Genomic DNA, 144,179 nt, shown 5'->3' on the forward strand with positions numbered 1-144,179 from the left:
AAAGAATTTGACCATACGGATGCCATCTTATGCTTTAAATATTTTGTTTTAATGAAGGTCATCATAAACATCTTGCTCATGTTTTGCTGTACATAATATTACAATTATAAAATAAATAATTAACATTGGTATCATTTGCATATAACATCACTTTGTGATGTCTTCAGTAACAGGGTTTATAGATATCAAAACCAAGCCTCATAACTATAGCGATCTTGTGTTACAAACATAAACATAACTGCCATGTAATGAGCTTTTTCAACAAGGATGTAAAGAAAGGTACCAAATATAAATGTCATATTCCAAAATAAGTTACTATTAACGTTTACTTAATCCTAAAATCTAACTCACATAAAAAAGAACATAAAAAATGTTCTATGATATAAACCATGATATTTTATTAAGAAAAATTGATATTCATCATTTGGGGCCACTTGACAGTCTGCCAAAAAATATCAAATTTCACAACTCAAAATAATAAAGCTCTATGTGATTGTAGCCATCTTCAGATAACCGTCTTCAATAATTTATCCATCATAGAAACGTTCTCTATAATGACAAACGTGATCACCTACACACCATGTTTAAGCATAAACACATTTGTGCAATTTCAGATTACGTGGGTCTGCGTATCTCTTTCCGCATTTGTCGCAGATGTACTGCTTCCCCCCTCCGTGGACGTGGCGTTTGTGAGTACGTAGGTGACTGCCTTGACTGAAACACTTGCCGCAATACTCACAATTGTACGGCTTCTCTCCGGTATGGACCCTCTGGTGCAGCTTTAGACTGTTTGTATTGTTAAACCACTTGTCGCAGTAATTGCAGCCGAAGGGTTTTTCTCCAGAGTGAGTGCGGCCGTGTGAAATGAGGCTGCTCTGCTGACTGAAGCTCTTCCCACACTCCTTGCAGCTGAAAGGTTTTTCCCCCGTGTGGATCCGTTTGTGGATTTTCAGGTTTACAGCCTGGCGGAAGGTCTTGCCGCACAGGTCACAACTAAACGGCCGCTGGTCCGTGTGGATGCGCTCGTGGTTTTTAAGGTTGACGGCGTGGCGGAACGCCTTCCCGCAAGACACGCACGAGTACGGTTTCTGACCCGTGTGGATGAGCTGATGCGTTTTTAGTGTTATGGCCCGCGTGAAGCTTTTCTGACATATCGAACACCGAAACTCCTTTTCACCTGTGTGGGTGAGCTGGTGCCTGGCAAGATTCTGAGCAATGTTGAATCTTTTCCCGCAGACGTTACAGCTGAACGGCTTTTCGCCGGTGTGGATTATTTCGTGGGTTTTGAGGTGCGCGGCTTTCCCGAAGCATTTGCCGCAGACTTTACAAACAAATGGCTTTTCCCCTGAGTGGACTCGATGGTGGTCGGACAGACTCTGTTTGTGGGCGAAAGCCTTGCCGCAAAGGACGCAGCCGAAGGGCTTTTCTCCGGTGTGAATGCGCTGATGTGATTTGAGGTTGCTTTGAGAAGAAAAACTCTTGCCGCAGTCTGAACAATTAAAGGATCTCTTTCCAAAGAGCGCAACAGCGTCTTGAGGATCTTCACTGCTGTCTTCTTGCAAAACAGATGCTACTCCATCGTCTGAAGGAGTGTTTAAGTGACCTGACAGGAGAGCAATCGAATTATTGTCATTGGCTAAATATCGGTTTATTACAGGAAGTAATCATTTGGCACTTGCATTCAGCATGTAATTCGTTAGACTGACAACTTTTGGAAAGATTCATTAAACAGATTCATTTTTAAATTATTAACATACCACTAGTGATGGACTTCAAGTCAACTTTTCCAAATTCATTTCTGATCGTCACAGCTAACGTCAGTGGGGATTCTGGACGGTCTTCTGTGGCCTCATCAGACTGCGAGCAGAAAGAAGTTGAATCACTAAACAATTCAGCGACTTATTTCTTATAGATGTATAACAGTTTCTGTTTTATGTTTTTATGAACATGTAAGAAAAGGAAAGATAGTTAAAAGAAGTCAACATTTCAGCCACCTTTGAAGCATTGATTCAGGCAGTTGATCGTCTTTTTAATCTAACTGGAAATACTAATACATAGTATATATATATGTGTGTGTGTGTGTATGTGTGCTTGTCTTAAGTTTGGAAACATAATTATTTTGAATGAATGAAAGAATTTTTTTCAATTTAAAAATAATACAAATAATAATAATAAGAAAATTGAAAAATAAATAAATACATAATAATTGAAACAATAAATAAATAAACAAAGTGCTGGTCTAAAGTTTAGAAACAATAATTAGTATGAATGAATGAATGAATGAATGAATGAATTAATTGTATATATAAACAATATATATACACACTTTAGTTTAGACCATATATATATATATATATATATATATATATATATATATATATATATATATATATATATATATATATATATATATATATATATATATATATATATATATATAAGGGCCGGGACTCAATTAAAAAAATTCATCTAATTAATTAGAGGCTTTGTAATTAATGAATCGAAATTAATCGCATTTTAATTGCATATAAATATTTGACCTGAGAACAATGAGAAGTAATTTTTCTCATGTATTTTTAGTATACCATTGAATAATGACTGAATACATAAGCTTGATCAACAAAATATTGTTTATTTATTTCAGTCCAGCAGACCAGCGCAATGTTTGCCATTAAGTTTAGCAAAAGCATATTTGTGATATTTGAGGCTCGATGTGCTGCGGTGATACGCAGATTCCTTGTTGTATAGCTTGCACACAACCATGCTCTTGACGACGCTTCCATTCTTTTTTTTTTTTTTTTTTTTTAATTTCCCATCCACGGGGCCAAGCAAAGCAGTCTCATCAGCTTCTTCGTTCATGTTCACGCATGGTTTGTTGTTGTCGTGACTCCGGAGCGCTAGTTGGTGTTCCAGTATAATCGGTCCGTCGAAACTCGTTCATTGAAAAATGTTCCGCGGTGCAAAAATAAGTGTGGTTAATTTTTTTTTTTTTTTTTTTGCGTAATTAATTAACGCGTTAAAGTCCCGTAATTAATTAATCTTAATTAACGCGTTAAAGTCCCAGCCCTAATATATATATATATATATATATATATATATATATATATATATATATATATATATATATATATATATGGACGCAGTGCCCGTGGCGTCACCTATAGGATTATGAAGAGCAGTTTTGAAGCGTGAAGTAGGATCGAACTGGCCGTTACCATCTTGGCAGCACGTCACGCCCGAAAAACTACAAAGAGGCGGGACGTGGGCAGAGCTGAGGTGACACGATGACTAACAGACCGATGACAATCCACCGGTCACTCAAAGTAACCCCGCCCTTAATTATGCAGAACTTTAAGGCTTTATATAATGTAAACGAATGCGCTATAAAAATATTCACCCCCTCACAGTTGTCACGAAGGGAAAAATTAACCATATAGACCAAAACCACAATTTGTACCAGGCTGTATCCATGTTTTTTTCTGCTGTAAAGTTGTGCATTTTAACATGGGATTCAAATAGATGGAATTGCAATTTAAGTCACTTCTGTACTGGCTTCAAGAGAAACTGGGGGAGGTTGCCACTTGTTTTATACTCACTTTTTTATCAATGTTGGAAACAGTTGTGCTGCTTAATATTTTTTTGTAACCTGTGATACTTTTTTTCAGGATTCATTGGTGAATAAAAAGTTTAAAAAGACTAACTTGAAATCTGTTATAAAAATATAAATCAGTACAACCACTTTTTTTTATCACTTTAACATCCTTGCTGAATAAAATAATATATATTTTTTTTTTTTTAAAAGAAAAAAAAATTATTGACTCCAAACTGTTTTCAACATTGATAATAAATCAGCATATTAGAATGATTTCTGAAGACTGGAGTAAAGGCTGTTGAAAATTCAGCTTTGCATCACAGAAATAATCTATATTTTAAAGTATATCAATCATAATTTTAAATAATATTTCACAATACTACTTTTTTTCTTTATCTTTTTGACCAAATAAATGCAAACTTGATGAGCATAAAATACTTCTTTATTATACCATCAAATAATTTCCCAAAAAAGGTCATATTACAGACAACTCAAATGTCCGTTTGATCTACAGCAGAATGACAAGTACTTGTGTGTACCAATACAGGTGTGTGTATTATGCAACACAACAGTAATGGAGTGCAACCTGAAACTACACAACTCAACCTGCCATCGGTTAGATTTACCCTTCATGTTAAAAATCCGCTACATAATGCAGTTTTTGGCTGAATGTTCTGCTAAGTGTAACGCTTTATACAACTAATAAAAACATCCTCGCTCTGAACATTAATATTATATAATGAACAAATATTTTACTCCATCATAGGACAGTGTTCTGTTGACAGTAGAGAACTGTTGACAAAATATTCTGAGTTGCCAACATGCCTTTATTTTTACATTTTGGTAAATTAAGCTAAATAGCCTTGATGTGCATGTTAAGTTTACCTCAATTCTTGTTTTCGTCTCCAGGCTTTTTGCACATCCGTCATATGAATGTTCCTCTTCTAAAACATACAAAGGACAATTATTTTATAAAACTGAAACGCTACACCCTTGGAAAGTAAGGTAATTATAGTTTATTTATCAAAGACAGAATGTGATTTCTTACCAAGTCCTCCAACAGACAGAATGTTCAAGATACTGCCGGGACGTTTTGCTCTCTTGCCTGAAAATGTTTTGCACTCCAGGTCTAGCAGAAATTTCGTTTCATCAACGAGTTTGATTATTTTCCCAAGGGCCTCATTTCCCAATACTTCCATGACTGACGCAAACTGCTTCTGAAAGAATAAATAAATACAAATTACGAGTGATAGACCAACATGCCAGCTGATAAATCAGGCACTATTTGGCCATTTTGACAGTGTTGGCAAACTAATTCCACCTAGTCTTCTAATCTTCAGCCTGGTCTTAGACAATTTTTATTTGCTATTATCAAACTGCATTGTCTCTAACGTATGGAAACTTGTTTCTGCCACAAAGTAAAATAAAATAAAAAGGTATCTGCCAAATCTCATTAAAAAAAATCCACAATTATGAGAAAAAAAGTCAGAACTGTGCGATATAAACTCGGTAGCGTGAGATATAAACTCAGAACTGTTAGATATAAACTTGGAATAGTTAGATATAAACTCTTAACTGTGAGATATAAACTCAGAATTGAGATACTTTCCATGAGAACAGGAATATAGGGGAATTAAAGGGAATATATGGAAATTGATGGGAATCAATGGGAATAGACTGGAATTTTTTAACAGGGAACTTAAATGTATAGGGGGGGAAAGCATCTTGCTGCATAATCTTGGTTAAAATAATCAGATTGTAAATTCAATTACATTTAAAACTGCACTACTTACTGCAATTGGAAGTTTACAACATTTTAATGGGATTTTGTTTAATTAAATAAATGAGTTCTATTCACAAAAAAGTTCTACTCACACACACACACACACACACACACACACACACACACACACACACACACACACACACACACACACACACACACACACACACAACATCAAAGTTAAAAAAAATAATAATAATAATAATGTATGTTTATGACAGTTTGTATGATTATCCCACATTTCTAATTAATTCTCATAAATTCCCATTAGGTTTCCAATAATTCCCTAGCTTCACTTCTCATAAAATGTTTCTGGAAATTTACCAGAAATGTTCTTCCACTTTGCAACCCAAGCAATTACTTAATACAATTAAATAAAAAAGGTTATACAAAAAAAATAAAAAAATTAAAGGACATCACAAACATGTTAAACTCATTTAACAGATATATGTCTTTGGGATTTTTGATATTTTAAAAACGCTATAAATTATAAATACATGTTAAGGCTGATTGAAAATGAGCAAAATTGTTGTTGTTTTTGACCGAGTTACTCCCTTTAGTCTGATGATGAATATAAAATGTTCCAATTTTGGTAACACTCTAGTTTAGGGTTCAATTCTCACTATTACCTAGTTGCATATTAGCATGCATATTACTAGAATGTTGGCTGTTTATTAGTACTTATAAAACACTTCTTCTGAATGAACTGGACCCTAATCTAAAGTGTGACCTATATTTTTATTTTGTAAAATAAATACATTTAAATCTTTTTTTTAGACATTTATTTGAGTCTGATATTATTAGTTGGTCAGCTGATGAATTCTAAGTCAACTTAAGTATTAGTGAACTAAGTCTTAAAGGAACTGTATGTAAGAAATATAAGCAATTTATCATAAAATGGCCCTGATGTCACTAGACATTAAGAAATCATGTTAAGTTTAAATACTTATATCAGAGCAGTAGTCCGGCCAGGATATTGTCATATAAAAGTTGTTGTTGCAGTCCTCAACTGATGTTGATGTTTTGACCTGAAGCTCCACCCTCCACCGATCTACCAATCACGAAATCAGTAGTGATTCGGCATCCGGGGGGAGGGGGATACACCCCTCTGCAGTCATTTGAAAGTGATTGCAATACCAGTTTTGGCCAGAATCTTACATAAACCTCTGTAAATAAGGGCGCTTGCGCTTGGTGTAACAGTAGGATAGTTGTGATTTGTTATTGCGGTGATCTCATGTGAGTAACAGGTTGCCCCGCCCTCGCGCCAGTAAACACGTCATCAGAGTAGAAATTGCCCCTGCTAGAGGGAGGGGGAAATGGATAGCAAAGCCACATGATTTTAAAAATATGTGTGATTATTGGTATGAAAAATGTATTCTAATAAATAAATAATTTATAATAAATACAGCAATAGCCTATAATAAAAAGAACTGCCCATTTTTTCATGGTGACGCGTTCACGTGCGTTGAGACTTGCGCTAACTGCGCACTGATCTTTATACTATATGCACACACGCGCTTGCAGACTGTGAACGCATCGCATGTTTAAGGTTACAGGCCGCAGATCTCTAAACAACATCATCTTATAATCTCACCATTCTCTCCTCCTTTTCCCTCTTCATTCTTGACTCGGTCTCCTCGTTTTCACACTGATCTCTGGTGATATCGCTGCTGAGATATAACAGCGTCTCCTCTTCCACGAGTTTGTACATTTCAGCGATCGCGGCGTGAACTAACGCCTCCACCACGGACGCCAGATGCGTCTGTAACGCCACACAGCGAGACATTCTGCCTGAAACTAAAACTCGCAGCTTTGGAAGTCGCGCTGTTGCCCGGTGCTTAGTTTAAAAACTAAACAGAAATCACGATTCTGCATTGAGAACTCGTTGAAGTGAGCGAACGATTGTAAACATACTTTAGGAAACAGTGGGCTGTAGCACACCGGAAGTACAACGGGCTGCGACAATTACAATCCGGGTCCTCCAAGAATGCATAATAAGAGTTGATTGTTGGCCGTTTTTTAACAATTTATTTTATTATTATTATTATTATAGTATCTGTGTGGCTTCAAATTACTTGTATAACAACATAAAAAAAAATCGACCTTTGTTTAATACATTTTATAGATTTTACATATTAAATGTTTTATTTTTCTCCATTTTTTTAACATTTTTTTGTTGTTGAACACATATAAAAGCAAATACACGGTTACAACTCAAAACAGAATTTAAAAACACAAATAAAATTATAAACAGTAGACAGAGAGGCAGTAAAATATGAGCCTGGGGTAACAACAAATTTAAAATAAATTAGGTTCAAGAGAGCGAGCGAGACAAAGAGAGAGAAAAAAACATTATAAAAAGGCTATATTTTGTGCACAGCGTAAATTACTTTAAAGCTTTGAAACTGTTGGAAGAAGAGCACCCAAATAACATTCAAAGCCTTTAAAAAATATATATAAAAAGAGGTTTAACAGAAAAAATATGTGTATAATTTGTATGTGTATACATGTGTGTGTATTGTGTATGTGTATTTGTATGTGTATACACATGTGTATAACAAACGTAGCTAATAAAAATAAATACATCTATAAGTAAATACATATATTAAATGTATATATATTTCAAATAGAAGAGAAGAATATTAAATGTACGCTGTCCTACGTCATGACGTTTTGTGACGTGTAGACAACGCGCCAAAATTTTGGCGCGACCTGCTAGTGCTAGGAGAAGTTTATGCTGCTGTGCTGAATGCGTTCAGTTGTTAATCTCTATCTGGTATATTTTAACAGGTTTCTAGTCGCTGACAGTTGTCAACGTCTTCGGTAATAAAACGTTAAGTTGAGTTGCATAGAGCTTACTTCCTTCTTTTTGTAAGGTGAGTTACGTTAGATATATAATAGTATCAATACTGTTTGTTAAATCCATATGCATTTCTGGACAAATGTATTTGTCTACAAAACTATTTAGAAACTTTTAATCATACGGTTTTTATCATAATGTGTCACGTTAAAACAAGCCTCTTGCATTGTTTTCTTGTAGTTAACATGTCAGTGAGTGATTTGGTGTGTTTTCCCCCCTCTCTCAGACAGTCATGGGTTTACTGGAGCAGTGTGATGAGCTCTTCAAGACCTCTGACCTGTATGAAGTTCTGAGTGTTTGCAAAGAAGCATCTGACTCCGAGATCAGACGCGGCTATTATAAAGTCTCTCTGCAGGTTCATCCAGATAGAGCTCCTGATGATGAGTTGGCCACCACCAAGTTTCAGGTAACAACTGTTTCTTTAATGCAACACCTCTGCCCAGTTATCTTTTAAAACCTTCTTTAATGGTCTAGTGGGGTCTAATGGTTAAAGAGGTGATCCACAAAATGAACTTTAACCCTGTGGTGCTCCTAGATTTGGGGTCACGCTTGTCCTCCTTGGTCAGGGTTGTCCAAACTCAGTCCTGGAGAATTTAGCTCTGACGTGCCTCAACACACCTGCCTTGAAGTAAAGCTGCCTTCGCATGTTATCAGAAATGTCCTAGTTCCCACTTCGCAATAGGGCTGGGTATCGATTCATATGTTTCGATTCACAAGCCCTTGAATCGATTCAATTTCGGTTTGATTTTGAATTCTCGATTCAACTCAAATGAATATAGATTTAATACAAATACTCTAGGTATTTATAAAAAAATTAACATAAATGGGTAATTAAAAAGAAATGAAGAGCCACACACCTGTATATTAAACTTTTTATTTTTTAATATAACAGAGTACATTAAAACAGAACGCATCTTTATATTTCAAATCCATACAATTTTGATGCAACTTTATTCTAAAAAAAATTATCTGAGAAGTATTTTATGGATGTTTTGATATATTTATTCTATAACATAAATTATATTGGATGATTTTTTTTTTTTGTTGCAATTTTCAGTACACTACAAAAGCTTTTCTTGCGATTTTGCCTCTCATCATGTGTGCATTTACTTTTCATATGTGAGAAACGCGTTCATTATTTTTTTACAGTCTATGGTTAATTCCTGAACACAAGTAGTTGTCGTGGTAACGGACAGCAATACCTTAACGTGCTGACTTTGGTTGACTGTGGACTAACTATTATTTGAGGAAATCTGTTTATAATATAAGCTATTAGGGTTAGAATTATTGATCCTGCGCTGTATATGGACTACAATTTTAATATGTCTATAATGGCTAACGTACGTGCTTAAGTGACTGCTCAAGTTTGATCCTAATGCAAGGCAAGCATTCTCGTGTATGTGATCTATTTTTAGCGGTTGTGTGCTCTGCTGTGTGTGTGTGTGTGTGTTGTCACATCAAATGGTTCCGCAGATTTTTAGTATTACTACAGCATTTCACCTCAGCATTATAAAAGGCAACAACGCACCGAATGATAAATGACGTGCGCCTCTTGCTCCTTTGTAAGATCACGCAAGGCGAAATGGCTGACGTCTAGTGAAGAAGACTAGTAATTAGATTTACGTTAATCTTACGTTCAATGTTAGCGGAAATAAATATGGGAAAAAATCGATTCGTGGCCTTTGAGAATCAATTCTGAATCGACCAGATTTTAAAAATCGATTTTTCGATTAATCGGGTTTTGCCCCAGCCCTACTATAATGGGGTGAATAGGTATAACAAGTCTATGAGAGCAAAACAAAACAAAAAAACATGCTTAGGCAACGTGCACAAAAACTCTGCTGCTCCTGACGACACATTGATTTGTTAAGACACGAACCGAGCTGTTTCTGTGAGAAACCGAACAGTATTTTTTTTTTTTACCTCATATCCCGACGAGTCTCATCAAGTTTTCCCATAGGCTGTAACTTGCGTCTAATGAGGTCAAGCTGGTGCGATCATAGACATATAGCATGTAGATCCTCATTCGACCGATCTGCGCAGGCTCAACTGAGGATTCTATATATATATCTACGATCGCACCAGCTTGACCTCACGAGATACAGCCCATGTACCCAATTGTGATACCCAACTCAGGAACTTGGGTATCACAATTTTATCCCAAACTTCCCAGTGGGCGTTCATGTTTAATTAGGTTTGAAGCTTAACTCTGCAGGACAGTGGCGCTCTAGGAGCAGGATTGGACACTCCTGTCCTAAGTTTTGAACTGTTTTTCCCCCAGTAAAATTTATGTACCATATTTTAGTAAAATAATAATATTTTTTTAATTAACATTTTGTATTGTCGAGAGGATTTTATGTTACTAAATATTATTTATTCAGTAAGTATGCACTATTTGAAAATATGTTTAATTAATGCAAAGTTTAAGGCTTTAAATCAAAATAGACAATTTTATAGTTATTTTTTTATGGAATATTTCTGTATTTATTATTAAAATCTTAATTATTTATTTAGGTGCCCTCATAATCTTTAACCGACATGCTTCCCTCGGGTCATTTTGATCTGAAACTAATACAAAAAAATGTAATGTTCATTGGAGTGGTCCAAGACCCTAGAACTTTTGTCGCACTTGAACCACGAATACACACACAAACACACAAAAAAAGTCTGGATTTGAGTTTTGTGCTTGAAATATTAAAAGTAACAAACCCTTCCCTCGTGGGTCAGTTTGACCCCCATTGGAATGAATAGAATGTGAGGAATGCTTCAGTACAAACAGGAAATCCTAAAATTACCAAAAAATGATTTTGATTTTTCACTGTGTAAGATATTTTAAGCTGAATTAAATGGAAATTGTGTTATTTTGAATATAAGTTGAAAGAATGTGAATGTGCCTAAAATATAATTGATTTGTTTATTTATTTATCTAATCTAGTCAATTAAAGGTAAAACAAAAAATCTCCCAAAAGATAGCATAAAAAAAATAGAAAAAAATATTATCGAAATGAAAAGCTTTCTGGACCAAAAAAAAGAATAAGTCTAGGGCTTTGGGTCATTTTGACCCATGAGTGAAGGATTTGTTACAAAGTGCAAGAGAGGGATGAGGGTTAAAAAAATAACTTCCACTTCCTGCAATGGCATCTCATCTCTTCTCTTCTCTGATGATTTGTTTACTGGCCTGAGGAAGGGACAACCTGTCTCTTGAGATCACAGCAATGGCAAACCAAAACCATCCAGTTAATTCCCAATGGAAAAAAATCAAGCCCTGTCCAACATTGTTTTTCTTGTTTGAGATGCTGTTTTCAAATATACATCACAATAGGGAAGAAAAGACTGTTGCAACTTCCATTTTATGCTGGTTTTCAAATCCAGTGCAAAAAAATGGTCAGATTAAGGCCTCTTCAATCAACTTTATTTATACAGCGCTTTTACAATCACATTTGTGTCAAAGCAGCTTCACAGTGTCAAACAGGACAGTATTGCAACAAAATTAGATTTGGCTGTACAGTCGTTCTGGAGAAAACAGGGATGTTATCAGCTTATTTTAATTTATCATATAGCGACAATGTTGGCAGATCAGTATCATAGTTTATAGAATTAAAACCTAATTCATAAATTTTATCTGTATAATTAGTTGAATAACTTTGATCATAATTTTAGTGTCCGCAAATGAGCAAGCCAACCCAAAGGTGACAGTGGCAAGGAACCAAAACTCCATCAGGGCGTGATGGAGAAAAATAAACCTTGGGAGAAACCAGACTCAGTCGGGGTGCCAGTTCTCCTCTAGCCTATTAACAAACAGTGTATGATTATTAATCTGGCAACCTTATAGGTCAGAAATCATATTAGATCGGAATATTCAAAATTTCTGGGTATCACGCAAGAGATGGGTTTATTTAGGATGGCGCGTCGATTACACAAGAGTATGAATACATGAAAGATCGGAGTTATTGCGCCGAAGACGGGTTTTTGAGCATAATGGCCTCTCCACATCAAGAACTATGACGTTAACTATGTTCATGTCCACAACAGTGCACAATGTTGTTCTGTTTGCTCTAAGTGCGTGCTGCAGTTTTGACATCGGTCGCTTTCATTAGGGTCCCTCAAACTCGGTCCTGAAGGGCCACTGTCCTGCAGAGTTTAGCTCCAACCCTTTTCAAAGACACCCGAGCAAGCTAATCAAGATATTCAGGATCACTAGAAAATCACAGGAAGTTGTGTTTGATCAGGGTTGGAGCTAAACTCTGCAGACAGTGGCCCTCCAGCACCGAGTTTGAGGAACCCTGCTTTAAATGCTCGACCTCTGAAAGCAGGATGGATTCTGACTGGCTGACAATTTCCGATTTTTATTGTTGTGAACGGATTTTTAGATAGACAGAAGAACCATATTCATACGTAATGCCATGGTGTACAGTGTTGCCAAGTCTTTGGTTTTCCTGCGGATTTGGGCTACTTTAACACTGTTGGCGCAGGCTGTTTTTCATGTCCATGGGTTGAAGCGACCCCCATTATGTGAACTTTATTTCCAGGACTGTGAATTTTAGCAGGGAGCCCTGCCAAAAAAAACACGTTTTACCACCAAACGCAATGTTTACTGGAAAACAATAATACTTTTTGCTAGTTTTGAATCGCAAATTGGGCGGGATTTGTTGTAAACCTGGCAAACCTGGTGGTGTAACAACTAGATACATTATTTTCATATTTCCTATGGTATATATACAGTACAGGCCAAAAGTTTGGAACCATTTCTATTTGTAATGTTTTTGAAAGAAGTTTCTTCTGCTCATCAAGCCTGCATTTATTTGATCAATTTTTTTTGTTGATAATTTAAAGGATAATAAATTGAAAACAAATTATTATAAATTGTAATATATTACAATTTTTCTGTATTTTTGATCACATAAATGCAGGCTTGATGAGCAGAAGAAACTTCTTTAAAAAACATTACAAATAGTAATGTGTCCAATCGTTCGACCTGTACTGTATGTGTGTGTGTATATATATATATATATATATATATATATATATATATATATATATATATATATATATATATATATATATATATATATATATATATATATATATATAAAATATGTGTGTGTATATATATTTGTCTTGAAAAAAACCTGTCCAATTTGTATGGAAGCTCATTTCCGCCACTAAATAAAAAAATAAAGAGTATTTGCAAGTTATAAAGTCAGAATTCTGAGATATAAACTCACAATTGCGTGAAATTGTTTTGAAATTGCTTTTGAAAAAACAGATTTTTTCCTCCTCAGAATAGTGACTATCACGCACTTGCGAGTTTATATCTCAGAATTCTTAATATCACAGAATTGTGATTTTATCACGCAATTGTTTAGCCTATAAATCTAGGCAAATTTAATCTGCCCGCAAGTGTCGTCTAGCAACTGTCAATACCCTTCTGAGCTGTATTCCCCTAACTCTTGCTGGGCCAATCACATCGTGTATAGAGTCGGCGGGCGGGGCCATAATGACGATGGCCGAGTTGCGTTTGCGTGCTTCTAGTAAACACAGAAATTAGTGAACGGCGGTCTTTCGAATCAGCTTTGACCGTGACTCTGAAAGACTTGGAGTTCAGCTTTTCTCTGAGAAAAGAACAAAGAACGGCACTGAAGTCATTCTTAAGAAGGGAAGATGTGTTCTGAGTTTTGCCGACCGGATACGGTTAATGTTTAATCTATCAACAAGCTCTGTTTCACCGTTGTTGCTCTGGTTGGTTGTAGCTCTATCCTATCGCGTGCAGAGGGAGTTTGAAAGACAACCGTTTATCCCGCCCCTCAGATTGAGCCGTCTATGGTGAGTTTCCAGACCAAACATCTTGATGTGGGTCTGGCTTGTCAGGCTAGCAATTGTGAGGAAAAAAGTCAGAATTCTCAATTTCAATTCTCAAAGTCACAATTACTCTATATTATTTTATTTAGTGGCGGAAACGGGTTTCCATAAATTTGTGTTGACTTGCAAGTGCCATAAAAGTCACAGTTTCATCACAAACATTCTCAATGATCATTAGATCAAGTAATCTAATAAAATCCTTAAACATACAATTTGTATCTTTTCACAGGTCCTGGGAAAGGTTTATGCAGTGTTGACTGACAAGGACCAAAGGGCGGTCTATGACGAACAGGGAACAGTGGACGAAGAGTCGGACTCCCTTGCTCAAGATCGCGATTGGGAGGAGCATTGGAGAAGATTGTTTCCCAAGGTATTTATTGTGTCATGTGCTTTAATGTCGGCCATTTTCAAACAAAGTTGCTAATGATATTGTCATACTTTTCTGCCGTAGATCACATTACAAGACATCTTGGACTTTGAGAAGCAGTATAAAGGCTCTGATGAAGAGGTGGAAGACCTAAAGAGAGTGTACCTACAACATGAAGGTGACATGGATCTGATCATGGAGTCCGCATTGTGCTGTACTTATGAAGATGAGCCGCGTGTCAGAGACGTACTGCAGAAAGCCATTGATGCTGAAGAGGTGCCTGCATACAAAGCCTTCACTCATGAGAGTGTCAAAAAGAAGAACACCCGCAAAAGAAAGGTGCCGATTCAGTTCACCATTTAAGTTTTGATATGAAATAATGCATTGTTTAATGGAATTTAAGATGTCATCCTGTATTTCTAGGCAGAAAAGGAGCGCAAAGAGGCAGAGGAAATGCAGGAGGAGATGGGCTTGAACAGTGAGGACAGCCTGGTAGCTATGATAAAGGTAATAAAAACATTGAGGTGTAACCAAGCGCCAACCTCCCCCTTTCTGTTGAAGCCAATACGGAAGTAACTACAATTCATAGACTGGAGCAGAATCTCATTGAGCCCCATGTAAAAATTCCTAACTTTACAGCAGGGGAAAAAAAGCATGTTTACAGCCTGGTACAAATTGTGGTTTTGATCTATACGGCTAATTTGGCCCTTCATGACAACTGAGGGGAGTTAATTTTTTTATAACAAATTTGTTTACATTATATGAAGCTTTAAATTTTTGCATAATTAAGGGAGTGACTGGTGGATAGCCATTTATCTGTTGTCTGTTATGCTGCCTTCACGTGCTATCGAAATTATCGTAAATACGAGTTTCCGAGCTAAAAATAGCTGATGTCGTGTTTACCACTGGGATGTTCGGAAATAATTTTGATACCCAAGTTCCTGAGATGGGCGTGGCATAACCGTTAAAAATAGCAGATGGGAGACGAATTTCTGCTGTGCCAGGTGTTTTATTAGTTTTTATTCCACAACAATTTTATTGTCTTGTTGTTAAAGTAGTACTTATTTACATAAATTCATAATCATTTGAAGCATAATTGTGTATTTTAAACACATCGGAAATCGCATCTAGTTGACCATCATTCCAGAATAGTGAGCAAGCTGACTATCTACTATCTCATGATGGCTGAAAACTATTGCCATTTTAGTCTTTAAGCAGCCTTTATTGGTTGTTATCATGGTTATAGTGTTAAAATAACATTTTCCAAAGACGCACAAAAGTATGAACCTGGCGTCCTCAATTCATTCCGACAACAAAGCACCTGAACACAACAAGCTCGTAATCACGACTTCTAAAGTGGGAAGTAGGAAACTTCCGATAGCACGTGAAGGCAGCATTAGTCAGCACGTCACCTTAGCTCCGCCCACATCCCGCCTCTTTGCACATTTGCTGTTATCCGGGTGTGACGCATGACGCGCTAGCAAGATGGCTACGCCCTGCTCGTCTCTACTTTACGCATCAGAAGTGCTCATCAGAATCCTATGGGTGACGTCCCGGACACTACGTCCATATTTTTTTTTACAATCTATGACTGAGTGTAACTGAAGCTGTCGTAATCTGCTAAATGTCTGAAAATCTTCAAAGCTATGCTTTAGTTCTATATTTTTGGAATGGTAAGATTTTTTAAAAACATCTCCAAGGCTGCATTTATTTAATCACAGGAATATTGTAAAATATTAATACAATTTAAAATAACAGTTTTGTATTTAATATATTTATTAAGGTATGTACTAGGCACCTATTGTATCCGTTAGTGTTCTTCATCCACTCAAGTGAAAAATGCTGGGAATGTAAAAAGTTGTGACATTAAGCATACAGATAGAGGACAGTCTGAATAATAAACAGAGCAATTTGAGTCTCTAACTTTCCCTAGCACCTCCAGCAGTCCAAAGTTGCACTCATGTTAATGCTAATAAACTGTTTTTTCCATTTTAAAACCTACATTTTGCAATTCATTCCAGTAGAGATGTGCAATTTAATCCAGTAGAGATGTGCAATTTAATCCAGTAGAGATGTGCAATTGAATCTAATTTGATTTGCGAATTTGGCTTACAACGATTATAAAATAAAGATAATCGACACGAAACCGTTGTTTTGCTGCCGCATTGTCCCGTGCACCTTCCTTTCCTAAAAGCCCAAACTTGTCACTTGATAAGAGACAAATCTTAGTAATTTTATTAAAATGTTTTATTCTTTTGCAAAAGAAGTCACCTCACAATGATCATATCAGTTTGGTAACAGTGTCACCTATTGGTCAAAAGTGATAAGCATTTAAATCATATTCCTAGTGATTTCAATTTATGTTTTTCAGCCGTTTCGACTGAACTTTAATTACTCGCTTTAATGTTGGTCTGATGCTTCCAGTCTGCTTGCAGGACTTTGTGCTTGACCCCTTTATTTCTGCTAATATCAGATTTGTTCATTTCACTGCCTGTTAACAAGCATTCATGTTTTCTTCTTTTTGACATTTGTTTTCTATTTAGCAAAGACAAAAAGCCAAAGAAAATGGATTCAACTCTCTTATCTCAGATCTGGAGGCTAAATATTGCAAGAAACCAGCAGCGGGAAAGAAGGGCAAGAAAAAGTGAAGTTTCACCAGACTGGGCTATTTCTACCAAATGTCATCATTCATCCTGTGATCTAATCTAGAAATGTATATAATCAAAGGACGCTTTGTAATGGATACTGGCCATTTGTCAGCCATAAGACACCTGCATATTGAGACGAATAACAGTTAACACCCTCTCTCATCCATTTATTACAGTGTATGAGATTAGATTGAATCTGCTCCATGTATTCATGCTCATACCAGCTTGTGAATTAAATGAGACTAAGTTTAATGCAAGTGTGACTGTAACATTTTTTGTATATATGTTTTCCCCTTTTATGGTTTTGTAGTGTTGGATGTATTGTAGATCATTTGAGTATAATAAACTTGTTTTGATCAATATGAAAGTCTAAGGCTTGGGTTTATGTTTTGACAAATCTATCCATATACTTTTTATTCATAAAGATTAGAACACCCAACATTGTCAATAGAAAAGAACCAGGACAAAATCGTTCTTTTACATTTATTTTCAATATAAAAAAAAGCATTTCAGCTGGGTTTTACAACACTACACTGTAGTAACAACTGATTACTTGGTGACACTGAGGAAATCTGAGGAAAGCTCGGCTGTCCAAACTCTGCGTCATGAAGTATTTTTTGGATCTGAAGCTTCACCAAGGACTGCTTTGAAGCAGGTAAGCGTCTTAACGCAGGTGCTAAGCTCCGAAGAAATAAATCGACTTCGTCTTGCTGTTCGTCTTTCTCTTTGTCTCTTGAGTCTTTAGAGGCCAAATACCTCTCCAACAGCTCTAGTGTCTCTGATCGCCTTCTCTTTACAATGCCAGACCGGATAGTTCCTGAACTTGTCCCGGACGTGCCCGTACTGGTGCTGGCTGGTTCGGTCCCGCTGTCTTCATCTGGCTCGTCATCCTCGATTTTGCCGGGAACGCTGTCCAAAATAACACTGTACACCAGTAAAAACCACTGTGAATAACCATGAGGTTTTGGATGCTTCATTACAACAAATGCATGATACCATTGCAAAAGTGGAAATAAAATTAAGGGGCCATTTACGCTACACTTTACAGCCATTTATTTTACATGACAACAGCATTTTGGGGTCCTAAAAATGCAAACTTTTGAAAACTGATTTTAAACAATACGGTTATCGTCAGTGTAAATGACAAACATTTGTGAAAATTGTGCCGTATTTCAGTCTGTAGGCGTGTCATTTCTTTAAGTGACGGATGTGTGAACGAATGATTTTGAAAATATCTTAATCTCTTCAGTTTTTAGCACATTGTTGTCGTGTAAACCCTAAAGTAAAAATTTCCCACCATGCTAGAGAGATTAAATCTTACTTGATTAAATAAATAAAAGAATAATAGCCAGGTAAACTGTTGAAGCAGAACATTTTAACATGTTTATTGCTGTAACAAAAAAAGGGCACATTGGTAGATGGGTGTGATTAAACTGACAAAAATCTTTGTGTATTATAACTAATGTTGTGATTTATTTGTCTGATACAGGCAAGAAGATCAAGACATCAGACAAATGTGTTAAGTCAAGTATATCTAATACTGCACACTACAAAAAAAACTTTCATGCTTTTATTACACTAAAGCAGAGATGCCCAAACTAGGGCCCGCGGGCCAAAGTTGGCCCGTGGTAACCTTTGATTTGGCCCACCGAGGTCCGAGAGAGAGAGCCTACATTTTGAAATGATAAACGCTCAAACATTATAATAAGCATGCATGTTTATTTTCCGTCAGTGAAACAACTCACTGCAGCCTGTAAAACAATTAAACAATTATCAGTAAATAATGGTAACCCAAAGAGTATTAGAAAATTAATTATTAGTTAAAAAAAGATTTGTAGATAGATTCCTAGCCTTTTCCCCCTTAAAGATGCGTCCTATGCCGGTCTGCGCTTTGAGATGAATGTGGGACATGAGCTGGATAGACACCTTTTCTAATATCTTTGTCTTCATGATGTTGCAAAGCAACACTTGTTGTAAAAGGGCTGAAGAGTGAATTTTATCTTCCACAGGGCCAAGACATTTAGGCTATGTTTGATTATGCACCGCTAGAAAAAGCGAAAGTAAAACCGCTGGGTGCACGTGAACTGCGCTATTCAAATAAACTTGACGCGCCTCAAGTCTAATAACAAGCACAAACATAACATTTAATAAAATAAAATTTGTCAAAAGGTATTCGTCCTACAGTCTTTACCATAGATGTGAATGGGTATAATATACTTAATTATACGCAAACGAAAGGAAGAAGCATTAATATTTTCCTGTGAAAATGAGTGCGACGCGAGTGAAGATTTGAGAAAAGAAACCAGATGTCCATCAAATCGGGTGACCAGAACGCAAAACAGAATTAAAAAGCTGGCAGATCTTAAACTGGGCTCAGCCCACCTCTCTCATCCAGGGCTGCAATGTTACATCTGCGAATTTATTTCCTTTTTAAACAAAGTTTTGTGCTTTTACTCCTGTGGTAATATTCACGTAAAACAGCATTCACATACCAAACACTGGGTTAATGACGAAGATAGAGCTTTAAGTAGAAAATAGTTTTTATGTGAAGAGATAAATTAAAATAAAAAGTGCACAACTCTTCTTAAGTGGAAGGAAGCTACCTTTTTTCCCCATCACGTGGAAACTTGTGCGGGTGAGTCCTTATTTGGGTTAATAAAATAATGAAATTATAGTTTTTAAGTAGAAAATAGTATTTATGTAAAGAGATATAATTTACTATACTCTGTATTTTATCTTTTTATAAAAATAAAAATAAACGACGATATCATCGTCCATTGCGATGTTTTACTGTAAACATTGTCATCTGCCAATTTAGGGGATATCGCCCAACCCTATTTGCTAACAGTCTGTTCCTTTTTTAAAAGAGTAAAATATCCGTCAACATTATGAATCTAGATCATTGTGTATTTGACATTGAACCGTATTTTACATTGAACACTTGGGGATTGTTGCCCATTTAATTGGTCATTAAAATGCAACACTTTACAAATAAAACTGCATTAGTTAATCAGATTACATTTGTTTTATATTTATTGTAAACATTATGAAATGAATAAACCCATAGCAACTTTAATGTAGGCCTAATACAGTTTGATTTATGATTTTTTTTTTTTAATTACTTTCGGCCCACGTCTCTCAATCAAGTTTGATTTTTGGCCCTTCATAGGAAAAAGTTTGGGCACCCCTGCACTAAAGTAATGTGACAGTTATGTTCAAGGAAGAATACAAATGTATTTTATTTATAAAAGAATACTTTTATATGAATTCTAGCCAGTTCAGTCTAAAAAAAAAGACTTTGTTTCAAAGATTTGTGACAAGTCTCAGTCCATTGTATTAATGGATGCAGTATTCAATGCAGAACATTCGGAAAATAGTATGTATAACGCTGATATAATGTTTTTTTAGCATTGCTTAAAAGTACCCCTTTAAGTAGTGAAAGATTACAATTTTTGATATGCAAATGACACCATCATTTGAAAGAACCAATCAAATCCAATATGTAATTTTTTTTTTTTAAAGAACCAATACACAACTATTCTATACTCACAGAATTAAAACTCTATAGTTATTGTCATTGATAAACAAGTTTACAGTTATTAGTGAAGTTCATCTTTCATGTGCTGTGAAATGTGTTTAATTCTGTGAGCAGCATCCAACTGCATCTCCAAATTAAAGTACTTTTTTTTTTTTTTTTTAATAAGTTTAATCCAATTTTATACGAAAATGTAAACTCTTGCCAGTACAATCAAATAATACATACAGTTAATTATACATACAGAATACATTTGTCACACTGGAAATAGGAGGTTGCATGCATTGTATTGCAGAGCAGCTGCTTTTAGAAAATCACTTACTATAAAAAGTGTACTACTGCAGAAATAGTATGATAATGCACTATTTTGAACATAAACATAGGTTAGTTCACCCCAAAATAAAATAATCATCATCTATTACTCACCCTCATGTCATTCCAAACCTGTAAAACTTCCGATCATCTTCGAACATGAAGATATTTTTTATGAAATCAGAGATTTCTGTCCTCTCCATTGACAGTCTATGGAACTACCATCTTGATGCTTCAAAAAGTTCATAAAGATATCGTAAAACGAATCCATATGTGTGGAAGAGTGGTTTAGTCCAAATTTTCTGAGGAGACTCGGTCACTTATGATGAACAGATTGAATTTATACTTTTATTCACATATAAACATTGACCAGTAAACATAAACAGAAGCTCAACCGAACCTGCTTAACACTGTTCTTACGGAAGCTTAAACGTTCTGCATAACATGAGAATTAACCTAATTTGTTCTTGAGGAAGCTGAAACGTTCTGCATAACACGAGAATGAACCTCATTGGTCCTTGAGGAAGCTGAAACGCGCTGCATTACACGAGAATGAACCTCATTGGTCCTTGAGGAAGCTTAAATGTTCTGCATAACACGAGAATGAACCTCATTGGTTCTTGAGGAAGCTGAAACGTTCTGCATAACACGAGAATGAACCTCATTGGTCCTTGAGGAAGCTTAAATGTTCTGCATAACACGAGAATGAACCTCATTGGTTCTTGAGGAAGCTCAAACGTTCTGCATAACACGAGAATGAACCTCATTGGTTCTTGCAGAAGCTCAAACGTTCTGCATAACACGAGAATGAACCTCATTGGTTCTTGCAGAAGCTCAAACGTTCTGCATAACACGAGAATGAACCTCGTTGGTTCTTGAGAAAGCTCAAACGTTCTGCATAACACGAGAATGAACCTCGTTGGTTCTTGAGAAAGCTCAAACGTTCTGCATAACATGAGAATGAACCTCACTGGTTCTTGCAGAAGCTCAAACGTTCTGCATAACACGAGCATGAACCTCGTTGGTTCTTGAGAAAGCTCAAACGTTCTGCATAACATGAGAATGAACCTCACTGGTTCTTGCAGAAGCTCAAACGTTCTGCATAACACGAGCATGAACCTCGTTGGTTCTTGAGGAAGCTCAAACGTTCTCATAACAAGGGAATGAACCTCACTGGTTCTTGCAGAAGCTCAAACGTTCTTCATAACACGAGAATTAACCTCATTGGTCCTTGAGGAAGCTCAAACGTTCTGCATAACACGAGAATGAACCTCATTGGTCCTTGAGGAAGCTCAAACACGCTGCGTAACATGAGAATGAACCTCATTGGTCCTTGAGGAAGCTCAAACACGCTGCGTAACACGAGAATGAACCTCATTGGTCCTTGAGGAAGCTCAAACACGCTGCGTAACATGAGAATGAACCTCATTGGTTCTTGAGGAAGCTCAAACGCGCTGCGTAACATAAGAATGAACCTCATTGGTTCTTGTAAGTCAAGCGAACATGCTTGACTTTCCGTTTACCAAAACTGCTGTGCGAGTTGAAGAAAGTTTATATGTGAATAAAAGCCTAAATTCAATCTGTTCATCATATAGAGCGATCGAGTCGCTTCAGAAATTTTTTACTAAACCACTCAATTCATGCGGATTACTTTTACGATCTCTATGGACTTTTTAAAGCTTTAAAGTAGTAGTTGTGTGGACTGTCAATGGAGGGACAGACATTTATCAGATTTTATTTAAAATCCCTTAAAGAAAGTCTTATGGGTTTGGAACAACATGAGGGTAAATAATGAAAGAATTTTCATTTTTGGGTGAACTCTCTTTAATACAGTGCTTATCAAACCTGTCATGGCGACCCATACCACTGCACATTTTGTATGTCTCCCTTGAATCAACTCATCAGAGGCCCGTTGCATGAAGCTAGCTGAACAAACTGAGTTTCAGAGTAGGTTTAGAGTTGACAAATCCAGATAAATCCAACCTGGTTTAGATCAAGTTCAACCATTTCTCAAAGCTTGGTATAAACTTTCTCTGTCAACTCAGGTTTAATCCATAATCACAGTGTCCATTTGATTCACTTTTCTTCTGAAGATTGAGAGATCGTTTTGAAAATTACAATGAAATTAAACGTGTTTACAAGGCAGGAATAAACACTGCTGTTGCCGCGCGAGTTTTGAAAAGGCAGCTGAAAGAATATCTGACCATATCAATGCCTGATGTGAATCAAAGAAATATGCCTAATAATTATAGGTTCACAAAGAGCTTAAATGAATGCACATTGTTTAAAAGAATTATGAATGCATGTATTATATTTATATTACTACTTGGCTACTTGTCAATTAAAATAATATTTATATGAACATATTATATGAATTCAAAGTTATTATAATTCATATAATATAAACATAATAAATAATTAGCACCAAAAGATGCAAGTTTTATTTCAAAAGTTTTTTCATTATAAACTGCTTTAATTTAAAACGAGACATACAGGGGGTGTGGCTTTATTGCAACTTAACTTAATGCTGATTAATGCTGTCCAGTTTGGGTTTGCAATCTCAAACCCAGAATAAAACCTGCTCCAGAGCAGATTAGCTGTGTAGTGTCAGTTACCATGGCGATAAACACTGATAAAAAACAACTTTTTCTTGAGCCCGAAAAACCAGAGTTTGCTCAAACTAATCTCGAACTTACCTGGGTAACAAGTTTGAAACCAGCTTTGTGCAACAGGCCACAGCTCATTAGTAGAGAATGCAAGACTTAGGCTGTGCCCAAAATCACCCCCTAATCAACCCCTATTCACTATTCCCTACAGGGGGATTAGAATGAAAACGAGTAAACAAATTCAGACACAGTCACGCTTTTGCATAGTTTGTGCTTGCGGTTCAATACTTATTTGAAACTTGGCAGCTCCAGTAGTAAGATGAAAAGATGTGTCTTGAAGTCTGTCATTGAAATTATTTATAAACAAACACAGAACTAAGTTTTTATAACTGTCGAGCCGTGTCGACCCCCCCAAAAAATTAGCGTTTAAGGAGACAAAAGTGGAGACAGGCAATAAGACGTGAAGCATCAGCAGGAAGAATGGGTACAATTTGGGATCCTGACACTCAATATGCCTACGTGTGCAGTTAACATTTTGTCACTGTTAAGTCTAATATCAGTTTTATATATTATATTTTATGTCGCTGATTACGTTCCTCTCTAGTGGGCGTAGTTCTCAGTGTAATATGACTTGCAGTTGCGCTGTCTCAATTGCCTGTATCCACTTTTGTGTCCCTAAACGCTCGTTTTATGGGTCAACATCTTATAAAAACTTCTAGGTTTTTGTTTTTTTGCTTTACACCTTGTCACATATCAGCTTTTAGACATTGGTTTTTTGTTATAAGTTAGAAATGCCAATGAGTGACTTAATACAAAGTCAATGGAGACAGTTGGTTGTTTACACCACTACAAATGACTATCCTCTAAAACAGTGAGTACGGGCAATATAACGATACGATATTCAAACAGAACAGAAAAAACACGATACACCACCCACGATAAATACCGCGGTACTCTCATGGCGTACCGAATGCTTACCCTGCCCTGCTATAACGTTACTGACTTCACAACCGTGGTATGTACCGAACCGTCAGTTATGTCTACCGTTACACCTGATTTCATACACAGCCTTGAATCTAAAGTGGGAGAAATTTAAAATGTGCAATGGGTCCCCATGACAGGTTTGAGAAGCACTGTATGTACTGATAGACTACCCAATTTGATGTGCAAATAAAGCAAGAAAGAACGAATCAGAAGTCAGTATACAAATAGTTTTTGGGAGGACCAATAGCAACTGTATACAATGTTACATTAACGTCACCGCTGTAAACTGGATTTTGAATACAGAACATTTAGTAAAAAGAATGGGAGACTTTTCAAACTGTTCAAGCACTGATAGAATAGAACAGCTGTAGGTGTAAGACAGGCTTCATACAAAATACTCTCGAATACCTTCTGTGTTCTGTGGAGGGATCGAGAAAGTCCATCACTCGCATATATTTCCATTGCTTCTTTTTCTTAGCTGCCCGTCCGCTCCGACTTCCATCCTGCTCCAGTCTCTTTTTTCTTGTGTATGTGTCTCTTAGATTTTTCCATTTAGCTTTCACCTCTTCCACTGTACAAACACACAGCCAATGATGCTAACGTTACTGGTTAAACGCGCTGACAGTAACGCTACATAGCAAGCTACACAATTAAAACTCACCATCGACTCCCATTTTATCTGCTATTCCTTGCCAGAGCACTTCTTTCCTCTTAGTATTTTTGTACTCGCCGTGGTTTTTATCAAATAACTCCTTGTTCTCAGAAACCAAAAACAACAACAGCTCCGCGTCCATCTTGACTACCATTCTTCTTCTAACGTATTAGTACATGATTTAGTGCTTCAGCGCCACCAAGTGAGCAGGAAGGCGATTGGACCTGTACGTGGTGCAAAAGATTGAATCTGATTGGTCGGTGAGTCTCTCCTTCCCCCCCCCCCCCCCCATAAATGTATATAAATATTTTTTATATATTTATATTATGTATTTAAATAAACAAAAATATTAAACACATACAAACAAATAATTCCAATAACAGAGCATTTGAACCGTTTGAATAATTAATTCACTGAAACTTTAAGAATAATATTTTCTTTTGGTGTGAATATGCCCAAATGTTGTTGTGTGAAGTCACTTTAATCCTTTAGTGTCATATATAGTGAAATGTTAGAAATGTAGGCTAGTATGCCACTATTTCTTTGTATTCTCTTTATTGGAATACAATTCATAACAGTAATTTTGAAAAGCACAATTGTTTTCAGCAAAAAAATGTGTATAATTGATTACTATTTGAGGTAGATGTGCAGTTTTATAAATTTAGTTGCAATCAAGATTTACAAATATATTTCATGTTATGAAATCTTTATACAATGGTTATCACAGCAAATACATTTAGTTCAGGTTTTCGTGTCTTTTTTCTTCCTTTTTTCTTCCTATATCAGTGGTCACCAAATGCACATAGTTGCATGGTAACTAATCCAAGTCATTTTCTTGATAGCTGTTGCTGATTGGCCCATTCCTGAATGAGCTGATTGGCTATTGCATAAGAAGGAGGGACCCAGAACGCAGGTGGCTCTCTTTTAGGGTTGAGTGGAGGTTTTTGTAGTGCTTCTGTTATTTCTTCAAAAGTGAACCAGCGAGCATCCTCAAGTTCTGCCGTGTCTACATTCACCTATCCATGAACACAGTTAAAGCAGGTAAAGGTTATAGAAACAGCAATGCCTTTATTGTGGTGTTTTAAATTAAATGCATTAACATTTATTTAGATTTTTCCTGATCACAAAATAGTATCTATCCACTTTATTCACATTTTAATAACTGAACCAATTCTCAATCACACAAAGTTCTTGACAGAGAAATACTGTATATTTAGCCAGACAAGCCAGACCCACATCAAGATGTTTGGTCTGGAAACTCACCATTGACAGGGCTCAATCTGAGGGGCGGGATAAACGGTTGTCTTTCAAACTCCCTCTGCACGCGATAGGATAGCGCTACAACCAACCAGAGCAACGAAGGTGAAGCAGAGCTCGCTGACAGATTAAACATTCGCCGTATCCGGTCGGCTAAACTCCGAACACATCTTCCCTTTTTAAGAATGACTTCAGTGCCGCTCTTTGTTCTTTTCTCAGAGAAAAGCTCAACTCCAAGTCTTCCAGGATCGCGGTCAAAGCTGATTCGAAAGACCGCCGCCTTTCGCCAGTTTCTGTGTTTACAAGAAGCACGCAAACGCAATTCGGCCGTCATCATTATGGCCCCGCCCACCGACTCTATACACGATGTGATTGGCCCGTCCATATTGTGAGGAATACAGCTCAGAAGGGTATTGAGAGTTCCTAGACGACACTTGCGGGCAGATTAAATTTGCTGCCGCTAGGGTGCGTCTAGATTTCTAGGCTACTGTATATACATTTGACCAAATGTATTCAAATCTGAACCTAACTGAATGTAAACAGACTCAAACTAGACTGTGTGACATTTACATTTATGCATTTAGCAGACACTTTTATCCAAAGCGACTTACAACAGGAGTATAGGATGCGATCCGTCAAGAAGAGGCAAAGAAAACGCAAAACATGCCCTAAATACCAAGATTTGTATACTACTCAGAGTAGCAAAAACCAGAAAAGGGAAGAAGAAAAGAGAAATAGAGGAGGAAGAGTGCTCATGGAAGAGATGAGTTTTTACCTGTCTTTTGAATAAAGCGAGTGATTCTGTCGTGCGTATGGAGGACGGAAGATCGTTCCACCAACCAGGAACAATGAAAGAAAAAGTCCTGGAGAGGGATTTCATGCCTCTCTGTGTCATTAGCTGAGCGAAGGCTTCTGGTGGGGGTGTAGACGCGTAGGAGTGAGTCGAAGTATGCAGGTGCTGAGCTTGTGGAAGTTCCATAAGCAAAAGTCTGAGCTTTGAATTTGATCCGGGCAGCGAGTGGTAGCCAATGCAGAGAGATGAATAGAGGTGTGACATGAGCCATTTTGGGCTCATTGAATACAAGACGTGCCGCAGCGTTCTGGATCATTTGCAGCGGTTTGATTGCACAAGATGGAAGTCCAGCCAGAAGCGCATTGCAATAGTCTAGAAATGACCAGGGCTTGGACAAGAAGCTGTGTTGCATGCTCTGGAAGGGTCTGATTTTCCTGATGTTTTGTGGGATTTGTGATTTGAAGGCAAATATTTACATTGGTGGTGAATTATTTATTATTTATTTATAATTTTTTTGTCCTTCCTAATTTCACGTATAGCATAAAGAAAACTTCTTTAGATTTTTTTTTTTTTTTTGCATTGTCATTTTCTTTACAATTAAGCACCCACAGTAGCCTGGCCGCCAGCCGAACTTAGCCCCGCACAAATTTTTTTTAGGCTGGGCAGTTCGGTCTGGCATTGCTCCATAGAGGAGTAATTATCCCTGAACAGAAACTGTTCGGACCAATGAAATCATCAGGGCGGGCTTTAGACGATGACGGACAGATGATCAACAGTAATGTAATCATGCACATAATCAAAGTGGCTTGGATTATATTTTTTCAAATCCTAAACGAAGAGCTTGTTTGTATATGCATTCACCTTCACAATTTCTCTCAGAAATGATGATCATGTTGGGTAAGTACTCTGTGTATCATTAAATTATGTTATTTTTTTCAACACCGGCAAAGATTGTGTATTCCAGCCTGATACCAGAGTGCGTGCAGACAGGGTTGCCAAGTTTTTACAACAACCCGCCAACTACTAGCCCTAAACAATAGCTTCTCGGGGGGTTCTCCGGGGGAAAAAATGGCGTTTGGGGGGTAAAATGTGTGTTATTTTGGCAAGGTTGCCTGCTAAAATTCGCACTCATGGGTCTATATATCACATAATAGTCGCTTCAACCCGCAGACAAAACAACCCACGGGAAAAAAAAGCAGACTTGGCAACACAGTGCAGTTGAGCTCTGTTGGCATTTGACAATGTGCCGCTTCGTTGCTCTGATTGGTTGTCGGTCTATCCAATTGATGTCTTTCCTGGTTCGGTTGAAACGCCTCATAATCACAGCCCAATGGAGCAGTATCAGACTCATATTCTGACTAGAATTGAGTATGACCACGTCAGGCTACACCCACAGGGTAAAACAAGTATATATATTTAACTTAAAAGCAATACAAAAGTTACACAATTATGAATAAATAAAATGTAAATAATAATAAATTAATGAAATGTGTCTATTATATTGCCATGGGAAATTGTGCTTGTTTTTTTGGGGTTAAAATATCACATGTAAATCTTCTTGACAGGTTTTGTGACATTATCTCTTTTTTATACAGTTATTTTAATAGAATTTTTGTGTCTAACCGGTTGTCACTACAATAAATGTCACATCTGCCAGTTGGAGTGCCTATAATCTCCACCAGAGGGTACGCCTCCTGACTTCTGGGCTATCTCAACATGAACTTCAATTCCCATAACCCATTGTCTGGATTCATATGTTTTGATTAGGTTCAGCTGTGTGTCATTAGCTTGTTAAGCCTGGCCTATATAAGCCCTGTGTTTTCACCTTTCTTTGCAAAGTCTTGTTACACTGCGATTCTGAGCGATTTAACCTGGTTCCCATATTGTGGTGTTGTTTGCCTGTGTCTGGGACTCTGTTGCTACCTGGATTATTCCTCTTGTGGTTTAGAGCTTCTGCCTGTTATTTGAATTATTATTATTATTATTATCACAAGAATCTCCGACCGCTTGCTCGGACTACACTGGCTGCAAAAGCACCGGATCCAGCTAGGTTTGCCCTTGTGAATGCTAGATCGCTAGCCAATAAAACTTTCATCTTGAAGGACTTTTTTGAGTCGCGGGATCTGGATTTTCTCTGTATAACGGAAACGTGGATTCCGGTGGGTGAGTCGAGTGCTTTTTGCGAACTTTTACCGTCTGACTGTTTGTATTTTAACTTCCCGAGGTCGTCAGGCCGTGGAGGAGGACTGGCAACAGTCTATAAAACAAATTTTAAGTGTAAACAGCTCGCACTCGCTGCATCCTTCGCCAGCTTTGAGATGAGCTTGTTTGAACTGAGTGGTGCATCGCCAGTGCTGTGTGCACTTGTATATAGACCACCCAAATACAATAAGAATTTCATCAATGACTTTTCTCAATTTTTGGCTGAGTTTGTGCCAATGTATGACTGCCTCCTTATTGCAGGGGACTTTAACATACATGTGTGTTGTCCTGAAAAGCCAATGGCAAGAGCCTTTTTAGATGTCATTGAATGTTTTAATCTTGTACAGTGTGTATCTGGCCCCACGCAGGAACGTGGGCACACTCTTGACTTGGTTTTAACTCATGGCTTGGCTGTTTCTAATCTTGAAGTCTGTGATGCTTTTTTTTCCGATCATATGCCTGTTGTATTTGAAATTCCCCTCTCTTGTGTCGTAGTTAAACCGTGCGCTCCTGTGCGCCGTGGTCGGATAGTTAACCCTTCCACTGCTGCTAAGTTCTCTTCAGTTTTTAATTTAAACCATGTATCTGTCTGTCCTAACACAACTATTGATGATCAATGTGCTTTTTTTAACGCTGCTTGTCAAGTGGCATTAGACACAGTAGCTCCCATAAAAACCAGGCTATCTAAACCGAGACCTGCCCCTTGGCTGAACGATGTCACCCGCGCTGCTAGACGTGAGTGCAGAAGGGCGGAAAGAAAGTGGAAGAGGGACAAACTCCAAGTGTCATTTCAGTTACTAAGAGAGAGTTGGCGTTCGTATCAAATAGTTGTAAAAGCTGAAAAGACCAAGCATTTTTCTGAAATTATTTCTTCTAATGTTCACAATACGCAAGTTCTTTTTAATACCATAAGAACTGTTCTTAATGTCCCACAACTCCCATGTCTGTATGACCCATCAAAAATGTGTGACGAGTTTCTTCACTTTTTTATCCATAAGGTGGAGAGCATTAGGGCCCTTATCGGCCCACCCCTGTATGACCCTGGCATCTCTGTAACCTGTTCTGCTGTTTTTAACCAGTTTGAGCCTGTTAGCTTGCCTTTTCTAGAAAAAATTATTGGACAAATGAAAATCACTAGCTCACCCAATGATGTGATTCCCCCTCGTCTTTTTAAAGAGGTTCTTCCTACATTGATTCCATGCATACTTGATATTGTTAATGGCAGTTTACTTAATGGAGTTGTGCCTGTGAGTTTTAAACATGCAGTGGTTCAACCCTTGTTAAAGAAACCTGGTCTGGACCGATTTGAGCTCTCTAATTATCGGCCTATTTCTAAGCTCCCTCTGCTTTCTAAAATTGTTGAGAAAGTTGTGTATCTGCAGCTGAGCACATTTTTAAATGATAATTGTATTACCGAAATGTTCCAGTCTGGGTTTAAGTCAGCCCATAGCACCGAGACAGCTCTGCTGAGGGTTTACAATGACATTCTTTTGGCTTCAGACTCGGGTGATACTGTTGCTCTGCTGCTACTGGACCTAACGGCTGCGTTCGATACAGTTGATCACCAAATCTTATTGTCTCGACTGGAGAACAATGTGGGCATTAAGGGGATGGCCTTGACCTGGATTATGTCGTATTTGGAAGGACGAAGTTTTTCAGTTCAAGTTAATGAAGCTGTGTCCACTTCGGCTCCTCTGACGTGCGGAATCCCACAAGGGTCTGTCCTTGGGCCACTGCTTTTTTCATTGTATGTGCTGCCTCTTGGGTCAATCCTTAGAAGACACAATGTTTCGTTTCATTTTTATGCTGACGACTGTCAAATATATGTGCCGCTAAGCCAGTCAAAAACCCTTTTAGAGTGTCTAAATGAAGTAAGAGCATGGATGGCTATGAATTTCTTGTATTTTAATGAGAGTAAAACTGAGTTCGTGTTATTTGGTCCGAGTGACTCAGGTGCTGGAGTGCCTGTTGATCTGGGCTGTTTAAGCCGAGTCATTAGCCCAGTGGTTACAAACCTGGGAGTAAAGATGGACGGTTGCTTAAAATTTGATGCTCAGGTCAGTGCAGTGGTGAAGACTAGTTTCTTCCAGCTGAGGCAATTAGCCAAAGTAAAACCATTTGTATCTCCACAGAATTTTGAAATTTTAATCCATGCTTTTATCACTACTCGTTTAGATTATTGTAATGCCCTTTACACTGGTCTTAACAAATCACTACTGGCACGCTTACAACTAGTCCAAAATGCAGCCGCTCGTCTTTTAACCGGAACCCGGAAACATGACCATATTTCACCAGTTCTCCAGTCCCTACACTGGCTACCTGTGCATTTCCGCATTAATTTTAAAATTCTGTTATTTGTTTTTAAATGTCTTCATGGCCTGGCCCCCAAGTATTTATCTGATCTGATTGTGCCTTATACCCCTTCTCGCTCACTCCGGTCGGCAGATCAGGCTCTGTTAGTCGTCCCAAAGACGAAACGTAAAATTAGAGGTGATAGTGCGTTTGCCGTGGCAGCTCCGAGACTATGGAATGAGCTGCCTCTGCACATTAGACTGGCTGAGTCTCTCCCTGTTTTTAAATCCTGTCTCAAGACTCATTTATTTTCTTTGGCTTTTGGATCAGTTTGAGGGTTGACTTTGTTATTGTTGTATTTATTTTATTGCTATTTTGCTGTTTTTGTTTTGTGAATTGTGTTCAGCACTTTGGTCAACAGTGTTGTTTTTAAGGTGCTTTATAAATAAAGGTGGATTGGATTGGATTGGATTGTGGATTTCCCTTATTAAAGCTGCGTTTGGATCTTCAACCTGTGTTTCAGAACAGCTTGTAACAATAAGTAGTTAAAGTAGTGGTGTTGAGATGGAGCCTCATGAAGCATTGAAGCTTTTCAGCCAAATGGTTCACAAAAGGGTTCATTTCGCGAGGCTTCATTTGCTCACAATACCGCCTGGTGGTCAAAGAGTGTAAAACGGATACAGATGACCATGATGTGATCTGTGATGCACTGTGTTTTGCATCAGTTAAGGCTTAGATATAACGGTGAAGAAAATAAAAATACATTTCCACATAGACTAATATACTATTTATATGAATATAATGTGTATTTTCTGGTGGTATATAATGGTTGTATAACATGTGATGAATGGGCTATCAAGTGTGTGTAAATCAATTATTTGGACATATGCAGGAGGGGCAATATTATTATTACTATAAAACTGGAAATTGGCTGGGTTTTACAGGGCAGAGGGCAAGGTCCAAATCACGTTCTGAATCAGTCAGGCTTTAAGCGAGGCTTCGGACGTCATTAGTCTAAATGATACGAGCCTCGATACGCGCTTCACTGAAAGTTCCCGGGATCTCTCGACACATGCTCCGAAGCCTCGGCACAGAACTTAACATCACTAAAGCCTCTTTCACACTGCAGTCGGACCCGCAATATTCCCGGAACATTGCCGGGTCGCCTTGTGAAAGCAACCACGTCCCGGAATTGATTACCGAATTGAACCCGGGTCGGGGACCAAGTAACATTGCGGTATTCGACCCTGGACCAGCGCTGTGTGAACAAAAGCCAAAACTAATGCCGCAACGTGTACGTAGTTATCGTGCGACTCCTAGAGCTTGTTTTTTCAATAATACAACCCTGCAGTGCCAGAAGAGCTAGTCGGTGTTTTAAACGCAGAGAGTGTTCGTATACAAAAGAAACTAAAATTTAAACAAGCAGAAATGTGTGCAAACTGGACACAAGTCGAGACCACGGAGCTCCTTACTATCCGCGCTGAAGCGGAGATCGCTCGCCATGTCAACTTGATCCGGGACCGTTACGGGTTGTCGGTGAAAGCGCACATATTACGGTATTTCGCTGGCAGTGTGAATGTAGCCTACCAAATCTAGCGGCCCGGGAACAAATGCCGGCCCTGCATTATCCGTGTATTTGCCGGAATCGCAGTGTGAGAGGGGCTTATGTTAAAGGCATCATATAAGTCTCACCTGTGTTTTGTTTGGGTTTACTGTTGCATGGCAGGCTAACATAAAGGAGCTTTGTGGGAAAGGCCAGTGCTGTGATCCAGAGTACTGAAGGTTCTCCACCTCCAGACCCACCTCTTCTGCCACCTCTCTGTGCAGGGCTTCCTCCACTGACTCTCCTGCAAAATGATTTGATTTAATAGAGCTGGTAAAATAACAACACTGCAAAAAATACTTTTCTTACTTAGTATATTTGTCTTGTTTCAAGTCCAAACATCTAAAAAATCTTTAAACAAGAAGTATTTATTAGCAAAGCAAAAAATAAATTTGTTTTGGGGGAAAATAACTCGAAATGACCTTTTTGACCTTTTCAGTTTTGTTTTTTTTGATAACTTTGCCTGTGGTAATGCTAACTGCATAACATTTGCCACAGGTGTGTATTTTTATTTGAATTTTAATATTTAACCACCATTTCCTTTAAAAAAAACTATTTTGTACTAGGTATACAAAATACTCACACTTAGGGCCTTTAGGACAAAAATGTCCACATTGAAACTATTTTTTTACGGTCTATGATTGAAACCCATTAAATTTATGCATATTATAAAGCCAATTTGATAAATTATGCAGCAATAACTGTGAGGGTGTGTTAGTATGGATGTCAGAGTGTGGTGTGTATGTATGTAATAAAACAAAAATTGTGTGTAGGTGTGCATGTGTGTGCTTGTAATATTTGAGAGAGAAAAACTCAACTGCAAATCACAAATCCAGAAACTGTGTGAACCAGTGGAGTTTTGCTGGCATCTAGTGGGGAAAAGTTGGCACTGCGCCCAAACAAAATCTTACTGAGAGCTCATTTTTAATATTTATAATAAGCAAAATAATCTGCCAATGGGTAAGTACAAAATTCAAACAGAAAACAAGATTATTTTTCTTACCCCATTGGCAGATTATTTCCAAAACAAGACAACAACTTTTGCTTGTCTAGTAAATGCTTCTTAATGAAAGAACGGGAAACAAGATAATACCAAGAAAAAACTTTTTTTTGCAGTGAAAATGGTTAAGTAACGCCACAGATTGATATGCTGTGGGCAGCAGCTTGTAATAAAGTGTGACTCACCCATGTCACAGAAGCCAGAGAGTGCGCTGTACATGCCTGGAGGAAACGTGGCCTGGCGCGCCAGCAAACACCTGCTCCCATCAGACACCAGCACGATCACTACAGGTGCCATCTGCGAGTCAACGACAAACAGCTCTATGTTAACTCTTAAACGCATACTTCAGGTCTTTAGTGACACAGGAAGTCATTCACTACCCTCCTCCCCCTCATTTATTTTAAAAGTTAGACATCAACCTTCTTAGTATTCCTCAGTCAATTCATTATGAACATTATAACAAGAAAATATTATAAAAGAATGCCTGTTTTCATTTTTGTGTAAAAACTGTATAGGTGTGCAACAACATTTTTCTTTCTGCACAGCAATAATTTAATCTTTAATGATGGATTGGTTGCAATTCACCTTTATTCCACAGGGTGGAAATGTCTGATACACAATGTTACTGCAGGCAGAAAACAAAAGTATCATCAAAACTTCAAATATTAGTGTCACTCTCACTTGATGGTGGATCAGGTGAAGAAGCTGTGAGCGATCAAAATACTTATTTTGAAAATGATAGTTTTGAGAATATATTTGAGATGGTGAATATAAGCCAGATATTGAATGTACCGGGAAATGAGCTCTGACAAGGACAGTGATGATGGTATAAAACATCTGCTTCAACCATAGACTGTAAAAAAATATGTAGCCTATGTAGTGTCTGTGACATCACCCATAGGAATCTGAAGAGCCGTTTTGAAGCGTGAAGTTGAGACGAGCTGTTCCGTTGCCATCTGGAAAATGGTCAAAGAGGCGGGACATGGGCTGAGCTGAGGTGATGCGATAACTAACATAAAGCAGATAAATGGCTATCCACCAGTCACTCAAGTAACCACTTCCTTAATTATGCAGAACTATAAAGGGTTAGTTCACCCAAAAATTACATTTATATCATTAATGACTCACCCTAATGTCGTTCCACACCCGTAAGACCTCCGTTCATCTTCGGAACACAGTTTAAGATATTTTATATTTAGTCCGAGAGCGTATCTAAGTGTAGGCACACTATACTGTCCATGTCCAGAAAGGGAATAAAAACATCATCAAATGTTTTCAATCCTCAAAAAAAGATTCAAACGGTTGTGAATCAGTGAATCGATCAATGATTCGGATTGTCAATGTCACGTGATTTGAGCAGTTTGATACGCGATCCGAATCATGAATCAATACGCTGATTCATGACCGTTTGAATCTTTATTTGAGGACTGAACACAAACAAGGAAGAGAAGACAATGCTGAATAAAGTTGTAGTTTTTGTGATTTTTGGACCAAAATGTATTTTCGACGCTACAAGAGTTTCTAATTAACTAACTGATGTCACATATGGACTACTTTAATTATGTTTTTATTCCCTTTCTGGACATGGACAGTATAGTGTGCCTACACTTAGATACGCTCTCAAACTAAATATAATATATCTTAAACTGTGTTCTGAAGATGAACGGAGGTATTACGGGTGTGGAACGACATTAGGGTGAGTCATTAATGACATCAATTTCATTTTTGGGGGAACTATAGGCTTTATATATTATAAATGAATTAGTTATAAAAATCCCCCTCATCCCCCTCACAGTTGTCATGAAGGGCAAAATTAGCTGTATAGTTGTTGTCATGTTTTTTTCTGCTGTAAGGTTGGGTATTTTAAAAGGGAGCTCAATGAGATTCTTCGCTCTTCTGGGGCATGTCCCTAGTGGCCAGTCGAGGAATTACAGTTTAAGTTACTTCTGTATCGGCTTCAAGAGACCACGGGAGGTTGCAGCTTGGCTAAAAAAGTTAGGCTAAAAAATAGGCTATATTTCTTTCTTTTGTAATTGTTACTCTAATATTTTGTGTATATGTAAACACTCTATGTGTAGGTGTTGGCATATGTATGTTATTTAAAGGAACTGTATGTAAGAAATGTATTTCAATTAATCATAAAATGGCCCTGATATGTCACTAGACATTATGAATTCATGCTAATTTCAAATACTTATATCCTGGTAGTCCGGCCAGGATATTGTCATTTAAAAGTTGTTGTTGTAGCCCTCAACTGATGTTGATGTTGACATCATGTTGTGTTTTGGTCTGAAGCTCCGCCCTCCACCTATCGACCAATCACAAAGTCAGTAGTGTTTCTGCATCCGGGTTGCCAGATCTGCTCTAGTTACCACAGCTGCAGCTACAAATGTTCCTGCTGGATCCTGCAGCCTATCTGGCAACCTCGAGTCAGGGGGAGGGGGAGAGGGGATACAACTGCAGTACCAGTCTTGGCCACAATCTTACACACACTTCCTTTAAAAGAAAGTTAGAATTAAAAGGGTAGGAGTATATCATTTTTTCTTCTTCCTACTCCTTTTTCGTACATGAGCATGTTTTTACAGGAAAGTAAGATACTTTGCTGTTTTTTATTTTAATTTTTCTATTCTTCTATTTTTTGTTTTTTACTTTTTCTTTTTTAAATGTTTGAACATTATTGTATTATTCTCTCATGTTCGAGAGAAGGGGAAAAAAAGATGAAAATATATCAAACCGGGTCGCTAAAGACCCGAATATGTAATAATGATTAGCGAAACATTCATGCATTTAAGGGTTAAGTGTGAGCCGTAATTTAAAGACAGCATGAAACAGCATTCGCAATTCATTGTACTCTGAAACAAGAATAAGCAGCGAGGAATTGCATTAACAAGGAATTGATTGGGTTGTAATAAGTGGCCATACAATTACATTAAAATAGCCTAAAAGAATACCCAAGCTACCCAGCTAGTGATTAAATATATACTTTTGTACTGTACAGAGTAGAACAGCACATCAATAAAACACAGCATCAGTCAAACAAATTAAATAAAACTGAAAATCTGACACTCATTTTTTATCAGGTGGCATGTATTTGCATATTGTGGGAGTTGTCCTGCTGTCTGACATCATGAAAAGCACCTGCTTACTTTGGGGTAGTATGTGACGCCACTGCTGCGGCAAACTCTGAAACTTCCTGACTGGTTCCTGACAGTCGGCTGCCCCGTAGCACTACAAAATCCATTTGTCTGATGCCATCGAAGGAGAGCCTGTCCCTAAATCAAACACCAAATTAAATTGAATGTATGCAAATAACGTCTTAGAGATGGTCAACATACAAATGGTACGATGGCTATGGTATGATGAAAGGTATGATGGCTATATCACACTATATTGGCGTTCATATGGACTACAAACAAACATCATTCACATGGTAATTACTTATAGTAAATGTAAATAACTAGTTAAACAACAACTATTGCCTAAAGTAGTAATGGTGACAAAGAGCGAGTGGGATCAAGTTCCTTAGATGATCCCTGGGATTGAACCAGCAACCTGCTTATTTACCTCGTTTTCTGAAATTAAATATCATCTGGCACAAAAACATGTTTCAAAGTGGTTACAATGCAGTAGCATTATTGATCATTTAGAAACTTAAGGTACATACTTTGGCCACAAGAGCAGACTCTGGTCCAGTTATCATGAAGAAAGCTTTCCTGAGATCCACAAACATACCGCTACACTCCTGCTCCAATGCACTGCGATCTAAATCACCTACAGCGAGAAGATATATATATATTATATAGTATGCAATAATATAATGTGTACAGTATAGGTTTCGCATGGTCACAGAAAACTTGGAAATGTAATGTTATCCAGGTCTGGAAAACTTATGGAAAATAATGGAAATAAGAACTTAAAATGTTGTGGAAATTCCAGGAACAATCAAACACCACTCACATTCCTATAGGGTTTCTGTATCACAAACAGTAGAGTATGGAGCTAGCAAAACCAAACCATTGTACTGCAAGTCAACAAATGTGTTCAGCTTTAAAATATTTTCAGAGTATTATATAATAATGGCTGTGTGAACTGACCCAATTCTAGTGAGAATTTCGGTTCACCCTTGTCAGTGCATCCCAGAAGAAAAGATTCGTCAACAAAGTGTTTGTCCTTTCCAACCTTCTCCAGTATCTGTTCCAAATCTAGAGGAATTGGCATACAAACATAGAAACTTATATCCAAAATCTTTTAATTCATGATATGGAAGAGTTTAAGTGGTGCTGTATTGAGACCTGAGGTATTTAGACACGCCGGTTTGTAAAAGCCGCTGTTGGTCTTCTGCAGTAGAGGAGCGAGCTTATGATACAGTAGAAACTTTCCAGACTTCAGTGCTTCTCGACATGCCTCGTCATCCTCTTTTAATCTCATAAGGTACCTAAACATGAATATTTTATTTTATATTAAGCAATTATTTATCCAAAATTCAAGCTGTGAATTATTACAGATAAAACTTTATGATTAATATCAAAAACAGCCCATGCAATTAAGCCAAACAATGTTTCACATTTTTTATTTAGTTATGTTAATTAGGTAATTCATCCAAAAAAAACAGGACAGAAAGAAATACATTCTTAAAAATTAAAAAAAAAAAAAATCTACAAGTGTCACATTACAAATGATTCGATTCTTACAATTAATATAATTTCCTTTACGGAAAATATAAGTTCTTATTTCTTTCTTTTACTTTTGATGTGAAATATGACCTGGACATGTTCTTGACAGGTTTGTGAGATTCATTCAAATAATATTCGATTAAAAAGAATGTAATAATGTTTATCTTATTCAATTATATTAACTCCAGTACCTCAGTAACAAAACGCATTGTAAATGGATGTATTTAAGAAGACAGACCTCATTCGAGACACATATCCAGAGCAGGAGCGTGATAACACCAAGTTACAGTTGAAAAGAAGCTTGAATGACTTCAGCATGTCTAAAAGGTCAACAATAACTGCCTTTGTGTTCACTTAAAATAAATCAATTAAAGGTTTTAAGTTAAAATTCACATCTAGGTTTAGCCTATGTAAGAGATAGCCTAGAACGTGTCGTTGAAACTTTGTAACAAAAGTAAAGTGGCAACAGAGAATCTTCTTTCAGTGTCACAATTTCCTATAAAGTTTCGGAGATTATCTTCGTGAAAATGCAGTTAGAAGAATGACACAAAAATACATATTTGAACACCGTCGTAATAAACCGCAACTAATTCAAAGCGACTCTTTCGTAAAACTTTGTCGCTCTCTACTCCAGGAAGCTTCCAGTTTAAGCAACATAGGGGACCCCAAATAAAATACTGATATAAATAAACAAAAGTGATTGCTTCTGTACTGCTCTACGACCAGTCTACAACGCCTGCGCGACGTCGGTACGTCATCAAGAGCGTGTCAACGAGCAAGCAGCGCTCTCTGTCGTTGTAGAAGTGTGACTACTCCCAGTTTTTTTTATGTAGGTACATTATTTATGTTTTTTATGCATCATGCTGTTTTTGGACATACTGTGATGATACTATGTTGTTGGACATGTCACATGGTAAAATTAGGGTACATTGGAATGTATTCTGTAGAAATACAATGTTATTTATGAAATACGCTCTTATTGCCAAAAGTTTGGGGATGCCTGCTTTTACATGCATATGCACTTTAATGACACCCCATTCTTAATTTGTAGGGTTTAATATGGCGTTGGCCCATCCTTTGCAGCTATAACAGCTTCAACTCTTGTGCGAATGCTTTCCACAAGGTTTAGGAGTGTATTTATGACAATTTCATAAACATTTAATTGCATTTTTGACCATTCATCTAGAAGCGCATTTGTGAGGTCAGGCACTGATGTTGGACAAGAAGGCCTGGCTCACAGTCTCCACTCTAACTTATCCCAAAGGTGTTCTATCGGGTTGAGGTCAGGACTCTGTGCAGGCGAGTCAAGTTCCTCTTGTCTTTATGGACCTTGCTTTGTGCATTGATGCGCAGTCATGTTGCAATAGGAAGGGGCAATCCCCAAACTGTTTCCTCAAAGTTGGGAGCATGAAATTGGCCAAAATGTCTTGGTATGCTGAAACATTAAAAGTGTCTTTCACTGGAACTAAGGGGCCAAGCCCAACCCCTGAAAAACAACCCCACACCATAACCCCTCCTCCACCAAACTTTACACTTGGCACAATGCAGTCAGGCAAGTACCATTCTTCTTGAAATCATCAAACCCAGACTTGCCCATCGGATTGCCAGACAGAGAAGTGTGAGTCGTCATTCCAGAGTCCAGTGGCGGTGTACTTTACACGCTGCGCCCGATGCTTTCCATTGCACTTGGTGATGTAAGGCTTGGATGCAGCTGCTCAGCCATGGAAACCCATTTCATGAAGCTCTCTGTTCCTGAGCTAATCTGAAGGCAGCACGATGTTTGGAGCTCTGTAGCTATTGACTCTGCAGAAAGTTGGCAACTTCTGTGCACTGACCCTGCTCTAAGATTTTCATACCACTTTGTGGCTGAGCTGCTGTTGTTCCCAATTCCAGTTTGTTATAATACCCCCAACAGTTGACCATGGAATATTTAGTTGTGAGGAAATTTCAGGAATGGACTTATTGCACCGGTGTACCTATCACGGTACCCTAGCTCCAGAGAGCAACCCATTATTTCACAAATGTTTGTTGAAGCCTAGGTGCTTGATTTTATACCTGTGGGCATGGAAGTGATTGAAACACCTGAATTCAATCATTTGGAGGGGTGCCTCAATACTTTTGGCAATAGGTGACACAAACCTTCATCCAACACCGTAGTATGTGTAGCCTATATAACAATCAGTTCAACTTTCATTTATTTGTTTTGATTGGTTTTGCTATCTAAAATACCATCTTAAAAAAAAAAAAAAAAAAAAATGCGACTCTCCCATCGTTGGACTTCCCCACAACCAACAATTTTGTCAAAAGTGTACTTATTTACCAAGTATACAATGCTCTGGCAGCTCAAAAACTCAAGAGCATGCTGAAAACTTTATGTTGTATAGCTTTCTGAGCTTTCAAAAACACAAGAGGCAAGATTGCAACATGAGACCAATTGGTCTTTATTTTTATTTTTATTCCTCAGAACAGCGCACCCGCTCTGTTTCTTAAAGGGGAACACCCTTGGTGGTGTGTTATTTGTGTTTATCCCTGCAATGTCACCTACTAAACAGAGCTAAAAGCACCAGTCCTAAGTAGTTAGGAGAGATTTGTATTATCCATTTGTATTAAAGGTAATGCAACAATATATTTTGTGCAATATTAGAAGAAATAGGCCTACGTTTATTCCAATGTATCAGGAGAGCCTTTATGCGACTGCTGGAGTCTGTAGTTGCTCTGTATGAACAGCAGACGGCGCTGCAGCTCAATCATGTCTCCTCTGTAGATCCTTCCACATTTCATCTGCGAACGAGTAACGTTAGCGAACGAACCGCTGAAGAGTGAAAGAGGGAGAGAAGCTAACCAACCAACATTTTCCCGATTTTGTTTTATCGACTCATTCCAGGACGGAACAGTAAGTTGACCTGCTTATTATGCTTGCTTCAGTAAACATAAGTTACTCGCTTCAGCAAACATCTATATCATAGACAGGCTCAAGACACTCTAGAAATTTCCCTGCATATTTCCATAGTTTTTCCCGTTGCGTGTAACGTACTGCCGTTTCTCGCCGTTTCTTTCAAGACATTTTCCTATATCTATTTTCTCTCTCTAGTGGATTTGGCAGCGTATATTTGACCAGGTGATGGATTTTGACTCTTGCGTTCTGATTTCAAAACTCGCTGCGATCATAAAATCACAACCATCCCTCCTACAGTAACGTTATAGAGATTCATACAGTATGCATTCAATAGCTTTATTATAATATGAATGGTAATAATAAAGTCAAGGGTGTACTTATTAATTAACATAGCACTAACATAATATTTAGATTAATAGAATCCATTGGCGTTATAAAAAGAGGTAGCGTCAGATCTGTACTGAAAATATGAACATGCTAAAGACAGTCAAATATAATTTACAGCGACAAAAAGAGACACAAGACGCGTTTACAAAGGCACTATAAGTGTAGTGAAGTGAGAAGTTAGTAAAGTTACAGTGTTTGGGTCATGTACTGGGGGAGGGGAAGGGACGTGGCACAAAATCCACATCAGTTTACAAATATCCCGGTTACAAAAACATGGAATTAATAACAGTCATCCGTCGGTTATCTGCCTAATATAATAATGTAAATACTTTTGTTACTCGGGTTAACATTTGAGAAGACTATTCTATTTGCACAAGTACAGTTACACTAAAGGACTCTTAATTGTATCATGGTTTCATATACCATGGTATTACCATGGTACATTAAAAAAACTTGTAAGCTATATACCATTGCACTTTTTGTTAATGTTATGCACACTAAAAATGTATATATCTATAAGTATATTTCTATCTGATTGACCTTTAAAATCAGACCCTAAAAAGTCAGATAATTATAATAATTGTGTCTGTGTGTGTGTGTCTGTGACCCTGGACCACAAAACTATGACTGGAATTGAGATTTATACATCATCTGAAAGCTGAATAAGCTTTCCATTGATGTATGGTTTGTAAGGATAGGACAATACTCTGTGGCCGAGATACAATTCTGGAATCTGAGGGTGCAAAAAAGTCTAAATAATGAGAAAATCCAATTGAAAATTGCCCAAATGGAGTCCTTAGCAATGCATACTACTACTAATACATTCTAGATGTATTTACGGTAGGAAATTTACAAAATATCTTATTGATTTTTGGTATAACAGAAACATCAATAATTTTGACCCATACAATATATTGTTGGCTATGACTGGTTTTGTGGTCCAGGGTATCTAGATCTAGATTTAGATCTATCTATCTACATTACCATAAAATACTATTTATTATATATTTATCATAATTTATTTTTAAAAATGTAAATAATTAAAATACTATATATATATTTTGTTGTTGAAAAAAGACCTTACTACAATGGGTGTAGTCCGTCTCTTTTTTGAGTGACCACACTCATTAAGCTTTCCTGTCGTGACCCCAGGCTATTGCTTTTTTTAGTGTGTTCGCTGCAAGATTTTAGGCAAGCCTTCTCTACAAGTTAATACTAGTTCCTCAAATGTTTAGTCAAATCATAGGTTCTGATTACATTCTTGTCATTTTGAATTAGGATAAAGCACATTTTTAACAGGCACTTGTTTTCGCAGGAGGAATCTAATGGTTTGTGTGCCACTGGTGTCAGGTCTTATTTGTGTTTGTGTAAATTCCTGTAGTGCTTGTTTTAGCAGCTGTTTTTGCCCACAACAGATGGTCAAGTTTTTGAAAACGGCTGGGAATTGCATTAATTGCTTCGCTTTTCTGAGATTTTTAACACCAGAAAGTTTAGGTCAAGCGACGGTCAGCACAGTTTTTAAACGTTAGTGTCTAGTTCTGTGTTTCCTTTCTTGGGGCTTTTTGAACAGGTAAAATGAGAATGTTAACAGTGAGCTGCTCAACCAAACCTGACACCCATTGTATAGTGTAACCTACTAAAAAAATGAAGTGTTCATAATAACCTGCTGCAGTATCTATTATGGTTCAAACAAAAGTTTCATTATGTATGTTTGGTTTGCATGTAATAAAACTCAGTCGTAATGCTATAGGATGAGTTATATGTAATTGTTATGTTATATGTTCAAATGCATTAGCTTAGAAAATACAACTAATAATTATCTACCTTTGAAATCATCAGTTTCAAGATTCCTTGTGCAAAATAATTCAGTATGCTCTCAAATCACTTCTAGAAATATTCAAATGAGGCATGTTATCCACCAACTCACATACTTGTACTACACACTAAAAATTCACTTCTGAAATAAAACTTCAGTCAATGTCTTTTGTGTGTAAGCATTCATTCGGACAAGTAAATCAGTTGTTCACATAATACACACAAAAAAATGTTCGTATAAGTGTTTTGTCAGTTTATTTAAATAAGCATATTTATGATCTGCAGGACATTTTTCCCTTTACTAAGGGCTTTTATTCTTCACCTTAATAAATGTATGCATGTGACATCATTCATGCCAAATCCTTAAATTATATCAATAAATTTAATTAAAATAATAATAAGTCTTACTTATAATCTTTCCATAATAGAGAGAAAAAAAGAATATATATATACTACCAGTCAGAATTTTGAAAACTGTACAATATTGATTGTCTCTTCTGCTCACCAAGGCTGCATTTATTATTATTTTTAAAAAGCTGTAATATTGTGAAATATTATTAAAATGTAAAATAACTGTTTTCTTTTTGAATATATTTTAATTGCAAGTTATTCCTGTGATTAAAGCTGATTTTTCAGCATCATTACTCCAGTGTTCAGTCAGTGTCACATGATCCTTTAGAATTCATTCTAATTTGCTGATTTGCTGCTCAAGAAACAATTATTATTATTATCAATGTTGAAAGCATTTTTCATTCTTTGATGAATATAAAGTTAAAAAGAAAAGTATTTATCTGAAACAGGAAGCTTTTGTAACATTGTACTACCGTTCAAATGTTTTGGGTCAGTACAATTTATTTATTTATTTTTTATTTTTGGAAAGAACTTAAAGGGGTACTTCAGCGCTGGGAAGATGAATCTGTATTTAAACTGGGTCATCAATGCAGTAGAAATGTGAAATTATTTTTGAATTTGGTGTCTTCTAGACTGAGAAAAGACAGAAAATGTATTTTTGTCCCATGGGGATGAAAGACTACAATTCCCAGAATGCTTCGCTGCCCTGTGAGGCCATTCCCAACACCAACTTCATTACTGTGACTGAGTTAGAGAAGACACTACAATTAAAAACTGAACGTGTCTGTTCAATATAATGAGTGAGTCACCGCGCGAGTGTCACAGCCCTGAGCACTAACTGCACGAGTGATGAGAGCTGAGGTAATCGCGACTACATTCGCGGCACACATTCACACAGGAGTTCAGTCTGGCACGCGTTTCAGTTCATGCCTTTGCAAGCTTAACTTTCATAGAAATGAATTTGAGAAGTTAAAAGACTTACATTGCTCACCATAGCTCCGTTTAAATGATCCTGTCTGCAAGCTGAGCTCTCCCTGCCAGCTGAGTGTAATCTCCCATCCCCCATGCGCAGATTCAAAACATGCGGAAATGGCTCCCTCTGCTGGCTGTAGTCTTTAGCCTCTGGGCAAACATTCCTCCTATGATGCAAATATCGTCATTTTGCATCATAGGAGGAATTTTTCCAGAAATAAAATGCATAAATCTCTTGTCTCAGGGAGATATGAGGGGGGAAAGCACAATAATTTGAATATTCTCCAGGGTTTCTACTGATACAAAGCCATATGCTAATCGCTGAAGTAACCCTTTAAGAAATTAATACAGTTATTCATCAAGGATCCATTAAATTGATCAAGTGAACGTATATAGACATTTATAATGTTACAAAAGCTGTATATTTACGATAAATGCTATTCTTTTGAACTTTCTATTCATTAAATAATCCTGTAAAAAATTGTACACAACTGTTTTAACATTAATAATAATAATAAATGTTTCTTGAGCAGCAAATCGGCATATTAGAATGATTTCTGAAGGATCATCAGACACTGAAGACTGGAGTAATGATGCTGAAAATTCAGCTTTGAATCACAGAAGTAAATTGCATTTTAAAATATATTCAAATAGAAAACAGTTATTTTAAATGTGTACTGTATTGCAGATCAAATGAATGCAGCCTTGTTGAGCATAAGATAATTCTTTAAAAATATATAAATATATGGCCAGAGGTGTATAAAATCAAGCACATAGGCAGGCAGACTGATTCTAAAACATTTGTAAAAGAATGGGTCGCTCTCAGGAGCTCAGTGAACTCAAGCGTGGTACTCTGATAGGTTCCCACCTGTGCATTAAGTCAATTTGTGAAATTTCCTTACTACTAAATATTCCACGGCCAAGTGGTAATATAACAAAGTGGAAGCAATTGGGAACCACAGCAACTCAGTAGGCCACATAAAATCACAGAGTGGGGTCAGCGCATGCAACAGTGTGCAGAAGTCGCCAGCTTTCTGCAGTTAATAGCTACAGACCTCTAAACTTTGTGTGGCCTTCCTTCAGATTAGCTCAAGAACAGTGCCTAGAGAGCTTCATGGAATGAGTTTCCATGGAAGAGCAGTTGCATCATCACCAAGTGCAAATGCAAAGCATTGAATGTAGTGGTGTAAAGAATGCCGCCACTGGACTCTAGAGCAGTGCAGGCGTGTTCTTTAGAGTGACAAATCACACTTTTCTGTCTGGCAATCCAATGGACGAATCTGGGTTTGGCAGTTGTCAGGAGAACAGTATTTGCCTGACTGCATTATGCCAAATGTAAAGTTTGTTGGAGGGGGGATTGTGATGTGGGGTTGTTTTTCATGGGTTGGGCTTGGCCCATTAGTTCCCAGTGAAAGGAACTCTTAAAGCTTCAGCATACCAAGACATTTTGGACAATTTCATGCTCCGAACTTTGTGGGAACAGTTTGGTGATGACCCCTTCCTGTTCCAACATGACTGCGCAGTGCACAAAGCAAGGTCCATAAAGACATGCATGAGCGAGTTTGGTGTGGAGGAACTTGACTGGCCTGCACAGACTCCTGACCTCAACCCGATAGAACACCTTTGGGATGAATTAGAGCGGAGACTGTGAGCCAGGCCTTCTCGTCCAACATCAGTGCCTGACCTCACAAATACACTTCTAAAAGAATGGTCAAAAATTCCCATAAACACACTCCTAAACCTTGTGGAAAGCCTTCCCAGAAGAGTTGAAGCTGTTATAGCTGCAAAGGGTGGGCCAACTCCATATTAATCCATATGGATTAAGAATGGGATGTCATTAAAGTTCATATGCATGTAAAGGCAGGCGTCCCAAAACTGCAATCATTCTAACCTCGCATATTTTTTAGGATGTTTAACTTGCATATTAATACATTGTGAATATAGCAGATTTCAAAAATAAAACAAAAAAAAATGCTGCAAAATGATTTAGGGAAGGAAGAAGATTGTGCAACTGCTCAGTTGTTCTGCCCTATTTATAAATGGAAGTTACAGGCTAACTGAATGCTGTCAAGCTGATGGCAGTGAGCTTTCCTCTTTCACAGTGCCAGCGGGGTTTTGAGGGAACAATCTGTCTGGCACAGAACAACTCGTGGTGCCTCGTGTTCCTGTACGCCTCACTGCTGAAATACATACAGCAGCTGTGAGAAGTTTATTAAAGGGACAGTTCAGGGATTGTTCACCCACAAATGAAAGTTCTGTCATTATTTACACACACTCAGGTTTTTTCCCCCAATCTTTTCTTTCTTTGGTGACTGTGGAACATAAAAGAAGATATTTTGAGAAATGTCTCAGTTCTTTTTCATGCACCATTATAATGCAATTATAATGAGATTTAGGCAATATTTGAATTTTACCTCATATAAACACAATACTTTAAACAAATTGATGTGATTAAGATCATAGTCAATCATAATATGTGACATATGCTGATTTTAATTGCAATAAACCGGTTTGTAAACAGTTTAATTTACCAAATCTATTCCATTGACCAAAGTGCACATTACATACACAGATGACGCTGTCATGCGCAGATTCAGAAACATATTGGTAAATAAGCCATTATATATTGGGGTGACAACATTGTGCAACATTAATATAATCCAGTATATTAAAGAGATAAATAAAATAAAATAAAAATCGGTCACTATTTACTCACCTTCAAGTTGTTCCACCTATATGAATTTCTTTCTTTTGCTGGACACAAAAGAAGATATTTTGAAGAATGCCAGTCACCGAACAGTTGATGGGCCTTATTGACTTCTATGGGGAAAAAAATACTATGGAGGTCAACGAGGCCCATCAACTGTTTGGTGACTGGCAAGAAATACATTTTTTTTTGAATAAGCAGAATAATAAAAAAAGGAATTTAAACAGAAGTGAAGATGTTTGCTTGTGTCATGTAAAGTTCTTACTCTGATTATTGGAAATAATTACATTATTGGTGCACATGTATTATTGGGTTGCTAGGCAACGTGGCGGAGAGGACGCTGGCGTTGTCTGTTCGCCGCTTCTCCACCCACAAATCATGTTAATGTACTATTAGATTTAGATTTTATTTTATTTCCTTATGTTTGTGACTAGTCTAATAGTCAGAGCTACAATTGGGAATGTTGCTGATTGCTGGCAGCCCCCCCCCCCCCCCCTTGTTGCACTTTGAGATTCTTCGGAATGAAAAGTGCATTATAAATAAAATTTATTATTATTATTATTATTACATGTAGTCATTGGAAGTCATTGTTGTTTGCTTCCCAACATTTTTTACAATATCTTTGTTCATGTTCTGCTGAAGAATGAAATGCATACTGGTTTCGAATGACAAATATTAAAAAAAAATTGGTGGACTGTCCCTTTATTAAATGCTCCCAGAGAGCAGGCAATCATTAAAACAATGTTGATGACATGTCAAAGCTAATTGCATTATTGATAAAAATTGATGTTGCTTCAGTATCACCTTTGCTTCCTCAGTTAAAGCAATGTTGAGATTTCAACAAAAAACTAATAAAAATGTATCTATGATAATGTCATGAATCAACATTATGAAGTGATATTGGTTCAATATCACGTTTTTACCTTTATTTAATGTTGAAACAATAGTGAAATTTCAACAAAAAATCTATGATAATGTCAGTGAATCAACTATTATGTTGATTCTACATCTCTGATGTGGAAGCAATATTGAAATTAACAAAAATAATCAATTGTAATATTATTGAATCATCATTACTCTATGATGTTGATTTTACTTCACTGCTGTTGAATTAACACTGAAATGAACAATAATCTTTGGTAATATTGTTTGATCACTATTACAATGTGATGCTGATTATAAATCACTTTTGTTGAAACACTGTAAATACAACTGAAATGTAATGGCAACATAAAACAATGTTGCCATCTGATGTACCAAGTTAATGTTGAAACAACATTAATATTTCAACTACACTTCAATGCTGAAGAATGTTATTAACCAGACAGTTGATGGTACCTAGCCTGACAAGCCAGATCCACATGATGTTTGGTCTGGAAACTCACCATTGACAGGGCTCAATCCGAGGGGCGGGATAAACGGTTGTCATTCAAACTCCCTCTGCACGCGATAGGATAGCGCTACAACCAACCAGAGCAACGTGAAGCGGAGCTCGTAGATAGATTAAACATTCGCTGTATCCGGTCGGCAAAACTCAGATAACATCTCTCCTTTTTAAGAATGACTTTAGTGCCGTTTTTTGTTCTTTTCTCAGAGAAAAGCTTTACACCAAGTCTACCAGAGTCGCGGACTCTTGGTCAAAGCTGATTCGAAAGAGTTTACTAGTGGCACGCAAGCCCAACTCTGCCGTCACTTTGCCCTGACTAGTGAACTAGGGATCTGATTAAGACGCCCATGGGCTAAGTGTGCAGTGTGACATTCTTGCTCATGTTTATGTCTCTTGCACTTTAAGAAACCTGTTTAAAGGGGTCATGAATTGAGAAAATATATGCCGCGTTCCAGGTGACCCGTAACCCTTGTTTTTCCAACCTTCTACCAGTGAAAGTGCACTGGAATGGCCGTCAAACCTGTGACTTCTCACCCGTGAACTCATACTAGATTGATGTACTCCCAGTTACATGCTCTGACGTCACAGTCCGCGAAACAACAATGGCAGCCCATGATAGTCGTACATGGTGAGAAATAGACTTTAGGACAATATAACGTTAGAATCAAATTAATAATAATATAATAAGCTTTTTAGTCCATTGAGTGCAAGAATAAATGAATACCAAATACATTTCCAAATATACAAATAATGTAAAATAAAAATTTTAACAGCTTCTCTTGTCTTATGCAGCAATTTTTCTCCTCCGTTTCCCTCAAATAAGCAAGGAGTTAGCACCTTTGGCGATCAAAATGATTGTACATGAGCCCTTGACGGTCCGCCATGCACCTTTGGCGATCAAAATGTTTGTACATGAGCCCTTGACGGTCCGCCATGCACCTTTGGCGATCAAAATGTTTGTACATGAGCCCTTGACGGTCCGCCATGCACCTTTGGCGATCAAAATGTTTGTACATGAGCCCTTGACGGTCCGCCATGCTTTGTTTAAATCTCGCTACCGCAATTCCTTGCTCTCAGGCAGTTTGGCGTGTCTTTGCCTGGAGCGCTACAAAGTCGTGAGTCGTGGTTTGAAGTCGTAATTTACGGGCTCAAAAACCTGGAACGCAGCAGTAACTTTCCCTTGAGCTTTTGATTATATTAAAGGTCATGGTATAAGAAAATCCTATACGTTTCAAAGCTGAGAACTTCCTTGTTAGTCAAAGAAAAGCTTTTATTTACAGCTGGCACAGCAAATGATCGATCTGCGAATGTGCGTCCCTATGACGTCAGTGAGTAGTAAAACGCCACCTCAACAGAAGAAGACGAAAGTCTAATTCTGTAGCCCCGCCTACCGATTTGTGCCTGGCATTTAGTTAGATAAATAACAGGACTACATGGAGCTAAACTGGATCAAACTTCCAAGCAATAAAGCGTTCAAATATGCCATAAGTTTCCTTCAGATTCCAGAGACCTGTCAGAGATGACAAACAAATTACAAGGAAGCACAATAAATGAATATACAGCACAAAAGAGTGTATACAAGAAGGAGTTTGTTGTTAGGGGCAGCAGCACACCAGCTCCAGATAAACAATGACACTCAAAACCAATGTTACTCATGTATGCAGAAACCTGTAATTTTAGTGGTTCAACTTGAACTTATTTTAGTTAGTTGCCAAGGCAACGTTCAATTACTTTTGTATTTTTCAAGTTATATATATATATTTGATTTTGATGAACAGTTTTAGATTAAGTTTTAGATAACAATAATAACCCTGCCAAAGTCAATGACATGATTGACCAATCAGAATCAAGTATTTCAGAGAGTTATGTATCAATGTAAATCAAATTTTCTCACTTTTAGGGTGTGTGTGGAACAGGATAAACATGGGAGTTAGGAGTGTGTGCTGTATTTTACTCATCTCTCTGCTAAAGTCTTCCTCTGCTCACAATGACTTCTTCACTTCCATCGGTAGGACACCTTTTCAGCTTTTTATAAATTTATGTTTGAAATGTTCCTACAGGTTCTAACAGGCAAAAAATGCCTCTAAACCTGTGTGTTCATGAACATTTAGCATGATACAACTGACAGGTGTTGTGGAAAACTACACAGTTCATTCACTGATGCTCGGTTTAACCTGTGTTTGCAGGTCACATGACAGATCTGCTGTTCACAGAAAAAGACCTGGTAACGTCATTGAAAGACTACATCAAAGCAGAGGAAAGCAAACTGGAGCAAGTGAAACAGTGAGTAATATCTATTAACAGAATCAACTGGAGTCATACAACATAAAACAAACATAATTTATAGCTGTCTGAATTGGTAATAACGGAGTTATGAATAGGGCATGACATAAATCTTTAAAACGGTTGGCTAAGATTACATTCTAATTATGTATGTCAATAAAATCTGACAATAATTTTGGGTGTAATGATACATCATGGATCAATGCATCAATCAAATGACTAACAGAATTATGTATGAATGCAACACAATAAATAAATATAAATTAAATAAACTAAATATAAACTATTTTTGAGATGCATCTTAAAGTCTCCAAACTTCACATTAAACTTTACAATTTCTCATATTCATTTTTCTACAAGTGGTTCATCTTCTTAATTAACCATGTCTGATATTACACAATTTTACATCATACTTAGTGTGGAGCAGTTATTCACAGTTGTTACACTGTGAACAAGCTGTATATGGTTGAAGTGACAATAAAGCCACTCTGAATCTGAATCTCACTGTGTGTGTGTGTGTGTGTGTGTGTGTGTGTGTGTTGTCAGGTGGGCTGAGAAGCTTGATGCTTTAACAACCACAGCCACACAGGACCCAGAGGGGTTTTTGGGTCACCCTGTTAATGCCTTTAAACTCATGAAGAGACTAAACACAGAGTGGGGTGAAGTGGAAGACCTAGTGCTCAAAGACATGTCTGATGGTTAGTATCAATGTTATTTAACCCATTACATGTTTTTTATTTTATTTTTAAAACATATTTTTTTTACAATCGCTAGGACCCATTTCTCAATACTTTTTCAGAACTCTTCATGCAGTGAGCAGTCTATGTGGGCTAAACTGTGGATCGTTTATCATTGCCTGACACAAAATACATTGAACGACTTTCAAATTACATGTATTCTTCTCTTAATCAGAAAGAACTACTGTTAAAACTACTACTCTTACCTACAGGCCAGTTTGTTTATTATTTATATACTTTGCTGTTAGGGGTTAACAGTATATGACCCAAGACCAGTAGTGAAAAATGAAGACCAAGAATCAGGACTGCAATTAATTATTAGATTAGATGCTTAGATGCTCAAAAACACAATAATCTTATATAAAAAATAATAAGACTAAAGGATCTTACCAGTGCTTAGGTCGCTCTCCCTCATATTGTGGTCTTTGAATTTGAAATGAGCTGCTGAATAAAATGCATCTTGAATCTTTTGCTTTCATTGATTTGAAATCCGTTAAATGAGCATCTTGGGAATTGAAGATCAGATTTATATTCATTTTGCGGAGTTGTAAGGAATAAGACAACCTGCATGTTCTTTTTTTATTTTTATCTGTTTAGATTGTGTAGATTGTTTCGTTTATCAGCCTACCTCAGCTCGTCAAAAATGCCTTTTACTGAGGTGGTAATAGTAGGCTAAATTAACTAACATTGTGTTTTATATCTATGGATTTTATTATAGGCAAGACAAGTCAAGTGTTGATTTGAGAGGCTAAATTGATTGAACATGTGGTTAACTCACTAAAAAAAAAAAAAACTTTAATTTAACAAACAAAAAATAGCTGTAAACATTTTTCTAAATTAACTTAATGAAGAAACAAAACGAAATATAGCTACTTTGACATTAAAAACAAAACTGAACTATTTTAATGGCTGCAACGATGTAAAAAAACAAAACAAAAACGGGCTCCACAGTCGGACTCGGGCCGTGAATTTTGATAAGCTGTCAGACACGTGCCGTGCTAGGACCTCAGCGTCTTGGGCCAGGGCCGGGCTAGGGCCTAGATTTGAGGCCTGTGCAGGGCTCTATTTTCTTTATTGGCTTCAAGAGAAACTGCAGGAGGTTGCTGCTTGGTCGTACCATACATACAATTGTCCCAACAGTTACACTTTTTTCAAGGTCTATCCACGTCATTATTGCAAGGTGGATGATTCTGATTGGCTCAGAGAAAATGAAAATTTTAAACCATTTTTTAAAAATGTGTCATGGTAAATTTCCACACATTGTCAGTTAATCAGATGCATATGTCCATAGAAGCTTGTTGTTGTTAAAAGCTTGTTAATGCTTTTACCCCGGAATTTGGCCCCTAGTGACCTTCTAGATCTGGAGCAGGCGCCAGCTCTCCCAGAACGAGAAGTCCACCCATCTTCTAGGATGTCCATTGTACACCTTCTCAACACTGATCTGTAACACAGAATATTGCGCACATACAATGATACACAGTCTCTTTAACGTTGGAGCTAATTAAGCTCCAGTTCTAACTAAATATTCCCCTAAACATACTGACAAAATGTGCTGGCTCGCAGTGAGGGTACAGACAGTAGTAGAGCACAGGCTATATTCATCTGAGTTCTTTACTGTTTCAGCAAAATGATAAAAAATACATAAAATGAAAGACAAATCCATGTTTCATATCTGGAAACCAGGCTAGTGAGCACACATTGTTACTGCACCCCTGGCATGTTAGGGGTGTGTGAGTGTGATACCTCCAAAATCCAAACACACAAGTGTTTAGAGACACATCACACATCTCTAAGCCAGACCCTCTGTCACTCCTCAGAGACCAAACACAAAGTTTAGAAAACAAGAAACTATTAGTGGTTTTTAAGCAAAATCATTACGGAAGAATCATTCAAAAAATCATAATAATAAAGGAGGATAAACATTGATTAAGGCTTTGAGGATTCATTTAATTTGGATATATACAGTATATTGAAGCGGCAGTGGATTTCAGGATCCACCTTTCATTGCCATATAGAAATACAAATCTAAAAAAATATAATACTGTCAAGACTATTAGATGTTGTTGAACATGTTGTTGTCTTTCTGTGTCTTTTATTTTCATTAATATCTGAACAAAAGAAACCTCGGAAAAAATCATGAATAATTTAATTATACTTTAATGTACCGAGTGAATTTGGTGAATTCTAAAAACTAGAAAGTGTTATTCTTGTTTTATGAAGAAAATTTACAAAAGAAAACATTATATTATGCTCCCTTTTGTTTGTGCTTTTAGGACATTGTCTTCTGAGTAAAAAAGTGTGTTTGTTGGGTGAAACCCTTTGCTAGTATTATGAAAGAATGACTTGATTTTATACATGTATTAAGTGTTTTGGTAGTTTTTAATGCATTTTTTTTATTATTTTAAATGATTGCTGTGCCAAGATAAAAGTTGGTAAAGGGAACGGTGTGAATAGTTGAACGAAAAAGTGACCCAAGTATTTAGAAATGTGTTCTTTGAAAAAAACAACAACAAAAAAACTTATATTTTTAAATAACTTAATTTTTCTTATAGCTATGGTTTTTCTTATGAAAAGATCACCACATTTTCTTCCAGGCTTTATCTCAAACCTGACCATCCAGCGTCAGTATTTCCCCAACGATGAAGACCAGAACGGTGCAGCCAAAGCTCTCCTCCGACTGCAGGACACCTATCAACTGGACACACAGACCATCTCTTCTGGAAACCTGGCTGGTGAGTGGGACCCACATGAAAGGTAAGACATCTCTTAAGATTTGTATGACATCTCATTGCATGTTTTCTTGCAGGTGTTACTACAGACTTGCCGTTTAAAAACACCCTGACGGTAGAGGACTGTTTTGAGCTGGGTAAAATCGCCTACTCTGATGCAGACTACTACCACACAGAGCTATGGATGGCCCAGGCACTCAAACAACTGGATGAAGGAGAAGAATCTAATGTTGAGATTGTGACCGTGCTGGACTACCTCAGCTACTCAGTCTACCAGCAGGGGGAGCTGGAGCGCGCTCTGGAATATACCAAGAGACTGCTCTCTGTGGGTAAGTCTGCTCTACAAGACTATGGCTATGTCCACATTCATCTGGATTCATTTGAAAATAGCGTTTTCATTTCCAAATGCCCTCCGTCCAAGCTTTTTCTAGAAGTTGCTCATCCACACTGAAACATCAAGTCACAAGTCAACTTGCTATGTATTCGTAAAACATCATAAAAAGTCATTCAGATGGTAACGAGAGAACATACTTAATAACATTCTTCGGGTATGATCATTCTATTAGAAAAATATCCACTCATTGGTGTGTCTATTTATCTTTAGCACTAGAAAGAACACTAGAAAATGAATAGCAGGCACTACAATGCCAGTGCAACCATAGGTATATATACAGGGCCGGCGTTTGCTATAGGCGAGCTAGGCGGTTGCCTAGGGCGACAATTGTGTTGGGGGCGCGAGCGCGCTCTTGTGCCGCCCTTTACTTCCGATTAAACATAGAATCGAAACAAGCGAAATACAACAATGTTTATTAAACATGATCATCATAGGGCGCCCCCTCAGCCACACGTTTAATAACTTATCAACCTGATTATTAGATTGAATTGATGGTGATTATTGATTATTGGTTTAGGCGTTAGGTTAGGCAAGTGCTCATCCCTTGCGCATTCATCAAAAATGAGGCGTCCTAACCCGCGGATGCACAGCGACGGAAAAAGAGAAAGAAACAAGATCAAAAGAAAGCCCAGTATAGAGATCAGTCTTCTTATCTCAGCCAATAAGTTGTCAAACTAAATAAATGTACTTAGCATTATCAATATTATCAACTAATATTAATTTTATTAATATTGTCACTAAGCTATCACTTGCTAGTTTTCTACGTATTACAAACATAACTTCACTGACAATAATCTACAATAACCTACATGGATGTAATTTAAATATCAAAAGTCCAGTACATTATAAATGTGGATAACGTATCATATGTATGCGAGTTGAAAAATACAAATGATCTCTACTTCAGATTTAAATAACAAGTGTCTCCTCTCTGTATTTTTGTTTTTACTAGAGTAAAGTTAGATGCCATATTATTTACATTAAACACAAATATACTGTCATTTACTAAACGATTGATTGAGCCAGACAAAATCACAGAAATTACCAAATTCTCAACGGGGGCTATAGTGTAGCGGTAAGACACGTCATCAAGTTTTGACGCAAATCGATCAGAGGTTCAATCCGCCTTTTGCCACACTCACTCTATTCCCTTTTCCCATCGCATATCAGATCGGAAAGGCATTTATTTTCAATAAAAATTGAGAAAATATTAGAAAAGTGGAAATAAAGCGTCTAACGTGTTTAATAATAAGTGTTTTCGGTAAGGAGTAGGTAAACAGACATGTGCTGAATTAGAGACGAAAAAAGTGAGTGGGTTGGGGGGCACAAAACTCCATCTCGCCTAGGGCAACCAAAGAGCTAGAGCCGGCCCTGTATATATAATATGTGTCACATGACTAAACATGCATTGTTTTTGAATACTTTCATTTTCACAGTCCACTCTAAAAGCTAGTTTCTGCCACGGAGCAAAAAAAGGTAATTGTGACTTTTTATCTCACAATTCCGACTTTTTTGCTGTCAATTCCGAGTTCATATATAGCAAGGAATAGTCACAATTGCAAGATAAAAACTCACAACTATAAGAAAAAAGAAAAGTCTTTTTCTATCTTGCAATATAAATTATTTCTTGCAATTGCGAGTTTATATCTCACAGGGGTATATCATAAGGGTATTTTTTTATTTTTTTTATTGAGTTCTTAATTCACCAAAGTTGCCCAAATGAAGTCCATAGCATATTGCTACTAATAATATTTGATATTTACGGTAGAAAGGATTTCTAAATATCTTATGGAACATGATCTTTACTTAATATCCATAAAAGAAAAAATCTATAATTTTGACCCATACAATATATTGTTGGATATTGCCACAAATATACCCATGTGACTTATGACTCATTTTGTGGTCCGGGGTCACAATTATGAGTAATAAACTCACAATTGTAAGAAAATAATAAAAAAGTAAGATAAAACTTGCAGTTATCTTTGTTATTTTTTATTCGCATGGCGAAAACAAGCTTCCATACTCCACATTACAACACGGAAACAGCGTTTTCAAATATATCTACTTTGTCTTCGTCTAGATTGTCTTCACAAAGCTCAGTTTTCGCTGGAAAAAAAGCAGTCTAAGTGTGAACAAAAGACCAGAATATATAGAAAAATATGCGTTTAATGTGGATGTGTTCTGTAATGCAGTATTTACACAATTTTCACATACCATTGGATAAAGGAGACCAGAAGTTCATATCATGATATGTGAAAGATTTGAGATATTCAGCAGTTGTCCAGACTAATACAAAATGTTTAACACGTTTATCTCTGCTGTCTAGATCCTGAGCACCAGCGAGCACTTGGGAACCTGAAGTATTTTGACTACCAGCTAGACAAACAGAAGAAGGCTGAGAAGGAGCAGAGCGGCAAGGAAGAGAGTAATAAAGAGCAAGAAAAGGAGGTTGGGAAAAAGGCATATCTCCCTGAGAAGAGGAAATATGAGCAGCTATGTAGAGGAGAAGGACTCAAAATGGTGATTATTAAAATACTGTAACTGCTATATTAACATACATTTTCACTGGAATGTCACGTTGAGCATGAAATGCTGATACATTAGCTGATGTCAGTCATTTAGTATATCACACTTGCTTTATATTAAGTGTCTTTAACTACTACGTAACAACATTTTAATTATTATTTTAAAGGGGGTGGTTCTGTGTTTTTTTCTAGGCTTGGTTGTGTTTATGGGGCGTAGTATAACATATCTTAATCGCCTACTTCTTTTTAAAAAAAATTTAAACGTATTTTTCTTATATTTTACCTTTATGCCACACCGCTCCCCTGTCCTTTGAACGGCTCGTTTGCTTCCTGCTTCTATGAAGCCCATCCCTCCGAAAAACGCAATGGTCTTAGATTGGTTAGATGGCCAAATGTAGTTTCATGTATTTTTATTGGCTGAAGTGCCGAGCACCGGTTGCCGGAAACATCACGCCCCTTACCATTACGGTTAGAAGTCACATCTGTGGTGACTAGCAAGGGTTTATGACATCACCAACCCAGGAAGAAGCTCGTTGTAGTCCAAACCGGCGTTTTTGTAGGCAATAAACTGCCGTAACTTTAAAGGAGAATATCTCCGTTTGTATTGAGCTCTTAGTGCTGTAACTTTGCAGATACTGTTCAATGCTCAAGCAGCAACATTACACACTAACTAAAGTTAAAAAAGTGAAATTGCATGCAACTACCCCTTTAATAAAAATATCTTATTGTGTACATACATGTTTTATATTGCACTCTTTTAAAAAACAACTACATGTAATTACGGTACATCTATAATTAAACTGTTGACCCTTCCCTTCCTCCATAACCCACCCTTAAACCCATCTCAATAGCAGCAAGTGTTTTGCAATACAACATGAACACAATATCTATATTGTAGTTGTTTTTTACATAAGTACATTGGAATTAAAGACACCTAATATAAAGTGGAACTAATATATTGTGGGACCAGTCCTAATACCAGTTGATGTATCCTGATAAGTCTATTTGTAGTGGTTTCTGTATTTCAGGCAAGTAATTATTAAAGGCAGGACTTTGAATTATTTATGCACACCCATGGTGTTAATGCGGCCATGACACAAAGCTGTATTTTTGTTCACAGCTGAAGGCATATTGCACATAAAACTCATTAAAACAACACCCACATGCTCCAATCAGATAGGCCGACTGCTATGCAGCTTTTTGGAGTCAGTGAATGGGTTTTTCTTTGGCAGGGCCTGTTTCAGCACATTGAAACATATTACTCATGCTGTGAAATAACATGAAACACTATTCAATTTATTTTTCATGCATAATATATAAATGAAATGTACATATTATGTACATAATCTCATCCTTACAGACTCCTCGCAGACAGAGCCGTATGTTCTGCCGTTACTACAACAATAACAGACATCCATTTTACACGCTCGGCCCGGTGAAACAAGAGGACGAGTGGGACCGCCCACGTATCATTCGTTACCATGACATTATAACAGAAAAAGAAATGGAGAAGGTCAAGGAACTGGCCAAACCGAGGGTGAGTTCAACTTTTATACACATTCAAATGTTTATAAATATGTACATTATTAATGACCAAAATGTGCGGACACCCCTAAACCACTAGTCCAGTAATTCATATAATGGTCACGTCACTAAAAAAAATCAAATTTGGTCATAATTTACTAACGTTAACCTCAACCTCATGTGAACAAAAATTAAGATATTTTGATTTATTTTTTGATAATTTTTTTCCATCCATTGAAAGTACACAAAACACAGACTTTCATGCATCAAAAAGTTAATTAAGACATTGTAAAAAATGTATTACGAATTGAGATAATTACAAGTCTTCTGAAAGACACAATCGCTTTATATGATGAACAGATTTAATTTAGCCTTTACTTTACATATTAACATTGATCAACGCACACATACATAGAGCGCATCAAAAGATACCTGCTTAAAGAGATAGTTCACCCAAAAATGAAAATTCTGTCATCATTTACTCACCTCTATGAGTTTCTTTCTTCTGAACACAAAAGAAGATATTTGGAAGAATGTTTGTAACAAAGCAGATAAAGCAACCACTGAGAAATAAAAAAACCTGATAAGTCACATCAGTTGAAGAATGTGTGTGTACAAAATATTAATAACACTTTACTATAAGTTTTCATTTGTTAACATTGCAAATTAACATAGTAAATTGCACTAGTTAATTTAAACTAACACTGAACAATACTTGTTACTGCATTTATTCAACTTAATGTTAATTTTAACATTTAAAGGAGTCATGAATTATGACATCTAAGAGGTCAAAAATCCTGTAAGTTTCAGAACTCAAAACTTCTCCGTTACACCTTTATTGAAACCAAGCTCTGAAAACGACTCGTTTAGGATTTTGTCACATTATGCTGTAATAGTGCGACCCACTTCTGCAGAATTAAATAAACTACTTCTACATCATCGCTTCTTTGGCCCCACCCACTGGTGCATTAGTGAGATAAGAAGGAGAGAAGAGAGAGACGTTCGGTACATTTCACCATTGAGTCTTTGGTAAATCGGTTGCAATTTCGCTGCTGGCTTTGAAACTGTTAATTATAATGCTTAATCTGTGATCATTGATTTCTGATATATGTGATGATTCATGACAGTCATGAACAGTTTTTATTGTCTCAAAATCATTTTTTGCTGTTTATGCATGAGTAAATCAAGCCAGTGACTAAACTGTCAACTTCACATTGTTTCTCTTAGTAGCATGAAAATAATCTGTTGTTTCATTTGTGATTAATTATACAGAAAGCGATCAAAGAACCTATTCGTTATAATCGCTGGAGCTGTCAATCACATGACGTGACTGAGTTATGCACTCTCGCCAAAACTCCCATTACAATCAGTGATGCTGTGTAAACTATACTCTAAAATCTCTTTATTTCATCTAAAATCTCTAAGTTTACATAATATTTGCACTTAATTCATGCACTCAACAGATATGACTGTCATCGCTACAATGATCATCACTGCAACCTTTCATACGACAGGTGTAGATCTAAATATAATGCTTTAATCAACACTTTTCAAGATTAGTTCATCTCAACAGCAGTAATAGTACAAACGTATAGAGTTCTACATGTAATATTTTTTTCATATGCAAAGATGTTAACCAATGATAACAACAGTGGGTGTTTACAGATTGTTCAAATAAGTGGGCTAAAATCAGGGTAGGAAATTACCTTTTATTTCTAAGTTTTGACAATTTCTGCTGTAAAAATCATACTAACATAAGTGCATCTCAGGAAACATTAAATAATAATAAAAATGCAGTTCATGACCCCTTTAATAATACATTTTTAAGATTAAAAGTTGTATCTATTAACAAATGAGACCTTATTGTAAACCGTTAGAAAAAATATGCTTGAAATAGCATTTACATTACAAATACATGCATTCCTGAAGTTATTTAAAGGTGTACAAGTATTTTTTACACTGTAACAAAGTTTCATCTATAAAGAAATGAATAATACTTTTGACAAAAATGTTTAAATTGATGTTCACTCAAATGAGAATGAAATATATCAATGGTAATGAGCATTTTAACAATGATGGTTGACCTTTAATGGTAGCTACCATAATGAGATCATATGACAACCCATCACAACTCATTTCTATCTTGGTAACCAATGACAAATATGCCTGTGGAGTGTGGATAGAGTATTTCTGCAATGACACTGGGTTGCGAAAACCTTTGCTTTTATGTGAGACTTCCGCCATGTTAGTAGATTCCAATATAAAGTGAATGACAACTGTAAGGCATAAACCAAAACTATGAATTCCTCTTGGGGCTTATTTATAACTTTTGCGTCCACAAAAGACAAGCCCTGTAAGAGGTGTACACCAAACTGTACGAAAGGAGACAAAACAGTTGGGCGATACTGATGGTGAGCTGAGGGACTGACCCAGATGAAGGAAAACCACTTTATATTCTCATTATCAATCCTAATCATAAATACAGTGCATTATTCACAATAACTGTTTAAATAAATACAAGAATGATTTAAGCTCTGTTTTACATCTGTTATACACATTAAGATTAAATATACCACTCTCATTAATACAGTTAAGCAGTTAAATTAATCACTATCCAGAAGTTACAACAGTTTTAATATTCTAATAAATATAAATATTTGTTATGGATGCGATGCTTTTGAACACTTTTCCTGTGTTTTAATGTTTTAACATACAGTAAGGATTGCTTATGGTGCATAATAATAGTAGAACTCCTGGTCTGACAAAATATTTATGAACGAATAATAATCAATAATGCACAATAAAATGAATTTCCATGAAAAATATAAAGCAATTAAAAATACTATTTGGCCAGTAGAAAAGATCGAGAAAAACTTTCTCTGAAATGTATTTTATACTATTTTGATTTATTCAAAAACAAGGCAAGGATAGGCTGTTGAATGATTTTTAGCAATGTAATGTGACGGCACATCCGTATCTCATATTTTCATAATGACATGGTATCATGTGGATGAATATGCATATGAAAAATGATTTGGAGATGACGTTATGCATAGTAAAACTTGGTGTTTTAACGTCCATATATGGATATTTCGGGGAGGAAATGGGGTGGAGATGAGTGTACGCACAATCTTCCGCTGACTGAGTTTCCTAAAGAGAATTTTGTGCAAGTTCTAGCATAAGCATGGTTTTATAAATATGACATTTTTTGTGACCGTACATGCACATTTAGGATGAAATCCATGGAAAGTTTTATAAATGAGGCCTCAGGTCTTTAGGGGACATAAACATAATGGTTCAGGCATTTCACTTCTTTAGTATTACTTTTTGAAGAGCATAATTTTGTGTTAAAAAAAGCATATAAACCCTCCTATATTTGGAGTTTCTATTATGATAACACTCCTCTGACCCGCCATTAGTCCATTTTAAGTTACTTGTCCAGAGTGTAATCAAAGGCTCATATAGAGTAAGAAGGCCGGTGCTCACGTTCATGTGGTCAGTTATTAAGACTACAGCTGCTGTGTAACTTGTGTCCTCTTGGCCGGTTGGCTCAACAGCTGCGCCGAGCCACTATCTCCAACCCCGTTACTGGTGTCCTAGAGACGGCCCACTATCGCATCAGTAAAAGGTAAGGCTCCAGTTGGCCTGTAGAACTGGCAACACATACTGCATGCTGGAAAAGCAACTTTAACAAGAGCCCAGACAAAGGGGATATCACATGCTAATTATGGGTTGGTGGACCAAGGTCATCCTTATATATATATATATATATATATATATATATACATACATACACACACCGATCAGGCATAACATTATGACAGGTGAAGTGAATAACACTGATTATCTCTTCATCACGGCACCTGTTACTGGGTGGGATATATTAGGCAGCAAGTTAACATTTTGTCCTCAAAGTTGATGTGTTAGAAGCAGGAAAAATGGGCAAGGTAAGGATTTGAACAAGTTTGACAAGGGCCAAATTGTGATGGCTACTTGACTGAGTCAGAGCATCTCCAAAACTGCAGCTCTTGTGGGGTGTTCCTGGTCTGCAGTGGTCAGTGTGTATCAAAAGTGGTCCAAGGAAGGAACAGTGGTGAACCGGTGACAGGGTCATGGGCTGCCAAGGCTCATTGATGCATGTGGGGAGCAAAGGCTGGCCCATGTAGTCCAATCAAACAGACAAGCTACTGTAGCTTAATATGCTCAAGAAGTTAATGCTGGTTCTGATAGAAAGGTGTCAGAACTCACAGTGCATCCCAGTTTGCTGTGTATGGGGCTGCATAGCCGCAAACCAGTCAGGGTGCTCATGCTGACTCCTGTCCACCATCGAAAGCACCAACAGTGGACTTGGAGCATCAGAACTGGACCATGGAGCAATGGAAGAAGGTGACCTGGTCTGATAAATCACGTTTTCTTTTACATTACATGGATGGCAGGGTGTGTGTGTGTGACTTACTTTGGGAACACATTGCTGGAAACCTTGGGTCCTGCCTTCCATGTGGATGATACTTTGACACATACCACCTACCTAAGCAATGCATAATATTAGGTCATAATGTTATGCCTGATCGGTTGATCGGAATAATTATGATTTTTCAATGTTTTTAAATTAAGGCTTTTATGCTCACTAAGGCTTTTATTTGAGCAAAACTACAAACAGTACTATTGTGAAATACTATGACAATTTAAAATAACTGTTTTCTATTTGATTATATTTTAAAATGTAATTCATTCCTTTGATGGCAAAGCTAAACAAGTCATCAGTCATTACTCCAATCTTTAGTGTCACATGATTTGGTGCTCAAGACACATTCTTATTATTTGCATTTCTTGTTTATTATTATTAATGTTAAACCATTATTAATGCATAACCATTATTATTATTAATGTTAAAACAGTTGTGCTGCTTAATATTTTGAAAACTGTGCCATTCATAAGTTTATGGGTTAGTAAAATTATAAATAAAGAAATTAATACTTTAATTCAGCTAGGATTGAATAAAAAGTGATTATGTGAAGGATTCTATTTCCAGAAAAATGCTGTCCTTTTTAACTTTTTAGTCATCCAAGAATCCCAAAAAGATGCCTCAAAAATATTGAACAGTTTGTCAACATTTATAATAATAAGAACCCATTATCAATAAGTGAGAACAAATTATAATTGAGCAGATCAGCATATTAGAATGATTTCTGAAAGGTCATGTGACACTGAAGACTGGAGTAATGCTGCTGATGCTGTGATCAGCTTTGTTATCATAGGAATACATTAAGAAACTGTTATTTTAAATTGTAATAATATTTCAAATAAATGCAGCCTTGGTGATCATAGTGCTTTCACAATATATGCATTGACATACTGTTGCACAGAACATACCAACCTCCAGCCCTACAAGTTTGTATTTATACCATGCATAATAAATGGATATCCCTGTTTGCTTTTCTGTTCTTGGGATTGTTACTCTTCCACTGCTTCTTTACACACAGGAGGTCTGGATCAGTGAACACCATAGTCCTATAAATTTGAACTAGCAGTTCGACTCGGTCAGAAACTACACACCATGTTACATATAAACCACCCATGCAGTCCACGTCCGCAGCTGGTGTAGTTCAGTATAAGCCGTGTCTCAACAGCATATAGTAACAGCACCTTTCACCTTTCTCTTCTATTTCCTCTCTTTTTCTCTGTGCTGGCTCTATAGCTCAGGCGTGCCACCGTGCATGACCCTCAAACTGGCAAACTCACCACCGCCCAGTACAGAGTCTCCAAGAGGTAAGGGGTCAAATAAAGCGCTGAGTTCGCATCTGTCTACTTTCCCTTTCTCTCTTTACCTAGAAACTTCTTTGTGGACCTCAGTCTATAAAACAGTATCATCGCACCTGGAACACCATGCAGTTTATCTAGATGAATGAGCGTGACCTGCACAGACAGACATTTTAATCTTGATTTACATAATATTTTGGTACAATAAGCACAAATAATTATGTTTGGGATCTTAAAAAGCAATAAGGGGATAGTTAAAGGAACCCTCCACATACCCGGGTATGGCGATAGAACTTTTAGCATAACTTAGCATAGACCATTGAATCTAATTAGACCGTTAGCATCTCACTCAACAATGAAAAAAAAAGGAACTTTGCTGTCGTACCCAGGGGCGTGGGACTAGGGGGATAAAGGGTACTGAGTAACCAGGGCCCGAGGCAGGGGGGGGGGCCTTAGAAGTCAGTTTTCTATACATACACATACATGGTACGGGGGCCCAGCAAGATGGTTTGTACCCAGGGCCCAAAATTTGGTGCTACGCCCCTGGTCGTACCATGGGTGCAGCAGGCGCAATGATATAACGCAGCGCCTGGAAATAGACTAACTTCCATCAACATTATCAACGTGACAAACTGCTATACTTGGCTTACACAGGGAGCGTGCTGGGGACTATTTTCAGGCGCTGCGTAATATCATTGCGCTGCTGCACCCACGATATGACAGCAAAGGTTCTTGATTATTACACAGGAATGAGAGTATAGTCCCTAGCTATACCGGTCTTGAAAAACACAGCTTTTTATTTTCCGTCGGCCTTAGTACATGATATAACTACAGAATAGTCAAGTTTTATATAGGACAAATATCGAAAGTCTTTGGTCATTTTTGAGCAAGATGCTAACGGTCTAATCAGATTCAATAATTTATGCTAAGCTAAGCTAAAAGTCAGATCTGGAGATTAGCTGAAAGGTTTTGAAAACGGTAAAACTCAACTGTTTATCTCTTTACCTGTTTAGGGGAGTTGGAAAATGAGGGAAAGGACTGTTCCTTTAACAAAAAAAATTAATTTTCTGTCATTATTTACTTATTCTTGTAATTCCAAACCTGTATGACTTTCTTTGAAACACAAAGGTTTTCGCCATGCAATGAAAGTCACTGGGGTCCAAATCAATATTAGAGGCTGACTTTCAATGTATGGATGGTAAAAAAATCTTCTTTGGTGTCCCACAGACACAAAAAAATGCATACAGGTTTGGAGCAACATGAGAATGATCAAATGAGTTTAATTTTCTCAGGAAATATAGAAATTACACACTTTAGTATGGATCATGACATGTCTTCATATTATTTTAGGTGTTATATTTTATACATCACGCTGTGATATTAATTGAATATCTGAAGAAAAGAGACTACGGACTGCATGGGTGCCTTTCATTATAGAGAATTCTACTTGAGGTTACTATTTAAAATCATGCTACCTTTGTAAATGATTTAAAGTGTTCCAGTAACTTTAGCTATCAAAACATTGGTGAAACACTCTTCTGATTTCTGTCAATAACTCACAGATCGATTCACAATTTCATGAATATATCATATACAGTCAAACCAAAATGTATTCAGACACCTTCAGCATTTTCTCCGTTTATTCGCTATAGTTTGGAAAATGGTAATAAATTATGACAAGAACTCAGAGTTGAACTGTGTCAGAACAAATTCATCTTGATAATGTCAGATAACTGATAGAAAGGTATGTAATGGATTACAATCAACCAATCAGCTTTCAGCTGTTAAATTTAGCTGTCAGCTGTTAAATTACTCAATTAGATAATATCAATTTTTGTCATAATATCAGTTACCATGCAATGCTTCATTTTGTTCAGTCTGTGATGTAAAAGGTTGCTGGTAGTCCACTGTATGATGAATTTTTGGGTATAATGTCACAGTTTACTTTATTTTGCTATCGTCACTCACATAAATTAACTACGGTGTCCTGCAGCCACTGGTGAAAAATATATCTGGTGTCTGAATAATTTTTGGTTGACTGTATCTCATAAAACTAATTTGATGGGTGGCCTTTTTTTGACATGATTGGTGGTGGTGGCGAGTTTTGATGGAAGCTTGTTTCTGCTGCAAGCTTGTTTCTGCTGCACATGAAAAATTTAATAAAAAAGTGACATCTCACAATTCTGACTTTTTTGGCTCACAATTGCAAATTTATAACGTGCAGTTCTTACTTTTTTTGGAGAATTGTAAGTTTATATCTCACAATTCAAACTTTATGACTCATAATTGCAAGTTTATATTTTACAATTCTAAGAAAAAAAGGTCAGCTCTGTGAAAGAAAGTTTCACAAGTACCTTTTTATTTTTTATTTTAGTTTTCATGGTGGAAACAAGCATCCTTAAGTTTAGCGTGAACAAACATTACTCTAAATCTAAGTCTTTTTTACCTGTGTTCTGCATACTAACAATACTAAAAGTTCAATCACATACTAAACATTACTTCATTGCTGAACTCTAATCCTGCAGCTTTACACTGGACAACTTGTGTTATATTTGTTTGTTTTGATGTAAAAACAGAAGAAAAAAAACATAACGTGCTGTTGCATAAAGTTCTCAGTAGGAATACTGAGCTAATGTGTTGTTAATTGTCTTTTCTCTCAGCGCGTGGTTAGCGGCCTATGAGCATCCGGTTGTGGATCGCATAAATCAGCGCATAGAAGACATCACAGGCCTCGATGTCAAAACAGCAGAAGAACTACAGGTAGTGTTCATGAGGCCTTTAATGCATGACAACGAGAAGAGTTTGGTTCTGCTTCTTTCAATTTATAATTTCCTCTCATAGGTGGCGAATTACGGTGTTGGAGGACAATATGAGCCCCACTTTGACTTTGGACGGGTATATACAAAGCCCTGTTACTCTTAACTATTAAACATAGCAAAGTATGCCAGTTATACACAAAATGTAAAATTTTAATATGCTCATTCCACCAGAAAGATGAACCAGATGCTTTTAAAGAGCTGGGCACAGGGAATCGGATAGCAACCTGGCTTTTCTATGTAAGTAGGATTTGACCAATTACTGCTGTTGTGACTGTCCTGTCAGGGTTGGTTCTGCCAACACTTGGTATAAAATTTCCTGTAAAACATCCACTTTGTTGCAGATGAGTGATGTATCAGCAGGGGGCGCCACTGTCTTTCCAGAGGTTGGAGCTGCAGTAAAGCCAATAAAGGTGCTGTTTGTGTTTTGTTCAGTGCCAAAATGATTTATATACCCCCTGCCCTTGTGAAAAAACTAAAGGTTTAGCATACTTTTAAAATGAGTACTAGAATGGAATATATATGTGTGAAATGAAATGTTTTTGGATGCCTAATTGCATGCTATTAAAAATAAAAGGAAAATGTATTTTAGTTTAAATTTATATTAAAGGTGCACTACGTAAAACATTTTCAGTAAAATATCCAAAAACCACTAAGCCAGTGTTATATATTTTGATTAGAGGTGGGCATTGATTCTTTTTTTAATCTAGATTAATTTGGAGTGTGAAAATGGGGAGTGTGGAAAAGAGGTGAAGAAGCGTGTGAAGGCAGGTTGGAATGGGTGGAGAAAAGTGTCAGCTCTGTTGTGTGATAAAAGCGTACCAGCAAGAATGAAAGGAAAGGTGTACAGGACAGTAGTGAGACCAGCGATGTTGTATGGTTTGGAGACAGTTGCACTGAGGAAAAGACAGGAGGAAGAGCTAGAGGTAGCAGAGCTGAAGATGTTGAGGTTCTCTTTGGGAGTGACGAGGATGGATTGGATCAGGAAAGAGTACATCAGAGGGACAGCACATTGAGATGTTTTGGAGACAAAGTTAGAGAGGCCAGGCTGAGATGGTTTGGACATGTTCAGAGGAGGGAGAGTGAATATATCGGTAAAAGGATGCTGAGGTTAGAGCTGCCAGGCAGGACGTCAAGAGGAAGACCAAAGAGGAGGTTTATGGATGTAGTGAAGGAGGACATGAAGGTAGTCGGTCTGAGAGAAGAGGATACAGGAATAGATGGAGGCAGATGATTGGCTGTGGCGACCCCTGAAGGGAACAGCCGAAAGAAAAAGATGGGGTGGAATAAACCTTTTCATGAACCTATCAAACGAAAATTTCCCCATGTTAAGGACCTGACCCGATTACTTTTGAGTGTGCATCCTTATGTTGCGTGATCTTCAGCGCACGCCTTCACCACTGAAGAGCGTGTGCCCCGCTCACAGCAGGCTATATAATGTAAAGACAGGAAAGTTAATTTTTCTGAGGGGTAAACCTTTTATTTCGTAAGAAGTTATGAAGATAATGTTGGATGTTGTAATGACAGAGACAGCCTGGTTACACTCTCATCTTGACAGCGTTTGTCCAAAGCACTTTTTACTTCAACTGCCCCTGACAGAAGAATGTATTTTTCTGAGATGATTATTACACTTTACAACAATTAAATAGCTTTTATAAAACCATATAAGTCCTGGTGGCCGTTGAGAATTGCTATGGCAACCGGTAACTCATTCCAGCTGCTGGAGAGGACAACGTTGACATTTCTGATGCGGCAGACAAACTGCATGTCACAAAAGGATTCAGATTGAAAGTCAGCGGTCTATGGTCAGCACACGTAATCCCCAGATCGGTTTAGATAACGTCTCACGTAAACAGTCCACTGAATCTTTCAATCGGAATAACAAAAAAGTGTGCATTTAGGTGGTACTCAAGACTGGAAGAACTCCTAAGGTTACAGTAAACTAATTCTGCACTGCTCAAGGTACAAACAACCTTAGTCTTGTCGAGGTTTCTTCTTAAAAAAAGCTTCTTAAAAAAATTTCCCTGAAGTAAACCCAGCGGTTCATAACTGCATCCATGTAAGCACGTCACGTTTGATGTGGTAATTTCACAGTAGGCATATACAGAGGTTCGAAGACTCGTTCTCGCCCCCTACAGTGCAATTCGGCTAGGTATACATCCGCGCTAAAATATCAAAGTGAAAGTTATCATAGCTTGCGTAGTATAGACCCAGCTCCCACCCCAACTTTGAGACTAGATTAACGGCGATATTTTTTTAGAGCCCGAAAAGAGTCACGTTAACGCCGATAATGGCCCACCACTAATTTTGATCAGGTTAGGTCTTACAATATCCCAAATGTTTCCAACTATTTGTAAATTGTGAGAAAATTTCTATTTTAAACAATGAACCGGGACATTTGAGGGAGTCTCCTGTCGACGGCGTCATATCTGCGTTACCCTCGGTATCCGCAGTGTGCAACAAGTGTCACAGCAGCTGCCAAGCGAACGCACAAAGTAACTTCATAACATAGTTTCATTTTCAACACAATCAAATGTATCTAATATGATAAACAGAGCTGCGTTACCTCATTCTCATGACCGGAAAAGCCAAAATGGCGCCGGTGACTGTGTCCCGTCATAATAAAAGTTGCTTGCGAACCGTGTGTTGCTTAACAATCGCTCCAGCGGCCTTGCTCAGCTCCACAACACTCGGCCCGGCTCTGCTTCATACTACAGCAGCGTTTCTCAAAGTGTGGGGCGCGCCCCACTGGTGGGGAATAGAGACATGACAAGTGGGGCGCGACAAACAGGAGGAAATGTGTTAATTTTTTGTGCCCATCTCTATTAACCTTTTGAGCGGTCCCACATGGGATTTTTATGTCTATGCCCCTGAGAGTACGGACCCACATAAGGGATTTAGAATGTTCAATGACGTGACATCACTGCCAGAATTAAACGGTGGGACGCGCTTCGGCTGGCACTGAGCCAAATGCGGACGCGCTCAGCTCTTGACATACATCATGCAGTTTTCAACCACTTACTGTTTATTTTAGGTTTAATTTAATAGGTAACATTTAAATACACAAGTACAAGTAAAACAATACATTTAATGTTAGAGTTTGTAATACACACTAGTGGCTATGGAAGCAGCAATTACAATCCATTCAAATATAATTGGCTGACATGTTTTATTCATATCAGATACACATAGTGTAAGTAACTATAAAGTTTGCTCGATTCTTCTCCCAGTTCAACGGTCACTTACTTATTCCAGGAGAAGCTGATGAATATACGTGCTGTAAATCCAATTGACAGGACTCTGAACTGCAGTGCATTTGTTCAAACGGTTCAATAACGTAATAAAAGCGATACATCTGTCATACAGCATTTTTTTGGTTGTGGTGAGTCACGTGATAAACATGACGCATTGCCATAGAAACATTAAGGTGAAACTTTCTAAAATAACGTTGCCTTAAAATAAAACTCACACTCTAGTCAGCTGACACTTTTAGTCAGCTAAAATATTTTGACTGTACGCATGAAAGGTTTAAATGTGATGTTAATAAAATAAATGTTAACAGGCAAACTTAAAAGCCTAGATAATTACCATTTTGTTGGGGTGATTGGGGACAGGTGGGGCTCGGAGCCCTTCCCTACCTCCAAAGTGGGGAATGGCAGAAAAAGTTTGAGAAACACTGTACTACAGTAACGTTAATAATCACATTCATGAGCATGAGTCCTATCCCGATTCTTTTCCACCGGCTGTGAGCTGAAGACCACATTTCCCAAGATGCTGCGCTCAAACTTGACGTCATCAAACTACGCCTTTGTTTTGAATTGGCGCCCTCTAGCGGACGGAAAAATTACATAGTGCAGCTTTAAATGTAATCTAAGAGATTTTTCGACCCAATTATAGGACTTGCATACATATTTAACCCTCTACGGGACTAATTATGAAATCACAGCTCACAGCAACTTTGCTTTCCACCACCAAGAAAGGACGAGTGCTCTCCATTATGGCACATTTTTTTACCTAAATGCCAGTAAGGTGTCGTTTCCTTGCTTTACTTGAGAAAAAAGCCATGTGTTGACTTTGAAACAAGAGTATATTTTAAATTATATGCATCTGTGGTGAAATTACTTGATTTTCGCATCAGTACATGTTTATTTTAATGCGAACAATGTTCCGTCACTTTAATGCAGCAGTAGAAAATAGACTCGGTACGAAAACAATCGGCGCACTGCTGCGGACGCAACAGTGGAACTGTTGGAGCGGACTGATGGACTGCATCCGCGTGCAGTGTGAAAGCTGTAATCTGTTAACATGGGTACGGGAAAAAATATGCACCGCATATGCACTGCAGATGGAGTATGTGTGAAACGGACGTGATAACCCTGTTGAACGGGGTTTGTTTTCTCCCGACTGAACATGGGTCGTGGGATGTCTGAGCATTGTGATATGATTTTACAACAAACAACAACAAACACTGAAGTAATCTTACCTGGCCAAGAACCTTCGCCAAATGGCAGGTTTCCTGGGCAAATCAGAAGACAATTCTAGAGATAGAGCAAGGAGATATTCATGAGGGCACACTGAACAAAGTTTGAGTGCGCACCCATAAAATGTGAGCGAGAGCAGAGCCATATTTGAACGCGAGCATCCCGATTCGGTACATTAATGCACTTTCGTGTTACAATAATCGCTGTCCATATTTAACGCCACTGAAACTAAATGAACTATAAAACCAGAAGAAAGTTTTGTCTAAAAGCTGCAATCTTTTATTTTTTATTGATTAAAAAGAATGGGGAGTATCTTGTGTTTTTCGTTGGGCGCTCGACCATGAGTTTGTCGTGTTTGTTGGGGCAGTGTGAACATGACATTTATTTTGCATAATTTTTTTATTCCAATGGCCAAATTGATTGTTGGCGTTTGTCTGTGCAATGTGAATTGGCCTTATAACAAACTTTGTCCTATTAGGGTCAATTATTTTTGGCACAGTTGCTTTTTTTTATTAAGAAATATCACTTAGCATTTTGTGTCTGTGTTTAGGGTACGGCTGTATTCTGGTATAATCTGTTTCCCAGCGGAGAGGGAGATTACAGCACGAGACACGCAGCTTGCCCGGTACTGGTGGGAAACAAGTGGGGTGAGTGTCACAGATACAATGGATTGAAAAATCAAAAATGCATCATATCTGGGTAATTCTATTAAAAAAGCACGCCTTTGTGTATATACCAATTTTAACAATGAATCACTGACACCAGTTTTTACTATATTTGTAGGCATTTTGGCCTCACTTTATATTAGGTGCCCTTAAGTACTATGTACTTACATCAGAAAATAAGTACAGTGTACTTACTGTGTTCAAATTGTATTGCCAAACACCTTTGCTGATATTGAGGTGGGATACGGGTAGAGTTAGGGACAGGTGTGGTGGGATGGGTCAGTTTAAGGGTAGGGTTAGATGTAAAGGAAGTGCCAACTGTGTAATTACAAATGTTACTACAGAAATAATTAACGACGTAATTACATGCAGGTATTTTTTAAAATGTCAGTACAATGTAAAAACATGTATGTACACAATAAGAGCATTGTATCAAATGATTAATTACAATGTTAGTACATAGTAGTTAAGGCCACCTAATATAAAGTGAGTTCAGCATTTTCTAACAGTGATTTGAATTTAAAGTGTTTTTCTTTTCTTTCTTTTTTTATGAGGATTGCCTGCATTTCCCATGGTATTAGCAAATAAGCACATTTAGTTGGCATATTCCATTATTTAAAAGTCTTGTAGTAGCATTGTATTTCAACCCTGTTACCATCATAATTATCATTTATTAAAATAAGTTATCAATCTATAAATGAAAAAAAAAATCATCATACTTTCAAAAAGTGAAGACAAAAAAAGGTTTATTTTTAACGCCTTTATCTTATATTGTGTTAGGTTTAGATCTTAATTTATCGTCTAGCATTGCGTTTCTTTTTCTAATCATTTATGCACTTGAGAAAATAGCTTGAAACATCCAATTAACACATTAACTTTACCTTTACTTCATGAGTATTTTCTGCTGTTAGCAAATAAGCTCATTTTAGTCAATTACCCACCATTTAAAAGTCTTGAAGTTAGTGATGTGTCAAACCTGTTACATCATTATTATTTTAATAAAATAAAATAAAACAAAATAATTTTTTAAATACCTTTATTGTGTCACTATGATGTATTATAGTGGTACATTGTCAACTATGTTACCATTAGCATTAAATTCTCTTTCTAATAATCTATGCACTTGAGCACATATTTAGTAATGTCAGATTAAACTATCAACTCATTTTATTTGACTAGATTTTCTTGCTGTTTTAGAACTGTAGCTGACAATCCATAATTTAACAGTCTTGAATTCCTGTTGTGTCAACTCTGTTACCATCATAATTAAACCTTGTTAAAATAATGTATTACATTAAGATTCTAATCATTTATGCACCTGAGCAAATTGTTAGTAATGTCAAATTAAACTACCAACCCTATCTTCTAAAGCTTACTAATCTTTTATCAACTTTCTCAACCCTGTTACTTTTCTGAAAACATGGTTATAAATAATTTGACATATGTCAACCTTTTTGTATCTTGAGATGGTACAATGGCTTTCTTACAGAAAATTCAAAGAACTATTCAATTCGTCCATTTCATTCTTTCTTTCTCTCATTGCCTATCCGTTAGTGTCAAATAAATGGATCCACGAGAGAGGTCAGGAATTCAGGAGACCATGCAGCCTGAAAGAGACGGATTGATCAAAGCCTTCAACCATCATCCTCATGCACTCCTCCTCCTGGACTCTGAACAGACTCTGAAAACAGCTTCGTCCCTGCTGTTCATGTCCCAGCGTCCGCAGCAGCCTACGTGTGACCCGTCACGTTTATTTTTAATTGAACAGTACATGTGTGTGAGAGTCAGCCTTTGGGTTACATTACCTGTGTTAGTGCCTTTTATCATTGCACACTATGGCTTCAAAGGAAGCAGCTATTCCTGACAACACTCCCATTACAACAGGCCTTTAGCTATTGAGATGTACAATGGCATCAAATCAGAGCACTGCGGTTACATCATAATCTTCAACACTAATTCTGACTGACAGCCAGACCAAAGTGACAAATGACAGAAAATGCACAGAATGCCTGTTCGCAGCATTCACAGAATGGTCTAATAAAAGAGATTTTTTTCAAAATGAATCTCTCTGCTTTATTTTGCGCATCCATTAGAACAGCACTGTATTCACCTCTACTGTTTATATAAATATTATAAATACTAATATCATAATATTATCAATATTACAAAATTAAGGGCAATTATTTGAGTGGTTTTTACATCCTCTAGCTTTTAGGTTAAACCAACATGTTAATGCTTAATTATGCCAATTTATATTTACATATAAATCATACAAATTATATTATAGTTTACATTGAAAAGTCAACAAGAACACATTTACATTAACATTTTAAGTAATAAAATGAATATAATTTGCTCCTTGTGTGAATTTGTCACCAAAAAAACTAAACATTGGTAACACATTTTGATTATTTGTAACCTTATAAAGCCTGACATGAAACCAGAGTCTTTAGTAAACGGACCAGTTTATTAATTTAGGTTAAAAAAAAAAATCTAAAAATGTTTTTGTCCAGTATCATTTGATACGTCAGTCTTTATGGCTCATATAGTATAAAGCAGTGAGAATAAGGAGCTCATACTCAATGAAAAAACATCTACATTTTATTCAGATTCACAAAATGAGCATCCACAACATTGATTATGCAATTTGTTGCAGTTTCTGATATTTTAGGGGCATTTTTAAAAGAAACGTATAATGCCTTTTACTCATTTATTTATTTTTTGATCATGTTGACTATTTAGAGTCCATTAAGAGAAATCTGCATATTAAATATGACTAGCTTTATAGGGTTAAAATTTTACTTCATTTTAGTTTTCAGCAAACAATGGCTTTTTTTATTTTCAAACATACTTTATATATAGTTTTTTACTTTCTGCATTCACTTGGGAAATATACTGTGGTATTATTTGCATATATCTTTGGAATTCATTTTTATACAAGAATAAAATAAATAAGTAATTAATAAATAATCTTTTTAAATTACAAGATAGTAAATATAATAGAAAGGAACCAAAATAACAAGACTGAAGCCTGAAAAAACGCCTGTGACTTATGGATTTGGCATTTTGTAATCTGGCTCATGAGAGCCCTCGCGGACCCGTCCGAAGCAGCCCAGAAGCAGATCCACAGCAGCGTTCACTGTTGACGTGATTTCATCCTCCGTTTTGCCCTGCTTTGGGTTCACTTCCACCATGTCTACAGCAGAGAGAAGCCCTGGAGTAAAGTCAAGAAGAAAGTCAGCAGGCCAAACAGTCCAAAAGTATGAAGAATGATCATGGTAATGATAAGTAAGTGATGCCGATATCTAGAATGTAGGACGTAATGTAGATTTATTATATTAGATTTATTAACTCACTTTTAATTTGGCTACCCTAGTATTTTCCCTGTGCTACTCTTGCCCCATCATACACCTGGCGCAAGTGTTTTTTGCTAGTTTCAGCCCGACGCAGTTATCATTTTCACGTCCAGCACAACGTTGTTTAAATAGCAAATGCACTCGCGCCCATCTGTTCGGCCATGGCCGTGCTGGTCTGAAAACGAGGTGTGTTCAGGCGCATTTGCACGTTGCAATTTTGAAGCAACTGAAAACAACTGCGCCATTGACCAACAAAAAGTTATTTAAAGTACGCGTTACTAATATGCACTTACGTATAGACGAGTGCAGAACGCGCAAACACTCTGCTTATTACTTTGAAAAGTAATGCATTACAATAATGCGTTACTCCTTTAAAAAGTAACTAATTACGTTACTTAGTTGGTTTTTAAGAAAAGTAATTCGTCACAATAATGCGTTACTCCTATAAAAAGTAACTAATAACGTTACTTAGTTACTTTTTAACAAAAGTAATTCGTTACAATAATGCGTTACTCCTTTAAAAAGTAACTACTTACGTTACGTAGTTACTTTTTAAGAAAAGTAATTCGTTACACTAATGCGTTACTCCTATAAAAAGTAACTAATAACATTACTTAGTTACTTTTTAACAAAAGTAATGTGTTATGTTACTTTTGCGTTTTCTTCACTTGGGCTGGGCTCGTTTGTTTGTTTCTGGGGGTTTTTTTCAGTTCTGTAAAGGTAAAGACCCTTTCACACCAAATTTTAAATAAGCCACAAGCTGAGGTAAAAAAAAAGAAGCATATTCATGCTTGCACAGTAGAGTTTGCTCAAACAAACCTTTCAGCTGTGCTGCCATTCTGGATAACGGAAGAATGGGACGACTCTTCAAAAAAAAAAGAAAATCTAAAGTAATTTTTGCTCATAGTTTAAATGAAGAGATTAGCAGATGCTACTATTTAATCAAGAACTTCAACAACCTGTTCACACACAACACCTCTGAACTTAGACTTGATTTTTCTCAACATGGGGACAGGAGAGCTGTCGGTCAAATAAATGTGGAAAAGTTACTTGCGTTACTTTTTGAAAAAGTAACAGATATTTTGTTGTAAAATTTAAAAGTAATGCATAACTTACTAGTTACTTGAAAAAGTAATCTAATTATATAACTCAAGTTACTTGTAAGGTGTCACTGATTCTGACATATTACTTTTGTCACATACTGTTTTTTTTTTTTGCCTACTATATAGTAGGGAAGTATGCGATTTCAGATACAACCAGAGTTGTACTTCTATTTCATCAAGGGGGTAATCTAGCACTCGGAAAGCGTTCCACCCCTAGGGGCGGCCATTGCTAACCAAGCCATCACCTGCTGTTAACATCCCATTGACTCCCATTCATTTTTGAGTCACTTTGACAGTGAATAACTTTACATCTGAGGCGTTAAAAGACTCCATTTGTCCATTGTTTATTTCTAAAGAAACACGACAATGTATAAAAGGCTCCATTACCTTGTATCTTACACTATCGCCCCGTAGAAGCTGTTTTTGTAAAAATAGGCTAACGGTTGCATGATAACCAACGCGACTGTCACACAGTTGAGAAATTACCGTATAAACGGGAGGAGACGCTCAGAAACAATCTTTTATTGTCTATGAGACAGTCGGGGGGACGTGGAGACATAAAGTCCGATAAAGTCAAGGGAGAAGAATGGGGAGAAGCCCATAGTGAGCCAAAAGCAACGGGACAAAACATTTAAACAACGTGATTCAGATTTCACTTTCCACAACTACTAGAAGACCTACAACTGTCAGACAGGAGGCTCACGTCACATCTACGTCCTCAAGCTCAGTCTGAGCCTGCGCAGTTCAGTCAACCATCAGGAAGTGAGTGCTTCTAATTGACTTCATTTTCCGCTGTTAAAAATGGGATCGCTGTGTCCATTTTCTTTTACTGTCTATTTATTTCATCCTATTCTTTGGCAATCCAGAATGGCAGCACAGCTGAAAGGTTTGTTTGAGCTGTGCCCTCTACTGTACATGTGTGTACTTGCATTTCCGTCAGCCGGAGGCTTATTTATTTAACTTTTGGTTTGGGGCCTTTACAATTTCCAAAAATAGAACTTTATAAAAAAAATTTTTTTTAAATCTCACATTACATCTTCACATTACTTTCCATAAAAAGTAACTAAGTAACGCAATTTATTTAACGCAAGGTGCGTTATGTAGGATAATATTGGAGATAGCTGCGCAGTGATATTACTCAGAACCTGAAAATAGGCTAACTTCTGTCACCATAACCAATCTGACAACCTGCTATACTTGGCTTACACAGGGAGCATGCTGGGGACTATTTTCAGGCGCTGCGTAATATCATTGTATGTTTTACACAATGTAACAACAGAAGAGTCAAGTTTTATATAGGAAAAATATCGAAAGTCTTTGATCTTTTTTCAGCGAGATGCTAACGGTCTAATCCGATTCAATGATCTATGCTAAGCTATGCTAAAAGTTCTACATCAGATCCGGAGATCGGCTGATTGGATTCAAAAATGGTAAAACTCAACTGTTTATCTCTAGGGGAGTCGGAAAATGAGCCTATTTTCAAAAAAAGTGGTGTTCCTTTAATATGCTCTCGTTCATAGAGATTTTTAGATGGATGCCGAGGCTTTTTAGGCCGGGTAGAATCTGTAATATCTGACCTAGTTTGTTTGCTCGCTTCCCTGGCTGCAATATGTTGTGTTTTCCGCCAACTGGCAACCGGTGATGTCGAAATACTATTGGATAAACTGGCGGTGTGCGGTATCGCACATACCAAAACAAAAACAGACATTCCAACACGGAATGCACATTTCAAAGTAGAATAACTGGCTTTAGCTTTGTTTTTCTGAGAAATAAGTAGGTGAATTTACATATCTGCAAGCATATTATGGTATTTTTATGTTTTAGTAAAGTGAAAACTTACACACAGCACCTTTAAGTAATGCAGTATTGTAACACATTACATTTAAAAGTAACTTTATCCAACAGTGCTTATTAACTAGTTCTCTAATGACTACTTGCATATCCTCATGTTCTCACCAGTTTGACAGATGTGCTCAGTGATGTAAATCCCTTCCCTATAGGTCAGTCCTCCCACTGCAGGTGTGCCTGTTGCAGGTGACACTGATGGGTCCAATGCATCAATGTCAAAACTGAGGTGGATAGGTTTTTTCACCCTGATCCAGAAACAGCAGGAATGTTTCCACAATAAATAAATATGATTTGAATGTATACAAAAACGTTGGAAATATATACCCAAGTAAGTAACACTTACTTTGAAAACATGTGATCACATGTCTGCTCCATAACTTTTGCTATCCCAAGCCGATCAACTTCTGTCATGGAGAACGTTTTGATTCCAAGGTATTTCATGATATAACTGTAATGCAATGTGTGAGTTAGAATTCGAAACGAACACTGAAATGGTGATATAATGAACTCTGTTTTACTATTATAATGTACTTTTGATAACATTATAGAATCTACAAACGTACTGTTCTTCTGGGTCCACATCTCGGAGTCCAATGTACACAATGTCCTTGGCTGCTACACAAGGCTTTAACCATGAGAAATGTGGAATTATGGGAATCTGAGAAAGATTACAAAAGCATACAAAAGTGTTATCAATGTTTCAAATCATAAAATGTCATCTCACGTAAAGCTAAAAGACTGGAAACTTTTTTTAAATTGCATAATACAATTAATTTCTTTTTGTACCCCACTTTTGATCAGTAAGAACTTTTCTGAAATATGCAAACAAATGTTTTTTTGGTTTACATTTTTTTTAGACTGCGCTAAGTAACTTTTCCATCCGCTAGAGGGCGCCTATTCAAAACAAAGGCGTAGTTTGATGACTCCAAAAGGTTTGAGCTCAGAATCTTGGGACATGTAATATTCATCTCACAGCCAGTAGAAAAGTATCGGGATAGGGAAAAATGTTCATGAATGTGATTATTACTGTAGTATAAAGCAGAGCAGGAAAGAGTGTTTTGTGAGCTGAGCAAGGCCGCTGGAGCGTTACTTATGTTACAACGTTACTAGCGTTGTTACACAACACATGGCTCGGGAGAGGCGGGACTTTTATTATGACGGGAAGGGACACAGTCGCCAGCGCCATTTCCGCTTTTCCGGTCATGAATATCAAGGGGGTAATCTAGCACTCGGAATGCGTTCCACCCATAGGGGCGGCCATTGCTAACCAAGCTGTTAGCATCCCATTGACTCCCATTCATTTTTGAGTCACTTTGACAGTGAATAACTTTACATCTGAGACGTTAAAAGACTCCATTTGTCCATTGTTTATTTCTAAAGAAACACGACAATGTATAAAAGGCTCCATTACCTTGTATCTTACACTATCGCCCCATAGAAGCTGTTTTTGTAAAAATAGGCTAACTATTGCGTCATAACCAACGCGACTCTGTCGCACAGTTGAGAAATTACCGTATAGACCTGAGGAGACGTTCGCAGGCAATCTTTTACTGTCTATGAGACAGTGGGGGGGGACGCGGAAACATAAAGTCTGATAAAGTCAAGGGAGAAGAATGGGGAGAAGCCCATAGTGAGCCAAAAGCAACGGGAGAAAATATTTAAACAACGTGATTCACATTTCACTTTCCACAACTACTAGAAGACCTACAACTGTCAGACAGGAGGCTCACATCACATCTACGTCATCAAGCTCATTCTGAGCCTGCGCAGTTCAGTCAACCATCAGGAAGTGAGTGCTCCTTTACTGACCTCACTTTCCGCCGTAGAAGTCAATGGGATAGCTCTGTCCAATTCTTTTACTGTCTATAATGAATATGAGGTAACACAGCTCTGTTTATCAGATACATTTAAAATGATGTTATGACGTTACTCTGTGTGTTCGCTCTGCGGCTGCTGTGACACGTTCACTCTGCTAAGAGTAAAGCGGTTCTGCCAAATTTAACTTAAAAAAATAAAATAGTTTTAACTTATTTGTTAACTTTTTTTTTCATGACATTTCCCACATAAAATCTTAATGCATACAGCAAAAAAATCTCATTTTCATTTACTATTTTTTATAACACTGACTAATAAATATTGAATAAACAATTTTTACAGTAATACAGTAAATGTGACTCTGGACCACAAATTATAACGGTCAATTTTTAAACTGAAATTATGCATTGGTTAAAATAAGCATTCTTTCTTTTTTGAACTGAATAAAAAAGCTTTCCATTGATGTATGGTGTGTTTTGCTTTTTTCCACCGCCATAGACACAAATTAAGTCCTTTGCAACGTCCTTAGTACTTCATGAAGTCCTTAGTCCTTAAAAACAAACAGGGTTCCTTTTCTTTTTTTATTTCTGGCTAAAATGTGACATGGTTCAACATGAACTGTTTATTAGTTACAAGTGTAATAAAGGCAGAGATACTGACACCAACCAATGTTCAGGAAGTTAAGATGTTACAGTTGGACATCTCTGTCGACTGTGTAACATATTACACAAACTTTAACACAAGGTGCTGAAATGATTAAAGACCTTAGAGTGCAGCTCATGGATGAGGTAAGACAGCGGTTGGCCGTGAATGTTTCCCGTTGGCGTGGTCAAAGGTGTGTTGATGTCTGCATGTGCGTCCACCCATAAAACACTCAACTCATGCCTTGAGGCGGCATGACCGGAGATTGAACCAATCGCCAAGCTGTAAGAAACAGCAAACACATTGTCTAGAATATGCATACAGGTTCATTAATGATTTCCTGCTTCCAAATGTTATATTTAAAGGGTTACTTCAGCGCTTAGCATATGGCTTTGTATCAGTAGAAACCCTGGAGTATATTAGAATGATTGTGCTTTCCCTCTCATATCCCCCTGAGAAAAGAGATTTATGCATTTTATTTCTGGAAAAATTCCTCCCATGACGCAAATATCGTCAATTTGTGCCATCAGAGGAATTGTTGGCCAGAGGCTAAAGACTACATCCAGTAGAGGGAGCCATTTCCGCATGTTTTCAACTCGCGCGTGGGGGATGGAGATCACACTCAGAGCACTCAGCTCGCAGCTGCAGCCTCAGCCATTCATGTTTAAACAGTGCCGCCAGCAGAACAAAGTAAGTCTTTCAACTTCTCAAACTAATTCCTATGAAAGTTAAGCTTTCAAAGGCATGAACTGAAAACGCGGCAGACTGAACATGAGCTGTGAACAAAGGCGCCAATTATGTTTTCCTCCGTGGGTGCTCATTGGCGCACACGGCCTTTAAAGAAAGACCTAAAAAAATTGGTCAAACATTTTTTGCATTTCAGAACCTTAGGAAATGGACAGCGGCCGACACGAACACACACACCTATTTAATTGATAATAAAGCCGTAAAGTAGCATCTCTTTCAAATCAGGACAGCGCCAATTCTCACAAATACAGACAAATATATCATGTAATCATGCACAAAACTTGACCATCTCTGAGGAAAGCTAGGTGAGATTTTGATACAGCTAGAGAGAAGACATTGATGACATGCCTTTATTTGTCAAAAAAGAGAATATGTATCTCTACAGGAACTTATTGCCCTTTTTAGCACACAAACATTGAACTGAAGAGTTAACTTGCATTTATCAAACTGCCAACATCAGTGTAGGTTTGCCTTGTTATACTCGCGTCCTGTTATACTCGCGTCCTGTTATACGCGTCCGCACGAGCGCGAGGGTGCGCGCTGCAAAAACCTGGAGTGCGCGAGACCCCGTTTCGCTTGGCGGTGTGCCCGTCAAATCTTTTAACTTTGCCTGCGGCTCCGCAACCGAAGAAGCACGAGATCCAGACGAATCTGGCCGAGCTTGACGTCTCATCACGGCGCGTCGAGTTTAAACATCTCCCCAAACGGACGAGGCGCGCGCTCCGTCAGCGAGAGAAACATCGAAAACAAACAAGCATGCAAATGGAAATTATCGCGGCCGGAAAAATGATCGAGCTCATTATTTTATTATCATTGAGTATCGCGACAGTTATTATACTTTTTGGGGTTTTTTGGCCGATGGCCCTCGGTTGGACGGCCGTTCTGGACTTTTCCAGAACGCACAGATTGCCAATCCGTCCCTGACTGGCAGTCTGGCACACGTGGGTGCTCGATATTTTCCGTGGGTGCTCGAGCCCCGGAGCACCCACAGTATCGGCGCCTATGGCTGTGAATCTATGTTGCGAACGCGTTTACCTCAGCTCTCATCATGAGCTCATCCATGACTGTCAATGTAATCTGACTCCTGCAGCGTTTTGGGCTGTGAGACTCCCTCAGCGGCTAAATCACATATTGAACAGACACATTCAGTTTTTAATTGTAGTGTCTGTTCTCTAACTGAACTGATTTTATGAAAATGAACACACTTGCGGTGGGAAAGTTCAGTAATCTAGTAGCGGTGGCTTTAGGAGTGGCCTCGTAGGGCAAAGAAGCATTCTGGGAATTGTAGTCTTTCATCCCCATGAGACAAAAATACATTTTCTGTCTTTTCTCAGTCTAGAAAGCACCAAATTAAAAAATAATTTCACATTTCTACTACATTAATGACCCAGTTTAAATACAGATTCATCTTCCCAGCGCTGAAGTACTCCTTTAACAGAAGTGGAAGCACACAATCACCTGTGATCTCCTCCCAGCATCACACATGTGTTGCCATCGCTTTTGACCTTCTGCACAGCTCCTGCGAGCAGCTCATTGGCTCGGCCGACTGCTCTCGGAGTCTTCAGCCTGCCAATGGGCTCATCATTGGGAACATCTTCAAATGTCAGATTCCCATAATCCTTCACTATACAACCTTGGAGAGGAGAAGAGAAGAGGGACAGAGGGCTTAAAACAAAGTACAATAAGAATTGTTCAAAAAAGATAAATTGATTAGATAATTGTATAATTGTAAATAATTATCTTTAAATAAAAAGACAATTGTTTTCTATTTTAATACATTTAAAAATGCTATTTATTCCTGTGATGACAATTCAGATTTTCAGTATCATTCCTCCAGTCTTCAGTGTCACATGATCCTTCAGAAATCATTCTGATATGAGAATTTGCTGCTTATGAAACATTTATGAATAATATCAGTGTTGGAAACCCTTTTGCCATTTCATTAATCAAGGATGCATTCAATTGATCAAGTGACAGTATATGTATAATGTTACAGCATAACATTATGACCACTGACAGGTGAAGTGAATAACACTGATTATCTTTCAATACGTGGCACCTTTTAGTGGGTGGGATATATTAGGCAGCAAGTGAACAATATGTCCTCAAAGTTGATGTGATAGAAGCAGGAAAAATTGGCAGGCATTAAGGATTTGAGCAAGTTTGACAATGGCCAAATTGTGATGGCTAGACAACTGGCTCAGAGCATCTCTAAAACTGCAGCTCTTGTGGGGTGTTCCTGGTCTGCAGTGGTCAGTATCTACTGTAAAAACTGTGTGTTTGTTGGTTTAACTTAAAAAAGTAAGTAACCTGGTTGGCTTAAAATTTAGTTTATTGAAATAAAAAAATTTGAGTTGATACAATGAAGGAAATTTGTTTAACAAATAGAAACTCAAAATATTGAACCACATAAAAAATTTGATAAATCATGAAAATAGCACTATTTGGCATGTTTCACTGCGTCATCAGAAATAAAACACACACAATTACCCAATATGCTTACAAAATCTTTTAATAATATTGTAATAAAGGTTGTCGAATCTCAATTTTTTTTATTGTATTTACTCAAAATGTTAATTTCAGTGAACTCAAATTTTTAAGGCAACTAGGTAACTTTTTTTCTAAATAATTTTTTACAGTGTATCAAAAGGGGTCCAAGGAAGGAACACTGGTGAACCGGCGACAGGGTCATGGGCTGCCAAGGCTCATTGATGCATGTGGAGAGCAAAAGCTGGCCCGTGTGATCCGATCAAACAGACAAGCTACTGTAGCTCAATATGCTCAAGAGGTTAATGCTGGTTCTGATAGAAAGGTGTCGGAATACACAGTGCATCGCAGTTTGCTGTGTATGGGGCTGCATAGCCACAAACCAGTCAGGGTGCTCATGCTGACTCCTGTCCACCATCGAAGCAATGGAAGAAGGTGACCTGGTCTGATAAATCACGTTTTCTTTTACATCACATGGATGGCCGGGTGCATGTGCATTGCTTACCAGGGGAACACATGGCACCATGAGGCACTATGAAGAACGCAAGTCGGCTTTGGACAATGTTCTGCTGGGAAACTTTTGGTCCTGCCATCCATGTGGATGTTACTTTGACACGTAATACCTACCTAAGCATTGTTGCAGACCATGTACACCCTTTCAATGAAAACGGTATCCCCTGGTGGCTGTGGCTTCTTTCAGCAGGATAATGCGCCCTGCCACAAAGCAAAAATGGTTCAGGAATGGTTTGAGGAGCACAACGAGACTGAGGTGTTGACTTGGCCTCTAAATTCCCCAGATCCAATCAAGCATCTGTGGGGTGTGTTGAACAAAAAAGTCCGATCCATGGAGGCCCCACTTCGCAACTTCTAGGACGTAAAGGATCTGCTGCCAACATCTTGGTCACAGCACACCTTCAGGGGTGGAATTCGCTGCCCCGACAGAGCAGGGCTGTTTTGGCAGTAAAAGGGGGACCAACATAATAGGACATAATGTTGTGTCTGATATTGATGCCAGAATTTTAAAAGGGTAAATACAAAGAAGGCTGAAGTTTTAACGTTCATGGAGGTTGCTTATTCAATTATTAAATGATTGATGCAAAAACCTTGAAAAGAATCTCTAAATACATGACTCATTTTAGACAGCTTGTCACTGATTTGACTTTTTAGAAATGCAAAGTTTCCCATCAACTCAAGTTAGGGAGTAACAGCATTAAACATTACTGGGTTTGTTTGAGTTAAGATGTGCAATACATGCTGCAGTTTTATTTAGTAACAAGATTCTCAATATTGCAATACACAGAGAAAGAGGAGTGGTGCCACGTCAGTGTTGCTGCTCCTATGAGAACACATCTTCATAAGTAAATAAATAAAGACAACACATGGCAGCACTGATCTACTGTCCATGTTCATGGCATCAGTCCCTTCAGCTGTTTGTTTAAAGTAATAAAACCTGTGTGCAATGACAGACCCAGAAGAAGAGGAAATTAAAGCTCTTTTTACAGAAATGTTAATGACGAATAACAACTTCTACAGCCTAAATTCATAAAATACACATTAGTAGGTGTAAATCTGTGTAATTGACAAATAAAATGTTACCATTTTAACGTTAATATTCAAATCAAGTCAAAGTTACAATTTAAAAACTATGTTTTAATCACATTTTACCTTTATTTTTAATTTTTAAATCACAAACATTTCACGCAGTCTCTTTATATACTCTGCATGTTGCAATGTATATTGAATTGCATATAGCAATTAATCAAGAACAAATGTTTCCTAAAATATTTTAGATGCATTATACTGTACTCAAAAAGATTGCTATCTATGTAAAATCAGGAGGTCTAGTCGTGGTACCTTGCCCTTTAAGTTTCTGCACCAATCCAGCAGCTCGAATGAAGTCTGCTCCTTTCTGAACACCATCCCTCTGCTGCAATAACAGGCAATAACATAAGCACCAGACCGGCAGCATGCATGGATTTACATGCAAACATATCATGTTCCATACGTGAATATCATTATTTTAAATGATTAAAGGGATTGTTTGGCCTTTATATCTTACCTGTCCTTTAGAGAAAGGAGCACCTATTATTCCCACACAATGCTGATGATGGAGGTCTCTCCGGAATATGTGAAAAGCGGCTCTTAATCCACTGAAGCGCTTCATCACTGTTAAAATGTATCCGGCAGCAGGAGTCTGGAATAAGCGGCTCTAAAATCAAAGCAGATTACAGGACGTGTGACGACACGCTGTCCGTTTATAGTCATTGGGCTGCTCGCGCTGTTCTCTATTAACCTGTTTTTTTCTCCTTTTTTTTTTGTGGTCAAGAAAAGTAAATGGTTTAAATGGTGCGTGATAAGCACTCGTCTAATTTGCATACAAATGGATTCATTAACAAATTTAGCTATAATGAAAATATTAACTTCTCTATTCAAGAAAATACATATTTCACTAAGCTATAACATAACATTTATTTAAAGTCTTCTCCATTATTAAGGGATATTTTTATATTAAGGCATTTGAAGTTGCTCCAAACATATTTAGCCAAGATACAACTATTTGAAAATCAGGAATGTGAGGGTGCAAAAAGATCTATCCCCGCTTGAAGTCCTTAGTAACGCATATTACTAGCCTACTACAAATATATATGTTCTCATTCTGTTAACACTAAATTCTGACTATACCATCATTTGAATGATTCAACAGAAATCGAGACTCATCAGACCAGCCAACATTTTTCCAGTCTTCAACTGTCCAATTTTGATGAGCTTGTGCAAACTGTAGCCTCTTTTCCCTATTTGTAGTGGAGATGAGTGGTACCTGGTAGGGTCTTCTGCTGTTGTAGCTCATCTCCCTCAAGGTTGTGCATGTTGTGGCTTCACAAATGCTTTGCTGCATACCTCGGTTGTAACATGTAGTTATTTCAGTCAAAGTTGCTCTTCTATCAGCTTGAATCAGTCGGCCCATTCTCCTCTGACCTCTACGATCAACAAGGCATTTTTGCCCACAGGACTCCCGCATACTAGCCTGACAAGCCAGATCCACATCAAGATGTTTGGTCTGGGAACTCACCATTGACAGGGCTCAATCCGAGGGGCGGGATAAACGGTTGTCTTTCAAACTCCCTCTGCACGCAATAGGATAGCGCTACAACCAACCAGAGCAACGTGAAGCGGAGCTATACTTTATAGATTAAACTTTCGCCGTATCCGGTCAGCAAAACTCCGAACACATCTTCCCTTTTTAAGAATGACTTCAGTGCTGTTCTTTGTTCTTTTCTCAGAGAAAAGCTTAACTCCAAGTCTTCCAGATTCGAGGTTAAAGCTGATTCGAAAGACCGCCGTTCGCCACCTTCTTTGTTTACTAGTAGCACTCAAGCGCAACTCGGCCATCGTTATGTTAAGCCCCGCCCACCGACTCTATACACGATGTGATTGGCAGATCACGTGTATTGAGAGTTGCTAGACGACCCTAATGGCAGATTCGATTTGCTACCGCGCCTAGATTTCTAGGCTAGCCGCATACTGGATGTTTTTCCCTTTTCACACCATTCTTTGTAAACCCTAGAAATGGTTGTGCGTGAAAATCCCAGTAACTGAGCAGATTGTCTGGAAACAACAACCATGCCACGCTTAAAATTGCTTAAATCACCTTTCCCATTCTGACATTCATTTTGGAGTTTAGGAGATTGTCTTGACTCTTGACCAGGGTCACACCCATAAATGTATTAAAGCAACTGCCATGTGAGGGTTGATTAGATAATTGCATTAATGAGAAACCGAAAAAGCCTTTCCTAATATATAAATATATATTTTTTTTCAGCAGAAAATATTTTTTTAATGGAACTTGATCTTTACTTATTTTCCTAATGATTTTTGACATAAAAGAAAAATCGATAATTTTGACCCATATAATGCTATTGCCACAAATATACCCGTGCGATTTATGACTGTTTATTTATGGTCTAGGGTCACATATAGGCTATTTATACTGGCTCAAAAGTACAATTTTTATAATTAGAAAATATTTCGGTAACACTTTTAAGTTGACATAGTTACACGTTAGTAGTCTAACTAGTTACTAGGTACTTAAGTACAATTTAACTACAGAAAAAAATATTCTGAATTACAGATGCTGGTCATATAATTAGAATATCATCAAAACGTTGATTTATTTCACTAATTCCATTCAAAAAGTTAAACTGGTATATTAATTCATTACACACAGACTGATATATTTCAAATGTTTATTTCTTTTAAATTTGATAATTATAACTGGCAACTAAGGAAAATCCCAAATTCAGTATCTCAGAAAATTAGAATATTGTGAAAAGGTTCAATATTGAAGACACCTGGTGCCACACTATAATCAGCTAATTTACTCAAAACACCTGCAAAGGCCTTTAAATGGTCTCTCAGTCTAGTTCTGTAGGCTACACAATCATGGGTAAGACTGCTGACTTGACAGTTGTCCAAAATACAACCATTGACACCTTGCACAAGGAGGACAAGACACAAAAGGTCATTGCAAAAGAGGCTGGCTGTTCATAGAGCTCTGTAGCAAAGCACATTAATTCAGAGGCTAAGGGAAGGAAAAGATGTGATAGAAAAAAGTGTGCAAGCAATAGGGATAACCACACCCTGGAGAGAATTGTGAAACAAAACCCATTCAAAAATGTGGGGGAGATTTACAAAAAGTGGACTGCAGCTGGAGTCAGTGCTTCAAGAACCACTACACACACTTATGCAAGACATGGGGTCACATTCCCTGTGTCAATCCACTCTTGAACAACAGACAGCATCAGAAGCGTCTCGCCTGGGCTAAAGACAAAAAGGACGGGACTGCTGCTGAGTGGTCCAAAGTTATGTTCCCTGATGAAAATAAATTTAGCATTTCCTTTGGAAATCAGGGTGTCAGATTCTGGAGGAAGAGAGGACAGGCACACAATCCACGTTGCTTGAGGTCCAGTGTAAAGTTTCCACAATCGGTGATGGATTGGGTTGCCTGCTGGTGTTGGTCCACTGTGTTTTCTGAGGTCCAAGGTCAACGCAGCCATAAACACAAGGTTTAAGGACCATGGTATCCCTTTTCTTAATTGACCAGCAAACTCACCTGACCGTAACCCTATAGAAAATCTATGAGGTATTGTGAAGAGGAAGATGTGATATGCCAGACCCAACAATGCAGAAGAGCTGAAGGCCATTATTAGAGCAACCTCGGCTCTCATAACACCTGAGCAGAGCCACAGACTGATCTACTCCATGCCACACAGCACTGATGCAGTAATTCAGGCAAAAATTGAAATGTATCAGTCTGTGTGTAATGAATGAATACAATATACAAGTTTCAGCTTTTGAATGGAATTAGTGAAATAAATAAACTTTTTGATGATATTCTAATTATATGACCAGCACCTGTAATGCTATTGACACAAATATACCCGTGCAATTTATGACTGGTTTTGTCTTCCAGGGTCACATTTAGGCTATTTATACAGGTTCATAAGTATGCTTATTTTTTTTAGAAAATATTAAAATATTATGGTAACACTATTTTAAAATTGACATGGTTACACGTTACTAGTCTAACACTAAAGCAAACCCTAACTCTACAGTACGCTATTAACATTACTCGGTACTTAAGTACAATTTCACTACTTTAAAAAAAATTCTGAATTAGTTTGCAGCTCATATTGAGACTACAAAGAATGTTTTGTTAAGTAAAAATGTATGTCATTACAAGATTGTTCAAAATTAAGAGCAGTTGTGTAAGTAAAAATGGTTGATGGTCACCTCAGAAAAAATTTCCCTCAAATCCTGTATGATTTTTTTTTGTATCATTTAATTTAATAATTTGCTACCTAATACTTGGTTATATACAGTAATTACACACCAAGAAGCCTGCACTGTACAGTGACCCCATTGCATGTAGGTTACATTCAGTTATTATTTAAACTATTATGACCGTGGGCCATTGCCTTTGAATAAACTATAAAAAAGCTAGGGATCAAACGTAACTAACTCTCTCTCTTCTAAAGTTAAAAATCACATCATAGTAAATAATAGACAAAGCATATAACTGATTGATATACAGTTAAGGCAGCAAGGAATTGGGTGCATATTGGCCAGGCATTTTGTAGTCATGGGTTCTTTTTTGTTTCATATCATCTAATTACAACAACCTGCACAATCATCACATACGGTAATATCCCATGTGTTCCAGAAAGATAGAGCCAGTGTACAGGCAGCTTAGATCTGAATGTGTATGCATGGCTGAATGTGTAGCACGTTAAAACTGTATTGGTAATGCAAGCATATTATTGAATCCAAAATTTCATTGAACCCATTTGTTTTTCCCCCACTTTTTTTTCCAATGAAAAAAGACAAAAACGCACATTTACTAGATTCATTTTTTTATGATATTCAGATAACAGTTTAGTTTAGTTTGCATTACAAAATGTCATTCCATGCCATAAAATCATTCCTTTTTAAAAACAATATACATTTAAACATCATGCGTGTCGTTTTTATATAACCTTAGAAAAAGCATGTTGCATCCATTGATTTTTGGCTTGTAAAAAGAGACATTTTACTTTTACATATGCATGTTTTGGGCACAAATGACAGGTCAAGTGATATGGTGTGATGTGGAACCGGCAGGAAAACTGACACACGTGCTAGTAGAACAGTTCATCAGTAAATATTTGTATGAAGCGCCTGTGATGATGTAAAAGTCTCGCTGGGATTAAAAGTAGCTCTGCAGTGATTCGCCGAGGATAGTCTCCATTTCATGAATGACGTTCTGCACCTGGTGCTCAACTTCCTCACATTCATCTGTAAAACAAGGAGGAGGAATAACTCAATTCTGAATTCTGAGGTTTTCCCTGACTGTTAAAGAAACATTATGAAAATGACTGACTTAAAGGAATATTTCACCCAGAAATTAAAATGATTCCATAATTTACTCACCCTCAAGACATCCTAGGTGTATAAACTTTCTTCTTTCAGACAAATGCAATCAGTTATATTAAAAAAATGTCCTGGCTTTTCCAAGCTTTATAACAACAGTCCAAAAAAGTGCATCCATCCATTATAAAAGGAATCCACATGGCTCCGGGGGGTTAATAAAGGCCTTCTCAAGTGAATTGATGGGTGTGCGTAAGAAAAATATCCATGTTTAAAAAAAATTACAAAGCAAAATTAAATATCTAGTTTCCGGTGGACCACCTTCCAAATTCAACTTACAAAGAAAGTGTAATGTAACACTTACATCATATGTTGCATCAGTTATGCTTTTTTCTAAGTTGAATACAAAAGGCGGTCTGCCAGAAGCTAGATATTTTACATTATAACGTGTTAAATATGTTTCTCACAAAAAAAACCCAATTCGCTTCAGAAGGCCTTTATTAACCCCCTGGAGCCGTGTGGATTACTTTTATAATGGATGGATTTTTGGGCTTCAAATTTTGGGCTGCCAAAAATTTGATTTGCCAATTATAAATGCTGCCATTATAAAGCTTTGGAAGAGCCAGGACATTTTTTATATAACTCTAAATGTATTTGCCTGAAAGAAGAATGTTATATACACATAGGATGGCTTGAGGGTTGAGTTCATTTTTGGGTGAACTATCCCTTTAAATGTTCCCGAAGCACGACTTAAAGCAGGCTCAAAACAGTAACAAAGTTATCATTTGGTAACACTGTGTACTTGAGTAACAGAATCATTTATTGCCATTTGATTAAATATTGACGTAATGTTCTTACCCTCCATGAGCTCGGCCAGGAATGGGATGGTCTCTGGCAGAAGAGCCATGTAGTTTTCCTTCAGCTTGCTTGCCAACTCCAGCAACATGGCAAGTGCAGAGAAACGCACCTGAACAGAAATGTAGATTTGGACAATTATTTTCCTGCATTTAAATAGAATCACATTATAAAGCAGGGCATGAAATTCAGAGATTAAGGGTACTAACTGGAAAGTTTTTTTCTTCCCTTCTCAAAAAACAAAACAACAACAGAAAAAAACCCCCAGGTCAGGACTTTTATTTTTTCCTTAAGGAGTTGATTAGATCACAGGTTGCTCCACCCTCAAGCAGGAAAAAACTTTTGTTGAGTTCAACATTAAGAGAACTTGAATTGTTAATACAATTTTATTTTATAACGAAGAAAAAGAAAATACAGTTGTGTTTGACCACTGTGCAGACAGATCGGCTTGACAAAGCACCACAAGAGTAATTTAAAAAAAGCAAATCACAGAGACATCTGCTCTCGAATTGCTCTCACGGTACTTTGATGTCATACAGTGATCGGTCTGCGCAGCACCACTTCAAATCAAACACACCCGTATAGTGGGTATGCATGTGACGTCACCGTCAGCCGGAGTGACAAAAACGGCAGCATTGGTTTTCAGCGTGAATGCCGCGAAAAAATACAAAACAGCTGAAACGGGAAAGGGCTTTGAGAATGACTGTACAGATTTGACAAGAAATCTGAGGTATATTTTTTACAGACTGAAAAACTCAATTGGATTACTGCAGTTCACAGAAAACCTGGGCCCTCATTTATCAACAGTGCGTAGAAAAGGTTCTATATTTCGTCGTACGACTGAAATTTAAAATGTGTCTAAGTACAAGAAAATCCGTATTTATCAAACGTGCGTACACAGTTCTTACGCACATGAGTAAGCAATCGTTGTTGATAAATCCCACATGTGCGTAAGTGCCATGCTCGTTCACGTTCACAGTCATTAGCATTCAGAAACGCCTCCAAAGAACCATATATGGTGACAACACATCCCTTTAGAAATCACGAGATTGTTTTTTTTTTCCTGTCACCGCAATTATGGCAAAAAGAGGAACTTCACAAACACAAAATGAGTCAATCATTTTGACGTTGACGGCAATGACAATGACTACAATGACGTTTAACAACAACTAATTTGCAACACAAACGATTATTTGTCTAGCAGAGAACAGAATGAAACACTTTTCTATTTACATAATTAAATTTGTTGGTTTATGATGGTGCTTTTATGGCGATGTGGGTGCAGTCTGTGGCTCCAATTCTGTTTGGAAATCTGGCGATAGCATGCAAGCCCCATTTTATTTTGGCTTGTTGAGGATTTCAGTAAAGGAACTGTGGGTTGGGTCCAAGGAAATAATTGCATCCAACATTTGTCACAACTGTCTTTTTTAGGGTTAGAAACCATTGTGTTTACGCATTGTGTTTAAAATGACTTTATATCTATATCTATATATCCATCCATCCATGGATGCATCCATCCATCTATAGATAAAGATAGTCATTTTAAAGACAATGCATAATTTTATATATAAATTTAGTGTCAAATAAATTTAGCATGATCATTCGAATATACTCCCAGGTTTCAACTGATACAAAGCCATACGGTAATTGCTGAAGTAACCCTTTACATGCTGTTTTATGTGTAGTATCGCTGTTCTATCACTAGTTTCTCTGCGTAAGCATGCTCAGAGGTGTGCTTATATTTACACACATTTCAACGTATAAGTACAAGTTGGTAAATCCCACACTTTGTGTGAAACTGTTCTTACGCACTCACTACGCACAGAACTGTGCGTACGCACCCTTGATAAATGATGGCCCTGGACTGGAAAAGTGGATTTGCAGTTATCATTTTGTGTCAATATGCTGAATTTTGGGGTAAAATCGTACTGTACTGCAGTGGTTCCCAAACCTGTCCTGGAGGACCCCCAGCACTGCACATTTTGCATGTTTCCCTCATCAGACACACCTGATCCAACTCATCAGCTCATTAGTAGAGATAGCAAGACCTGAAGTGGATGTGTCTGATTAGGGAGACATACAAAATGTGCAGTGCTGGGGGTCCTCCAGGACAGGTTTGGGAACCACTGCTGTACTGTATTGACAACTCATCAATTAAATATGTACCATATGCATATTTTGAAGTTTTTAAATAAATACTGACAAAAAATATATACAAGTTTAAGGGCTGGACGAAATGATGAAATTATATACTTTTATATACTACTAATTATATACTATTATACTATACTATACTATTATATGAACTAATGTTTATGTCTTTATTTGCTTTCAAATGAATGAATAAAATCTCTGGGAGACATTAAATCTGCCACTTTGATTTAGAAACGATTTTCATTGCATATTGGGGAAGATGGTTGGCACATTAGCATTTTCAAATGCATGATAGTGACCCGCACTCACACCGCAGCAATCGAGTTCATGTGGAGCAGCGTTTACTGCAAACGGGCCACTCCGTGTAAATGAACACAATGCTGTGCTTCAGTCTGAAACACGCAGTGATCGGCCGGCTGGCGAGTATTACAGTTTCATATACTCACCAATCAAGTTTTTTCCCCTCAGTGGGATTCGGCAGAAGCCCTACAATACGATATTACCGCAATACTTAAGCCATGGTATGATATTATTGCGATTTTTAACAAATGTAGTATTTCAATGAACGTTTGCCCTGACAGTGTAGATATGGCATAATATATGTTCTGTTGCAATGCGCACTTGGCTTGCACATGTCAAATCAACACGTGTAACTTAACACATAAACATGGCAGAGCGTTCCACGTTCAGAAATATGCAAAAATGCGCTTCCTGTACACACAGCTCACTGCACACGAGAGTGATGCGCAGTGAAATTACATTCTGAAAGAAATATTTCAAATGATAAGTATTACTATTTCCTGTGTCATCCGGCTCACATAAAAAAATGTGCACATTAAGAGCTGAAATTGACTTCCTGAAAATATTGATACTTGCCATCCTTTTATCGATAGAATATCCCTACACAATATATTGCGATACTATGCTGTATCGATTTCCCCCCGACCCCTCACAAGCTTTAAATTGGACTTGATCTTTTGACATGCACACACTGCACGAATATACAGTGCATACTAAGGTATTGACATTGTTCTAATTCACAAATATGAATTTCAATACCAATTTTCATAATTGAATTTTGTAAATTGGTACCACACACATTAGCACATCACTTGAACACTGTATTTTTATGTTTATCACACTCAAGCATCTGCATACCTTGGGTGAACTGTGACGCATCTTAAGCAGAATCTGATAGTTGAGAACTTTCCACTGTGAGTCATCTCTCATGGCAACGGCAAAATGGGCAATACAAGGCAGCAAATGGTCGGTGATGCGCTTCTTGTAGATCTCATCTCCGCCTAGCATGTTCTCCAACTTCAGACACGCATGAAAACAAATTCATTAGACAACAGAATGACAGGAGAAACCTTTATACATACCAAGTTTTTTTTTAAACAAATATCTATGTATCTTTAAATTATAAATATTTTCATTTAAAAATGAACTTGCCATATAATACTAAAATCAAATTATCCAAATTTGTATACATTTATGTATAAACTTTGACAGTCATGAGGGTTACAGCAGGGGTGTCCAAACTAAGTCCTGGAGGGCCACCGTCCTGAAGAGTTTAGCTTTAACTTTCCTCAACACACTCGCCTGAAAGTTTCTGAAAAAAGCTTGATTAGGTGTCTGGTGAGTTTAATTTGCTGTTTTATGGTTTTCTTGGGTGCGTCTCAATCCGCTCCCTAGTACAATAGAGTCTGATCAGGGAGTCGGCCATTTTAAGGGCTGTCTCAATCGCAGAATCCTTCTAGTGCAATGTTCGCTCCCTAAAAAGTCCAACAACGCACCGCAAAAATAGGAAATAGAATCATCATGTGTAGTGAGCAAGCATCCTTTACTGTCCTTACCAGTGCCTAGGGATGGGTATCGTTAAGGTTTTAACGGTATTACTACTCTTAACGATACTGCTTATCGGTCCGGTACTTTAACGGTATTCTTATCGGTACTTTTTGAGATTTACTATATATATATATATATATATATATATATATATATATCCCATACACACACACACACACACACACACACACACACAATTAACAAAGATACACATTATATAGGCCTACACAGTGCTTTAATTTCAGGAAGAATTAATCAAATGTAAAATAACACTGCATAGTTTATCATAGATAGGATAAATTAATGCTTATTAAAGCTGAAGTTATTCAATCAAGAGCTGTGAGTGATTTTCTCTTTGCATTTGGTTGTTTAATTCGCAATAATTCATCAGCATGTTTATTTACACTGCTGCCTCTTTAAGACAGATGTGCAGATCTATAGGCGACTGATAATAGGCAAATTCACTACACTTTCTTCTGACTATATCCATAACAACTACGTCCATTTTAGACACAAACTGTGTTTTGTTTAAGAGACTCTCCAAGCCGGTCATTTGACATAGATGTTTGTGTACATTTGATCGTTTAGACGCGAGTGTGAAACCGAAAGTGTAAATTTGCTCGTCTCGTTGCGGCTGTTTCGGAGCGCGCGCCGACATGGGAACAATCTCTTGCGCACATTTTTGTGCTTTTAATCGCTCTTTTTATTATTAAACGCATCCCACAATTTACCAGCAGTTGCTAGACTGTATTTTACAACAATCACCGATCGTGCTGATTCTGTCATTACGTTTGAGTTATAGGGAGAAATGAAAGCGTAGGCTACTGCTGCAAAGGGAATTAATTTGCGCTAGACATAAATATTAAAATTATATTCTTTGCCAAAATCTAAAGCCAAAATCTTTGCCAAAGAAGCCAAAATCTAAAATAAAATCACATTATCACAATCTAGTGTAAAGTATAACCAGGCTATGTTTAAATGTTTAGTTCTGTCCTCCTTCATCTCATTAGGGTTGTCGTTTTGCGCTCTCTCTCTCTCTCTCTCTCTCTCTCTCTCTCTCTCTCTCTCTCTCGTCACGTGTATTTTCAAAAGTACCGAAAGCAGAACCGATAACGGCCGAGCTTATCGATACAACGGTCTTTCAAAATTCAGCCCCGGGGCCCGTTTAATACCGGTTTTCGGTACCCATCCCTACCAGTGCCTGAACTCGTGAACACGATATACTGATTCACAAGCTCGGGAGCGGATCGAGACGGACCCATAGCCACTTGACAACAAAATATGTTCCTGCATGTTGGTTACACCAGCGTTTCTAACCCAGATTCCTTGAGTCACACCAACAGTACACATTTTGGTTGTCTTCATGACCTTGACCAGACTTGGCATCTCTACTAATGAACTAAATCAGTTATGTTTGATTAGGGAGATATCCAAAATGTGTACTTTTTCGTGTGCATCCAGGAACAGGGTTGCGAAACACGTGGTCAGACTGCCATGACCTCTATTTTGTAAAAAAAAAACCTACTACTACAACTACCTTATTCAATATAATCGCCATTGGCTAGTACATTTTTTGTTTAGTTGCCAGACTATTGCTGCCAAATCCAGAATATATATATATTATATATATATATATATATATATATATATATATATATATAGCGCAGACTACTGATTGTGAAAACTTGTCCTTAAAGGGACAACTCACCTCTAAAATTATAGAGGTATTAAAATAGACAAAGAAAAAAATAAATCACTCACTGCTCTTGAATGAAGTAATAATACAGTAGCTTTCAATCAATGTTGTATATTGAAGACTATGTATTAATTTGAGCCTACATTTATTTATTCAATTTCATACTTAAATGCTACTGTACATCTCTGAGCTGCCACTGTATATCTTTACATATATATATTTATTTTATATTATACAATACATTAGGAACGTGTACAATGTTTTTTTAAGTAAAGTTTTAAGTTAAAGTTAGGTTTTTCAAGTCTTTTAAGTAAAAAAAAGAGTATTACATAAATAAATAAATAAATCTCCTTAACCTCTTTCTGTTCCTGTCGCCTAAGAATAGAATAGCAAAAAAACGAATCGAAAACCGTTGTAAAAAACCGAGGTATGTATTGAACCGTGTACTAACTGTATTGTTACATCCCTAATATATATATATATATATATATATATATATATATATATATATATATATATATAAACACTTACAAAGCCCACATTAATTAATTTTGAAATGGCAACAGATAATCCAATAACTTTGCTTTTAATATACAATAACTTATTGCAATAAAATAACAGTAATGGGGAACTGATTGTAGCTCTTGACACATTCAATGTATGTGCTATACTGACCTGATCCACCAGGGGGCCCAGCAGAGCATCAGCCCTTTCCTTGCTGAGGAAGTGTTGAGTGTCATAGAGGAAGATCTTGTGAAGGCAGTCCAACAGATACTGCAGCAGCAACACGCTCTTTGTCACATTATCTTCTTCATCATCCTCATCATCTGAATCAAAGAAGGCTTCGCCTATTGACAAACGGGGTTAAGGTCAAAGTAAATTACATTATTTAAAAATAAATGTGTAAAGAAAAATGACTGAATTGTTGTTATATCTCTAAAACGCAAAACATTTTACTCCACATGTCTTAGCATAATCAGGTCATGTCAAGGAATGTTAGCATGCTTTAATGGTGAAGCATTACAGGTGTATTCAGATCTGTGCAGACTACCTGTGAGGGAAATGTTGAGCTGCTGCAGTAGATCAGAACAGGGTTTGACCAGCTGCCCCGCAAACAACACAAACAGTCCTTTGAGTTTGTTAGCGAAGCGGTTTGCCAGCATGTAGAACGTCAATAGACGGTCTTTAGAGGCACCGTCAGTCTTTGACCAGTCAAACAACTGCAGAAAGGTAAAAAGGAGATTCAATCAGCATGCATTGACACTTAAGCATTATACATAAGCAAAGTAATTTACAAGTACATACTGAACTTTTGGCAATTTTTTTAGGTAGAAACAGAACTGAATTCGGAATAGCGCGCTGTCTGAGAGTGTGCTTCTGGTGTGTGTCATTTATTGCGATTCCACACAGTTATTTTTACAATATACTACGCATAGTAACTTGACAAACATTTGAAGATCCTTGTTAAATGTACACACTCTGTGTTTCTTTGATCTTTGTGCCGGGCTCAAATGTAAGTAATTTAAGTAAACTTTAAATAATTTTGTTGTACAATGAGTTTGGCTACTTTTGATAGGTTATTCTCACGTGCAGAAGAATACTGCTTGCTCTATGATCACCCAGCCATAAAGACATTTTAGTACATATGAAATACGGGACAAAACATGATTTTTTTTCATAAGTTGGAACACTAGAAAAAGAGCTGAAAAACGGGACGACATTTTTACATTTTTTATGAGATACTAGTACCACTTCTGTGGATATTCCATACTATAGCAAGCAAAGCGCCTCAACTGAACAAAACGTTGCCAAAACGCCCTCAAGCACCCACAACTAGGCATTTTCAGCTAGCTTAAAACTCTTTGGTGGACACGTCCTTAAAGGGTTAGTTTACCCAAAAATGAAATTGATGTCATTAATGACTCACCCTAATGTTGTTCCACACCTGTAAGACCTCCGTTCATCTTTGGAACACAGTTTAAGATATTTTATATTTAGTCTGAGTGCATCTAAGTGTATGCACACTATACTGTCCATGTCCAGAAAGGGAATAAAAATCTCATCAAAGTAGTCCATATGTGACATCAGTTAGTTAATTAGAATCTCTTGAAGCATCGGAAAAACATTTTGGCCCAAAAATAACAAAAACTGAAAACAAATGCGGAAGAGAAGACAATGCTGAATAAAGTCATAGTTTTTGTTATTTTTGTACCAAAATGTATTTTCGATGCTTCAAGAGATTCTAATTAACCAACTGATGTCACATATGGACTACTTTGAAGATGTTTTTATTCCCTTTCTGGACATGGACAGTATAGTGTGCATACACTTAGATACACTCTCGGACTAAATATAAAATATATTAAACTGTGTTCTGAAGATGAACGGAGGTCTTACGGGTGTGGAACGACATTAGAGCGAGTTATTAATGACATCAATTTCATTTTTGGGAGAACTAACCCTTTAAGAAAAAACAAACATTTAACTAATGCTGTTAACAATGCAGGGAATCCTGTTAGTTGGAACATTATTATAATATTAAAGGTTAGTCCAAAATCAATTGCTTTTTATATTTTGATATAATAATCAATACTGAAAACATTTACATTTTATATCAGCCTTTTAATTATGATATTTTGATACGCATGTTTTTTTAAAGTATGTTTCTAAAAAAAAGCAACTAATATGTAACATAGTCCAAATATTTAGTAAAATGCTTCTCTCTAGAGTTATTTGTTCTAGTCAACTAATAAACAATGTGTTCCAAATCCAAAATGATTCTCAAAGCAGTGGTTCGAAAGTGCTCTTAAGTAGTATTAATTTACGCATCTAAAAATAAGTTGTCTTAAGTATTTTTTTCCCCACACTAAACAATAGATGCTTACCTTGAAGAAGAGAGGTCTGAAAGTGACTTCTGAAAGTTTCATAACCAGCACTAGCAGAGAGTCAACCACATGGCCCTCAATTTCATCAATCATCTTCAGATCTCCCTATGAAATAAAGTTAAATTGGTAATCATCCGCAAGTGCACTTATTGAAGAAGAAAAAAACAAAACATTGAAATATTGGTGTGCAGTACCTGGCAATGCTGGGCACGGAAATCAAGAGCAGTCAGGAAGAAGGAAGTGATCTCTGATTGGTGGTTGTTGAGTTGGTCCTTCTCCATGTGAGTGATATGTTCCTTCAGGATGGTCATCAGCGGACCAATACGTTTCTGCAACAGGTTAGAGGAATCAGGTTAGGGAATCAGCTGAAAACGAAATGCCCGTAATAATAGGGTTTCAATTTTTGTGTTGTGATTTTTGCAATTTTGTGGCAGTAATATCTAGAATTTTTTTAGACATTTTTGTAGACATTTTCACTAAGACATTTGTCTCTCTTATTGGCCTGTTTAAAGCCCAGCAAATTACCACGTTACAGACACTATGTATTGAATGGTATTTGATTATTTGTTAATTGCATTTAATGTTATACTTTTAATAAAACATTTGCAATGGGTTTTAAAAGCTGTCTGCATGTTTTAGGAGAGTTTTGACCAGCAGGCGTCACAGGCATGTGGTGTTTCGAGTGCTTCAAAATAGGTATAATTATATTATTTTATAGTTTTCTATACAGTATTAACAGTATTAATGTCGATTAGCACTGCATTATCCTTATGAAAAAAAACAGAGATGGCTTGAAGAACATGGATAAACCATATACTGTTTTAACTGTGTGATCATTTTCTTCATGTTTCATCAGTCAAAACATTTATAGATTTGCATTCGGTTACAGCGATAGCTGGATGCCTTTGCGAAATAATAGATTTCCTGGAAAGTTATTTGTTTTACAACTTTTATGAGTCTCGCTTGTGGACTTTCTGTGCATACCTTCCAGCGTTGAGTATGAAACCTAACACATTCCATCTGAGAGTTTTACAATGTGTATCTTTCATTTGATGGGTTATGGCGTTATATTGCAAAACTAATTAACACGAAATGGATTATTGTCAATACCGGTATATCATGACACCCCTACATCAAAAAATGACACTGCACGATTTTTACTTATGAATTAAGCATACTGACCTTTATTAAAGCTATTAAAATTATTCAGTTAACAGCAATGCGTGTTTCTCTTTCTTTTGTTTGATTGATTAACAATGACAGACTGCAACAAGAATTGTATGCTTTTTTTTTTTACTTAAACAGTTGAGAGGAAAATCTAACCGTACCAGTGTATTAAGTTCACTTAAAATATAACCAACTGTTTACATGAATACATACCAAGACGGGCCTTTTGACCACTTTGTGTGTATTTGACCATTATAGGGTGTGACCATCAACTTTCTTCATGCACACTTCAAATGTCAGTCAGAGATCGAATACTGCTCTTGAGTTTAATTTATTCTCTCATTCATGCACATTTCAACTTTTTGGTTTTTCAGCAATACACCCATTCCTACCTGATGAACATCCACCATGTTGGAGTAGCATTTTATGATTATGGGAATGAGGACCCTGGGAGGCACCTTTGTGGCAAGAGTGGAGCTGAGAGAGGTGAGACGTACAGACAGCTGAGGGCAAGATGTCAGCCGCTCGGCTAGCAGAGTTAAGCGGGTGACCTAGAACACCAGGACAAAATGAGAAGATTTAAATAAGAACATGCATACATTTATTTGAATCACATATGCTACTCTAAGATTTGTCTTGAGAGGTTTAATTCAACCAAAAATGAAAAAACTGTCATTAATAACCCGTAATACCTTTGTTCATCTTCGGAACACTAATATATTTTTGAGGAGTCCAAAAGCTCTCTGACCCCTCAATTGACAACTATTTAATTACTACCTTTCTGGGCTTTGAATGTGTAAAATAGTCCATGTGACTCCAGTGGTTCAACCTTAATTTTATGAAGTGACGATAATACTTTTTGTGCGGAAAAAAACTAACAAATAATGACTTTATTCAACGATTTCTTCACACCTGTATCAGTCTCCTATGCTATTGAAGTAGTAAATACAGTGCAATGCTTCCGAGTTACGCCAGAACGCCGGCTTCCCATTGGCTGATGCTGTTCACGTAAGCACAACGCATGTGTGCGATGCTGATGCAGAAGCTGACCAACGTAAACTGCATAGGAGACTAACACAGATGTGAAGAAATTGTTAAATAAAGTTGTTTCTGTTTACTTTTTGTGCATAAAAAGTATTCTTGTTGCTTCATAAAATTAAAGGGATACTTCACCACTTTTCACATTAAACTATATTATTCCGTTAACTAAGACGAGTTGATACGGATACACCATACTAGGTCATTCAGCTATTTGTGTAACTGTATTTAAACAGGGAAAATGTGGAGGTGTTTGGTCGCTTCTAACTTATCTAACTTGGTACCATAGTGAATGAACTGGGCTTAGTGGGCTAAGCTAAATGCTATCAGATTAAGTGCGCACACACTGAGACGAGGGAGGTATGTATCAACTCGTCTTAGTTAAGGGAATAACAGTTTAATATGAAAAAGCGGTGGAGTATCCCTTTAAGACTGAACCACTAGAGTCACATGGACTACTTTAACAATGTCTTCACTATCTTTCTGGACCTTGAAAGTGTTAATTAAATAGCTGGAGGGGTCAGACTGCTCTTGGAATTCATAAAAAATATAAATTTTTGTGTTCTGAAGATGAACAAAGTCTTACAGGTTTGGAACAAAATGAGTGTGAGTAATTTTTGGGTGAACTAACCCTTGAAGTAACAAGGGGACACTGATACTGACCTGCAAAATGGTGTCCTGCAGGTAGGGGCTAATAAAGTGTGTTAGCGTTTCCGATACGCGCTGCAGAGCTGTGACGGCACTCAGCAGGTAGATTTCATTGTTCTGCAGGTCTTTCCTCTCTTTCAGTGTGTCCAGCACAGCAGGCATCAGCCTGAACACACAACACAATATACAAGCCATGAAGATCATTCACTTTTTAGTACGTTTTAAAAATAGTATGAGACAATTAGTTATATACGCTGTTTGTCAGCTTTACACTGTAAAATCCAACTAAGTAAAGTCCTAAGGATACGTTGATGGCCGGTTTCACAGACACAGACACAAAGCTTCTTTGGTTCAATAACCCATCTGGACCAAGTGTGCCACACAGATACTGAAAAGTGAAGCCAAAGCATTTCGATCGACCCCTGGTTGGAAGCATTTTTAGCCTTTGTCCAAAAACCTTTGCTGAACTTTTAATGAACATAAGAACTACCTACATGTGTAAATGCCACAAAGCATAACAATATAATTACATATAATAAGTAACAGGTAACTAGATCCTGGTTGATGAGTGATGATCTCCCAGCGCCTAATTAAATGAATATTTTATTGCTTCATTTGATTACCAGAAACACAACACAGAATTTGTGGGGAATTATTGTTTTTTTATGAAGTTTATTTATTAGACATGATTTTTGATTATTAAAATGTAATTAAAACGATTTAAATGGAATCCAGAAAACATAAAAAACAAAACACATCATTTGGTAAAAATAAAACTGATTGGATTGGGGGGAGAGAGAGTATTTCATTGGGCCCTAAAGATGACATTTTTGTTAAACTTTTGATATATATTTTTTAATTGTATAGGTTTCATTAAATCATTTTAATTAAATAGACAGGCTTTTTGATTAATAAAAATTATATATAACAATTCAAATGGAGTCCAAAACATTTTTAATAAAAAAAAATTAAAAAACTGAAAAAATTGAATTTGGAAAAAAATAAAATGGAATTTGGAAAAAAAATAAAACAGATTTCATAGGGTCCTACAATTGTTCTTGACACACCGCTCCTATCCACCATTCCAGATAACTCATTTCCATTAGTTGATCTTTCAAAATTACGTTGGAAAATGATCCTATAGCATTAGCTAAGCAGCATTTCACTCAGTGAGGATTTCTCAAGATTTACACGTTATGTTGAGTATGGACTTGTTTGAATCGGTAACCTGCTCTAAAAAAAGATGTACCATTTATGGTTTACAAATGCTTTTTGAAGTTACAAAGTAGAACGTGGCGCACAAAGGTACACTGCCTTCATGCGCATCGGTGGCAACTTTTTATGGTTTTACATCAACAAATTGTGATCAGTTTGTGAGATCTGCCAAATTTTGTGACTACAGATCGAGGCATAAAATGTGATCATTGGCCGACACTGATCTGTGGCTGGACGATCTGAGCATTCTTAATGCTATGTATGCATTTTAGGGCTGTTTCGAATGCCATTTTTTGAGCTTCGAAGCTTAGGTGGCAATCAATATCGAATATTCGAAGCTTCGGTGGGTGGGGCTAAATATATAATAATAGTGTCGGTTTGCATTTGTATCATCTTTCACGACTTCACGTTTCACTCTTCGGCATCGTAAATGTGTTGTGGCAGACCCAGTGGAGTGCAGTGCTGCATTTGGTGCAATTTGATCAGGTGGCACACATTCTCTAAATATTAATAAACATTTAATAATCTTTTAAATAGAACAGTTTCCGGTATGCATTACACGGGCAGGTTTATGCTCCGAAAACGGACAGTGCACAAGTGATACAAAACACAAAGTCTGTTGAGAGCAAGAACTTTAATAAGGTATTAATAACGAACCTTTCTTTAAAACAAATGAATCCCAAAACAGAAATTAAATTAGTAACACACAGTGATTTCAACAAACTGTAATAAATAAAGAACACGGTAGCATGCTTATAAACAGTTGAATAAGAATAAATTAATTGTTTTTAAAATGACACAAAATGTAATATCTATTACAATTAGTTTTATTCTATATAAGGGATTTATTTTGTTTTATTCTCACTTTTTGTTAATTTAAATCTTTAAAATGCGCGATGCTTTTATTGAAAGCATGTTGCGGTGTTTTTTTATTTTATTTATTAGTATTATTTCAAGCATGAGTGAGAATGAGTCCGCGACGGAAGTCACGTGTTGAACCCCCCCCCGAATATTCGAATCTCAAAACTGAAAATCGAATGCCACCTCACCGAACGAATATTCGAATATTCGATTATTCTAGTACAGCCCTAATGCATTTGCTAACGTACACGTAAAAAACAACAGTACCTGTGTAACTGTGGTATGGAGAGAGCTTTCAATGTGCTGGTAACCTCCGCCACACACAGCAGAGCACTCCCCATGACGTTTTTGTCCTCGTCTTTATTAGCAACCAGCTCCACCGCTTTGCTCAGAACTGGTATAAATGCCTCCTGGTGGGGCGTGCCAAAATTTCGGCATAGAAGCTTAAGGCTGTAAAGAGCCGTCTGTCGATTGATAGCCAGCTCTTCTTCCTGTGCCGTGTCCTGTCCGTGACCCTGACCCACGATTTTCAGGAGGTTGTCAATGAGCTCCAGAAGCACAGTCACCTGAAATATTATATAATTATGAAATAAACTAATATTTAAAAGCATTTATTACATGTTGTTAAGTGAGTTATAAAAAACAACATTTCATACAACATAAAATCGGTTTGCGCAATGACAATTTGAATATTTATTTGACCTGTTCCTCCTTCCAGTGTGTCCGCTGCTGTAGTTTGTTATTAAGTAACTCCATGGCCTTTCTTCTTATTGATGCTAACTGATTAACCATCAGTCCTCTCATCACCGTAATGAAGGTATCCATGGGTAGCAGTGCATTAACCTAAAAGTTACATAATACAGCATGTTTAATGCATATGCATGCACAAATAAAAGTATACACAAAAAAAAACATTGAACAACTGTTCAAACGAAGTCACCAGTTCAAGAAAATGGACTGTGGTTCAGTTTAAAGTAGAAATGCATCATGTTACTCTATTTTTATGTATATTGTGCACAATATAAAAACTTGATCAGATGTGAAATATGTATCAATGCAGTGATTTCTACCTTGTCCAGGGTGTCGTAGGACTTGCTGAGCAGAGCTCTCCAGTACTTAGCCGTGGGTTTATCCGAGTTATCCTCTACACATCGAGCAACTACATGGATGTAGCGCAGAACGTCCACCAGCAGACTAAAAAGTTAACACAATCATTACACCCCGGAAACAACCAATCACCATCAAGTCAAGTACTGTGGTGGAGCTTCAACTCACTCCTGCAGTAGAGTCTGTAAGGTGTCTTCTGTTAAGTCCTCACAGTCAGACATCTATCAGTCAAAAGATTACAGATTTAGGATGTTTATTGCAAAATCCTGGGGGTATTTCAATAATCGACATTACATCAAGTGTTTCCAGCTCTAAACCTACCTTCCCAACAAATCTGTCAGAGGAAAGTAGCTGAGCCATGAAAGAGACAGAGAGGAATTTAAAATGGCGAAGGTCTTTGCCACTATGCGCGTCCACATTGAAAAGTAGATCAGAGATGGTTTCTTCCTTCTTCACTGTACTTCTTCCACGGGTCTTCCTTTTCTCCGGAGCTGCACAGAGAAAGTATAGAATTAAAATACATTGATGCAAACGTAAGCATCTTGTGAAGTCTGCCCACTTTCACGTCATATGGAAATTATTTTTTTAAAGAAATTAAATGTTTGTGTTCTTCATTGAAGTGGGCAGTTCTTACCATCTTCAGTGTCCTGTGGTAAAGTCATGAGATACTGCAGGATTCTGATGAGGGAGGTCAGCTGCTCATTTACCTCAAACTCGCAGCACACCGAGATCCAGAATTCCTGATCGCGCTCTACAACAGACTCCTGCACAACACATCACACAACTGTCTCTACAAACCCTCAAGACAATCGGGTTCCCAGTGAACTCAAGCATTTTTTGGAGATGAATCGCTTATTCAGTGGCAAAAACAAAACAAAAAATACCAATTGGATATTTAAAAAGCACCCATGAAACTTTTCGCACCTTTTCAGCCCCAGTTGCATTGACAGATGTTTGTGTGACATGCTGCTTGAACAAGAGCAGCATCAGGACCCAGAGGAAGCGAGACGGGCCCAGCGTGTCCAGTAGCTGGCTGAGGATGGGTAAGCGTCTGTGCTCGGGCACATGAGGCAGGGCATCAACAAACACATGCAAGATGTGTGTTACCACAGTCTCCATTTGCCCCTCAGACTGGGCGCTTCCACCCTCATGGGCCTTTAGAGAAACAAGAAATCAAGAACAATTTGTATCAATTCATTTTTCCCCCTTTTTTATTTGAAATAACAGAAAAACTAGACTTTCACATTGTATAAAGAAAACGTGAGTGGGCCTTCCCAGTGTAAAACTCACCACCTGTATGATAGCAGGTTGTGTTTGGTTTCAAACATTGCATTGCCCTGTAGTTGCCAAAGTGTTCTAAATGTGCTATGCAAATTTTAGCATGTTCAATGTGGTTACTACAGTACTGCTTAATGGCCCAGCTCACAAGAGCCCACCATAAAGGGTTAGCTCACCCAACAATGAAAATTCTGTCATTAATTACTCACCTCCATGTTGTACCAAACCTGTAAGACCTTCGTTCATCTTCGGAACACAAATGAAGATATTTTTGATGACATCTGAAAGCTCTCTGACCCCTCCATAAACAGCTATTTAATGAAGACTTTTAAGGCCCAGAAAGGTAGTAAAAACATTAAAATTGTATTCTACAGTGGTTCAACCTTCATTTTATGAAGCGACGAGAATACTTTTGTGCACTAAAACAAACAAAACGACTTTATTTATCAATTGAGTTCTACCATGTGTCAGTCTCCTACGCAGTTTGCTTTGGAAATACAGTGCAGTTCCTGCATCATCGTCGTCATCATGCTCACGTGAACAGCATCGGTTGCCATAGAACTCAAAAACTTTGTAGGAGACTGCCACTGTTAAATAAAGTCGTTATTTTGTTTGTTTTAGTGCACAAAAGTATTCTCGTCGATAAGAGATATTTTTAGCTCTCATATTGCATCAAAAATATTGTGTTCTGAAGATAAAAAAAGGTCTCATGGGTTTGGAACGACATGAAGATGAGTAATTCTTTACAGAATTAAAAATGTTTGGGTGAACTATCCCTTTAAATTTTCTGTGATATTCCGGTCTCTAGTCTGGCTTGGGTCCCTTTAAATGTAAGGGTGCTTTCGCACTAGCACTTTTGGAGTGTATCTGGGTTCGAATGACATCAGAGTTACAATAAATCAAGTTTAGAGAAACTTGATTTCAGTTTGTTCAAGTTCAGTTTGTTTGGATGATGTGAACGCTGTCTTCCAAACTCGGTTGCGCACCCGCGAAAGCGCAAAACGTACCGAGTCCGCTTAAAACTGTCTGGTTCATGTGAACTCCAGTACGGTTCACTGCTAATATAAACGCAATCGTACTAAATCGCAGAAGTGAACCACTATTAATGACATATGATTGACAAAAATGTATTTCACTCACTTTCCTGTTCGAGCGTGACTGGCGAGCAGAGAGCTGTAAATCTAAGTTCTGCTTGCCTTCAGAGTTCTTTAGAGCATTTGCAGTACATTCGCGGAAGATAGACAAAAGTGCCATTACGTACCGGCGCATTGTAAACAAAACCAATGGTTCAAAAACCGATAAATAAAAGTGAAGTGAGAAGTGCTATGCAGCTGCCGCCTCCTCCTGTGGCGTCGTTACCAAGCAACGGGGTAAACAGCTCCTGCTTTGATGACAAATGCACTGCAGTTCAACCTGAACACCTTCCAGTGGGAGCAATCGAACTCGGGTTTCAAACCAGGCAATCAAAACAACTGTGAAAGCACCCTAAATCTTCAGGATCACCCATAGGGTTGGGTATCATTTGGGTTTTTTACGATAACGGTGTCAAACCTGTACTTTTAAAACAGTACCGGTGCCTAAACGGTGCATGAAGCGATACTTAAAAAAAAAAAAAAAAAAAGAGCCACAAAACTTGACTGTGCAAAGAGACATTATGAAACATTTCACCCACTGGTACTTTCGTATTTAGCCTCTGATACCTTTTATGTCTTATAAATGTGTCGTATTGATGAAAATCTGAGCAGATTTTAGTTGACGATGATAATGGTTTAAAGTTATTAATAAAGAAACATGAATGAATGAGAAAGAAAAGAGCAAGATGTGCTTTATATTGAAAAGAAATATTAAAAGCGTGAAAAGAGAACTGAATTCTACTGACAGGATACTGTGCGTGTCATTAACCAAAAATGAAAGAATGGCTCTTTGGTCAAAAAAGGCTCCCGACCCCTATCATAGACTGAGAATACATACCACTTTACCCTAAATATCAGTTACATGCTGAAGTGCAATCCTAAAGTTTTGAGGTTTGTGCAAATCATTAACACTCTTATGCAAATCAGACATTCAAACACCTTGAATATATTAAACAGCACACAGAACAGAGATTTTTAAACAAACCTTTATAAGAGCAGGGATAACTGCCTGAACAGTCTTGTTGATGACCTGGAAGCTGTAAGTATCATCTAGGCGCATGATGTTGGCACCCATGAACGTGAAGATGGGCATGATGTTGTGAAGAACCTTCTCCTGAAATCAGAGAGAAAGGCGGTTATCACTGCATTTGAATGCATGTGTGTGAGTGTTTCATGACTGTACTTACAGGGAAGATACCCGCCAAAGCACCGAGCAGAAGAAGTGCATGATGGTGAGTTTGGGGCATGTTTGACATCCTGACACACTGCACTACCAGCTCCACATTAAATTTATCCTCCTCCAGCACATCTACAAAACACACACAAATGCAATATGTCCAAACAAAGTTGCCTGACTCCACAAAAAGAAATGTATATTCTTATACAAACCCGATTCCAAAAAAGTTGGGACGCTGTACAAATTGTGAATAAAAACAGAATGCAATAATATGGAAGTTTCAGATTTCAATATTTTATTCAGAATACAACATAGATGACATCAAATGTTTAAACTGAGAAAATGTATAATTTTAAGGGAAAAATAAGTTGATTTTAAATTTCATGGTATTAACGCATCTCAAAAAGGTTGGGACAAGCCATGATTACCACTGTGTGGCATCCCCTCTTCTTTTTATAACAGTCTGCAAACGTCTGGGGACTGAGGAGACAAGTTGCTCAAGTTTAGGAATAGGAATGTTCCATTGCTCAACTGTCGCATCTTCCTCTTTATGATGTGCCAAATGTTTTCTATTGGTGAAAGATCTGGACTGCAGACTGGCCATTTCAGTACCCGTATCCTTCTTCTACGCAGCCATGATGTTGTAATTGATGCAGTATGTGGTCTAGCATTGTCATGTTGGAAAATGCAAGGTCTTCCCTGAAAGAGATGGCGTCTTAATGGGAGCATATATTGTTCTAGAACATGGATATACCTTTCAGCATTGATGGTGCCTTTCCAGATGTGTAAGCTACCCATGCCACACACACTCATGCAACCCCATACCATCAGAGATGCAGGCTCTGAGCACTGATAACAACTTGGGTTGTCCTTGTCCTCTTTAGTCCGGATGGCATGGCATCCCAGTTTTCCAAAACGAAACTTTTGATTCGTCTGACCACAGAACAGTTTTCCTCTTTGCCACAGTCCATTTTAAATGAGCCTTGGTCCAGAGAAAACGCCTGCACTTCTTCATCAGGTTTAGATATGGCTTCTTTTTTGACCTATAGAGTTTATGCCGACAACTGTGAATGGCACAGTGGATTGTGTTCACCGACAATGTTTTCTGAAAGTATTTCCTAAGCCCATTGTTTTTTCCATTATAGTAGCATTCCTGTATGTGATGCGGTGTCGTCTAAGGGCCCGAAGATCACGGGCATCCAGTATGGTTTTCCGGCCTTGACCCTTACGCACAGAGATTGTTCCAGATTCTCTGAATCTTTGGATGATATTATGCACTGTAGATGATGATAACTTCAAACTCTTTGCAATTTTTCTCTGAGAAACTGCTTTCTGATATTACTCCACTACTTTTTGCCGCAGCATTGGGGGAATTGGTGATCCTCTGCCCATCTTGACTTCTGAGAGTCACTGCCACTCTGAGGCATTTTTTATTCCCAATCATGTTCCCAATTGACCTAATAAGTTGCAAATTGGTCCTCCAGCTGTTCCTTATTATGTACATTTAACTTTGCGAGCCTCTTATTTCTACCTGTCCCAACTTTTTTGGAATGCGTAGCTTTCATGAAATCCAAAATGAGCCAATATTTGGCATGACATTTCCAAATCTCACTTTCGACATTTGATATTTTACCTAGATTCTATTGTAAATAAAATATAAGTTTATGAGATTTGTAAATGATTGCATTCATTTTTATTCACAATTTGTACCGGGTCACGACTTTTTTTGGAATCGGGTTTGCATTTAAAACATATACTTATATTTAAACTTATAGTACTTATAATCTTTGTAAAGTGACAAAAACCTGGATGATAACTTTCTCAAGGGCAAAATGATCTTATGCCCTCATGTAAAATATTACCACCCAGATAAGGCTGAAAACATCGGACCTCATCATAACCATTCAAATGTTTTATAGGCATTTTATGCCAGGTTTCGAATACCTTTGCCGATAGAACCTCCATCAGATGACAGTTTCTGACAGACATTCAGCAGGCAGCTGAGGAGGAGTTGTTTTGTGTACTCAATATTCTCCTGTTCAGCTGACGCAGGCTCCAGACACCTGTAGCACACAATGAAAACAGCTTTCACAATCTTTTATGTGATATTCAGTGAATATTTAGAAAAGTCTTGATTTGACTGGACCAGAGCATTTTCAAATTTTAAAGTTAAGTAGTTGAGTAGATTGTCTTAACACACCTGGAGAGCAGATTAAACAGGGCAGGCACAAGATACTGAGCTCTCTTCAGCTTCTTCTTGTGTTGCAGCAGCTCTAAAATCAGTGTAACCCTTGGCCAAGAGACAACACTCTCCTCTGGCACTGCCCCGGTTGACTCTTGTGTTTTTCTGGGGAGGAGTGCAATTTAAATCTTAAAATTTTCCAGAACTGGAGTTTGGAGTGCATTACATGAGGACAACTACGCACCTTGTTTGCATTTTACTCCTGCGTGTTTGTTGAACTGTAGCAGTAACTCTTTGTTTATCTACAGGCATAAGCTCATTGGCCACTAGCTCAGCATCCACAGAAATCTAGAAACAGGGACACAGCAAAACATGTTTATTGTTATTGCCCCAAATAAGTGATAAGTAGATATCATTTAAAAATTTTTTTTTGAAAAGAATATTAAATATTTTCCATACCGTTTTAAAGATGCTGTTGATAGTTTGGGCACATGTAGGGTTTTTGTTCCCCACCAGCAAATCAAATAAAACAGAAAGAATTTTCTGTTGAATCTTTTCATCTCCGAGAGCACTGAAGAAAGGCTTGGTAATCTGAGGAAAAATTAAATGAATTAAATTAAATTAAATTAACAAAACTGAGCAAAGAGAATGATCTGTCCCCAATCCGGCACAACAACAATTTTTTTATTAGCTTCACATTTTATGGTAAATACTGACATTTAGTATCACACAGCAGGCAAAAGTGGCCCAAATTCGAGATCCCAGATCTGATTTTTTCAAATCAGATTTAGACCACATAAATATGTGGTCCTGAATCAGACCCAGATCTGATTTTTTTAAATACGGTCGCCGTGTGAACAACCGAGGCGGATTTGATGCGACTTTTACTTCAATCTACGTCGACATTTGTCACAATTATGCGCCGGCGAGATAGCCCTAGACACAACAGACACAGACAGTAACATTAAAAACTTGACTAGATATGGAGAACGGCGATGGAGCGAGAGTGAGGTGTTAGACCTAATTAGTATATGGGGAGATACTTCAATTCAAGCTAAACTAGAAGGATCCTACCATAACCGCTCCATTTTTTTTTTTAAATAGCACACGAAACGGAAGAACAGGGACACAGAATAACGTGGCTTCAATGCCAATTCCAAAGGAAGGTGAAGAGTCTTAAAGGTACGCCTACCAATTTTGCTCTCTTTCTCTTCGTTCTTCTCCTCTTCAGCACCTGCTCATTAATGTTATGGCTTCCATCACACAAACATTTTGAAATAAAAGCAAAAATGCTTACTTCCAACAGCGTGCTGCGTCTGATGACATTGTTATTATTCTTTTGCACATGCGGGTAAGTTTGAAACCTCAAACAGTTCACACTGGAATAAGATATAGGCCACATTTTAAAAGGTAATGGAAACAGTAGGGCTGTCAATCGATAATCACAATTAAATATTTTAAATCGCATGATTGTCATGAGTTAACTCACAATTAATCGCAATTTAATCACACATTTTTAGCAATTGTAAATGCATCTTAAAAAATTAGGTTTAAATTAAGTTTTTAATACTTTAATCAACATAGGTATTAACAAATATGCATGCTTTATGCAAATGTACATTTATTATTAGTGAAACAATACTTCAATAATACACCATGAAGACTAGACGTATCAAAGGTCATAGATGTTTATCAAAGAAATTGTTCATGTCTCTTAAGCCTAAACTTAAAAATTAAGAATAAGCAGTGATTTCTCTCATTTTAAGAATATAAAGGAGTTTTTACACTGGCAGTTTAATTCAGAGCAGGGCAGAGTTCGTATGAAAAATTGGTAATGTAAAAGCTGTCATGCGGACCTGTGTGTGAGCGCACCAGTACCACACCATACCTGGAGGAGGTCCATATTCCACGAGTAGGAATATAGTGCGGCCCCTTTAAGAGATCTGAGTTCCCTATTGAACTGCCGGTATTTTGTGTGTGTGTGCCGAACTGTGCCACGATTCACCTGAACATTGTGAGTAACATGGACTCGGGAGTGCTCTTGTTCAGAAAAGTAACCTGTGCATTCGTTTTAGCCGATTGTAATGTATTTAGTTCAATAAAACATGTGTACTGTAAGTGGTAATGGTGTTAATGATTTACCTCAGACATGAGCGAGACTGAGGTTCAGTGCGTTGCGCTCGGACTGCAGAGAATGTGCTCAGTGAAAAAACGCACTTTTCTTTCTTATTGACCTGGAGTCTAATAAAAGTTAAACAGAAAATATGGTAGCTTGTAGGCAATAACTGCACTTTTGGTTTAGAATATTAATGTCAACCCTTTTCTTTCCCTATTAATGTTTGCTGTTGCATCCTTTGCGTCTATGACTGCTCTCACTTTTTCCAACTACGGGCTATGCCGCAGAAAATGAAACACAAAATGCATGCTGTGTTAACGCGCGTTAATAAATTTAGTGCCGTTAAAATGAATTTTCGTTAACGCGTTATCAATGTGTTAACTTTGACAGCCCTAGTAAACAGCCCAAAAAAATCTGAACTGAGCAAAAAATCTGAATTGAGCATTAAGATCTAGGTCTAATTGCATAACTGAAATGAGCAGTCTATGTGAACTAGACCATCTCCAAGCAGAAGCATCTGTTCATCCAAAAATTAAACTGAGACCCAAATCACGCATCATACAAGTTGTGCTTTCGTTTACCATACATGATGTGCTATATGCATGTATTGAGCATTATTTACATGATACTAAAACCAAAATTCTGTTCACCTTAAAAATAAATCACATATATTCAGAAGACTTGGATTAAACTGCTCAAATAATTTGGATTACATTTACGATCTATTAATTTACTTTTTGAAGCGTTAAAGTTTTGGGTTTTCAATTGAGCTACAGAAGTCTCTCAGATTTTGTTAAAAATGTAATTAGCTTTTTGGATTTGGAACAATATGAAGGTGAGTAAATTATAACAGAATTTAAATTTTTGGGTGAACTAACCTTCTGAAAGGTTAACCCCTACATTTTTTGGATCATAATATTTTGTACTGTGATATTAATTTCATGACCATAAAAACCACTGTGCAAGATTCATCAGTGCATGTTTTTTCAAAACCAACATTTGTTTTGTAATCTGAAAGTACTGCGAGATGCACAGTTATTTACTTCTAAAGAATACACAACTTTTTCTGAACTTCTACCAACCTGTTCGAGGGCAATAATCTGGAAACTAGGCATAGAAGGGTACGGCTTGGCTGAGGTGCTCAGTGCCCTAATGAAGACTTCCAGGCATCGAGGGTCTTTGACCAGTAGAGGCGCAGACGTCTCATTGAACTTTTTCAGCAGGAGCTGCAGTAAGAGGGCCTCATCTGGCAGGAAGGTGCATGAATCTGGAGCACACTGCTCGAGAAATCGCTCCACAGCAGGCAGAAAGATGGCCAAAATGGGCTGGACAAAAATACATTATTGTAAGATAAGCTCGCCATGCAATGACTAAACTAGATCTGGTAATCATTTAAAAAATGTAAATACATAACTTGCGTAACTATGCTCAAGTCTGAAAATGTTCTAACACATCTGAAATGACTGAATTTGAATAATGTTTGTGAGACACAATTTCCAAAGACTCATCTATATTATTTTATTTTCAAAATATTGCAAATCGCATTCTAATCGCAATACAAATGCCTTACGACGGGGGCAAATGCGATCAGAGCAGCTCTGTCATTTTGATTTTAGACCACAAAATCAATAATGTCAGTAAAGAAATGTTTTTGGTTGTGAGAGAAAGATAACCTTGTTCAGCTTTCCAAATAATCCAGCGTTAAGTAAACAGTGGATGCAGTTTGTTTTCCAGAGGAAGCAACGGAGTTCTGCAAGTGTGTTTGTTTGTTCCTGGTCAGGAGTCAAAACCGCAGGCGGTGAGTGAAACTGCATCAAATGTCTGTTTTTTTGTTGGCAATCGGCACGAAAGTGCATATAATGTAATCAACACAAATGTATAGTGAATTGAGAGTAATCATGGGATAATACAATGATGTCTTGCGTGACTCTTTAACTCTGCCCACTGCACGTCTCCACGAGTTTGGCTGTTTTCGGAGAGCATCGGTACAGCGTATCAGTCTTTTATAAATATAATAAAACTAAAGACTCTTCGGAGATATGAAGGATGCAATACTACTCCATAGGTACTCAAATTAACAAGAGATTTGCAAAAACAATAGACATTGTGTAAAGTCCTGTTATTACAAATAAATTCATTCATACTACCATGAACAAGTCTGATATGCAAAAACAGTTTAGCCAAAAATAAAAATTATGCCATCATGACACCAATGAAATAAGCATTTTAAGGGCAAAAACTATTCTTGAAAAGCAAGCCATACGTGTTCGGAATGACATGGTGAGTAAACAATGACAATTTTCATTTTTGGGCGAACTATTCCTTTAAAAAAAATTACAGGAAAACGAGACAATTTATCAACCTGAATGCATGGACTACACAAAACACTTTTATTTAAACCAAAACACCAACCACTATTTGAGGAGATGCAAAATAAAATTAAGTTTAGTGACAGTACCTCTCCATGAACATCCTGGAGTGCTCGCAGCAATGTTTTGGAGGTGTAGGCAGGGCAGCAAGGCAACTGCACACAATGCAGGAGCTGCTCAATTGAGGCCTTCTTATTCTTATCTTTCAGTAACACTGCCTCCTCGTAGATCTTGGACAGTGCCTACAGTAACATCAGAAGTGTTATTTCTTAAAGAGTTCTGATTTAGGCATTTTGCAGAATTTACACAACATAAGGAAGCAGATGCCAAATCCCATATACCACATTCAAGATGCTGTATTGTGCTTTGACTGACCTGGTTGAGGTATGTGGGATCAGCTATGATCTCCTCTGATGTTTTGAGAAGGTTCTCCACTAGAGGATAATAAGGGGAAGAAACAACCCCAGAGAGAGAGTGGAGCACAGCAATAGCAGCTCTCCGAACTTCACACACGCCTGAACAGAGACACACCAGCAAGGATGGCACCACTGCAAAAACACAGAGAGACACAAATGAGTCATGGCTAAGAACAAATTATCTTTGGATTTAATTTTTTAAAAATTAATTTAATTATTCTCACTTTTTAGTACAAATATAAAGTAATAAACATCAGATATTCACCATGTAATATTTTTACTAACATTTAGAGTAATTAAAAACGAGTGTTTTGAACAGATTCATGGAATTTCATGGAAATTAATACAACTTTTAACATTTAATTCAGAGACAATAAAAAAAAAACTGGCTACTGTGTCGACAATACTGATATTATTTTAATTTACACGCACACGCGTGCACACATACACGCGCGCGCACACATGCACACACACACACACACACACACACACACACACACACACACGTACACACACACACACGTACACACGTAACTAATCCGATGTGAGAGCAATCATACTGACGTACCTGGTGAGGAACCTGATGCCAGTAAGTTAAGGGTTTTTTTCGGCTGGTTGCAAAGCAAAGCGTTTCCCACATAAAGAGCCTGAGTTTGCAGTATGGCGCTCACACGACAATCCAGCTGATCGCCCAAATTACTGTTGTAGCCCCATAAGAGAGAGAGGAACTTAAACATTGTTATCGGCTCATTCAGGTGGACCTGTAAAATGACAAAATCAGAGAGAAATTAGCCATCTAGCCAATGCCACTGTTTTAAATTAAATACACTTAAAAACTAAATCTTCAATCAAGCATTTCATCTGTAACAATGGCAGTATCTGGAAAATTTCTAGCATGGCAAGAGTGAAAATCCAAGCTATTAATGTGCATCATATACCCCAGTTAAAATTAAAATTTGACCATGTTATTCCATCAAGAGAATAGGAGGAAGTATATAGTTGTCTGTTAAACAGTAACTGTGAGGAGAATACAGTACCTGTATCAGAGGTTGCATTAGGCTCCTGAAGCCAGGAGCCAAGGGCCCTTGACTGGCTCCTGATATCACCACGTCAAACAGACGGCACATGAGATGCAGGTAACAGCAGGTATTAGTGTCCATTTTCTCTGGATTCCACCAAGCCTCATCTGAAAAAACACAACTTTGTTAACTAGCAATTCTGTTATATAAAAATGCCATTTTTAGCAATAGAATCTTTTTTAAATAAATTGTTCGGGTAAATAATTTGGGCCAGATTTGATCATTTTTAGAACATCAAATTGTACTTATTTGTAGTGAATTGAAGAGAGTAAATGCCCTGCTCTCTAGAGATTGTTATTGGACCCGTTTAATAATTTTGGGGTAACTTTTTTTTTAAAACATGAATTCTTTTATTCAGCAAATATGCATTAAATTGATGAAAAGTGACAAAAACATTTAGACTTTTAGACATTTTACTCAAACCTATTTGTGAAAGCCAAACATACACAAAAAACAATAGGCTGGATTTAAATCGCATGAACAGCACAATAGCCAATCATAGCATGATGGAGGCATTTCCTCCTCTCATGTGACTTTTCCGCATTCACTCTCAATTACCCCCCCAACAAACCCACGGCACTCTTTAGGAGGTCTGTTAAAATTCAGTGGGTTCAGGGGAGGCAACAGACACACTGCTTCCTGCCGTAAGTTTAATCAGTGATTTCGCAATTGGACAGCGTCAATTTAGATGTAATTTAAAATGTAAGCTGTCATAAATGAAGACTTATGTGAAATGTATTACAATCATGTCACAGTTCACAGCTATAATAAGCAGTTCTATACCTTTAAATGTGGAATCCGGACATTTAAGTGCATCAATGAAAAGCCGCAAGAATGACAGCATGAGGCGGCCTTGTTCCCTCTCTGCATTGAGACCAGAGCTCATTTTTTGCAGAAAATCACTCAATACCACAAAGATCGGAAGACACTCATATACCTCCTCATTAGAAGCCTAACATACATTAGAGAGAAAAAAAGAAGAGAAAATTAACATTGGACTTAAAATGAAATTGTGTTATTTTAACTAAATAACAGTGTAGATATCAAAAAGTCAAAAATATAATGCCCAATATATTAGTAACTGTATGGGCCAAAATTTTATTTATAATTATCAGCAACAGTCAACAAAGGAAGTACATGGAGCATTAAAGTCAGCAAGTCAACTAGTCTGTGCAACCCCTAATCGCAAATAGTAGTTTGAGGCCATTTGTTTCTGCATTTGCACTCTGACCTGTTCAGGTTGGATTGTGTAGACCTGTATCAGTAACGGCTCCAGTAGTTTGTACACGCTCTGTGCTGTGTGGAGGTGTTGACTCTCTGTCATGGACTGCAGACTCTGTAGCAGTGCTGAACTGAACACCACAAATGCGGCTCTCCCCCGCACACTGCTGTCCTGACGGCTCAGGATGTCACACATATTCTCCAGCTGCAAAACAGACAGGAAAACACATTAAAGACCATGTTGGTTCTGTATTAAGAGATTTGAATGGACGCGCACACACAGTAAGGTTACTTGTGTAACCCCGGTTCTCTGAGAACAGATCGTGGTCTCTTACATATGGGAACGCCCCCAGGTGTGATAGACTATGGAAGCACCAATTACACCACGTCTGTCCGAAGGACGGACCAATCACAGCTCATACACGGAGCCCACCCCCTCCCTATATATATATATGGCTGTGATCCCCGTAAACGGCATTCTGAGCATGCTCTTCCTCCGTGTTATGCGAGTAGGGAAGCTTGGTGAGATACCTCGCTCTTTTCTCAGAGAACCGGGGTTACGCAAGTAACCTAACATTCTCTTTCAAACAATCGCTCAGTATCTCACATATAGGAATGATATAGCCAACTCCCGGAATGCATGCTTTCCGAAGCCACCGAACAGACCAGGCAAGAACGAAGGATAACCTTTCAATTCTCCAAAGAGCCAACATTGAGAACTGCATGAGCCATAGAAGGGGCAGTGACATCCAGACGGTAAAATCTGATAAATGTATGAGAGGAAGCCCAGCTTGCAGCTGCACAAATATCTCTTACCGAAATCCCCTTAAACAAAGCCCAAGACGTAGCCATACCTCTTGCAGAATGAGCCTTTAAACCCGCTGGGGACTTAAAGCCCATAGACGTATAGGCCAATTAAATCGCCTCTACCATCCAATGGGAAAGGCGCTGCGAGATCGGCTTACCCTTAGAGGCCTTTGCACACCGAGTCTGTAATTCGCATGCAAAATATATGCAGATCAAAAAATAAATTTAACCTCATGTTATGTCAATCACGCTTGCACACTGCCAACAAAACTTTCGTCCGTCAAAATTTTTTTTGGAACAGGTTCGATTTTCTGCGTTTTTACGGATGTGAAAACTTTGAGAGACGTTTTGACAAATCAGAGCCACCATACATGTTATTCTAGCAAAAATACTACAAATATTATTATATCACAGCTATAATTATAGTGTGTGTGTGTGTGTGTGTGTGCGTGCGTGCGTGCGTGCGTGCGTGCGTGCATCAAACTGGACCACCGACACTGAAACTTTGAATCGATCGGTCTGGATAATCCCGCTTGATAGGAGGGGAAACTCTCCTCTCTACACGATCGCAGGAGTGAATGAACCCAAAATCTCCTCACTAGACGTCACTTTGTCTTGTTTTGCGTTTTTTCCCCGTAAAGCATTCATTAATACGCATCGGACTCAGTGTGCAAGGTCTCTGTGCGTGATGAATTTTTGCGGATCACGAATACGAAAAAATGCATGCGAAAATATCGGTCTTATAGTGTACAAAGACCTTTACACTGGGTGGCCCATGAAACTAATAACTGATCATTTTTCCTGAACAATCGTGTTCTGTTTACAGGGTATCTGCAGGTTTCACCAAGTCAAATTTAAGACTTTTTAAGACCTTTTTAAGACCATTATGAATTAAATTTAAGACCTACAGTATATCCCGCAATAAAAAAACATACAAAGAAAATGCAGAATCACTAAATTGTAAAGCAAATTAAATTATTTAAATTGAACAAAGTATTAGTAAACTTGCAGTTATTCATAGCTCAATCCCACCAGGATTATATATACATTTATATATATATATATATATATATATATATATATATATATATATATATATATATATATATATATATATATATATATATATATATATATATATTTTTTTTTTTAAGATCAAAATTAATTTTTATTTTATGTTGGTCACTTCCATAAATTTGCAATTCTTTTTATAATTAGGATGCCACATTAACCATATTATTATGTTAGATGCACAATAGTCACACATGGCAATAAAACAAACAAAATGCATGAATCTTGTTTGGCTTTACCAAAAACAGGCTGGTCCAGTGGTGTGCTATCTCTAATAACATGATTGCTTAGGGTTAGAAATATGACCAAAATCTTAAAAGTAAACCACAACAATGTGCTCTTTAGTATAAGTAAAAAGTTGTAAAGTAATTAAGTAGGCTAATCAAGCAAGTGGTCCGTAATAAAACATACTTATAAACAAATGACAAAAGGACAAAAAAAAAAAACTACAACAAAGATACCTACAAACATTGCTCTACGTTTAAGTGCCGGTTTCCCCATTTGTGTTGTTATCTGTGTAAAATTTACACACAGACGAGAGATATATTTATTTGCTTTCACTTTGAGAACTTACTAATGCACAGATCCAGTACTTCCTGACACGTCCCAAACTTTTTTACTCAAGTCAGGTTATGGACATATGCATAATAATGTGTGTATTTGATCGTTCAAGTGTAATGAGCCTAGAAAGATATATTCTGTACACTCGCGTGAGCGCTGACAGGCAGCAAACACACGCTGTCTGACATTGGAGTTTGTTGTTTACGTCACATTTATTAACTCTTTTTTTTAGTCCTATCAGGTATATCATACTTTTATTTGGTTATTATGTAAGATGATGAGAAAGATTCGCGATTGCAGAACTGGAACTGTCAGCTGAAGAATAAAATTTGTTGTATGCGTCTGTGGGGTACAATCAGAAATAGACTCGTGCCAATAACACGAAAGCTGATTGGCTGCGATATAAGATGCATGTTGCCCTCATTTTTAGTTGTAATACAGAGAACAATAGTTGGACTAGCGAAAGAAAGAACTAAAACGCCCCGGAATAAACACAAACACACACACGCGCGATGCGGGCATGGCTGCGGGAGGAGCATTAGAGGTAGCGTTACACGGACGTAGGAAAATTAAGACCTGCTTAATATTATTTAAGACCTAGAACTCAATGCTTCCACGAATTTAAGACTTTTTAAGGCCTTATAATTTGATTTTGAAATTTAAGACTTTTTAAGACCCTGCGGGGACCTGTAATAGCGTAACACCCGTACAGGACACATACATTTACATTTATTCATTTAAGCAGACGCTTTTATCCAAAGTGACTTACAAAAAGGGGAGAGCAATAGAAGCAACGAAACAAACAAGGCCAACAACCTGTAAGAGCTGTAAGAATTCTCAGTTAATTGAGCAACAAAACAAACAAACAGAAAATTTAATTGGATAATTAAGTGCTAGTCTTTATTGATCAGATGGAGCTGGAAAAGATGTGTCTTAAGATGTATTTTAAAAATGACTCGGCAGCACGAATTGAGATCGGCAGGTCATTCCACCAGGTGGGAACAGTCAAAGAAAATGTCTGTGAGAGCGATTTCATGCCTCTTTGGAATGGAACCACGAGGTGCCGTTCACTTGCAGAATGCAAGCTTCTGGAGGGTGTGTAAGTCTGAACAAGCGAGTCTAGGTATATTGGTGCAGATCCAGTGGTTGCTTTGTAGGCGAGAACTAGTGCCTTGAATTTGATGCGAGCAGCCATTGGCAACCCGTGCAGTCTGATGAAGAGGCGTGACGTGCGCTCTCTTCGGCTTGTTAAACACCACTCTCGCCGCTGTATTCTGGATCAGCTGCAAGGGTTTGATAGTGCATGCTGGAAGGCCAGCTAGAAGAGCATTACAATAGTCTGGAGAGAACAAGAACTTGGACCAGAAGTTGTGCAGCCTGATTCTAATGTTGTATAAAGCAAATCTGCAGGACCGGGCTGTTGCAGTTATGTGGTCAGTGAAGTTTAAATGGTCATCAATCACGACTCAAAGGATCCTGGCTCTCCTGGATGGAGTTATGGTTGATTAACCGAGCTGAATGGAGAAATTTTGATGAAGTGCTGGGTTGGTTGAGACAACAAGTAATTCTGTCTTTGCAAGATTAAGTTGAAGATAATATTAAGCTCCTATCTCTGAAGACGATCTTGCTACTTGCTTTAGTATCAGCTAAGCGAGTGGGTGAGTTGCATGCCTTGTACAGGACACAAAGTGTGCAATTTCCACTCCTCCTCCGAAGAAAAAGGAGGGGGGGGGAAGGCACGCAACTCCAAAGCAGAGCAGTTTTAAGCTGAATGACTGACTTTGGGAACAAAAGCCGGGTTCAGCAACAATGTAACCTTGTCACCACCCGTGCTAAAATATAGATATGTCCGATGAACCTACAAGGCATGCAACTCACCCACTCGCTTAGCTGATACTAAAGCAAGTAGCAAGATCGTTTTCAGAGATAGGAGCTTAATATCAAGACTCTCCAGAGGTTCAAATGGAGCCCGAGTAAAAGCATTCAAAACCAAGGTATCCCATGACGGGACCAGGTGTTAGATACTGGTCTCAGACGCTTCACTTCCTTCATAAAATGGCATACAAGAGGGTGCCGTCCCACTGAAACTCCCTCAAAGCCTATGTGAAAGGCCGAAATGGCAGCCAGGTAAACTTTAATAGTAGAAAAACGCTCTCCCATTAAGCTTCGTAAAAAGCGGAGTACATCACGTACACCATTCCTCAAACACATGCCATTTAAGATCATACAGGGAGCGCGTTGATGGGCTCTAGCGCTCTGGATAGTGTTTATAACCTCTTGAGGGAGCCCAAGTGCATTTAAATTTAACCCTTCATGGACCAGACCCAAAGATCGACTCATTCTGGGTGCGGGTGAAATATCTGCATCACCATATTATTATTATTTCCATGCTGATGCGTCATGGTGGTCACATGATACACCTCTGCCACAATAGTGCTATATGACAGATATATCGTCTTTATTTCGTTTTTCCTATTATCTGCAAAATATTCACAAACTTGATACCTGATATTCTAATTCTCAACGTGTAAGCGAATGTGTTTTGTCACTTAAAAACATAATTTATGATAATCATGTTAGCTGATCTATAATGCGCAATGGGCGCTGCCATGTTAAGCCCAATATATACTTCTGCGTCGAGTGTACGCCGTCTCAGCCTGTGTGTGGCGCGCATAGTCTGACGTGCACCACTCTAAAAATGTAACAATGCGTCAATTCTACGCAGACCGCAAGTGCTGAGGTGGATTTGCCAGAACTCCTCCTTCAGAGGGCTATCATGCTCCCGATGCATGTGTAAAATTGCAACGACACAGAATTATAAATGAAAATCGCCAGCGCAGGGCCGACGCAAAAGTATAAATCTGCCCACCGCAAAAAGAGAATCGGATCTGTCGGATTTGCCACACGTAAATCCATCCACTTCTATCGAAATACATGAAAGTACGTGACCGGTTAAGTGGGAGAGAAATAGAGGAAATGTTATAGTTACCTGCACAATGTGTATCTGATATGAATAAAACTCACTTTATATTTGAAAGGCTGGTGTTAGTCACTTCCATAGACATCACAATAGACTAACAAATGTACTGTTTTGCTAGTAGTACTTGTGTGCATTTAAATGTCTGAAACTTAAAATAAACATTATGTGGTTGAAGACACTGAATAGTTGGTTATATATGACAAGTAGTGTTGTCAAAAATATCGATATTTCGATATATATCGATACTGGAATATCTGAAACGATACGATTCTCAGTTTTTACAGTATCGATATCAGCTGCGCTCTCCTCTCCGACCGAAAGCGAGTTGACACACACACCGGCATATTCTCACCCAGCCCGGTTAACCTCTGAGCACGGCGAACGCGCGTTCTGCTGGACTTTTTCCTCATGACAGTGTGTTAGTGTTAGTGAGTGATCGGTCTGAATTTCGCGCGGGATTGCACATAAATTAATTCTACTAATCCCCGCAGATTTCGTGCTCCACATCTGAAGCGCACACACACATAGCCTACCCTAATAAAGCCGCCTCTGACATGATACAAGTGCAAACATTTGCTTCCTTTTCCAGCTTATTATTGGTCAAATACACTCAAAGAATTATCAGTGCACATCTGGAAGAGTATTAACGTAAACACAGTCGCAAACAGTTCAGGAAGAACGAGTAACAGGAACAGTGTTTAGGATCCATGCGTCTGTTAGTCTTAAAGGGACCGCAGTCATTTGCTATTCAAACTACAAAAAGACAAACGATTAACTGCTCTTGACTGATCAACTTGTGTAACTTTAATAGTTTCATCTGTACGCTATTGAATTTTTTACAAAGAACATTATCCAATGTTGTTTTAAATGTAATTACTATGCATTTTTTTTAATTCAGTTTCTTATCTGAATGTTAGACTTACCTGAAAAATAAAGCAGTCTGTTTAATTTGTATCTTCTATTCTATTGCATTTATTTGTGCTATTGTTTGTAATCTGTTTATTTGTTCTTATTTTATTACTGTTTACTCGTGTTTTTAAATTCAATTTACCATTCGAAATCAAGCTTTCTTGTGCTGTGTGTAAGCTAATGCAACATAATTACCCCATTGTAAAAAATACATTGAGATAGCAAAAATTTGTGAGATAATTTTAATAGTAATTGATCAATTGATCAATAATTGTTCAAATCAAAACGATGGCCAACCCTTAGGAACATGCTGGCCACATGAATTTTTAGTAAAAAATAATGAATAATAACAAGTTCTGTTGTCATATTAAGCATCTTATCTTATTTATTTATGTATTTATTTATTTTACTGTGGTATCGATTTAGTATCGATATATCGATATTTTAGTCTGATATCGTATCGAAGTCATAATTTTGGTATCGTGACAACACTAATGACAAGCACTGAGTGTGTCAGTCTGGCTACAGATAAAGCCAATGCGAGAAAGCACATTTGAATTGTGCAGTTGATCACGTGATGCACTGAACGTTCTAATCACTTCAGTGTGATCATACACTCCAGAGACCAGTCTAGACACCTATGTGATCATAGACATTAAAGGGTTAAAGAAACAAGCTCATACAGTTTTGGAATGAAATGAAGTTGAGTAAATAATGAGAGAATGTTCATTTGTGGGTACATTATCACTGTAAGCTTGCACAGGAAGTTTGACACTTACAGTGTTTCGCTTGGTGGCATGATCCATGTTTGCCAAGTTCTTGATCAGAGTTGTTGTGAGCATTTGGTTGGCCACCTCCAGCACATCTGACGGAGAGGTTTTCGCCAGAACATCCTTCAGGACTATGAATAAAGATAAAGCAGACGAAGTAGTTAATGAATATTGATTTCATCAAAAAGTAATAAATCTCTCTGTCTCCAATACAAAGCCAATGTGGGCAGGTATAAATAATATTAACCAATAATAAAACATTTCTTGCTGAACATTTTTGTAGTCAGATTATGGAAGTTAACCCTTGACCTTGTGAATGTAAGGTTATAGCTATTTAACTTTCCTTCTGAGTAATTTCCAGAAAATACCATGCCAGAGCAAAGCAGGTGGCCTTTCAAAAAAAAGCAGGTGGCCTTTTTTTTTTTTTGCGCCTGTAAAATGTACCTTTGGCCCATCCCCGAGTTAGAGGATGCTTGGAGAGTAGAGTGGTTTCAGCAACAGCGGATGCCATCTGCAGCTCCAAACTCTTGGGCACAGCACTGGTCAACACCAGGAAGGGCAGGAGCTCCCAAATAATCTGTGTCTCAAGCTCTGTGTTGCCCTCAATAATACGTGGGTCATCGAGAACTCGCACAGCCTCTTTTAGCACTGGACACCTGAAGAAAACAAGAACAGATAAAGCCTGACTAAAGCCAAACTAGAGTATCTTTCTTAGTGTGGAAACCACATTATGATATTGATGAAATATTTTTAAAATGCCATTATTTTGACACATGCCTCAAAGCCTGTCGACCTTTTTAAAGGAACACTCCACTTTTTTAGGCTCATTTTCCAACTCCCCTAGAGTTAAACATTTCAGTTTTACTGTTTTTGAATCCATTCAGCCGATCTCCTAGCCTGACAAGCCAGACCCACATCAAGATGTTTGGTCTGGAAACTCACCATTGACAGCTCAATCCGAGTGGCTGGATAAACGGTTGTCTTTCAAACTCCCTCTGCACGCGATAGGATAGTGGCTACAACCAACCAGAGCAACGTGAAGCTGAGATAGAGTAAACTTTCGCCTCATCCAGTCGGCAAAACTCTGAACACATCTTCCCTTTTTAAGAATGACTTCAGTGCCGTTCTTTTCTCAGAGAAAAGCTTAACTAAGTCTTCCAGTCACAGTCAAAGCTGATTCGAAAGACCGCCGTTCGCCAGCTTCTGTGTTTACTAGTAGCACGCAAGGGCAACTCTGCCGTCATTATGTTAAGCCCCGCCCATCGACTCTATACACGATGTGATTGGCCCGACCAGAGTTTGGTTTTTACATCTCAGAAGTGTATTGAGAGTTGCTAGACGCCACTCGCGTCAGATTAGATTTGCTGCTAGGGTGCGTCTAGATTTCTAGGCTACTGATCACTGGATCAGGCGGTAGAACTTTTAGCATAGCTTCGCATATATCATTGAATCTAATTAGACCATTAGCATGTCGCTCAAAAATTAACAAAGACTTTTGATAAGTTTCCTATTTAAAACTTGACTCTTCTTTAGTTTCATTGTGTACTAAAACCGATGGAAAATGAAAAGTTGCAATTTTCTAGATAGGCATGGCTAGGAACTAGGGGTGCAGAAATGAATAGTTTCTTTGATCCATCGCAATGCAGACATGTCCAACTTGATATTTGTTCATACAATTGTATAATTCCAGAGTTACAGAAGGTTAAAAAACAAACTGTTAACTAACCAATCTGCAGACGGTTTGATGCGATGAAGAAGTGAAATCAAACTGGAAACAGCTTCTTCTGGATCCATAAGTCCCAAATGAAGCTGTCAAGCAAACATAATAGACAATTAAAATTTAGATTGTCCAAAAATAATACGAATCGGAAGTTTACGTTGACATCTTTCATTACGTGCTCATCTTACTTGCAATGCTTTAAGGGCAGACAGCACAATCTCTGACGCATCATCCTTTACTCTCTCCAGCAATGCATCTTTCAAAAATCCCTCATCAAAGCCATTCTGCACCATAAAGAGACACAGACAAAAAGCATCTCATAATTTCTTTAATTAATGTGTCTGTCTTGGATGTTCAATGGGATGATATGAGAAAAACATGGTGAAAATGGTAAGCTACAAGTGAAAACAAGATACCCACATGTTCTGAGGAGAGGATCTTCTTCAGGTAGTCTACAGCCATGTTCCTCACAGAGGGTAGTGGATGATTCAGGCTGAGCATCAGAGAGGTGTCTGACTCTGGCAGGACCTGCAAATAAACAACATTTTAAAGTCTTCTTTTGGTTTTAATATAGGTTTACTTAAATGATTAATGCCACTATTGTTAAAACAGCATTAAAAGGTAACATATGGCCCTTTTTACAACATGTAATATAAATCCCTGGTGTCCCCAGAATGTGTCTGGGAAGTTTCAGCTCAAAATACCCCCTGGATCATTTATTATAGCTTGTCAGATTTGCCTCTATTTGGGTGTAAGACAAAACACGTTGTGTTTGTCTCTTTAAATGCAAATGAGCTGCTGCTCCATTCCTCCCTTCCAGAAGAGGGTGGATCCTTTACACAAGCTTTGGATACTCAGTCAACAACAAAACAGGCAAATCTCACTCAGACAAACATTCAGAAATAACCATTTTTTGGAGTCCAGCCTTACACGTTTTTTACAGTGCCGGACACAAATGGAGAGACTCAGTAAGAGGTTACAACTTTTAGTTTGCACCTGGATATTTCTGAATGGTTAGTGGACAAATTTATTTAACGTTGGTTGTTGTGGGGTTACATTGATTTTAACTCATTGACTAGCATGTACTGTCATGCTAGACTATAAATTGTTGTATAGGTTCTTGTGTGGGAATGTAAAAAAAGCCTCTCAACTGACTACAAAATGCACATTAAATGTGCGTTTATGAATTATGCAGACGGTAAGTGTTTTCAGGAGACAACTAACAACATAGCTCATAGCTCAGAGACTATGGTAACTTTAGTCTTATTGGCCATACAGCATTCTAAAAAAGCTCATTCAGAAAGGAAATTAGCAAACATTCGCAAAATAAGAAGTGCCATCCTTACTTCTGGATATGAATGAGAGGCACGCTTCGTGCCATGCTGGTATTGACCCATCCTTCAGAAACAACTTTTTTGCAAATCTAGCGGTGTACTGACCCTCGTAGATGAAGTAGTCAAGAGTAAAAGGATTTACGCAAATAAATAACATGGTGTCAATGGAGACTCGCGTGTTTGTTGGTGTACCCAACAACAGAAATTTGTAACAGACGTCGCAATTCTCTAGCTAGCGGACACAGCGAGTACACAGAAATGCAGGTCTGTGCTTCTCACTCTGGGCTGTGTCTATACTAAAAGGGCCGATCATCAACAGTCATGGGCAGGGCTTCCCTAATCTTACGTAAGAATTGGGGGAAATATGAAACAGCAAGTTATGAGACATTGCTAAAGATTTTGGGGGATTTAAAAAAAAAAGTATTGGGTGGATTTTATACCACTACAGGGTGGTTGTTTACACACTGTGGACACACCTTATAAAAGTGAATTTTGCATTATAAGGGTGTACTCACACTAGCCAGTTTGAACCGTGCCCGAGTGCGTTTGACTACCAAAGCGCTGTTCGTTTGACTAGTGTGAGTGCTCCGAACCGTGCCCGGGCTCGGCTCGATTAGCCGGCCCTGGCCCGCTTGGAAGAGGTGGGCCAGAGCACGGATCAGTTGGACTCGGGCGCGGTTCACATGCAGTGTGAGCGCTAACCATGCTGGAGTCCGTAATCAAAACTGCAAAGTCCTTGCTGCACTTCAGCTGGTACCTTGCAAACCTCATAATACGAGCAGCACAATTACGTGAACATTTCCGCGCCACTAAGGCGACACATCTGTTTAACAACAGGCTGTGAGAGAGCTGTGGACCACCATGGACCAAACGACACAAAATTATCCACAAAGAAAACAGAGCGATGGACTCCATTGTGTTCAGAGAGCGCCGCTCTTCCTGTTTATCCCGAAACCGTCGCACCATAATGACGTAAGCGTGCTCCGACACGAATGCTGAAACCCGAAACCGTCGCACCATAATGACGTAAGCGTGCTCCGACACGAATGCTGAAACCCGAAACCGTCGCACCATAATGACGTAAGCGTGCTCCGGCACGAATGCTGAAACCCTCCTATGTGAGTGCAGGCCAGCGGGGGAGTGGGAACAATCGTACTCGGGTCCGGTTCATGGCAACCGTGCCTAGTGTGAGTACACCCTAAGTTCCTTTTAATACAACTATTTTGGCATAACTGATTAATTTTATACTCTGTGATTTCTAAAAACTGATTGAAAATTTGAGAGCAGATTTCAACGGATCCGAATTGCATACAAAAAAGCATTTTTTTGTATAATTGATTGTTGTCAAAGGTAGCTGATCAGATGAACGCACAATCACAAATTATGTGTTACCTCCAAAATAAAGACTGGATGCAAAAAAAAAAACAGCCTGGTTGCTTACCTGATATTTTCCACAGCTCATGGTAAGAGAGACGAATTGGTGAAGCAGGCTTTTTTCATCGTCAGATGACACATTTTTGACATGTTTTTCCAGTACCACATCAAGTGCACATGGATACCTATGAGTAAAAACACTCCAAAATATGATAAACACTCCTTATGATTTAATTAGAATAATCACAAAATGTGTAGAAGTGACTAAAAACATACCTGGATTCAAACAGTCGTACAGTAGATTGAATTCTCAGATTAAGAGCTGAAATCCTATCCGAGGGAAGCTCACTACCGCAGGAAACGTACTCCTCAAGAAGCAGCCTGTACAAAGAAACAAGTTAAGAAGAATTAAGATTTAATAAATCAGACCATAATAAATGGATAATGTCCAGAGTAAAGAAAGTAAAGAGATGTCCAGAGTAAATGTATTAATTAGGTCATATTTAATTTTTAAACTAGCCAAATCAAACTAGCCAAATGAAATTTAGTTGCAATATTGTCCTGTTTAACACCGTGAAGCTGCTTTGAAACAATCGTCATTGTAAAAGCGCTATATAAATAAAGTTGATTGATTGATTGATTGAAAGTTTCACTTACTTAGCTGCAGTGTTCTCCAAGTTATTGGACAGCTGAATATTCTGAAACAGTGATTCCAATAGTCCAGGATTTTGTGACATCTGCAGCTCATCTATAGGAAAAAAATTAATAAAGTAAATAATATATGTGATAACAGCGATTTTACTATGATTACCAGGTATAAGGTATGAACCAGGTATTATTAGGTATTAGTTCCTTGAAACTACCAATCAAAAGTTTGGACATGCAATTTTTATTATGACTACTTGACATTAATGAAACCTACAATAAAGGTTAGGACACACTACATAACTTGTGGCCTTTTTTGACTGGATAAGACTGGATAAGTCTGGACGCATTGACACTAGTTGCCAAAAGTCAGAACCAATCTGTAGATTTTCAGCATTTTTTATGGGGCTAAAGCTTAGAACATACTCTGCAAGAACAAAGAAATGTGTTTGTTTTCTCAAGGTGGCAAGAACAAGAACAAAGAACGTTCTGGCCAATACATTCCATACTTCACGAGAAAAGCAGGTGCCGATCATCTGCGTTTCTCTACATTAGCCACGCCCACATTAAATGTCTGACCAATTACACAATAGTTCTCAGACACCCGCAAGAAAAAAAGTTCTGCTCAGGCGACGTGTCAGAACAAGCTGCGAGAACTCTGGAACCAGTGCTGGGAAAACAAAATGAAGTCATTTTGTTTCTGCAGCCCAGGGAGCAAGAACTCTTTTCTCTGTTCTTGCAGAGTATGTTGCAGCCTTTAAGGTACTGTTGCTGGTTCACCAGTTCCTTCCTTTGACCACTTTTGATAGATTGGACCACTGCAAACCACTTGCTGCCTAATATATCCCACCAACTAACAGGTGCCACGAAGAAGAGATAATCAGTGCTATTCGCTTCACCTGTCAATATTTTATGCCTGATCAATGACTATATTTATTTATTCATTTGGATTTTATTTGATTTATTTAAATTTTGACCAAGTTCACACAAAGCACAGACAGAAACCAACCATCCTCCGTCATCACAGAGTGTATGAGATGGGGCAGCAGGTAACGCAGTAAGGGACTGACGTCATGGACTGTAGCTATATTCTGAAGAGTGGACATCAGGGTAGGGGTAGAACACAGGTGCCCAAATGCCCTAATGGGAAAAAACACAAAATAATAAAGTATTTTTTTTAGATGCAGATAATTGAGATTAGACCTTTGGGGGCATGTCTTTTGCAACTACCATTCAAAGACTAAGTATAGTATAAATTACTAGGGGTGTAACGATATATCGTTAAACAATATATCAATATAAAAATATGTATCGTTTATGGAAACCATATGATTTGTGATATACAGTTGTTTTATCCAAAGCTCACCTTGCTGTAGTAGGCCTATTTATAAAGTATAATTCACCCAAATACAAATTAACAAATGTAGGCTACCACAAATGTAAACTCTGTCATCAAGTACTCACCATCATGTCGTTTTTTTAAATTTAAATTCCAAACACAAATTAAGATATTCTTTACGAAACCTGAGGGATTTACATCCCTCCATTTTTAAAGTCCATTCCTCTCAAACTTAAAAGATGCAAAGAATGTCATAAAGGCATGGAAAAATAACTAATCGAGTGTCTAATCCAAAATCTTCTTTGGTCTTCAAGTCTTCTGAAGAGACACAATGGCTTTATGTGATGAATTTATTTAACATGATGCACATACTGTAGTAAAAACGGAAGTTCAAATGATTGCGTGACGTGCGAAAACAACATGAGAGGGAGTAAATGCAAAATTAAAATTCTTGTATGAACTAAACGTTTACAGTTTGAGAGCGGTCATTCTGACGAGATTTCTTGCGATTAGAGCTGTGAAGGATGGCATTGATCATCTGAAGTGCACGTGCTGCCGGAACGGCGCTCTTCAGTGAGAGAAAATTTAAAGCGGCGCTCCGCACAAACAATTTAAAGCGACACTCCTTAGTGAAAGCGCAAACATCATTTAAATCACCAGATAACATTTAGTTTTAGTAGTATGATTATTCAAAGCATTTCAGATGATTCATTCTTAAATACTGCATTGATAGTGGGATAGGCAGGGTATAGCAGGCATGGGGAGAGATGCTGCCTGCATTGAGAGCGTGAATAATGCGTGAGGGAAAAAAATTAAAAGTTTAGAGTTTCAGTGACATTATTATATTAATAATCTTATTACATAGAATCATACAACAACTATACATAATGTTGAATATAATGTATAATAATGCAATGTGGGAATATTCGTGGGTCCTAATAATAAAACACAAATAATAATAGATAATAATAAAGTACAACATAAAAAAAACCCTCTTTATTTTGGCTTAAAATATCGAGATACATATCGAATCGTGACATGAGTGTATCGTTACACCCCTACAAATTACTAAAACTTACTTTGGACCAACAACACCTTCTTTCTGGTTCTGCAAGAGGATGATAATGCAGCTCAAACCCTCTCTGGTCAGCTGTGGCATTCGACCTAGAGACTTGGACAACTGCACGGTCAAAGTGTCCACCAGATGAGCCTCCATTACTACTTTCACTGCCATCTGACACACGATCATGTAAGTGGCAGCAGTGTAGTCTAAAAAGTTAGATTTCAGCCCCTGGTCATGTAGGGAAAAAGCAGAAAATTATTTAGGTTTAGTTGCATTGTCCTTTCTTTGTCTTGGATCAACAGCATTCCTATCGAACATTTATTTTTGACCATTTCATTTGGTGTTTTTTACCTTTAAAATGTGGCTGAGCAATATATTACCCAATTACAATCAAGCAATTCAATACAATTGTTATCATGTGGGTAATACATTGCCACCCACCGCTTGATTTTAACACTGGGATCAGGTTAACACTTTACAATAAGGTTTCATTTGTTAACATTAGTTAATGTTTTATTAACTAACCATGAGCAATACATTTGTTACAGTATTTGTTAATCTTCATTAATGTTCGTTAATAAAAATCCAGCTGTTATTGTTTGTTCATGTTATTTCACAGTGCATTAACTAATGTTAAAGGGGGGGTGAAACACTCAGTTTCAGCCAATCTCATGTCAATCTTGAGTACCTATAGAGTAGTATTGCATCCTTCATATCTCCGAAAAGTCTTTAGTTTTATTATATTTATTGTTGAAGTCGCTTAACGTCACTCATAGGAATAAAGTGGAGCGCGGCGCGACCATCGGGCGCGTCAGAAGCGTTCGCGGATGACTGGATCTGCACCTTGAAAGAGTGTTTATGGGCGTGCATTTCCTCTCTCGCTCTAGTCACGCACCCTACCGGGAGAAGAGCCCGTACGGCCCGTACAAGGACCTTCCGTTCTATTAACGTCAAGCCGAGCCATACTCGAAAAAAACTCTCCGAAACTTGTGAGAAAAAATGAAAGGAGTATTTTTTAACACAGAAATACTCCATCAAACGTCCAACATTAGTTTTTGAAACTTTTTCTATGTTTAGGATGGGAATCCAAGTCTTTAACAGTGTAAAAAGCTCAGTATGCATGAAACAGCATTTCACCCACCCTTTAACAAACAACTTTTGATTCATGATTTATTATTTATAATGCATTAGAAAATAAATACTGTAGAAGTGCGGTTATTTATAAGTTTATGTTAACTAATGAAACCTTATTGTAAAGTGTTACTGGGTTATTGACTATGTTAACAATGCACATCAACACTACAATATTAATATTAATGGAATCTGGCAATATACCAATTAGTATTGTGTGATGAGAACTGCAATCTGACTGCCCAATTCTGTTTAAGACAATATTTTTTATGCAGGCTACTTAAAACGAGAAATTTTCAAAAACTATTTGTTAGACAAATTATATTAGATTGTAGATCAAATAAAAAAAGCTTGTAAATATTATTTTAAATTTTGCCTATTCTGTATTTATACAGATTACCGTTTTGTGCTTTTCGTCTGCAGAACAAAATGAAAAATAAATAAATTTTACTTTAAAAGAAACAGGTGCATTTACATCGAGCACTTTATTTCAATTGGTTTAAAAGTCCGATCGATACAAATTTCATTCATTTTAAGAGCGGTGGGATAAACCTTTTCTAATTCGTTTCTAATATAAGCATCATGGCACAAAGCTTCATGTACTTCATGTCTCCTAATCAGGACCTGGTAGTAGTCTAAGTGTGAACTCATGAAATACATACATGTGACCCTGGACCACAAAACTAGTTATAAGGGTACATTTTTAGAATAGGACAATATTTTGCCGATACACGACTATTTGAAAATCTGGAATCAGAGGGGGCAAAAAAAATATATATATATATAATAAATTATATATAAATAAAATTGCCTTTTGTTGTCAAATTAAGTCCTTAGCAATGCATATTACCACAAATATTTTTTTTAATAATATATTTACAGTACAAAATATCTTCATTGATATGATCTTTACTTAATACCCTAATGACTTCTGGCATAAAAGAAAAATCGATAATTTTGATCCTTTCAATAAATGAAAGGCTATTCCCACAAATATACCGGTGCAACTTATGATGGGTTTTGTGGTCCTGGGTCATATACAGCATTTATCACACACACACACACACACACACACACACACACACACACACACACACACACACACACACACACACACACACACACACACACACACACACACACACACACACACACACACACACACACACACACACACACACACACACAATACCACATTTGCATTATGTTATTGAATTTTTGTCTTACCAGTTGCACAAATGGAAGCAGTTTGGCAATGACAGAGTTAGTTATCTTCTCTACTGCATCAAGTGCAGAAACGATGGTGGATGCATAAAAAGAGAAAATGACACGCAGCTGCGGACAGTGCCCATCCCGGAGTAATCCAGAGTATGCCTACAATATGATATAAAGCATTAACCAGTGCAGCATTACTGGATTGGCAGACTTTAACCCGCATAGCACCCAGCCCAGCTTTTTTACCTTTACTGAATTTGTGACCATAGAACAAATGAAATCCATGAAGCCTAAATCCTTATAGCAGTGTGTGAGAAGAGTTCCTCTGGCCAGGGGAACACCAGGTTTCTATAGATAATGCACAGGGCCGTTAGAAGAGAGACAGTAACACATGTAAACATCTTTCTTTATACAGACTTAATAACTGTCAATTATATGAAAGAATTATATAGTTTACCTGAATTCCATGGAGCCAGTGCCATTTGTGGGTTGGATCCTCTATCTTTAAAAGCTGGATCACTCGTACAAACACTTTAGTCTCATGATATGGTAAAACACAAGCAATCAGGCTGTCCTGGTTGTAGAGATGAATGTGGAACCTGAAATCAAGTTAAATGATTTACATTCAGCAGTCTCTGCATGTTCAGCAAGGATAGGACAAAGTTTAATATGCAATACATTACAAACACTTTAAATCAAGAAAATCCCTAAAACAGCGCATGTTTGCTGTCTGTAAAACAATAGACTGCAAACTGTTCAATCAAAAAGTGAGACTCAAACAACAGAAGTGTGACAATTGCAAATCTACTGAAGGTTACCTGTGTATTAGCCATTCCATGCATTTCAAAGCAGGCTTGAGCAGAAAGTAAGGTGATAGTCGAGTAAGAAAGAGTGAGATGCTCTTGTCCAGTTTCTTGTTGACTTCTTTGGACTGAATGCTGCGCTCTAAAGTCAGAGAGGCTTGACTAAACAGAGTCTCCTGAAATTCACTGAATGCTGGATCAATACCAATCAGCTCCTCAAGTCCTGTGCAGCCTATTCAGAATGATCAATAACAGCAGAAATTAGACATTGCTTGATGCAATAATTATATACAGGTGAGTGATTAGGTTGCACTTTATGTTACACTTAGAGTATGTGTACTTACAGTTGTTAATTTCGTCAGCTAGTTTTTTTATATTTAGTCACAGTCTTAGTCCTGTGTTAAATTTGCTTTTAGTTATCATATTTAGTCAACTGTGTCCTGTTTTTGTTTAGTCAAGACAAGTTTTAGTTGACTAAATATATAAGCATTTTAGTCTAGTTTGTGTCAATGAAAATGTAGTCACATTTTCGTCATGCTGCAACAGCTGCATACATATATATATATATATATATATATATATATATATATATATATATATATATATATATAAATAAATACACAGAAATGCATGTATATAATTAAGAAATTTTTCTCACAGTCGAATCTGCGCGGGTGTTATGAAACGAGGATCATACCATTTTGGCAATATGGGGGTGCTCAATATTTTAAAGACGTGTCGCTGCGCTGAGCTGAGCATCGGTGTGCGACCCCTTTAAGGGCGCTGAGCTTCGCACCACACCTTTAAGATTAGAACACGTTCACTGAGTGTACACACAACGGCGGCAGCATTCAGCGCCTGTCCGCGGCCACTCAGGAAGTTGTTTAAAATCCTGACGCACCACAGACCGCTTTTGTGCAGCTCATCTGTCAGTCAATTCAAAATTGAGCTCGCGTGTATCTTTGAGATTCTTCGGAATGAAAAGTGCATTATAAATAAAATCTATTATTATTATTATTATAATGTGCGCGTCAGGTGGTGGTGTGAGTGAGATCCTGAGGCGCGCTGGGCTGAGCTTCGCGTACGTCTTCACCCGCTTTAGGCACAATTGGCTTCAGAACGTGCTTGTAAACGCCCTCAAAGTGTTCTTTTCCTCTCTAGGCAGGTATTTTTTTAGGTTTATTTATCAAAATGTTCTTTTATATATTTGTGTGATGTTCTGTATTTCGATCGCGGCTTTAACATGAGAAAATGGTTTATTAATGTTTATCCACCACATTACCTTTTAGGCTATTTAAACCTAAATAAGAAAGCCATAGTCAGTTCGTCTGTAAGTTGGCAGGCAGTTTTGGTCGCTTTATTAAAAGTTGTTGCAGTGTGTAAAGGAAAATAAAAATAGTTTTACCCTTCTGCTGACTGTGTCGTGCCCCTCCCAACCCATTCACACACACACAGATCATTCGACTATCAGTCGACCATAGAGAGATTCGACAATTCTGATTCGATTGTCTAAATCCTTAGTCGAGGACAGCCCTAATACCTACCTACCTACCTACCCACCCACCCACCCATATATATATATATATATATATATATATATATATATATATATATATATATATATATATATATATATATATATATATATATATATATATATATATATATATATACACACACATACAAACAAAACATACACACAAATATTTCTTAAATAAATACACATGCATGTGTGTGTATTTATACATACATACATAATTATACACAGTACACACATATATTATGCAAACACAAACTTTGGATGCGATTAATCAATTAATCGATTGCACAAATCAAGAGTATGTCTACCCATACGCATGGGTAGACATTTAACCAAAAATAAGAAACTTCTCTAAAAATGTTACATAGTGAAATTCCATCTGCTCAAGAGAGCTTGTGTGCACATGGTTGCCAGATTGCATAGTTTAAGTAAAACACTGGAATTTAACAGAAAAGATCTGATTGGGGGTTGTAAATGTTTGAAACTGCAGGCTTTTCCCCCCAAAAGAGTGATTCTGGTTAAGTTATAGTCACATAGCATCGTTTATCGTTTGTGTCATCTCGTCTTAGTCAAGGAAAAAAAGGTTTGTCAATTAATTCATGAAATTAACACTTACTTACAATAAGTGTACTTACACAAGGTAACTACATGCATTACGGTTAGGTTTAGAGGTAGTTTCATGGTTAGTACCTAGTTATTACACATTTATTTTAATTACTATATTAAGCGCATAGTATGTACAAGCAGAATAGGACTGTAAAATAAAGTGCTACTGTGATTACAATAAATCTGTGTAAAAGCTAATCAATTAACAATTTCATTGTGAAATGATGACTGCACAATATCCCTAAACCATGAGCAGCTCAATATGGTATTTTTTTTATTTTCACAGTATGTGCATACTAGATAACAAAGTGCAACAGTTTGGATACAGTCAAGTCAAGAAAAAGTTCTGGTAGGACAAGCAACTCACCCAGTGCATAGAAGGTGCAGCGGTCCATGGTCGCAGCATCTTTAGGGTCAAAGAGCACAGAGACCACCTCTCTCCGGGTGAGCAGATTCGAGTCATTCTGCGGCAAAGCCAGCCGCTTCAACTGATGTGCCAATGATGACATCTAGAGACATATGATAATAAAAGAACTTAATATTTTTACCCACAAATGTCAAACTACAATAGTTACCCCCACTTTGCAAGATGTTAAGATCTATATTAAATCCTTATCTACCTCCTGCAACAAAAAGGCTAGGAAAACTTTGAATGTTTTTGGTGTTTTTGTATAATTTTATATAATATTAGTATTTTATGTTTTGTTGAGAGGATTGTTATGTTTGTGTGATGTTTAATTGATATTTCCTCTTTTAATTATTGTTATTTTGTGTGTGTATATATATATGTATATAGTTCTTTCAAAAATATATGTGCTCATTATTTTATATTTACTATGTCACCATGTTGCCCCTCCATCTTGAAAGTACATTAGCCAAAGAGGAACATATCTGTAAATTCAAGCTTCGCCTTTCGCGTTTTAACACTCAATGGCACCGTGTTGAATGTGAAGAGGGGGATTGCCATGTTAATCTTGGACTAAATCGGCCACCGTAGGAGTTCAAAGGAAATCAGAATTAAGAGGAACAGAAACGATTATTCACTGGATGGTCATATACCTTTTCACCGCTAGATGGGGGAAAGTATCACATAGTGTAGCTTTAATGTCATTCAATTTATTAACGCGCGTTAACACAGTGCGCATTTTCTGTTTGATCCATGGCTGGAGAAATCGAGATAAGCCAGACGTAAAGGATGCAGCAGCAAACATTAATAGGGAAAGAAAATGGTTAACATTAATATTCTAAAGCAAAAGTGCAGTTATTGCCTATAAGCTACCATATTTTCTGTTTATCCATATTAGACACCAGGGGCCCGTTCTTCGTACGTTGCTAACTCAGTTAGCTGGATTTGATTGTTGACGATTTGGCTTGATCTCGGATGTTTGGTTCTTCGAAGCTCATCCTGGACTTGCTGTCATAGCAACAGGTCTGTTAGCTTAAACCTGCTCGGGAGCAGGCTTATTTCATGTAAACAGGATTAGATTGCATCTTGAGGTCTGTCCCAGCCACTGCTACTTTATTACAAGAGTTCATTACTGAACCAGGGGCAAGCAAACAGAGGCAATAATAATTTAAAATAATAATAAATATAAAAGTTGATTTTAAAATAATATTTGAATGTTGTGTAAAATCTGTGTATAATACTAGCCTATACAGTAACTTGAGTGATTTGCTTGTGAATTGTGATGGAATGATTACTTTATAGATGTGGCGCGCATCTCTTATAGGGGCCACACTCGTGGACAATATTCCCACTCGTGGAATATTGACCTCCTCCAGGTATGGTGTGGTTCTGGTGCGCTCCCAGGTCCACATGACAGCTTTTACATTACCAGTTTTTCATTCAAACTGTGCCCTGTTCTGAACTACACTGCCAGTAATACTACCTTTATTTATATTCTTAAAATTAGAGAAATCACTGCTTATTCTGTATTTTTAATCTTAGGCTTAAGAGACATGAACAAGTTCTTTGATAAACATTTATGACCTTTGATACATATCTAGTCTTCATGCTGTATTACTGATTATTATTGAATAATATGGTTTCACTAATAATAAACACACATATGCATAAAGCATGCATATTTGTCCATATACCCATGTTGATCACAGTATTAAAAACTTAATTTAAGATACATTTACAACATATAAAAATCTTTGATTAAATTGCGATTAATCGCAAGTTAACTCATGACAATCTTGCAATATATATATATATCTCCTCTATTTCTTTTAATTCAATTGTGATGTAATGTTATGTTTGCCCATCCCTGAACCCCTGCCTCTTTCCTCTGGTTTATGGTTTTTCACTTTTGTGTTCTGCAAGTTAATGTTTTATATATATATATATATATATATATATATATATATATATATATATATATAAACTTCTGTTTTACACAAAGCATTCTGCAGTAGCTGAATCTCAATGCTGTATATTCCATAGGCCATATTTCTCCTCAAAAATAAAACATTATATTTTACATTAAAAGTTTTGTATAGTGGTATATTTTATGATAATCAAACTGAAACGTATCCAATGTTTCATTTTAGTTACCTTTTCATTTCGATTATCACTGTATTTACATTACTGTCTGTAATACAATTGAATAATCAGATCTGAAAATATTTCCCCATATCTTGACTTGGACAACAGACATTGACAGACTTCGTGAGATTATTACATGATGTGGCGAACCACAAAACATAACTTAATGTTTTAATACCTTAATACTACAACAACAAAACACAGACGAAGATGTTTAACGTTAAAAATTATGTTATGACAACTCTTTTGGGCTAACGTTACTAATACACCTTCTTTGCACACACTCAGGGTATAAGGTAGGCTAAATGACACATCGAAAAGTTATTCGCATAAAAGACCAAATGTTTTGATCCAGTCTATGTGTTAAATATATTCTCATACCTTTGGTTGCAGTTATCACGGCAGTTTCCACGTGTGAGATCCAGCTAGTGTAATTTTCTTCTCCGTTTTGTTTTTCGGTGGCAGATGAATCAGTAGATGTTGTTATACTGCCACCTTGTGCACAGGATGGTTTCTTTAGTGTTTTTCGGCAGTTGGCATTCATAATGTCGCATTACTGCCACCTGCTGTTTCTTTTTAATTTTAAAAAGAAATATTTATTGATTTAATTGGTCCTTACTGTCCAGTCCTCCTTAGCAAATTATTAAACAAATACTTCCGTCCTTCGTCATTATTTTCACTTTCTACTATACTACAACATGTTTCCAGCAGCTGATTCTTTTCTTGTACACTTCTTGCATGGTAAATTTAAAGGGATAGTTCACCCAACAATGAAATTCTGTCATTATTTACTCATCCTCAAGTTGTTCCAAACCTGTATAAATTATGTTCTACTGAAGACAAAGGAAGATATTTGTTTGTAAGGAAGCAGACCTCCTCCTGGCAGTCAAGATGTCTTCCTATAGCATGAAGAGTTTTGTTTAGCTTGCAATGTCCAAATCCTTAGTCTATTTATGACTTGTTC

At 37.4% G+C, this 144,179-nt stretch overlaps 7 protein-coding genes across 11 annotated transcripts; 2 read left to right on the top strand and 5 right to left on the bottom strand.

Annotated features, from left to right (window-relative positions):
• Positions 1-372: 372 nt before the first annotated feature.
• On the bottom strand, positions 373-7,346 carry si:ch211-207i20.2 (uncharacterized protein LOC568537 homolog). Of its 2 annotated transcripts, none has more exons than XM_067430312.1 (5): positions 6,970-7,346; positions 4,641-4,806; positions 4,478-4,536; positions 1,758-1,857; positions 373-1,603 (listed from the first exon to the last, which is right to left on the bottom strand). In XM_067430312.1, exons 1-5 carry the CDS (start codon positions 7,159-7,161, stop codon positions 585-587), a joined length of 1,536 nt encoding a protein of 511 aa, XP_067286413.1. In that variant the 5' UTR covers positions 7,162-7,346; the 3' UTR covers positions 373-584. The 2 variants fall into 2 exon arrangements, with proteins under 2 accessions (XP_067286413.1, XP_067286412.1); XM_067430311.1 differs by having other exon boundaries at positions 4,641-4,809.
• Positions 7,347-8,059: 713 nt separating this feature from the next.
• dnajc9 (DnaJ (Hsp40) homolog, subfamily C, member 9) lies at positions 8,060-17,476 on the top strand. The gene is made up of 6 exons (XM_067430317.1): positions 8,060-8,251; positions 8,462-8,641; positions 14,324-14,464; positions 14,546-14,800; positions 14,885-14,968; positions 17,005-17,476. The coding sequence occupies exons 2-6, from the start codon at positions 8,468-8,470 to the stop codon at positions 17,107-17,109; spliced, it is 759 nt and encodes a 252-aa protein (XP_067286418.1). The 5' UTR covers positions 8,060-8,251; positions 8,462-8,467; the 3' UTR covers positions 17,110-17,476.
• A 102-nt stretch (positions 17,477-17,578) lies between these two features.
• Positions 17,579-25,415, bottom strand: si:ch211-207i20.3 (uncharacterized). Its single transcript, XM_067430318.1, has 3 exons — positions 25,208-25,415; positions 24,955-25,117; positions 17,579-18,033 (listed from the first exon to the last, which is right to left on the bottom strand). The coding sequence occupies exons 1-3, from the start codon at positions 25,350-25,352 to the stop codon at positions 17,619-17,621; spliced, it is 723 nt and encodes a 240-aa protein (XP_067286419.1). The 5' UTR covers positions 25,353-25,415; the 3' UTR covers positions 17,579-17,618.
• A 262-nt stretch (positions 25,416-25,677) lies between these two features.
• Positions 25,678-39,757, bottom strand: nudt13 (nudix (nucleoside diphosphate linked moiety X)-type motif 13). 3 transcript variants are annotated; one of them, XM_067430313.1, is made up of 8 exons: positions 39,257-39,757; positions 38,638-38,780; positions 38,440-38,547; positions 38,010-38,116; positions 37,492-37,617; positions 34,531-34,642; positions 33,435-33,589; positions 25,689-26,214 (listed from the first exon to the last, which is right to left on the bottom strand). In XM_067430313.1, exons 1-8 carry the CDS (start codon positions 39,334-39,336, stop codon positions 26,026-26,028), a joined length of 1,020 nt encoding a protein of 339 aa, XP_067286414.1. In that variant the 5' UTR covers positions 39,337-39,757; the 3' UTR covers positions 25,689-26,025. The 3 variants fall into 3 exon arrangements, with proteins under 3 accessions (XP_067286416.1, XP_067286414.1, XP_067286415.1); XM_067430314.1 differs by lacking the exons at positions 25,689-26,214; positions 33,435-33,589 and adding an exon at positions 34,119-34,448 and having other exon boundaries at positions 34,480-34,642; XM_067430315.1 differs by lacking the exons at positions 37,492-37,617; positions 38,010-38,116; positions 38,440-38,547; positions 38,638-38,780; positions 39,257-39,757 and adding an exon at positions 35,241-35,498 and having other exon boundaries at positions 25,678-26,214.
• A 2,025-nt stretch (positions 39,758-41,782) lies between these two features.
• On the top strand, positions 41,783-75,513 carry p4ha1a (prolyl 4-hydroxylase, alpha polypeptide I a). Of its 2 annotated transcripts, none has more exons than XM_067430310.1 (15): positions 41,783-41,911; positions 51,434-51,541; positions 51,720-51,816; positions 52,363-52,514; positions 55,148-55,285; positions 55,360-55,611; positions 58,006-58,199; positions 59,565-59,741; positions 63,286-63,356; positions 68,149-68,248; positions 68,330-68,383; positions 68,479-68,544; positions 68,649-68,717; positions 73,336-73,432; positions 75,005-75,513. In XM_067430310.1, the coding sequence occupies exons 2-15, from the start codon at positions 51,457-51,459 to the stop codon at positions 75,073-75,075; spliced, it is 1,623 nt and encodes a 540-aa protein (XP_067286411.1). In that variant the 5' UTR covers positions 41,783-41,911; positions 51,434-51,456; the 3' UTR covers positions 75,076-75,513. The 2 variants fall into 2 exon arrangements, with proteins under 2 accessions (XP_067286411.1, XP_067286410.1); XM_067430309.1 differs by lacking the exon at positions 63,286-63,356 and adding an exon at positions 65,427-65,497.
• Positions 75,514-76,029: 516 nt separating this feature from the next.
• arg1 (arginase 1) lies at positions 76,030-87,711 on the bottom strand. The gene is made up of 8 exons (XM_067430316.1): positions 87,508-87,711; positions 87,303-87,375; positions 84,420-84,594; positions 82,337-82,496; positions 80,321-80,415; positions 80,101-80,205; positions 79,866-80,002; positions 76,030-76,664 (listed from the first exon to the last, which is right to left on the bottom strand). Exons 1-8 carry the CDS (start codon positions 87,610-87,612, stop codon positions 76,501-76,503), a joined length of 1,014 nt encoding a protein of 337 aa, XP_067286417.1. The 5' UTR covers positions 87,613-87,711; the 3' UTR covers positions 76,030-76,500.
• Positions 87,712-91,850: 4,139 nt separating this feature from the next.
• On the bottom strand, positions 91,851-143,701 carry heatr1 (HEAT repeat containing 1). The gene is made up of 45 exons (XM_067430305.1): positions 143,597-143,701; positions 141,032-141,173; positions 138,534-138,750; positions 138,173-138,314; positions 137,962-138,063; positions 137,728-137,874; positions 135,386-135,597; positions 133,977-134,107; positions 132,980-133,070; positions 132,599-132,703; positions 132,390-132,507; positions 130,035-130,142; positions 129,803-129,898; positions 129,621-129,703; positions 128,339-128,550; positions 127,904-128,025; positions 120,807-121,001; positions 120,359-120,527; positions 119,534-119,682; positions 119,065-119,257; positions 118,456-118,628; positions 118,170-118,322; positions 116,794-117,036; positions 114,055-114,186; positions 113,840-113,943; positions 113,614-113,760; positions 113,358-113,476; positions 111,424-111,545; positions 111,222-111,350; positions 108,750-108,980; positions 108,460-108,589; positions 108,147-108,316; positions 107,994-108,046; positions 107,789-107,912; positions 107,421-107,561; positions 106,986-107,284; positions 104,658-104,808; positions 103,349-103,507; positions 101,984-102,118; positions 101,790-101,894; positions 99,956-100,124; positions 99,580-99,752; positions 96,519-96,677; positions 93,210-93,318; positions 91,851-92,279 (listed from the first exon to the last, which is right to left on the bottom strand). The coding sequence occupies exons 2-45, from the start codon at positions 141,171-141,173 to the stop codon at positions 92,191-92,193; spliced, it is 6,453 nt and encodes a 2,150-aa protein (XP_067286406.1). The 5' UTR covers positions 143,597-143,701; the 3' UTR covers positions 91,851-92,190.
• Between the last annotated feature and the right edge of the window lie 478 nt (positions 143,702-144,179).

This window comes from Pseudorasbora parva, chromosome 21 (genome assembly GCF_024679245.1).
Source record: "Pseudorasbora parva isolate DD20220531a chromosome 21, ASM2467924v1, whole genome shotgun sequence".
Classification (NCBI taxonomy): domain Eukaryota; kingdom Metazoa; phylum Chordata; class Actinopteri; order Cypriniformes; family Gobionidae; genus Pseudorasbora; species Pseudorasbora parva.

Bases quoted from the DNA above. Each gene is read 5' to 3' on its own strand.
- si:ch211-207i20.3 (XM_067430318.1), bottom strand. From the start codon at position 25,352: ATGGTAGTCAAGATGGACGCGGAGCTGTTGTTGTTTTTGGTTTCTGAG. The intron at 25,118-25,207 runs GTGAGTTTTAAT...GTGTTTGTACAG, and splicing joins AGATAAAATGGGAGTCGATG to TGGAAGAGGTGAAAGCTAAA. The intron at 18,034-24,954 runs GTATTCGAGAGT...ACTGGTGTACAG, and splicing joins CCCTCCACAGAACACAGAAG to TGTTATTTTGGACAGCGTTC.
- si:ch211-207i20.2 (XM_067430311.1), bottom strand. From the start codon at position 7,161: ATGTCTCGCTGTGTGGCGTTACAGACGCATCTGGCGTCCGTGGTGGAG. The intron at 4,810-6,969 runs GTGAGATTATAA...TTATTCTTTCAG, and splicing joins GGGAAAAGGAGGAGAGAATG to AAGCAGTTTGCGTCAGTCAT. The intron at 1,858-4,477 runs GTAAACTTAACA...TTCTGCTCGCAG, and splicing joins AGACGAAAACAAGAATTGAG to TCTGATGAGGCCACAGAAGA.
- arg1 (XM_067430316.1), bottom strand. From the start codon at position 87,612: ATGAAGCGCTTCAGTGGATTAAGAGCCGCTTTTCACATATTCCGGAGA. The intron at 80,003-80,100 runs GTAAGTGTTACT...TTTCTGGATCAG, and splicing joins TGTGATCACATGTTTTCAAA to GGTGAAAAAACCTATCCACC. The intron at 76,665-79,865 runs GTGAGAACATGA...ACTTTACTCCAG, and splicing joins TGAGCACATCTGTCAAACTG to GGCTTCTCTCTGCTGTAGAC.
- nudt13 (XM_067430313.1), bottom strand. From the start codon at position 39,336: ATGCTGAAGTCATTCAAGCTTCTTTTCAACTGTAACTTGGTGTTATCA. The intron at 37,618-38,009 runs GTATGTACCTTA...TGTTTGATTTAG, and splicing joins AGTCTGCTCTTGTGGCCAAA to GGACAGGCTCTCCTTCGATG. The intron at 26,215-33,434 runs GTGAGACTTATA...GTTCATGGATAG, and splicing joins TAAACCCAAACAAAACACAG to GTGAATGTAGACACGGCAGA.
- dnajc9 (XM_067430317.1), top strand. From the start codon at position 8,468: ATGGGTTTACTGGAGCAGTGTGATGAGCTCTTCAAGACCTCTGACCTG. The intron at 8,642-14,323 runs GTAACAACTGTT...ATCTTTTCACAG, and splicing joins TGGCCACCACCAAGTTTCAG to GTCCTGGGAAAGGTTTATGC. The intron at 14,465-14,545 runs GTATTTATTGTG...TTTCTGCCGTAG, and splicing joins GGAGAAGATTGTTTCCCAAG to ATCACATTACAAGACATCTT.
- heatr1 (XM_067430305.1), bottom strand. From the start codon at position 141,173: ATGTCATCATTGGCACATCAGTTGAAGCGGCTGGCTTTGCCGCAGAAT. The intron at 138,751-141,031 runs GTGAGTTGCTTG...CATTCTGAATAG, and splicing joins CTGCACCTTCTATGCACTGG to GCTGCACAGGACTTGAGGAG. The intron at 129,704-129,802 runs GTAAGATGAGCA...TTTGCTTGACAG, and splicing joins CTGCCCTTAAAGCATTGCAA to CTTCATTTGGGACTTATGGA.
- p4ha1a (XM_067430310.1), top strand. From the start codon at position 51,457: ATGGGAGTTAGGAGTGTGTGCTGTATTTTACTCATCTCTCTGCTAAAG. The intron at 68,384-68,478 runs GTATATACAAAG...TCATTCCACCAG, and splicing joins CCCACTTTGACTTTGGACGG to AAAGATGAACCAGATGCTTT. The intron at 73,433-75,004 runs GTGAGTGTCACA...CCTATCCGTTAG, and splicing joins ACTGGTGGGAAACAAGTGGG to TGTCAAATAAATGGATCCAC.